The sequence below is a fragment of the Macrotis lagotis genome, chromosome 7 (assembly GCF_037893015.1).
Source record: "Macrotis lagotis isolate mMagLag1 chromosome 7, bilby.v1.9.chrom.fasta, whole genome shotgun sequence".
Taxonomy (NCBI): domain Eukaryota; kingdom Metazoa; phylum Chordata; class Mammalia; order Peramelemorphia; family Peramelidae; genus Macrotis; species Macrotis lagotis.
Window position 1 is genome coordinate 34783066 of NC_133664.1, and position 144179 is coordinate 34927244.

General features: G+C 37.9%; 1 long non-coding RNA gene across 2 annotated transcripts; it reads right to left on the bottom strand.

The window, feature by feature from the left end:
• Positions 1 to 38655: 38655 nt before the first annotated feature.
• On the bottom strand, positions 38656 to 72207 carry LOC141494489 (uncharacterized). Of its 2 annotated transcripts, none has more exons than XR_012470465.1 (4): positions 72088 to 72207; positions 70910 to 70998; positions 46381 to 46519; positions 38656 to 38917 (listed from the first exon to the last, which is right to left on the bottom strand). It is a non-coding gene; the product is annotated as an uncharacterized LOC141494489 (long non-coding RNA). The 2 variants fall into 2 exon arrangements; XR_012470464.1 differs by having other exon boundaries at positions 71679 to 72207.
• Between the last annotated feature and the right edge of the window lie 71972 nt (positions 72208 to 144179).

Here is a 144179-nt window from a genome sequence, read left to right on the forward strand (position 1 = left end):
TCCAATAGGCAGAGGACCTTCACTAGCTTTGAATATGGAAAGTGGTCATTGTGACTCACTGCTTGACATAGGTTATTCCTTTCTCTCTCTCTCTCTCTCTCTCTCTCTCTCTCTCTCTCTCTCTCTCTCTCTCTCTCTCTCTCTCTTGAACATTCATTTCCCTGATATTTTACTTCAATTCTTTTTTTCATATTTTCTTATTGGTTAGGTTCTGATTGTTCACTCATGCCCATGATGGACCTCTCCATTGCTTTCTGAGAGATGCTCACTTAACAATTCTTTGTACCCTAGAGCTGACCATGATCCATAGCCATACAGCACTGATAGAATGTTGGTACTGAGAAGATAGATTTTACTTTGGTAAGAGATCACTGACTATCCTTTAACATTTCCCAAAGTCTACCCTCCTCAACCTATTTAATAATAAATCTTAGCCAGGATAATAATATAATAATAATAATAAAAATAATATTAATTCTAACAACAACCACTAAACAGCTATCCACAAAGTTCTAGGTACTGAATAGAAGACTTTTAAATAACTACAGAGAATTTTTTCATTCCGGATACCAAAGGCTGAAAGAGGGAACAAAAGAAATTTTCTTTCCATGACTACTTTTTCTTCTTTTCTTTCCTTAAGATTTTTCAGCAGGAACAAAAAGAAGTAGAGTGACAGCTTACTGACAATCTACTCAAAGCAATCTTACCTATTTCCTCAACCTTTAGAACGTGGGGGCCATTTGGCGAAGGCCTTGGATGCTGCCAGGCCCTCTTTTCAAAGGAAGCAAGCAAACTTGAAATTTCATGAGAACACATTTTGTGAGAGATTTACATCAAGAACGGTTTGAACAGACAATCCCCAGATTCTAATATATTTAAAAGCGGAGAGGGCCCGTAGAGAACATCTGGTACCATTCTCTCACTTTAGAGATGAGAAAACTGAAAATTATAGAAGTAACATTACAAGAGTTTCCATGATCACTGGTCTAGGATGAGACCTCATATCTCCTGCGTCTTGGTTCAGTGCTTTTTCCCCTGAAGTCTGGAGATAGGAATTCCCAGGAGGCTGAAAACTTCCTATGGATATTTAAATGAAATGACCCAACAGCACCAAAGAAAATGATTGACCATTATTTATTTCCAACTACTCCTCAGAATTTAATTAGTAAAATGAATACAGATGTTATTAAATAAGGAATGTGATTAAATTTAAACTTAAACTTCACAACCTTTGTATTTTTGACGTTATTTTTCAGTCATGTCTGACTCTTCATGACTACATTAGGGTTTTCTTGGCAAAGATATTGGAGTGATTTGTCATTTCCTTCTCCAGTTAATTTTACAGAGAAATAAACTGAGCCAAACAGGATTAAGTGATTTACCTAGGGTCACACAGCTAGTAAAGTGTCTAAAGAGACCAGATTTGAATTCAACAAGATGAGTCTTCCTGATTCCAGGCCCAGCCCTCCATCCACTGTGCCACCTAGCTGCTTCCTAACCATATTATACAATCGCATTTTTAAAATTTTATCTAATTTTCTTAGTTTTTTTAAAAAAAATAAGAGGAACATGACTGGAATTTATTTAAGTCCACAAGTCCATAAGGAATCACATTTGTGTGTTCCAGTAGGATTCCTTTTTTTCTTCAACTTAGAAACAGTCTAATTTAAAAAAGGGGGGGGGAGTTATTCCATAAAATTCTCACAACATTTTGATATCAGAAGTCACCAAATTGGGCCCTATCACTAACTAGTTGAATGTCCTTAAGCAAGTCACTTCCTTTCTCCTGTCTTCATTTTTCACTTCTGTGACAGGAGAGTATCAGAATAATGACCTTTAAACTCACTTCATGTTCCAGAAAAATAGAAGGGGTCCCCAAAGTCTTATTGTAGTTTTCAACCATTAAATCTTAGATTCTTTAAGCTTGGAACCCCCTATACAAGAAGAGATGTTCAGGGGAATATTAATTATACCCTTAATTTCCTCAATTAGGTAGCAACTAGAGAATAAGAGGACTACAAGTGTCTACCCAAAGATAATTAAGAAATCTTTCGGGGGGGGGGGTTAGAAGTTAAAAATGAAAAGTTAAAAGAGGGCCAATGAGGCACAATGAAGAGAGTATTAAATTGAAACTCAGTAGACATAGGTTCTAGGCCAGCACTGTCTTGTGAAAGCAGGATACTTCACATTACTCAGTCTGTTTTCTCAATGATCAATGTTTGAACTAGTCAACCTTGGAATTCTGATTCTAAATTTCTGTTGCATTGCACGGGAGAAAGTCAACATGTAACTGCAACCTTTCTTCAGCAGCAAAGACTTGGTGTTATTAGATTTGGTGGGGGGGGGGGGAAGAATCTCAGATGAATCATTGGAATTAGTGATACAGATCAAGGATCTTATCAAAACTGATGACTCATAAACGAATTTTGTTTTCTCCCAGAAATGTTTAGCTGTTCCGAGGTAAAATTTTATTTGCCTCCTTCTCCATCTTAGGATTGAATATACAGCTTCAAGCCTTCTTATGTCTGAACAATAGTAGAGAACTTATTTTTCATGCTTTTCTAATTGGCAAGATAGCCTGCTCCTTAAGGAGTGGATCTCCAGTTAAAGGTCTTTCTAAAAGCTAAGTGGTATAATTTAGAAGGGTGAATAACTACTAAAGCTACTAGTTTCATTTTTGATCATGGGAGTAATCATTGGAGATAAATACATATATTTTCCAATGGCCCATGACTCTAAATTCTGAGGAATAGAATTAGCCACACATATTTCAGAGTTTGACTCATGCATTGAAAGTTTTGTTGACTGTTGCCAGTAGCTGATGGCTAATTGGTTTGGGTTGGGTTGGCTTAGGTTGGGTTAAATTGGCTCAGTACTCTATATTGGCATACATATTTGTAATCTCTTCACCAATCCAGCTCCACAATTGTAAATACAACAACCAGGGTATGCCCTACTAAGGCTAATAGAAGCCACTAGGCCACCAATGGATTCCAAAGTGGTAACCTCAATTCTCTGGGGAGCTATGGTATGACTCAAATGATATATAATCAACCAACCTGATGATGGGAAGATAGGACACATTCTACCATCTCCAGATGGCCAGTGGTCAGGTTTTTCTCCAACACAATCATACCAATCCTCTCATCATCACCCAACATTCCCCCAAATTGGTTGGTGTGCAAATTTCTGACCTCTTTTCAGATCAAGTATCAGTCCCCTCAGAGTGGTTATAACCTAATATTAATCAGGTATCCAAGACAGCCAGTGCTATTGAAAAAAAAGAAATCACCCCAATATGGCCATCCTCTTTTTTTTCCACTTCGCTTTTTGCCCATGGCAGATACCCTTCCAGACTAGAACTCTAAAAACTTAATTGTGTGTAAGAGTTTCATTCCCTTTTCATTTTGGTGGACCACATAGGAGGAGTAGGCATGGATGAATTGTGATACATTTCACAGATCTAATTAAATGATCATTCTCCAAACCTAGCTTTCTTCCAAACTTTCCCTATTCCTGTTTATGGCACTACTGTGTTTCCAATAATGGATCCTCAACTCCTCATTTTATCTCATCTCGAATATCCAAGCATTCCCATATGTTGTAATCTCTATCTCAACATCTCTTACATTCCTTCTCTCTCTTTAGACAGTCCACTATTCTAGTCCTCTATGGTGGGCTTCCTCACCTCAATGCTGGGCTATTACAATAGCTGACTTATTGGTCATTCTGCCTACATTCCCCACTCCACCCCACTCTCAGCTACTCTCCCATCCAGGCATGATAGTGATTTTTCTGGCGTAGTTCTGACAATGTCTTTCCTCAATTCAATAAACTTCAGCACTTCTCATTAAAAGTCTTTTATAATATGATCTGAATCTATCATTCCTATATCTCACCTTCTAGTATTCATCAGGCCAGACAATTTGGACATCTTACTATTAGTCCAACATTCAGAAACACAACTAAAATTTCTAAATATAAATAGGAATTAACTTCAGTTATTATGCCATCCATTAAGAAGAACCTGATTTTAAAAAAGGTAAAAACTATCAATCATCAGTGTCTTACTATGTGTCACAGATACAAAGTAAGAAAGCAAGCAAACAAAAAATACTAGACCCTTCAAGCTGCAAATATTCTAATGGAGAAGAAAATAGACTAGATATATACTGAGAAAATGAAAATAATCTCAAGTGGAGACATACAAGCAGTGGGGAAAGTTTTCTGCAGAAAGGGGAAATCAAGTCCAGTCTTGAGGGAGACTGATGCAGAGATGAAGAAAACTTCATCCAGAATTCGGTGCCTCAGGAATTACAAGTAGACCACTAAGCTTAGAGTTTGTGGAGGTTAGCAAAGGATAAAAAGACTGGAAATGCAGAAGAGGCCAGGTAAAACTTTTGGCCAAGTAAAAAATAATTCACTTTTCTTTTGGGGGGGGATTGTTTATAGTGAACATCTATGAACAAAGAAATATGACTCTTGCTAGAAAGATATTATGTTCATTGCCTACTGTGATTCCTTTAATTGCTATATTATCTATCTTTCAATTTTCAAAGTATCTTAAAAAGAAAAGAAACCTGCTTTACTAACTACATTGATCAAATTAACTGAAGAATTAATTACAATTATTATTTACAAGTCCACTCTATCCCCCAGGACATATTCAAGCAATTTTTTAAATTAATGAAGTATATCCAATCCCTGTTCTCACTAAAATATCATTAGTAACATCTTCTTTGAGAGGAAAAATTTTGTGACATTAGCAAATGAAACAAATTATTTTTTAAACATTGCTTATTTGATCTTTACCTCATCCTTTTAAAATTCTATCTTGTGTTTTTTTAGGGTTATTTTGCAAGGTAAATGGGGTTAAATGACTTGTCCAAGGCCACACAGCTAGTTAATTATTAAGTGTCTGAGGCCAGATTTGAACCCCAAGTACTCCTGACTCCAGGGCTGGTAGATAGATAGATAGAGATAGAGATAGAGATAGAGATAGAGATAGAGATAGAGATAGAGATAGAGATAGAGATAGAGATAGAGACAGAGACAGAGACAGAGACAGAGACAGAGAGATAGAGATAGAGATAGATACATAGAAGGTCAGTACTCATTTTTTCCCCTCTCTCATAGATGCAGATTAAAAAAGCTAGAGACCAGTGTACTAGACTATAAGTTTCTTCAGGGAAGGTCTTTTACAAATTTATCTTTGCAATGCTCATCACAGTACTTTGCAAATACTAATTTTCAAATTGATATTCTACAATCTATACAGGAAAAGAAAAAGTGGATGGAGAACGCACACTCTCCAGACTACAAAATATCATCCTTGCCGTTGCCCTTACAGGATACTCCATCTCTCCCTGATAATTTTCACAAGTTGCCCCCCCACACACACATATATACACCACCTTATCTCTATCTCTTGGCTACCCTGACTTCTTTTAAGTCTCAGCTACACTCCTCCTACTGAAAGGTGCTTTCTCAGTCCTCCTTAATTAGTGCCTCCCCATCCTTCAGCATAGGACCTGGAACAGAAAAGGCAGCAAGGGGGTTATAATAGATGGAATACGGGATCTGGAGTCAGAAAGACTCCCCTTAACAAGTTCAAAATTGGTCTTACTAGCTGTGTGACCCTGGGCAAGTCACTTCATCCTGTTGGCCTCATCTGTAAAATGATTAGGAGAAGGAAATGGCAAACCACCCTAGTATCTTTTCCAAGAAAATCCCAAATGGAGCCATGGAGTCAGAAACAACTGAAATGATTTAACAACGATTACAAATTGGCAAAAAGTTGGTGTTCATAAATGTGGATTGACTCATTGACTGAAATTGAACCGGAGGAAGCTGTTGAGGAAATTGCAGGAGTTTTTGTTGCTATTGTTGTTGGTGGTGGTGTTGCTTTGTTGTTTTAATGACTCCAAGCTTCTAGCTGAAAAAAGGTCCATCTTTTTAACGTCAATATTCTTCTTGAGATGTTGGTGGTATCTAATATAATACAAGTATTTCCTAAGCATCTTCTCTATGAAAAGGCTTGTTTTAGAGACAGAGCATATAGAGACAAAATTGCTCCAACTACCAGTCCCTACTCTTAAAAAGTTTATATTCTAATAGGGTGTGGGAATGAATGAGAACAGGGGGTGTAGATAAAGCAGATGAACAGAGAAATGTTTGCAAGACTATTTGGGGAGAAGGAAAAGAACTAACCAAGAGGTTGAAAAAACAAAACAAAACAAAACAAAAAAAGCTTCCTGTAGGAGGTAGCACCTGAGGTGAACCTGGAAGCAAACTATAGATTCTAAGAATCAGAGATCTAAAGGAAAGCACCTCCCAGCCTAAGCTATCTAAACCTGGACATATAAAACCCCAACCTCTACAATTTGGAGGCCACATCACTAGCTCCAGGTAAGGCACTTATTTTAGTGCTTCTGAGAGAACTGGGATTTCTTCGAGAACTCTGTTTGTCCTTCTACGCTGAGAAAGCAAATAACCCAATTTCTCAGAAAAAAAAAAACTTAGCAGTCAAACTAGCTAGCACATATAGCTTATGATCCCACTGTCGTAGGTTGATGCCTGAAATAACCATATTTGACTGCTCACCTGTACCTCTATTGAGGCTCAGGATAGCATTCAGAGCATCTGTAAATAGTATTATAGATCCATATCTGATCACTGGACCCAGATGACTCTGAAGGAGAAAATAAGGCTGTTTACTTTGTGCAGCCCTCCTTCACTTTAATTCAGTTCATTTGCATGGCATCACATCACATCCCTGATATCTAGGTCCTCTTCAAGAATGAAGGGCAAACAACAATTAAATGTGGACCAAGAACCCTGGCCCTTGCTCCAAATCAAGGATTTATTTATTTTTTAATTTATTAAAAAAACAAGCATTTCCATAAAAATAGCATAATTAAAAGATGATTGCACATGAAACTGAAAATCTATTGTGTACAAGCTGATATTTTTTAAAAATATGATAAAGTTTTCATGTAAATTTCTCTTCCCTCCTTCCTCTTCCCTAGAAATGACTACCATTAGACACAAATAGGTGTGCAGGTTTGTGTCCCTATGTATTTATGTATGTGTACATACAAACATAATGTGCCAATATACATACATATAGACACTATATATGTATGCTATACACTTGCACCTGCTCAAATTTTAACAATTAGAATAAGGTGTACATTATTTGGGTCATTGGGCTAAGCAAATGCATACATTTGTCGGGTCTTCAGAATATTGGAATCATTGACTATAATGATCCATTATTTGATTAACATCTTGGTTATCTTTCAACAAAAAAAATCTTTAAAAAAAATAAATCCATCTATGTGAGTTAAGTTATTTGACCAAATAAGTTGGTTAAATAATTATTTAAAAATAAACTTCATCCCAGGGACCTTCCTGGAGACTTTTCAAAAATAATGAAGTCAGGAGAGCTCTGTAATTATGGAGACATATTCTTCCACTCCTTTGTTCTCCCCCCCCAAAAAAAAAAACCCTTCTCAATAATGTCAAAGTTCCTGCCTCGGTGACATTGCTTTTAATTTCACAACTTCCTTTGATTCAAGGTCTTTTTAATGACAACAATGCTAAGTTGAATGCTAATCTAGATGATCAGAAATGACTTTTGCAATGATGGGGAAGCTGATGCTGATAGGACTCCTTAACGAACCACTCTGCTTAGCTTTTATTTTTATTTTTAGAGTGAATAAATAGAATGGCTCCAGAATAGCATCATTTGAGGATGCCACCCACACTCACTCCCCTTAATGATCTTTCTCATAAACCAGTCATAATACTTTAGAACTACCAGATTAGAATTATTCTAGGAGATGAAGTGACCTGCGTGTAAATCCTATCTCAAATGTTTACCAGAGGTCTGATGTTGGACAAGTCATTTATCCTCATTCTGTCTCAGTTCCCTCAAATTGCTAAAATTGGGACAATAATATCTACTCAGGATTGTTATAAGGATAAAATCAAGATATGCATTAAATATATAACCCTTTGTAAATCTTCAAGAATAATATAACTTCCTTTTATTGCAAAGCATTTCCTCCTAAAAATGCCTCTTGACCTGTATTATGTTACCTGAGACTATGAGAGGCAATGATGGAAAGAGTATTGCTCTTGGAGTTCAAGATTTAGCAAATCAGGGGTCAAGTTCCAGTTCTGTGACTTATTATAAGCTATTTTATCTTCATCAAGTCAACTCATCTCTATGAGATTCTGTTCCACTTCTGTCCAATGAGAATTGGGTAGATGATATGTCAGGTCCCTTCCTACTTTTGATACCCTGTGATCCCATGAGTAATATAATCCTATTATTCCATTGTCAATAAACCACCCTTAGGAGAGAGGAAGGACCCTTAGAAATGGCTGAGGATGAAAGTGAAAACTATATAGTGTCCCCTTAATTGTATGTTAAGGAACATCCAAAAGGCCCTGTAGATGGTGGGCATGAGCAGGTTAGAGAGGTCAATAGTTCTACTGTTTGGCAAAATAAAAGGAGGACATGGAGAATAGTCTTGTATAGGCAAGGATGGGTTGAAATCTGTACCCCTGGAGGTAATATTCATCACAATTCTATTGCTATATTGGAGTAATGTTTAATACTTGTTCAGCAAGCATCTATGTACTTGGGTCAACACACTTCTTCCTCATAAGGAGATCATTTCTAATGGGAGAGTCAATATGGAAATAACTAAGAACATGCAAAATATGCACAATGGAAAGGGAAGATAAGGGAAGAATCAAAAAAGAACCCATTATAATGTGATCTAAGGGAGGCATAATGGGATACTGGGAAGGATGCTGCATCTGGTTTCAGAAAAACCCAGAGGTTAAAATTACCCTCCAATATTTCCTAATTACAATTTTGGAAAAAATCACTAGATTTCTTTCTTGGTTTCATCTGTAAAATGGGATAAAAACCCCAATTACATTTACCATATAGGGTTTTTATGAGGATCAAATAAGAAAAACATAAATAATGGTCTTTGAAAATTATAAAGCTCTATAAATGTCAGCTATCTCAAAGCTTACTTCCACTTGAAGACTAAGAATAGAATATAACCAGGACTCATCTGAAGTAGAAAGCAATAATGGTTGTGACTTTTAAAAGCATGTTGATGACAAACAAACAGGGTTTGAAGTATAAGGTATGCTTCTGTGTGTGTGTGTGTGTGTGTGTGTGTGTGTGTGTGTGTGTGTGTGTGTGTGTCTGGGGTGTGTATGTGTGTGTGTGTGTATGTATGTATGTCTGTTTCTCCCTCTCTCTCTCTCCCCCCACCCACTCTTCCACCCTCCTAGGGGAATCTAGGTAGCTCAGTGGATAAGAGCACAGGCCTTGGAGTCAGGAGGATGGGAGTTCAAATCCACCCTCAGACACTTGATACTTACTAGCTGGGTCATCTTGAGCAAGTCACTTAACTCTGATTATCTTACATCCAGGTCCGTCTCCAGTCATCCTGAATCATATCTGTTCACTGGACCCAGATGACTCTGGAAGAAAAAGTGAGACTGGTGACTCAGGGGCAGCTAGGTGGCACAGTGGACACAGCACCAGCCCTGGAGTCAGAAGGACCTGAGTTCAAATGCAGCCTCAAACACTTAATAATTACCTAGCTGTGTGACCTTAGGCAAGTCACTTAACCCCAATGCCTGGCAAAATAAAAACAAACAAAACAAAAAAAGAGACTGGTAACTTAGGACAGCACTTCCTCATTCAAATCTAATTAACTTGCTTGTCATGGCATTACCTACCTGATGTCAAAGTCTTCTTCAAGAAGGAAAGACAAGCATCATCACCATCATCATCATCATCATCATCATCACCATCCTCCTGTGTCTAAATTTCCTTGAATTCAAATCAGTTCACATTTGGTGATCTAAAGACCAGTTAGACAGTGCCTCCAAAGACAGGCTGTATTTAACAATTCCATCAACAAAACATCCTGAAAATCAAATCTGTTCTATCAGACTAAGGAGCTCTTTCTCAAGATTTTGAAGAGAACTAATCGGACTGGGCCAATTTTCTGTTACAGAGTTCATTGCCAGGAAATGAACCGAAAGCTGTGATTGTCAAAGATCTCTGGAGAGATCAGGACTTGGCCAAGATGGTGAAAGATGCTATTTTTGGTTCAGCTTCTTAGACAGAAATGTGAAGGGCAACTTTCTTTTGGTTTCTGATCCCCAAGAACAAAAACCAAATCTTATGATCTCATTCATGTGCACTGTTGCCAAGCTAATAAAATTCCTTGAAGTTAACGTTGTCTGGGGAATTATTGGTTTTCAATTACGGGCAGTCACGGAGAGGGTTAAGCCTGGTTTCAGAATGAAAAATACCTTTATTGTAGAAAGCATCAGGAAGTGAGCGAGGCCAGTGCAAAAGCTGGAGAAAGCAACAGATCGTTAGCACTGATATGAAAGGAGTGCTGCATAAATTCAGAGATGACAGAGCAGGTGAGGCTCCAAAGAGAGCCATGGCACTGTCACCTACAGCTGAGCATCCCACAGAGAGAAAAAGCAAAACCACAAAGTGCATAGGAGCACAGATACACTGCTATCTTAAGACTGAATGAGGGTTATTGTTTTCTCTTTCACCCACCCACTCCCATCTCTCTCTTAAAGCCCATCTTAGAAATGGTAAAGAAAACTGCTGAAAGGGAAAAATTAACATTCTTGTCAAATGGAAGCTTCTTGAGGGCATGTATTTGCTATTGCTATATGTTTTCATCTTTGTAGCCCCAGTTCCTAGCACAGTGCCTTGAATGTTGGTTGAGTTCGTTGGAATGATCCCTTCAAGTCATTCTCTATCATCTGATGCAGCTGGATGTCCTTAACAGTTCTAGTGACATTTTTGGTTCTTTCCTTTGCAAATACATTGTAATCATCGTTTCTGTTTTACTCTATGAAACACATGCAGGTGCTCCAAGCTAGAGCCCCTCTCTTCCCCTATGGCTCATGAAAATTATTCAGAGTGGGACTACAGTTCTCTGTTTGCCTTTTCTCACACTTGAATGTTGGCTCCTTCAGCCAGATTTCATTGAGTCATAAGAGTACAAAGGCCCTGCAAGGTCATTTAGTTCATTCCCCTGTCAATAGGTAGGAAGGTTCCTCTGTTTCTTGTAAAGGATGCCAGAGATAAGAAGCCTGCACTTTGCCTGGGAAATCTATTCCTGTATTTAAATAGTCTTTGTTCTCAAATAATTAGAATTTTCAATTTATAAGGAGCCAATTGAGGAATGTTTGCATATACAAAGAGTAGACTTTTTCAAGGTAAAGTTGAAAGACCTACTACTCTCCATTGTCTGCCTTTCCCTTTCACTAACAATTCAGATGAAGGAAGATACTCGAGCCTGGAACAGCTCCCTCTGCAATACTTCCTCCTCTACTCATCTACCACCTACTACTGCCTGTATGACTGACTTCTCTTGTTGCTCTACCTAGTCCTGTTCTTATAAATCACACATCACTGAAGAGAAAATGTTTCTCAGACCCCTTCTCCCCTTCTTTCATCCCCATTCATCTCCAACATATCACAACTTTGTCCAGCTTCAGCTCTGTCCAACTTCCCCAGGTTGCCCTCTGAAATTCCCTTTCCATAGTGAATAAACTCACTATCATCTTGAAACTTTTCCCCATTCCTTCTATCTCTTATCCATTACTGAGACCTAGCACCCCCTATTACAACATCCTCTTCCTCACTTTCCTCTCCAACCTCGGTCATACTTTCCCTCACACCTCCCCACTGGCCCTAAGAGGATAGTCAAATTAATCCTTGCTCCATACTGACAATTCCAGGGTCTCCCCTTTCCTCCTTCCCTCAGCAACCTTTTCTTTTTTAAGTTCACATTGAACAACATTTTCCATCCTATCCAAAATATGATTGTTGTAATATACCACAATATACTGAGAGTAATTCTCCCTCCTTTTTTCAAGTTTATTGTTGCCTTGCTATCTTCCTCTCTTCCCCAATGATAATGATGTTTGTCCTTCAATTCTTTTTTTCTTTTCTTTTCTTTTTTTTTAAGGTTTTTGCAAGTCAAACAGGGTTAAGTGGCTTGCCCAAGGCCACACAGCTATGTAATTATTAAGTGTCTGAGTGCTTTATCCACTACACCACCTAGCCACCCCTCAATTCTTCATTCTTGAAGAAGACTATGAGATCAGGGAGATAAAGCCATGACAAGCACATGAAGGATTTGAGTGAAAGGGGACTGTACTAAGTCACTAGCCTCACTTTCTCCTCCAGTGCCATCAGGGTCAGATAAGGATCAGGATGACTGGAGATGGTTCTAGATTCCAGCACATCATGGTTAAGTGACTTGTCCAGTGTCACACAGTTAATAAGTGTTAAGTGTCTGAGATTACATTTGAACTCAGGTCTTCCTGACTCCAGGGTGGTGCTCTATCTGAACCACTTAACTGCCACCTTCCTCTCCGATAAACCAAAATTTAATAGGGGTAAATATAAAGTCTTAACTTTGACTCAAAAAAGTTTCATAAGTAGAAAATGTCCCCCTGACAAAAGACAAGATAACAGTTTAACTTAAAATGATCTTTGGACTCCAATGAATCAGATCAAGGTGCAGGTGTTATGCCAGTTAGGTCCATGGGCTAAATAAATGTAGGTATTTGTGCCAATAGGATGGCATACTTACTAACTACTATGACCCACAATTTCTATTAATCAATGATGTTATGTAAAAAGTAAATGTAGAGGCAGCTAGGTGGTGCAGTGGATAGAGCAATGGCCCTGGAGTCATGAGGACCTGAGTTCAAATCCAACCTCAGTCACTTAATAATTACCTAGCTGTGTGAACTTGGGCAAGCCACTTATCCCATTGTCTTGCAAAAAAAACCCTTTAAAAAACCCCAACAACAACAAAAAAGTAAATGCAATTTTTGACTCCAAAAAAGAAGCATAGAGGATAGAACTAAATAAAAGAGAATTCCAGACTACATGCAGATAATTTGCTTAGTTAGTTCTGGGTATCATATTTTAGGAAGGTCATTGATAATCCCTAGTATGTCTAGAGAAGGGCAACCAAGATATGAAGGGCCTCCATGCCAGTCTATCAATCAGTATTTATTATAAACCTACTATATGACTAGTATTCTGTTAATTGTGGGAGATACAAAGACACAAATGTGCCTCAAAAAAACTCATTCTAGTGGGAGGAAATTGGGAGAGAGGAAAGAAGCAATTGTAGAGATCAGGAAAGCTTTCAAGTAGAAGTGACTTGGACTGAGTCTTGAAGGAAGTCAGGTATTCCAGGAAGTGAATGTGAGAAGTCTAGGCCTTGTAAGATAGCCAATGCAAAGGCTGAAGGGTGGCTAGAGAATCTGAGCAAGAGAAGATTCAGACAGAAGAATACTCAGGTCTTGTTTCCCTATACAATACCACCTCTTTATATGAGTGACTCATTCCTCAATAAGTAGTGATAAGCCCCCTCCCCGGAAATATGGAATATTGTTTTCTTTTGTTTTGCTTTTTAATTTGTAGCATGCTACAAATTAGTGATGCTGAAAGTTGAGATCAATTAAATTGAATGGGATGGAACCAAGTCTCTAAACAGTAAAAGAACTCATTGAAATCCATCGTTCTGCATATAAGTTCACCTTAGCCATCCACATTAGAAAAATAAAGTGGATGGAGTATAATAATTTTCCAAATTATGGTGGACTGTTGAAGGGATGGTCCATTGAATGTGTCCATCAACCTAGACTGCTTTCCCAACGATTGCAGATGGAAAAACAAATTCAGAAAAAAATAGCTGGGGATGAATATTATTTTAAAATTTTGCAGGATTTTGGTGATTCCAAAAACAATTGCTACCACAAAATAAAGCCTTTTTAAAACCCGCAGTCCTTGCAGTGATGCTACCTAACTGTGAATGATGGAGCATGTTGATCTCAAAAAATAAAAAGCAGGTGAGGCAAAGGGTAATGGAAAGATACCTGGATTGAAATGTATTTGTACATAAAAAATGCCTTAAAAGACATAAAAACTAAAGAGTTTGGACAGAAAACAAATGAGTAAGTCATGTAGTGAGATTAAGACTAAAATAGGTGAAGAACCAAATGGTGACAATTTCAGAAATCATAGAAAATAGATCAAGCACTGGAAGACTCCCTTAGAGGCCATCAAATTTATGTCCTCACATTATAAGGAGGAGGAAGCTGAGACCTAGAGTTTCCACATAAATTCCTTCTTTCATTCAAATAAATGATCATGGATTCTATATGCCCATAGATAGAATGTTGGGAAGCAGGAAATGAAAAATGATTTCATTTCAAAGAAGGAGACATTAAAATCTAGGGAAACTGACAATAAACTGGGATCTGAATTCAGGACCAAGAACTCTGGGGTCAGTGCTCTTTCCACAGATTCTCTTATTCTAGAGAATCATAGGGGTGTCTCTGACAGAATATGGAGGGAGAATGTTGCATCCAGGTTTCATTGGAAAGATATGGATAAGATATTGAAGAGAACCTCTTGGGATAAGAAGGTGTGAAAAGGAGGCAATTTATACTAGGGGAAGGAGCAACTACACTAATGAAATCATTAAAAATAAAGCCATTAATATATTGGACAATACCAAGAAGTCAAATGTCTAAAATGCTTTAAACTTCATAAAATTCATTTCTTATAATCCTTTGTGAAGTAATTAGTGAAAGTTTTATGATCCTCCTTTAGCAAATGAAGAAACCGAGGGATAGAGAAAATAAATAATTTAGCCAGGACCATGACTTGCCAAAGATGATTTAACTAGGGAATGTGGGAAATAGATTTGATTCAAATTCCTTGATATAGTTTTTTTTTTCCTGCAAGGTAAACGGGTTTAAAGTGGCTTGCCCAAGGCCACAGAGCTAGGCAATTATTAAGTGTCCAAGACCAGATTTGAACCCAGGCACTCCTGACTCCGGGGCCAGTACTTTATCCACTGCACCACCTAGCTGCCCCTTGATATAGGTTTGAAATGTTATTGAGGTGAAGAAAATCAATCTATCATCTATCAATCAAACAAGCATTTATGAAGTATCTAATATATGTGACAGATACTATGCTAGACAAAGGAAAGAAGGAAGGAAGGAAGGAAGGAAGGAAGGAAGGAAGGAAGGAAGGAAGGAAGGAAGGAAGGAAGGAAGGAAGGAAGGAAGGAAAGAAGGAAAGATGGGGAGGGAAGAGGGAAGAGGAGAAGGGAGGAAGGAAGGAAAGAAGGGAAGGAGGGAGGAGGGAAGGGAGGAAATGAGGGAGGCAAATGATATCTTTCTCAGGAGGCTTACATTCTTTCATGGAAGATAATACATAAATGATTATATACAGAAAAAAATTATAGATAAGATTTACAAATAAATAGACTAGCTAAAAAACAAAGTTGTGAGGGAGAAAAGACACTAGCATAAGTGAGGATCAGAAAAGATTTCATATAAAAGGTGATTTTTGAGTTGCATCTTAAAGGAAGTGAGGAGTCTTGTAAAGTGGCAGTAACAATAAACATTGAAGACTCCCAAGTCATCCATTGCAGCCCCTTCTACCACCAGTCATCCGGATTTTTGTTTTGCCTCTAGACTTCGATGACTGGAAGTCAAAGTGAGACTGATGACTTTGTGTAACTTTATAGCATTTAAATCCAATTCACATACAAGTCAAGACCACTCCATGATATCCTTGGTCCTCTTCAAAAATGAAGGACAAACAAGAGGGAGTGCATTCCAGGAAATGATGCACATCCAAGGCTAAAGAAAATCAAGATCTTTTCTCTAAAAATGAAGGAAGGGTTTATGAAACCTTCCTAAACAATCATGACTACATGTGAAGAGTCCAGTAGTGAGATGAGACTCAGATTATAGGTGGGTACAGAGGAGAGGGGATGAGCAGTGGAACTGCATGAAACTCTTCTGGAGCCTCCATTATACTATCATGTCTATGGCACTTGCCGACTAGGCATCTTTCTTCCTTTCCTCCTTCCTTCCTTCCTTCCTTCCTTCCTTCCTTCCTTCCTTCCTTCCTTCCTTCCTATTTTAATTTTTTTTGCAAGGCAGTGGGGTTAAGTGACTTGCCTAAGGTCACACAGCTAGGTAATTATTAAGTGTTTGAGGTCGGATCTGAACTCAGCATCCTCTTGACTCCAGGACCGGTGCTCTATCCACTGTGCCACCAAGCTGCCCCTCTACTATACTTCCAAGGAGAGAGGAGGAAACAGAGCAGTGCCATCTCCAGGGACAGTGACAGCATCCAGAATTTAGTTAATAGCAGCAACTGCCAGGTGAGAAGTCACATTTTACCAGTGCAGTTTGACACCTTCTCTGTAACACATAGTCATAAGGAGATGACAAATGCTAAGAGTATAGACATCCTGAGCAAGGTCATATCTGTAGTATGTGTCTAAAGCAGAACTTGAAGCTGAGTCTTCTTGCCTGAGGTCATGCTATTTCTCACGTGTCAACTCAGAGGACATTTTAAAAAAACCAAGAATAATCTTGGCTAACTTATGAGTAAAATACATCTGCAAATAGTCCTGGAAACCTAAGCACAATTTATAGCATTGCTCTTTGGGTAAATGTTTGGCAAAAAATGCTGGGAAAAATATATTTTCAAATAAAATTTTGGAACAATGACTGGAGATTAAAAGACAAAGACAAATCAGTCCCTGTCTTCAAGGAGTTTGCAATCTATTGAAGCACATCCCATCTGATATCTGTGATGTGCTCTTTATTCCCTTCTTTGATTTAGGCCAATTGGATCTGTCCAGGAGCTTGAGATGCTCTCCAATGAGAATGCTTTTTTTTCCCTATGCCATCTCCCTATTTTCTGAATGTCCCATGGCCCAGTAACTGTTTATTGCTTAAATAACTAGCAGTAAAAACAGAACAAAAAAAATTAACAACCTGTTCAGGACTCAAACATAAGGGCACTAGAAAACAGAATATAAACTCTAAGCTGCCACTGGAGGTGGGAGGAGGGAAAGGTGGTATAAAAGGGTCCTCTCTCAATTAAAAAAAAAGTCCTTTCTTAAAAAACAAAATGGAAATAAGTTATATACCTGCCATTCTCGATAGTCTCTTGCTCTTGGCTATGAAACCTTCATTTGTAAGTCTTTTTCCTAGCATTCTATGGTACAGTTTTATGGGATGCTCAATGTAAACAGATGCCTCATATAAATTTCACTTTTATAGGGTAGCTAATATACTAATATCCTACAGGGATAATTTAGATTCCCAGGTGTCCAGGTTTTCAACTACGCTACAGAAATTTAGCCAAGGACATCAGGACTACCCACTCCCCTGGGTGCCATGCTAACAATGTCATGGTGCTTTCATCAGAAATCAAGAGCTGAAGACCCACCCCCCCAACTTCCTTGCTTAAATCATAGATAGTCAAGTCTTGCCTAAGACAAATCAGCATGGGACCCAATGGATCAGACTTATAGGTCAAGTAGTCATATCTAACTGCCTGTGAATCCTGTGGTTTAAAAACAATGCCACCATGTTCTGGGCTTTGGTTCTTAAATTCTTCCAGTGTAGAGTTGGGTAAGTAATTTTAATGGAAATCTTACTAAGAGTGCAGCAGTCTAGAGAAGACAACATGGTTCCTGTCTCTGAATGAATGAATTGGGATTGTGAAGGCAGGGATTATGGAGCAATAGTTTTCTTCAAATGCACATAGATATGCATAAGGATAAATATGAATCATCAATACAAAATACAAATTTATAAAAAAAGACTATACTTGTATATATGCATGCTTATATTTATATATTACTAGCTATGCTATGACATTCTCATATAAGTTCTAAAGAGATGTCCATTGGAGTAGCATAAATATTCCTTCCTTTCTGAAACTTTTTTTTCCTGAAAATCCATCTTGTTGTAGGTCATAGTTTAAGCACTTGATCCATTCACTACAAAGAAAATTACAGTTAAATGGCTCCCTTCTCTGGGCCCATGCAAAGCAAATATGACAAAGGTATCAGTAGGGTCTTCAAACTCTGCTTGGATTTCTGGGAAGAGAAACTACCTAGGTAGGAAGTCATGAGACACAGCAGAATGGACTTGAAAAATGAGAACTGTGTAGAACTAAGAGGAGGAAGACAGCAAGAAAGGAAGATGGAACTAGAGAAAAGATTTGTGATTTGTGATGACTCAAGGAATTCTCAGTATCATTAGCATCAGATCCCAACTCATTGTTGATTAGCAAAGAAGCTCCAAGGGCCTACCTGGGACACAGGTTAGTACCAAGAATGACATAGTTGTAAATTTCATAGGCAGAACTTGAACCCAGCTCTCCCTGGCTTTATGCTTTGTTCAACACCTAACAGAGTGATTGTTCATATAGGTCCCTCATCAGTACTTAATGTGAGCACAATGCCCATATTTCAAAATAAGATAAGTCAATCATCAGTGTCAGTGTATAGGGTTGGAGTCAGAGGTTCTCTTATTAATCAGTAATATCAGATTCTTCTTGACCCCATTTATGATTTTCTTGGCAACACTACTAGAATGGTTTGCCATTTCCTTCTCTATCTCATTTTCCAAATGAGGAAATGGAGGCAGATAGAATTAAATGACTTGCTTAGAGTCACACAACTTAGTGTTTGAGGCGAGATTTGAACTCAGTAAATCCTGATTCCAAGCCCAGCCCTCTCTGCACTATGGCACCACCTACCCACCTGTGGAGTCAAAGGACCTATGTCTAATTTCTAGTTCTAATCCTTTGTTAATCTGTTACCTGGGCAAGTCACTTAACTTCTGTGGGTGTCAATTTTCTACTATGTAAAATGGAGAGAGTTTGGGACAAGATTTCCTCTAATATCCCTTTTAATCCTAGTTCTATGATCCTATGATGTCTTTGGAAACAACTTTCAAAACTGGTGACATTCTCTCTTTCTCTCTCTCTCTCTCTCTCTCTCTCTCTTTCTTACACACACAAACACACACACACACACACACACACACACACGGCTCTTGAATTGCAGTTGTTCATTTGCTCATCTCTTAGACAAGGTGGTGGATGCTATACTAATTGTTATGCCACACATCACACATGAGTAATTAGTGCAAGGGTGCCTCATTTTGTGCTGAGTATTTGTTCACATATTCTGGGTTGGAGATAAAGAGATCATTCCAAGACTTTAAAACCTTATAAAATCCAAATTTAGGCCTAGAAGCCCATCAGTTTACGCATTCAAATTTTGCCACCATGGTGACAGTTGCAAGTTAAACCACGCACAGTATTTCTTTAGCAGCCTGGAGCTTCACCATTAATCCTTTGGGGAGTGAGTCCTTTGCATCAATGATGAGCCTAGAAGGCTATGCTGGTACAACAAACCCATATGATTGGGAAACTAGGGAAGAGTCATCAGAGTTTGGGCACAGGATGCCAACATCTGAAGACAATCTGCCAACTTCTGTCCCTTTTCAGTCCTTGGCCCTCCCTTTCCCCATCACAGCACGTCCATCCCTGCTGGTCTCTGGAAACTACTTCTGAGTATCTATAGCATGAGAGTCCACATGGACTTGTAGCTAGGGAGCTGTCAGAAAAGCCTGGATTCAAATCCTGCTTCAGACACCTAATATCTACGTGATCTTGGACAAATGATGGTTGTATCTCTGAACTTCAGTCCCCCTATCTGCAAAATGAGAATAATAATAGCTTCTATTTAACAGACTGCGATATCTCTCTTATCTCATTTGTGAGGATCAAATGAGATGCTTCTAAAAGTATGTTGCAAACTTCAAAGTACTATATAAATGAGAACCATTATGATTATGATTATTATGATCATTCCCTCTCCCAGTCCCCACCTTTCTTCTCTGCTGTGCCCCACCCCCCACCCTCCACCCTGCCACCTCTCCACTGAACTTCTTTCTAGAGGTCAGGGACTCAGGTGTGTGTATGTCTTGTGGATAATCAGCCTCCTCTCCCTCAGGGCAACCACACCCAACCAGGGAAGACTATTTTCCTTCCCCTCAAACAAAATTTCCCTGTGTACCAGGCTTGCTAATTATGCCTCCATACAAGATGAAACCAGTTGCACACCTGAGTTTCAGCTAGCTCATCATTATTATTATTATTATTATTATCATTATTATTATCATTATCATTAGTAGTAGTAGTAGTTATTAGAATGTGAGTTCTTTGAGAGTAGGGAATTTTCTCCCCTCCTTTCTTTATATCCCTGATAGCTGGCTGCTTAATACAGGCTTATTGGTTGATTCATTGTTTATTGTAGGTCACAGAATCATAAATTCAGAATTGGAAGGGATTCTAGCAGTCACTGGATCTAATCCTTTCATTTTAAAAATGAAGAGATTGAGATTCAGAGAGGTTAAGTGATTTGCCTGAGGTCATACAGGAAGTAAGTGGCCAAACTGGGGTTAGAATCTAGGTATCTACATTCTCTTCCAATGAGTTATTCATTCCATTTGCCATTCTGGATAGACCAGACACTGTGACCCCACACCATGAATCAATAGATCCATTCACTCATATTCTTTAGTTGTGTAAATGTGGATTCCAATAAGTTCAGTGTGGAAAGTTGGGGTATAGAGAAGATCCTAGATTCTTAAAGACTTTTCCAGAGAAACATAAATTTTGGAAGATCCAGTCAAACTAGAAAGGCTTTGAGTACAGATTTGGGGATAGAGTGACCCAAGGACTAATTTAGCTCAATTGGGAGGAGTTCATCATCATAAGGGATGAATGCTTTAGTTATATCAACTCACCTCACCACTGAGGCACAGAGATCTGAACTGGGAGTAGAAATGCCTATAATGATAGAATCATGAAGTTTTTCAAATAGTGAAGGAACCTATAGCCTATCTATCTCAGTCAGTGAGGTGTTTACTCTTCAAAGAGGTACATTGCAAGGCAAATTGCTTGGATCAGCTCTTGTCAGCTCTACCTAAGAAGACTACGTTAAAACAGAAGTAATGGCTGATAAAGTCATTTTTAGACATAACATAGCAAAGTGGATAGCTTTAGAATCAGGAAGAACTGAATTTAAGCTCTGACTCTACCACACATTCTCTAGGTGATTCTGGACAGGTTACTCAATATCATAATGCTCCCTGAAAATTCCTTAAGATTCTAAATTATAGAGGGGGTGTTCATCGTGCAATGGTAAAGTAAACTCCTTATCAGACACTCAATGAAAATATCAATTGGGAGGGGGAAAAGGCATTCTTCTACATCTTTAGACTATGAGATATTACCTTAGATGTCTGACCCTCATCATGTTACTGCCATTATCTTTTCACTGCAGTAAACTCCTTAAGATCTATCTAGGAGGGACTCACCTCTGCTCTGTGTTAAAAATATGATATGACCCACCGCAATACCATGGCCAGTCTCCATGAGTTGGTTATGAAATGGTATGAGATGAGTGTACCCTGAGTACACATGTGTGGATGTGTGGATACATGCATAAATATATGTGTATATACATATACATGTGTGTGCATCCCCTGGGTATACATTTTTTATATTATATATACATAATATATGTTATATATTTATATGTATGTAAGTATGTGTGCATAGATGGACAGGAATACAGGTAGGTAGATAAATAAAATAAATAGAAAGGTAGATAGATAAATAGAAAGATAGATAGATAGATATAGATGATAGATAGATGATAGATAGATAGATAGATAGATAGATAGATAGATAGATAGATAGATAAATGGATGGATGGATGGATGGATGGATGGATGGATGGATGGATGGATGGATGGATGGATGGATAGTCTATCCAAATAGTCCTATTAGGAGTTAAACAAGTGACAAATTCCTGTATTGCACTGAAATATAAATTACATTGACATCGAGGAACACTGAAATAAATGTGGTGCAAAACCACAACAAAAAGTAAGATTGAAAGGCTGACCCTTCAGCCACACAGTTCATTTGAATTCCCCTAGGAGGCATTGCCACTAGCTAGGATCTATGCTTTGCCTGAACCAAGAACTAGGATTTCTCTTCCCGCCCTGAGTGGCCTATCAGCATGAATTCACAGACTGAAGTAGATTGGACCTGCCTAAGGATGGGAACGTATAATACACACACACATATAAAATAGTGGTGAGTACTTTAAGATTTACAAAGCTTTTTATAGGCATTATATTAGTTGAGTATCCCAACCACCCAGGGTATTGGTGCTATTATTATTCCCATTTTATAGATGAGGAAACTGAGTCCCAGAGAAATTAAGTGATTTGGCTCTGATCACGTGGCTACTAAGTATCTGCAATACAGTTTGAACTCATGTCAGTCAGTCGGCAATGCCTTCTATGGGTCAAATATTGGCTTCAGGTCCCACATACTAACTACTAAACTAGAGAACATTGTCTCTAGGTACCTTATCATTTAAAGCATTTCTATCTGGAACTTTTCCAGCCCTGTTCAGGTGTGGTAACTGGAATGACAGAGAAGCCCCAAAGATGAAGCAATCCAAAACCCGGAAAAGGGTATTTATTTTCACCACTGAGCTAAGTGGGTTGAACGAATGAAGTTACCTACTTATGAAAGCTAATAGATAACAGATTTGGTCATGGTAGGGACTTCAGAAGTCATCTCATGGAACCCTCTACTTTTGAAGATGAAAAACTGAGGCTCTGAAAGATTGTCTTGCCCAAAGTCACTCAGATTACAAGTGATAGAAATTGCATTTGAACTCAGATCCAAATCTTGTACTCTTCCTTATGACATCTTGCCACATTGATGGCAACTTTTAATACATTCTCTAAAACTATTCTACTAATTCCATGCAGATCCTGAGAGAAATGTAGCAATTTTCCCTTCAGAATCTAGGAGTATCCTTTAGGAGTTGCGGCTCATAAACTCCCACCCGTGTACTTTGTCCTTAATAATCTGTTGATATCCATTAGTTAGCCAATTTTAAGAAAGCCATTTACTGTTGTATACTTAGTCACACTATTCCTCATGAAGAATGAGATATATTCTAAATACAAATTCTAGTGGAAAGTGAATTCAGGATTAAGAGAACATCGTTTAGCAAATTTTGGTTCACAGATCCTTGTTGCTAATTCCTTTGTTCCCTTTGTAGCATCCTCATAATTATAGTGTTACCTTCTGGCCAGACTCCTTGTCAACTCCTGAATCTGTCTTTCCTTAGTTTGACAACTTTGCTGTGGGCTCTTAATGCAAACATTGCCAGAATTGTCCTGATGCTAAAGAAAAAGAGCAAATCCTCAGAAATTCTTGCAGCCAAGGAATAGGGGAGATGTGAAGTATATGGAGACCAGGCCAATCTCCTTCTCAGAAACCAAAATGCTTCTCCTCTATGCTGGAAAACATCTGAATTTCTAGATTTCACAGTAGAATGCTATTTTATCTATAGAATATGACCACATTTTCTTGACCAGTCCGGACTTACTTCCCAAACCACATTGCCTTATTTCATCTAATGTCTTTTCAGAACATCTATATTCATCAACAATTTTTTGCACTTATTTTAATGTCTATGATTGATTATTTGATTTCATGCTATTTCATATATCCTATAGCCCAATCCTTTCTGCTGGCTGTCTTCCAGACCAAGGATGCTTCCCTTCTCACCTTCATCTCCTGCCTGTCCTGGTTTTCTTCAAGACGCAGTTCAAATCCCACCATCTGTAATAGAACTTTACTCATTTCCCTTTCTTCTAAAACCTTTTTCTCGCATTACCTTCCATTTGAACTGCATATAAAGTGCATATACATAGCTATTTGGATGTTGTCTGCTCCAAATACAATATCAGCTCCTTAAGATCAGACAGCCCATTTTTTGCCATTTTTTCCATGGAGCCTGCCAGAGTATAAGACAATAGTAAATACTTAAGAAATGGTTGGATGAGTGAGTCCAATGTTAATATTCTGCTAACTGTCAAAAACTAGAAACTGCAGGGGAACCTTAGCATTTGTTGACTAAAGACAGAATAGTAGCACAGTATTATGCTAAAAAAATGACCCAAATCAAGCATCTGATAGCAGTAGCTTTGCTTAAAATGTACAGAATAATCTGTACCTGTCTGACTGAAATTTGTTGACATCTTTGAGTAGTGGATCTGGGCCCACATTATCTGAGAGAATGATACCACAACTTAAAATGAGTTTTGTAGGATATGCTTTTCAATTCCATATATTGGCATCTTGATGGGTTTCTTAAAAATCTAGATCATAGATTTGGGAATCATACAATTGAATCCTTTTATTGTATAGATGATAAAACAAAGGTCCACAAAGGCTAATTTGCTTATGATTCACAGTTGGTAAGTGTGAACTAGCTAGGGTCTGTGACTCCAGATTCTACACATTTTCTGCCACATCATGTAAATATTAAGAATCTCTGGGGCAGCTAGGTGGTCTAGTGGATAGAGCACCAGCCCTGGAGTCAGGAGTACCTGAGTTCAAATCCGGCCTCAGACACTTAATAATTACCTAGCTGTGTGGCCTTGGCCAAGCCACTTAACCCCATTGCCTTGCAAAAACAAAACAAAACAAAACAACTAAAAAAAAAGAATCTGGTCAAAAAGTCAATTATATTTTAAATATTCAGATTAGGAAAAAATCACAGAAGACTGGGGTGGGGTGGAGAATAACAGTCCAGAAGCCTGTTTTCATGAGATCCTAGAATTCAGAAGTAAAGGAACAAAGGTCATTGAAGATAATCCTTGATTTCAGAGAACTTGAGATACCCAGAAATGGTGTGATTTGTCCAAGGTCACATATGTACTAAGTGGCAGAACTGAGATTCAAAGACAGTCAGTCAATAAATACAGATTAAGCATTTTCTATGTATGAAGATTGGTTTAAGTGCCAGATTCAAGTTCAGTGATCTTTTCCCATTGGGTCCTCTAAGCTAGAGGAGAGGGCATTGCTTATGACCCTTCCCCTCATTCCCCCAAACCCCAAAACCCCTTGTCTGGAAGAAAAGACCTTCAATCACACCCACATCAAAAGGCCTGAAATAACCTCACCTGAGATCCTGGTTGAACTTGTCCTCATTAGAACTCCTAAAACTATGTTGCAACTGAACCTTACCAAGAGGCATTTCGAAGCTAGAACTATCTCTCCTACCTATTGGGCAGGTGACCTGCTGGTCCCTTAATGTTTGAGTGGGAATTCTTAACCAAGCATTCCTTAGTCTTTGTTAGTTAAATATAGTGAAATGATTCTATCTTCTGGGGCTGTTTAAACCTGCCAGAAACCCTCAGTCCCTTCTCCAGAACTGCAAAACAGGTTTTCTTCCCAGTGACTCAGTGACTTGTGCCTATTTAAATACAAATAAATACCTATTCACTTTACTATGTGCTGGCTCACCCTTAAGAAAACCCTATGTCTTTAACATAGTCTATACTATGTGATCAACCTGAAAAGTGACTTGGGATACCCATTCTCTGAGCATTGTGAAGATCAAGTCATCTTGCCTAACCATCAGAAGGTGGGAGGCATAAGGTCATTGGAATGACCAATATATAGAAAGAGCAAATGGTGTAGTCTGTACGCCAAGGAGGAATCCAAAGTGACTCTTACCTCCTTGTTAACAGACAACCCAAACCAGAAAAACAGACATTAACAAAATGCCTAACAAGTAATGTGTTGTTCACACATGTTTGGAACTATCTGCTGGGAATCCTGTGACCAGGGCAGATGTTAGAGAAGATCATAGAAGTATAGCAGGAAGTGATTGCAAAAGACTAATTAGTTCACCCTCAAAATTGAGAATAGAATTTATTATGTAAAAAAAAACTGGGGTAATAATCATGATCTCAGATAAAGTTAAAGCTAAATTAGGTTTAAACAAAAGAGAAAATTAGGGAAACTATATTATATGTTAGCGATGTTAATCAATATTGTTTTACATTATTTAAAAAATAGATAGCATAAGGTTGGAAAATTGCTGTGATGTAGGAATGCTGGACTGGTAGATTTTGAGAAACATGGAAAGACTTAGACTTATGAAGGAAGATGCTATCTGTCTTCAGAGAAACAGAGGACAAGCAGAAATAAGTATAATGTAGTCTTACATATGGGTATATGGATGTAGATTTCTATATATGGATATGATCATAGATATCTATGTGTATGTATGGGCCTACATTTATGTGTGCACAGGAATATATGTTTTATATATATATGTATATATATATATATATATACACACACACACATATGTGTGTGTGTGTGTGTGTGTGTGTGTGTGTGTGTGTGTGTGTGTGTGTATCTATACTTAATTGTAGTCTTGGGGGAGAAGAGGAAGGGGAAAAAAATAAAGTAAAAAGTGCAGAGCAGAGAACAAAGAAAAGACAGCTTTGAACACGATGGGTAGTATTCATTATATAGGCTTCCCTGAAAGGGAAATGGAAATGAAATAAAATGAAATGGAGGGGCGGTTAGGTGGCGCAGTGGATAAAGCACTGGCCCTGGAGTCAGGAGTACCTGGGTTCAAATCCGGTCTCAGACACTTAATAATTACCTAGTTGTGTGACCTTGGGCAAGCCACTTAACCCCATTGTCTTGCAAAAACCTAAAAAAAAAAAAATGAAATGGAACAGGTTTCAGTGCCTTATATTGAATCCTCTCTTATGTTCTGCTATGTATAAGGAAATTATTTTCTCTTCTTATTTTACATTTAAGATTAAAGTAAATTAAAAAAATTAAACAAATAAACATAATGGGAAATAGGAAAAAGATAAAGGTTATGTGACTTTCCAGGGTCACGTGGTCATAAATGTCAGAGGTGGGACATGACCCCAGATCTTCTACCTCAAGTGTTAGTGCTTTTTCTACGGTATTAGTTTTACTAATATCTGAAAGTAAGCATCTACTAGAAGGATGCAGTGTTCCAGTTATCTAAGAGGATAAGGGACTGGAACATATGCTTATCTCTGATGGTGATACTGATGCCTAGGTGCTGCAGTGGTTAGAGCACTAGGTTTGGAGTCAGAAAGACTCGTTTTCTTGAGTTCAAATCTAACAAACACTAACTGTGTGGCCTTGAGCAAGTCATATACCCTTGGCCTTAGTTTCATCATCTATAAAATGAACCAAAGAAAGAAGTGACCAACTGTTCTTTGCCAAGAAAACTCCAAATAAGGTCACAAAGAATCATGCTAAAGTGTACAGTGTTTTCCAAACAAACCACTTCACCTTTTTAAGTTCAGTCTTTGTAAAATAAGAGGAGACTGGTAGAAATAGGAAAAAAAGGAGGAAGTGAAATAGGCCAACTCTCTCCCACAACTACTTCAACAAAGACATGGGAAGAACACCAGACTGAGCAGTAAAAAGAAAATCTAATATGAAAAAAATAGTGGGTCACTTTTTTAACTGAGGTTGACATGGGGCATCCATGGCAAAATTAGAGAGAAAACATTAACTAGAAAAATTAAGCAGGAATTAAAATAGAAAATGAATCACTGAAGCAATAACCAGAAGACTTAGGGGATCTGGGAAGATAGTCTAGCCAAGAAGACCTGAGCAGAAACTTCCAGCAAGGGAACTAGACTGAGTTCTGTGGCTGTATTGCAAGACTAGGAGCAAATTTTCAGATCCAGAGGGTAGCACCTGAGGCTGTATAGAGAAACCAGAACTAGCCAGTATCTATCCCACATCAACCCCAATACTGGATTAAGGATCCAGGAGAGACAGAGGTTAAGTCTTATAGCTGTGTACCAGAGCTAAGAGGAATTACAGATGCAGCACAAACCAGACCTGAGGTGGTCAACCTAGCAAGAAGCAGGAAGAAAAGCAAATGTAACATTTAAATACTTAAAAGTCAAATGAGTTACAGAAAGAAAAAGTTAAACAATAATCATTTGGGGTCTCAAAATTTCAGACCAAGACAAATCTAAAAACCCTGAATGAGGGCTGTTAGGTGGCACAGTAGATAGAGCACTGGCCCTGGAGTCAGGAGTACCTGAGTTCAAATCCAGCCTCAGACACTTAATAATTACCTAGCTGTGCAGCCTTGGGCAAGCCACTTAACCCCATTGCCTTGCAAAAAAAAAAAAAAACCTAAAAAAATTATCTAATAAATATCAATGTGTAAAGCTGAATATTTAACTTTAAATTAAAGTTAAATAGTTAACCAAGAGACTAGAGTAGCATATCAAAAATGTATGCCATATTAAGAATGGATTTATTCTAGAAATCTGAGTCTGGTTCTATATTAGAAAAATTATCACCATAGAGCATATTAATATCAAGAAAAACAAAATTTATATGATGGAATCAATAGAAGCTGAAAAATTTTCACAAGATAGAACAATAATTTCTGTTAAAAATACTACAAAAACTTTATAATAAATGGGTTGTTCCTTAATATGTAATATCTCAAACTATGCACCCATATTATGTAACATGAGGATAAACTAGAAGTCTTCCCAATAACATTGGGAATGAAAGAAGAATATACATTATTGCTGATACTATTTGACATAATGATTTAAAAAAATGCTAGCTTTGGAAAAAGTCAAGTAAAAGACTAAACATAGGCAAAGAATAAACAAGATTATTGTTTATTTTGTAGATAATATACTTTACTTAGAGAACCCTACAAAGTCAACTAAAAACCAATTGAAATAATTACACTGACAAAATGAGGACTCATTATTTGACCAAAGAAAATTCTGGAGAAATTGGAAAGTGATTTGGAAGAATCTAAAATTAGCTTTATACCAATACCTCATACCGCATATCATGATTTGGCTATAAAGAGTCGTATCATAAACAAATTAAAGGAGTAAGGGGAAAAAAAATTACCTTTTAGATTTATATAAATGGGAAGAGACAATGAATTAAGAAGGAAGAATTATGGAGAATAAAATTTTAATTGACAATTTTGATTCCTTAAAAATAAAAAAATGTTTTTACATAAAAACAATTCTATTAAAATTAGAGATGAAACATCCACCTATGGGAAATAAATCAGAAAATAACTCATTGCAACAAGTTTCTCTGATAAATTTCTACTTTCCATGATACTGAAGGAACTGAATCAAATTTATAAGTCATTTTCCCAATTGATCAATGGTTAAATAATATGAACTGACCATTTCAAAGGAAGAAATACAAGCTATCACCAGTCAAATAAAAAAATGCTCCAAATTTCTAAAAAGCATAGAAATGAACATTAATGATATTCTGAAATTTTATCTAACCAATCAGGCTAGATGACCAAAAAATGGAAAGAAAGAAAATGGCAAAGAGTATGCCTTATTGGTGGAACTATGAATTGGTTCAGCTTTTCTGGACCGATGCCAAAAATTTCATTAAATCTGCATACCCTTTAAGCCAGCAGCACCACCAGTAAGACCATAATCTAAAGAGATCAAAGAAAGTGGGAAAGAATCTATATCTATAATTTTTAGCAGTTATTTTTGACATGACTAAGAACTATGTAACTAAAAACTGAGTATGTGCATCACTGGAGGAATAGTTGAACAAATCATGGCACATGAATGTAATAGAATATTGTACTAAGAGTTCTGATGATAGAAACAATTTCCTAGAGACCTGGGAAGGCTTGAGTGAAATGAGAACTAGCAAAACAATTTATATAATAAAAACACCATAGAAACAAACAATTCTGTAGCTTTAAGAACTGATCAGTACAGTGGCCACCCATTTTTCCAGCGTGCTACTGATGTAACACACTACTACCCATGTCCTGACTCAAGATACTATGAGGCATGCATTTTTGGATATGACTAATGTAGGAATTTGCTTTATTTGCCTGGCATATTATTGCAAGAGTTTCCTTTTTTTTTTTTAATTGTTTGTTTTTCACTTTGAGTTGGGAGTTGTGGGAAAGAGAAAAATAAGTGCTTGTTAATTGAAAAGATAAAATTAGTCTAGAACAAACAAAAGATAAAATGAGAGTATCAGCCTTAATGCATTTTAAGGTCCTTCCTAGATCTATAGTCCAATGGCTCTATATAGAAATATAAGATTGGTTTTGGGGTTTGATTGTGGTTCCTATATTCCCAAGGAGGATGATGTGTTTCAATATGATTGGAGACATTTAAAAGCTTAAAGGTGCTCTATAAAATTTAGTTATGGTGATAATGATGATGTTTTTCTTCAACTAGGTGAACCCATTCCTTTTCCTTTCTAAACAACTGGCACAAGAATCCATAATGTTGATCAAAGGAAACAAGGCAAAATAATTTCTTTTTCTTTGATTAATTATACCTAGTCTTTGTTAGTATTTCTGGGCCAAATTTTTTAGCCACTTGCTTAAGGCTTTTGGCACAGGAAAAAAAAAAGAATGAAGGAAGGAAGGAAGGAGGGAGGAAGGAGGAAGGGAAGGAGGGAGGGGAGAAGGAAGAAAGAAAGGAAAGAACAAAAGAAAGAACAAAGCAATGAAGGAAGGAAAGAGGGGGGAAGAGAGAGAGGAGGGATGAAGGAAGGAAAGAAGGAAAGGAAGGAGGGGAGAAGGAAGAAAGGAAGGAAAGAACAAAAGGAGGAACAAAGGAATGACAGAAGGGAAGGGGAAAAGAGAGAGAGGAGGGATGAAGGAAGGAAGGGAGGAAAGAAGGAATGAAGGAATAAAAGAAGGAAGGGAAAAGAAAGGGAAGAAAGAAAATGTAATATACACTGTACTAAACACTCTACAAATCCTTAAAACAACCCTGGGATGTAGGTGCCAATGCTAACCCCTTTTGGCAGTCCAGGAAATTAAAACAGAAAGATGTTCCATTACTAGGCTTTAGAGCCTCTAATTGGGTGAACCAGATTTGAACTAATCTTGTTGACACAAGGTTCTGTGATCCGGCCACTCTGCCACTCAACCACCTAGTGCTCACCCACAAGACCTAGAACATGGAAATGGCCTTAGGGACAGAACACAGCTACTTCCCATTAGACAAAGAAGAAAGATTTAGTCTCGCGTGCACATGTCTTTATGATCATCCTGAACAGTCATACCAGTCAGGCTTTTCAGAACTGAGGTCCAGAGTAGTTAAGTGATTTGCCAATGTCCTGTGAGTTGTAAATAGAATATTGGAATTAGACTCACGCTCTTAGACTCCAGAGTCAATAGTCTTACCCATTCTGTCACTGGTGAGGAAAAATGCCAAATTCAGAAGGAAAAATAACTGGGTTGAATTCTTCCTGGCGTCAACTCTTGGCAGAAGAACTCAAGGGAGAAGAACCCTGGGCAAATTGCTTAACCTGTTTAACCTCAAGCAATTTTTTTAATATTAGAAGTTGCAGTAAGTTGGTAGACAGTTCACTCCCTGGGAATTCCCTATAAGTATGACATCCCGAGTCCAAAAGCAAACAAAAAAATCATCACAGACTTGAAAAAATGTCTCACAGTTTAAAGATTGCTTATTAATGGGTGCTCTAATAGGTGACCACAATCTGGGTCCCTACTCTCCCATTTCCCAGCACTATCTGGCAGAATCAAATGGAAATGTTGTTTTATTTTGTTTTTAAATTTGTTTGACTATAGGTGAAATAATCTAGTTTTTCCAGAATGTAATAAATATGGACCGAGAGGATAAAGGGTAATTTGGAAAGACAAACTATAGAATGAAATCCAAACTAGAATTAAGTTCTCTAGAATGGTATCTATGGTATTATCTCTAGAAGGGGTCTTAGTGACTGACCATTTAGTCCAAATTCCTCATTTAACACTGGCAGAAACTGAGACTCAACATAAGACAGTTAGTAAATGGAAGAATTAGAATTTGAACTCAGATCCTGCCATTCTAAAGCTGTATGTTACATGAAACTTTTTTGAGTCTGTGATCATTTGGGGTTTTGTTTTTTGCTTATTTTTTTTTGTTTCTTGTTTTTTGGGGGAGGGTTGGATCTGAGATTTCACTGATATACAGAATTACTAGGGAGTAAACTGTATCTACTAACTTAGCACAGTTTATAGTTTTAAAAAAGTTACCAAGGAATATTTACAATTGCTTCCAGAAGTAAAGGTCTCATTTGTGATTAACATTTGGTCCAGTGGATGAGGCTGTGGGAGGAAAAATTCCCTTCCCTTTCCCCTTGGGTCATCTACCCCTGAGAAATAAGCTGGGCAGTTTTGTCTGATTTTACTGTCCTTTTCAGTACTGATGCTGTTTGTCCTTCATTCTCAAAGACGACCCTGAAATCAGGAAGGTGATACTATGATAAGCCCATGAACTGGATTTGAGTGAGGAAGTCACCAGCCTCACTTTCTCCTCTGGTACAATATGGGTCTAATGGTCAGATAAGGACGAGGACAACCGGAGATAGCCCTGGATGAGAGGTAGTGTTAAGTGACTTGCCCAAGGTCACACTGCTAGTGAAAGTCAAAGGCTGGTCCGCTAGCCACCGCAACCCCTAGTAGAGGTGAGAGGCTCCACATTCAGAGCTCAAACCCTGGTGACCTTGGAGCTATGAATCTTGGCCCAGTCTTGCTGCCGATCTAACAGGGAAGCTGCGTTAGTAAAGTGCCAGAGGTTCTTTAGACCCGGACTGGATGGAGCTAAAGATAGATAGGAACTGCTATAAACTGTGAACCTAATATCATACTCCTAGCCGTTGTCAGGGAGGGGTTATTCTTCTCCAATGCCAAGGTATTGGAGAAAATATTTGTATGTGGAGGTTTGCCCTGCCAGAACATATCTGACAAACCTGGGGGTGTCCTGAAGTCACCCTTGGGAGGTGTCTGGAACAACCTGAATCTTTAGCTGGACCTGGGCATTTCCACTGAAGTCCAAAGGGTAAAGATCACAGTTTATCCATAGGATTGGAACCAAGAACTGAAGGGGAAAAAGGACATTATGACTCCAAGAAACAGGTCTGGGGGGGGGGGGGGGGCAGTGTTTGTTTTTATTCAAACTTTTTGTGTTTCTCGATTTCATGTGCTTGTGGGTGGGTTCCCCTGGCCTGGAGCTCCAGTCATTGTGACCTTGGAGCCAAGATTCTGGGGGGAAGGGGGAGGGCTGGTTTGCAGTCATCTAGGCCAACAAGGAAGGCTGGAGAAACCAGGGTGCGGGGGATTTGAGCTAGAAGGGGCTTTTAGACTTGAATTTGGGGACTGTACTGTAGGAAATGAGGTGAACTACTTGCATACTTGTTATACCTTTCAAAGTAAATATTTCTTTGCCAAAATTAATTCAACTGTTTGTGATTAAACGGAACTGAAGTATAAGAAAGTCCATATTCACTTAGGGGACACCCTCAGGAGGGGCTGGAGCCAATGGCAGAGAGCCGAGACACCTCCAAATCTCCCTTAATGGTCACGGAGAACTCTGGGGGAAGAGTGAAATGGAGCACACACCTGGTCTTTAAGTCGCAGGAGCCAGAATGGTCAGTGTTACATATGAATGTTTAGTTTTGTTATATCTTTGAACTAAATGCTACTTTGTAAAAAATAAATAAATAAATAAATAAAAGAAGAATAGCCAGAATAACTCCAAGAAATGAATCCCTTCTTCCTTTTTTTTTTCTTTGCAAATCATCCTTTTCTTTGTGTTCATTCCAGTTCCTAATATTTTAGGTGTTTGAATGAATGGAGAATCAAGATGGAAGAAAGGGGGAAAAAAAGGAAGGAAGGAAGGATGGAAGAAGGAAGGAAGGAAGGAAGGAAGGAAGGAAGGAAGGAAGGAAGGAAGGAAGGAAGGGAAGGAGGGAGGGAGGGAGGGAGGGAGGAAGGAAGGAAGGAAGGAAGGAAGGAAGGAAGGAAGGAAGGAAGGAAGGAAGGAAAGGAGGGAGGGAGGGAGGAAAGAAGGAAAAGAAAAAATAAAGAGAGAATGAAGGGAGGAAGAAAAAAGAAAGAAAAGAGAGAAGGAAGGAAAGAAGGAAGGATGAAAAGAAAGAAAGAAGGAAGGAAGAAGAGAGAGAAAAAGAGAAAGAGAAGAAGGCAGGGAGGGAGGGAGAAAGGAACAAAGAAAAAGAAAAAAGAAAAGAAGAAACAATGAAAGAGAATGAAATAGAGAAGGCAAAACATTGTGTTTTTTTCTCTCTAAAGAAATGCAAAATAAAAAAAAATTAAATCACTTGGAAGCTATATCGAGGAGGGAGATTATAAACTGAATAACTACTGCCTCTGTTCAAACTTCTTAATTCCTGTTTGTTTAAGAGTATACAGAGGAAGTGAATCAAAGTCCCTGCCCGTCAGGTACCCTAGCTCTGAGTGTGTGGATCCAGTTCTCACACACTGGCTGGAAGCAGGGAATGCCTGGGGCCCCAGGAAGGGGAGACAAGAAATAGCAGCAACTTGCCTCCACCAGCAACGAGAGCCCAACTTCTGAAGCATTTCAGGAAAAAAAGTCTCCTTCCCAAAGCCATGATTAGGCACCAGCGCCAAGCCGGTCAACTTGACCATTTTGACCCTTCCTAACTGGCACCCTCAACCCCAGCACCCTCCTGCATGTGGATAGTCATATGGAGACTCAGCAACATTCCTCTACTCCACTACCCTAGGAATTGTTTTCTTTCAAGTCTCCCCCCCTCTACCTCCCCTACCTTTCCTCCAACAGAAATATTTTTTTTGGTTAAAAAAAATCCTCCTCTGTCTTTTTTATAAGTAATCTCTTTAATCAATAAAAGGTCTTTGGCTTTCCTATGATAACAACTTATGGAAAGATTTGGGGAACTCTAAAGTCAACAAAAAACAGTCTCTAAAAAGATTTATATCCTTATTCATCCTTCCTTTTCTTACCTAGGAAGGAAAAATGAGATGTTGTTGTAAGGAGAATGAATATAATGTGGAGGATTTCCAGAGTTGTGGTTTTTTGGTTTTATGAATCCCCAGTATTTAACATAATTCAGATCTCATAGTACTCACTTAATAAAAGTTTTTTGGTTAACTGATCAGAGTATGGTGTTACGTTTTTAATTCCTGCTATGTGAAGCAGTTGGTTACCAGAGTAGAGAGAGCAGTGGACTTAGAGAGAGGAAGACCTGAGTTCCAGTCCTACCTCAAATGAAACATTAGGTTCCCCGACTCAGAGCATTTTCACTGTCTGTCGCTCAAATATGAAACTCTCTACTTAGTTCTATTTCCTGACTTACTTCAGATCTCAACTAAAATCCAACTTTCTGTAAGAAGCCTTTCCTAGTCCTCCTTACTCTAGGTGCCTTCCTTCTGAACGACTCACAGCGTACCCCTGTGTCTGTAACATAATAAAGACTGTGTGTAAGCAGAGGCCAATCACTTAATTTCTCAGACTCAGTTTTTTCATCCCTAAAATGGGCATAAAATAGTGCCTGCCTCACATGGTTGTTGTGAGGACATTTCTATGGCACTTCAGAGTTTGCAAAGTACGTTGTAAAACAGAATACTGTATAAATATTAGTTATTATTATTATTACTATCAAATGAGACAACTTATTTAAAACTCTTTGCAAAACCCCAAAAGCTAAATAAATACTAGCTAATTTATAAAAGCAATTATAATTGTTAATTCTCGGATCTGGGGAAAAGAGAGAGATAACAAGAAGATAGAGTTAGGCCTTCTCAAGCAACCTAAGTCTAATAAGGAAGATAAAGCAGAAACCATAGGATCAAGGATTTCTAGTTGGAAGAGATCAGAAATACCAGCTAGTCCAGTTCCCTTACTTTATAAATGAGATTCCAGCCAGGGGCCATGACTTGCTCAAAGGTAGAAAGTAGCCACACTACAAATCAAACAAAGATCCCCTAAGACTTAATGTGCTGTGCTATATAAAACTATTAATATTAAGAAATAAATGTTAATAGACACAATAGCAAAATATGAATCAGAGAGAGCCAGTCTATTATATTAGCACTCAAGGCCTGGCTATTTCCTGAGTGGTTACTTCATTAGCAGCAATGAGAGAAATACAAAGAAATAAAATAAGTGAACCTATGTCCCCCAAGGAATTGCCAAGCTAACCAGGGAAATGGGACAAGTGAAAATTTAACTGATTAGAGGATCATAAATTTAGAGTGGAAGGAATCCAAGAGGTCATTGAGTTCATCCTCATTTTACAGAGGGGATAACTGAGGCACAGATAGGGTTCAATGATTTGTACATTATACAGTGTCTGTGGCAGAATTCAAACTCAGGTCTGGTTACATATAGTCAACAATCGACCTGCTAGGCCACTGAGTTGGCTCTAACTGGCACTGATTCAGCAAAGGTGCCAAGCGCACACTATTTTCAAAGGACTAGCAATGTACTGGGATATAGAGACTGATTTTGCTGCTCAATCATTTCACTCACGTCCTACTCTTCATGGCTCCATTTGAAAATTTTCTTGGCAAAGCCTTCTCGTTTTTACCTACAAGGAAACTGAGGCAAACAGGGTCACACAGACCAGTAAGTCTGAGACCAGATTTGAACTTAGGAAGATGAATTTTTCTGTCTCCTGATAGAGAACTCTATCCATTGTGCACCTAACTGTACCAATGTTAGAACCAGACTTTACTCTCAATAATCTAATGCTAGGGAGAGAGGAAGAAGAAGAATACAACTGAGAAATGCTTCAAGGAATTTCCGCCTGCATGGGTTTTGAGGTTACCCCAGAGGACAAAGAAACCAGAACAAATAGAATTATTCTAATATTATAAGCTCATAGGACCACCGACCATTCAGAACTGGAAGGGGCTTCAGAGGACATCTAGTCTAATCCACTAATTTTACAGAAAACCAACTGAGACCTAGTAAGGAAAAGTGAATTACCTAAGGTTACACAGGTATGACCCTGCAGTGCTGAAATTTAAATCTAGGTCTTCTAAATGCAAAGCCAGTCCTTGACTGCAGTAGTCAGAGGAAACTGGTGGGCTCTGAGATCTTGTGCTTGGCCGTGACGCTGTCCGCTGATTCTCCTTCTTCTACAGATATCCTGTACCTGATGAACTAGGAAGCGGAACAGGGTTTGGAGGCAGACAACTTGGTTTCAAATGCCAGCTCTGCCTCTTAGGACCTGTGTGATTCTGGGCAATTAGGGGTGTTCCACTAAAGGGTCGTCATTGATGCCATTTTATCAGAAGAGAAATGCCCTTTGCTGACCCTTCACTCCAATCTGTTCTCCTGGCTACTGAGCTAAATTTAGGGGTGCCCGGGCTTCTTGCATAATTTGTACAGGGATTTCTTGGCTTCAGATTGTCAGTTATCCCATCCCCCCAGGTCACTGCGCTCCTGAAACCAGCTCAGACACCGCCCATGTTGGCTTTCTCTTTTGGGCTGGGCTGGTAAGATGGGGAAAGGGAGAGGAACTCTACCCAAGGGGATGTGATGATGGCAAATGAGAAGTTCAGGCGATATCCAGGCAACAGAGGATAGAGTACTTTCAGCTGCAGGGAGGGGCCAGGGAAGACTTCCTGATGGGTGACTTGGCATCAGATTAGTGCCTTGAAGGAAAGCAGGAATTTCAACAGATGGAATTGAGGATGGAATTAATTTCAAGAATAGATAGTATAAACCAATGTATAGATGGAGTCAAGGATGGGAGGAGGACAAAGAACAGAGCATTCCAGTTTGACATGGATGTAAAATAAATAAGGGAGAATAGTATGAGATAAAACTTGTAGAGTCAGTGAAGGCAGCAAAAGGCAGTAGGCCATATTGTCTCAAGAGACAGAAAGACAGGGGCAGCTAGGTGGCACAGTGAATGGAGCACTGGCCTTGGAGTCAGGAGGTTCTGAGTTCAAATTTGACCTCAGATACTTACTAATTACCTAGCTGCGTGACCTTGGGTAAGTCACTTGACCCCATTGCCTCGCAACAACAACAAACTTTAAAAAGAGAGAGAGACACAGAAAGACTAGGTTCAAGTACCAACTCTTCCACAGGCTGGCTGTCTGAAACTGGGTAAGTCACTGAAATTCTAAAACCCCAGGAAACTCTCAACTGCATAGTCAATCAATGCCAGGCAAGGTGTCAGGTGCTAGAGTTGGTATGGATCCAAATTTGGAGATGAGTTCAGATACTGATCAAATTCCATATTAGGGCCAACAGAGACATTTGGATCAAGACTGTGAAAGACCCCAAAGAAGACCAGTAGTTGTTGTAAAAAGTCCGTCCACTAGCTCTGGGAAGATTCACAACATAAATCTTTGAGAATCTAAAAACTCATTCCTAAAGGAATGACACTGGAAGACACTAGAACCCCCATCAACCAGGTATTCCGGATGCACGGCCATGACTAGAATACTTAGAAAGAAATAGGGAGGCACTGAAGACTTATGAGCAGAGGAGTGATATGATGACTGTGATTCATGAAGAAGAATATCTGGCCAATGGTATGGGTGAGTCAACAATGGAGAAGCATGAGAAAAATATATATGCTTTTCATATGTAGTTACACATGGACATGTTATTTCCTCTGACAAAATGCAAGCTTTGTGAGGGCAGGGATTTATTTTATTTTTGTCAAGGTTTCTCCAGGGTCTAAAGTATACCCCATAATCACTTGGTAGACACTTGCTTTTTGACTAACAAAAAATTCCTAACAAAGGATAACCTAAATGAATCTACCTCTCCAAGTATTGCCATACCTTGCTAGTTCTAGATGGTACCAGAATTAAGATACTGGGGATGGTATTATTGTGCCATCAAATCTCTAGAATTTAGTCCCAATCTCCCTTTCTTTCCTCCTCCCCTATACCCCCAGCCCTAATAAAAGGGGAAAAGTCACGCAACTCTCCTCAGATAGAAGCTATGATCTTTAATTAGGTTAATGGGTTACAAATAGGTTAATTAGGTTAATGCCTGTGAATAAGGAAACTGCTTTATAATTGCTACTGTCATTTTTCCAGCCCATGGTAGCAAGCTTAGTATAACTGCCTCTGGATGCTCATCTCTGATGTTTGGGTACATTTGGTTCTCTGGGATAACTCTCACGTGAGGCAAGCTGACTCCTTTCCCTCTTTGGCAAAGCACTGGGAGAGATGGATTTTCTACCTTCAGAATGATTTCTTGCTGGTTTCCCCTGGAATGAAAGCAATTTTGAAAAAAAATGTTTTTGACAAATGAAAAGGGGTGGGGGGAACACATCTCTTAAAATCCAGGGCATTCAAAAGTTTCATTTTCCTGTTTTAATTTGCTTTAGTGTTTCTAGGGAATAATAATAGTTTTTTAAATGCCAAAGGTGGCATTCATCATTCAAAGCCCTCTAATTTTCTCCCATATTGCAAGTAATATGGTAATAGTTCTCCAATGAAATATTACCTGAAATATTACTCAGTCATTTTTCTTTACCGTTCAGAGTTATTTGGAAAAAATGTATCATCTTTTCACAAATATTTACTTTTGGGAGGATGCTGCAAATGATCTGTGATCAGGGCTCAGTCTCATCCTTGTCAAAAGGAGGGTAGAAGGGGGGGGGGAAGAGAGAGAGAGAGAGAGAGAGAGAGAGAGAGAGAGAGAGAGAGAGACAGAGAGAGAGACAGAGAGAGAGACAGAGAGAGACAGAGAGAGAGACAGAGAGAGACAGAGACAGAGACAAAGACAGAGACAGAAACAAAGACAGAGAGAGACACAGAGATACAGAGAGACAGAGAATGAATTAAAGAAAGAGGAAAAAGAAGGAAAAAGAAAAATAGTATTAAAGAAAGAAGAAAAGGAAGAGGGACAAAAGAGAAATATAATGAAAAAAGAGGAAAGGAGAAAGAAGAAGAAGAGGAAGAAGAGAAGAGAAAGAAGAGAAGAGAAGGGAAGGGAAGGGAAGGGAAGGGAAGGGAAGGGAAGGGGAGAAGGAAAGGGGAGTGAGAGGAGAGGGGAGGAGGGGAAAGGGAGGGGAGAAGAATCACATAGAGAATCCAGGATTGGATTCTCTAGAAAGATCTGAATTCTACTTTTAAAATGAGTTTCCATCCTTCTAGGTATTGTAAGTATAAGAAAAAATATCAAAACCTCACTATTCATGGGTTCATTATAGAATGCAGACCCCAAAAAAGGATGCACAGAGAGACCATGGAGACTTTAAAAGATTTATTTATGATGTATTACTGTAATTTTTAATTTAGACATGCAAATTTTTTAATTTGCACTGACTGCTTTGCCTTAATGGTTTTGATTAATACTTGGAGGTAGTGTTTGTGAAAGAGATTTATACTGTGATTCATCTGCAAAATAATCAAATCATTACCAGCTAATGACAAAGCTGTGAAAAATGATATAGATATTGTGTAACTTCCAGCTATGGCAGAGCACGTGGAGGTGCCCGATCCTTCCAGCAAATGTGGCCTTGTGTTAATAACTGCTGGGAAGTTCTCTTTAGGTCCACTCTAATTTGGCAACAAAAAACATTGATCTTAATAAAGCTGTCTGATAAAAGAAGCAGTGATTAACATCCCGGACCCTCCACTCTGCTGCACACGCCAAGCCTTCTCATCCTTTCTCTCTTTCTTGCTTTCTCTCTTTTTTTTCCAGGAATGAAATTCCACTGCCCATCCTGCTTAGTGGTTGCATCTCACCTCAACCCTTTCTAGGTCTTCAAATCAATGCCACAAATAAACAGTGGTCCAATCCAACCCCACCCCCCCTCTTCCCCGGCCCGGCCATCTGGGCACAGAGGCAGGGAGGCAGTGTTTGGAGAAAAGACAAAACAGCTCAGTTCTGGCTTTAGCTGAGTTTTGTTGCACTTGTCTGGAGAGAATTTTTCTGTTGAGGAAGCAGTTTCTCCCAAAGATATGCAGAACAGAATAGAAGAGAAGGAAATATAGAGCAAAAGCAACTTAGAGTCCAAAAGAAAAATATGCATCTTACCTCCATCTCCCTCAATAAAAAGATCAGGCAAAGAATTAGGCAGCAGTCACTTCCAAAGGTCCCACTGTCATTCCTAACTAACCAAATGTTATGAAAGTAATCACAAATAACTATGGAACAGAATTGAGCTTTTTTTAAATTTATTTTTGTCAGTGATGTAACATGATACTATGATAGAAAATGTGGAGAATGATGAATAAATGAACATTTATTAACTATTTATCACAATCCAGGTACCATTCTAAGAATTGGAGAAACAAATGTGAAACTGAGACATTTGCCTTGAGAGTCTTGCCTTCAAAGACTTTATATACTTAATAAGAGATCTTTTGCTCAAAAATCAAGAGACCTGAGTTCTAGTCTCATCATTTTACTACAAAATCATTCTATATTATTAGGATCATAAATATCAGCCTTAAATCAGACATTTAATTCTCTGAGTTTTCCTCACGTATAAAATGAGACTGTGGGATTTGAATAGCATCGTTTTATATTTATTCACAAGCCAGACAAATACTTTCTTCTCTTTCCACATCTTCAGTTCTATAATTCTGTGAGTCACTGAACAAGTCTCATTGCCCACACATCTTTCATGCATTGAGTTTAGAGACTACCTCCTTTATTTTACAGATGAAGGAATCATAGCCCTGACAGATTATATGTGTAAGGTCAAACAGTAAATCAATGCCACTGGAAAGAACCTAAGTAGCCTTACTTCTAGATTAAAACCATACCTAGTTCTGGGAAAGCCACAATTCCTGTTTTATTCCCTAATTGACCCATTTTTTTTTTTTAGGTTTTTGCAAGGCAATGGGGTTAAGGGGCTTGCCCAAAGTCACACAGCTAGGTAATTATTAAGTGTCTGAGGCTGGATTTGAACTCAGGTATTCCTGACTCCAGGGCCAGTGCTCTATCCACTGCACCACCTAGCTGCCCCCCAATTGACCTCTATTTTAAAGAAAGAAATAAAGATTTGAATTCCAGATAATAATGATGAAGATTAGGGGAGAAGAGACACAGCTTAAAGACATTTCTAAAGCAAAGGCAAATGATTCTCAAAATTCCATTGAAATAGAGAGAGAAGCAACCCAAAATACTCAAATGATCTCTATATCATATTATGGAGATTCTATATCATATTATGATATATCTCTAAGTTATATTTCATGAAAATTCTCATCAAAGTCACTAATAAGGAGGCTAATTGACTGGATTTCACTTCCTGCAATCTAGCAATCATTTATTAAATGAATGAATCAATAAAAAAGTATTAAGTGCTTACCATGTACAAGACAGTGGACTAGGTACCAGAGCTATAAAAGACAAAATGAGAACTAACCCACTGTCTTCAAGGATCTTAAATTATCATAGGAATACCCCATCCTTTAAGTTCTGGAAAATCTTGGATAGACTGGTCAGATGGTCAAAAGGTGGGCAGCCAGAGCAAGGAGGAACAGAGGCAAACCAAAGGCTTTGGATAACCCACAAACTAGATAATTAGTCCCTAAATAATCAAGAGTTGGCTGCATCATCCCAAAGATTCAGAATTATTGTTATTATCATCATCATCAACGTGGCAGGAAGCCACCATGCTCTTTCAGATTCCACAATGGAAAATTACAGCAAGCTGGTTAGAGCTAACATTTCATTGAGGACCAATCTATATTGTCTATTGCAATGACACCAGACTCTCCACAATTTCAGTGAACTGTTTTACAGAATTAGAAAAGAAGGGGGAAAAAAAGGAAGGCGATATTCTGGAAAACACAAACTGTGACTACTTATCATTATTATTTATCACTTATTTGGGTGCCAACTGTGTCCTCAATGCTGAAAGAAAAGAAGGGGGGGGGAGCCACCATGCAGAGGAAGACAGTCCTTGCTCACTGGGCTCACAATCTAATTTTGTTTGTCTGTCTACAATGAGCCCGACGTCTTTAATTAGCGGCAACTGCTGCCGACACGAAGTCACAAAAGGGAGATCAAAAATTTCTATCACATTTCTAGACATGAAGACAAATGGGAAGGAAGAACCCTAAATGTAATTAATTTTCACTACAGCTGGAAAAGGAAAACTTTCAACCATAGTGCCTTACAAAGCGTTTATCGGTCCGGATTGTGTCAGTAAGTGTGATATGGGGCCTGGGCCATTGGTTCTCGGATTCCAGATAGGCTGTGTCTTCCAATTGGACTGGGGAGTAAAAGGAAGATAACCCCTAGCTCTACTTAGATTTTTAGAGTTGAATATAGCTAAAGGGCACAGAGCAGAGCTAGAGGAAGGGGGGACCAGGTGGGGTAGAGATGCCTCTGATTCAATTATATGCAGTTCCCAGAAGGAAGAAAAAAAAAACCCAACTTGATTCTGCTTGGAGGAGGTTCTATGGGAGTCATTATATCAAGGAAGAGTCAGAATCCAAATTATCCAGATTGATCTCAGATAATGAGGGCCTGGACAGAGTTACCTTACACAATTCAAGGTAGAAATAATCTAAGCAATGAAGCTGAGAAAAGGAAAGGGAAAGCTATTCTCAGAGGTAAACTTACAGAAGAATAAGTCACAAGGATTTAACTGAATCATTCCAACTAATGCTTGAATAAATAAAGCAGCTAAATCCTTGGGAATCAGACCAGTGTTTCCACTCCACCCTCCCACCCCTGTTGCCAGCTTCAGAAGATTGTCCAGGGCCAGCTGGAGAGGGGAGGGAGTCCAACATCTGAGGCAGAAGGGAAGAGACATCCCTGGATGTCAATGATTTGGGAAAATGGGCCAACAAATCTGATGCTCTACACTCAGCCCCTGGAGGGCATGCTCAGATGAGAAATGTCAGTATCTGAGGAGCGCTGATGACAGATGGGTCATTGGAATTGTGTTTTACTAGCTCAACTCGACCTGCCAAAGAGACACAACTCTTCTTCCATTCCTGGACTCCTACCTCCACTCTTCCCAGGACTGGGTGAGTTTTCCACATGCCTCAACTCCCTATCCAATGCTCAGTACTACAATGAAGTATCTAGGAGGAATAAAAGACGTATGCCATACGCCCTCAGAAGCTTGTTGTTATTGCTTAGTTTTCCTCTTGCAAAAAAAGTAGAAGTGAAAGATGTTCTAGATTGCAAAAAAAGAAAAAGAAATATCAAAACTATGAAGAAGAGTGAAAAAATATCCACAAAACATTTCTACCTGTCCTGAATGAATAATGAATGGCCCAGGAAGTCTCCACCTGTGCCCAATCTCTGACTATGAAGCCGTGAAAAAAGAAGTCAGAGAAACACAGCTTATATTTCATTGACTATTTTATGTCATGCAAAAATGCATTCCTCATTCAGTGAAATTTAGGGTCCTTTTGATATTTCATCATCACATCTCAGATTTATAACTTGAAGAGACTATAGGGGCAAATTAATCCACTACCACTCTTAATTCAGGTGATGCAGTAAATGGGCTGAGAGTCAGGAAAACTCATCTTCATGAGTTCAAATCCAGCCTGACCCCGAACATATCATTTGACCCTGTTTGTCTCAGTTTCATCACCTGTATAACGGGCTGAAGAAGAAAATGTGTAAACACTCCAGGACGTTTACCAAGAAAACCCCAAATGGCATCCTGAGGAGATGGATCCAATTGAATAATGACAGAGTTACCTTACACAATTTGAGGTAGAACTAATCTAAGCAATGAAGCTGAAGAAAGGAAAGGGAAAGCTGTCATCAACAAAAAACCCAGTTTTATAGATGAAGAAACTAAACCTTGAGGAAGTAAAGTGATTAGTCCAAGTTCACACAGGTAGTAAGCACCAGAGAGGCAGAATTTGAACCCAGGTCAACTTGCTTTTCTATCTCTTGCCTTTGTTTGGTTTTGATATCATACTCCCAATGCCAATGGGCATAGTGAAAAGTCAACATTAAAGGTTATATATATCAATCCCCTCATTACACAGATGAAAGAACTGAGGCTGAGAGAGAGAGAAATGACTTCCAGAGTCACCCAGTTAATAAGTATCAGGGGTGAACTTGAACCAGGCCCTGCCTGACTCCAGGTCATAGCTTCATCTACAATTCCAAAAGTACTCTTGGATGGGCCTTGCTTTGTAAAGCTGAAAATCCACTATAAGGGTCAGGCAGTGTTATTGTTACCTTTGTATGTTGAGATTCTACTTTGGGCTCCAACTCAACTAACCAATTCTCCTTTTACCTCTGTTTTTCTTTTTTCTACCATCCCTTTCCAAAACATTGATGATGACATTTTCTTCCTGCTTTATTGACCTTCTGTGTCCCTCCTCCTCCTCACCTTAGTGTTCTCCCCTTCCTGGACACCCAGTCCCATGTATCCCATCTTCCACAATCACTCAATCACATTAAGTCCCTACTAGGTGCCAATCTTCATGGTAAGTGTACTGGATCTTGCAGATTCATTATGAATCCAGTTCTCACAATCACATGTTTTCATTGTTCCCATCTGTCCTCTTTACACATCACATGAAGTCAAACGAAGATATAGGTAAGTGTGCTCTCCAATTCATCTTCCCTCAGATTCCATCTGTCACTGCCCACCGTCCCTCATGTCTTTCCTGTTTCCATACCCGCTAACTCCACCCTATCTCTATAAAGAAATCCTCTGAGAGGAGTCTGTGACTGGTACTTCACTCTCTTTCCAAGTCCCTTCTTAGGTGCTGCCAACTCAACTCTCTCCATCTCTCTCAATCTCTCTCTCCAATCTCTCCCCAATCTTATCTATAGTGACAGCACTTAGATACAGGTCAGTCATCTTTTTTTTTTAACCTAGAGTCAGAAGTCTAGTCCTGAGAGGCATCTCAAAGACCATCTAATTTTTCCTAATTTTTAAAAGTCATTTTTCTGTCTCTTACATCGTGTGAGATATCCCTTCTTCTACCCCTTCCCAGAGGGTTCGGCTCAGAAAGATGAGGCTGAGTGACTTGCTAAGGTCACACAAGAAATGTGACAAAGGCAGGATTTGAATCTGACTTTTCTGATTTTGACTTACCTCTTTTTTCTCTCTTTTTTCTATAAAACAAGAGACAATAGAAATAAGAGGGGTCCAGAGACAGATCAAATGGAGCCTTGGTGAGATAAAACCTTGAAGCAGTGGGTTTCAGATTGGGTAGGACCACCCTACCTTGCCCCAGACATGAAATCCTCTCACCCTGAAGGAAATCATTTAACCTTTCTGGTCTCTCCCAGTATAAAAAGTGTTAATTAACTTTCCTTACCTCACAGGGAAGTTGTGAGGATTAATTCATGTTTATAAAGCAGTTTGTGAGCCTCCCGATGAAAGGTGCTATTAAGGCATTCTTCAGGCCTGGGTGCTACCTTTCCCTCCCTCCTACATGAGTCATTAGAAGTGCCAGAGGGTGAGGGAAAGGGGAGGGAAGTGAGGGTAGGGAGTAATCTGAATTGAGACTAGCACAGGCCCCATTGTGGAGTGGGGGTGTAGTGGGGGCAGCCCTGGGAAGCTCCTGAAGCACACTCTAGACTTAGAAAGTTTAAGGGTGTGAGACTAAAAGGGACAAGGGGGAACCCCCAAACACCCCCAGCTTCTCTTCCAGTGTTTCCTAACTGCAGTCTAAGGGTAAGGGGCAGAAGTTCCTTCCAATCCAACAATTGGACTTCTGCTCTTCTGCCATTCATCTTCTTGAGAAACCCAACAAGGATGGAATCCTTCCTTACACGTGATGGCTGAAGGCCTTGACTTCCATTCCACTTCTAACTCTGCCTCCAGATCTTCCAAGAAGAGAAGCTTTTCCACATTACGGATAGATGACTAGAGAACTATGGATTCATCTCCATCTCAATTTCTTTCCCTCAGCTGCACATACATAAAAACATAATAATAATAATGATGATGATGATGATGATGATGATGATGATGATGATATAAAAACAAACACATAATAATAATTAGCATTTATGTAAGGCAAGTGGTTTTCTCATTTGAACCTCAAAACAACTCGATAAGGCAGGTATGATTAAGATTTTGATTTGGCAGATAAGGGAACTGAGGTTCAGGGTCAAGTGAAGGGTCACACAACTAGTAATCTCTGAAATAGGATTTAAACTCAAGTCTTCCTGATTCTAATAGTCTATTTTAAATCTACGCAACTATCTCTAGGGACCTACCACCTGGACCTCTAATTCACTGAGACACTGAGATATTATTTTAAACTGATGCAAAGGGTTAGAGAGCTTTGCTGTGTCAGAAGAAATGATAGATGGGGGCTTATTCCTAACTTGATGGTAGGTCTCCCTCCCTCACTTCTCTCTATTCAAGGTCACTCTCCACTTAGCCATCAAATCAATCTTTCTAAAGCTCAAGTCTGATCATATCATTCCACTTGTCAGTAAACCTCTGTGACTTTCCACTGGTACCAGATTCAAATAGAAAATCTTCTGCTTAACTTTTATTGTCTTCCATAACCTGATTCTTTCCTTCTAGACTTCTCATGCTTCAGTCTCTTCCCTATACCCTTTGAGGCAGTGGCCTCCTTGCTATGCCTCCTACATGACCCTGTGGCATTTTTACCAGCATTCTCCATGCTTGGAACTCTACTGTCCTCTCTTCTGTCTCCCAGTCTCTTTTGGTTCTCTGGGATTTCAGTTACAGTCCCATCATCTGCAAGAAGACTGTCCCAGTCTTCATTAATCTAAATAGCTTTCCTCAGAGACTATGTCCTAGATAGATAGATAGCCAGATGAATGGACAGGTTTAGATGGATAAATAGATGGATGTATGCATGGATGAATTGAGGAAGGGAGGAAGAAGAATAGATGTAGGTAGATAGGAGATGGAGAGAGGGGGGGGTAGATAAATACATGGAAAGAAAGATTAGATAGATAAACAGAAAACTGATGGAAAAGTAGATCGATCAATAGATGGATAGATAGATATTACAATGTTGTTTAAAAGTTGTCTCCTAAACTGTGACTCCTTTGAGAGCATAAATTGTCTTTTGTATTTTGTTGCATTCCCAGGACTTAGCACATATCTGGCAGCTTGATAAATGCATTTGCACTTACCTGCAGCTAGATCTCACCCTCCCCCAGTTCTTCACCCCCCCAACCTCATTCTAATGCTTTCTAGAAGCTGATCATAGTTTCTAAGACATATCTGAATAGGATTTGAAAAGCAAAGGGAAAAGCATGTATCACCAATTTCAAAGACTAAGTAGAAAGTGCTGATCGTGTGGTAGGAGATCTGTGTTGCCTTGTATGGTGAGGAGGGGAAGAGGTGAGAACAACTGGGGGGGGGGTTGCAGTTGAGTAGCAGTTAGATCCCTGGAAAGCAGTGAAGAGTTTCTAGAGCTATGTTGTCTCAGGTAGGAGGAGCCCCCATATTGAGTCAGAACTCTTTCTCAACACAAAAAAATGGGTTTTTCAGATAGTTCTTCACTTCTCTGAATGAAACATTCTTTAAATGGAATTATTGTCCTAATTCAACTGAAATAAATGAATCAAAATTTAAATTCTATGTGCAAAAGATCATGTTATGTGCTGGGTGAAGGGGGGGCACAAACAGAAAAGAGGAGACAGCTAAGGAGTTCATGATCTATTGAAAGAGATAGCACACATAGAGAGAGTTTCAGCAGCAAGGCAGAACAAAAGAATCCACAGTTCTTAAGGTACTACAAAAAAGCAGAGAGTGATCCATTTTTTAATGACTTTCCCTCTGTTTGAAACTATATTCATTTCTCATGCAGAGCAAGGATTGAGGACTTCTTCATGCTGAGGAGTGTCAGAGAAATCTCACATTTGCCTGAGTAATCCTATTGGATAGCAAAGACAAAAAGGTAGAAAGCAATTTATATGTTGACTAGCCTAAGGCATGTGGTCCTACCAGTCTCCCTCTGGAAGAGTAGTACCATTTCCTGGAAGAAACAATAGATGGCACCTGCAAAAAGTAGAGAAGGTTAGAAAAGCAGGCAGAGCACACAGATCTTCAATACATGACAGCCTCTGTAACAGAGGATAAAATACAAGTGTAGCTTCAACGGAGATAATGGCAATGGTTGGGAGTAGCAATGGTAAACTTCCCCCAGCCCTGATGACAACAGATGTGGGATACAACCGATCGCATCCCCTGGAAAATGGCAAGGAATTTCCAGTCAGAATATATTATCTCATGGAGGAGGAGTCACCAGATTTAGTTAGAATTCCTCAACCCCCAAAATGGGTTTTTCAGGTAATTGTTCTCTTTCTCTATATTACCCTCCCAATCCCTCTAGTATCCATGCATGCCTGGAGAAGAGACTGAGAATGATTTCTGGATTTTCCCTGTTGTTTACTTTGCTATTTTGTTACAATTAAGTATTTTGATGGGTGGTTTCTGGTTTAGTGTTTTTTTTTTTGGATGCTTGAAGCATCCATTGGAGGGTGAGGCAACTATTAGCCTCCACATTGAACCTAAGTCATAGTGGGATTGCAGATTTATGAGGAATACCAATACTAATAGAGCTAAGTATTTCTTCCTAGAATCCATTCTTCCTAGAATCCATTAATCCTAGAATTAAGAGACCCTCTGGTCCAACTCATTTATCTTAAAAATGAAGAAAATGAGACCCAGAGACACACAGAAACTGCCCAAGGTCACATAGCTAATCAGTTTCAGAGTTAGAACTTCAATGCATATCTTCTGAAGTCAATTCTATTAAACCAAACTCTACTTCTTTCTCTACCTTCTTCCTAAGCCCATTAGAGCAGCTCATCATTAGGAAGTCACCTATGCCCAGACCATTCCCTCTTTCTTGACTCATCAAAACCTATTTTTATGTAATCATGAGTGTTTTTAAATAAATAAGTAATTTCATGATACTTTCTCAATAAGTCTTCATCCCATATTCTATTTCTTCATGGTCCTGTTTTGTATTAGGTGGCAACAGATGAGAATGGATTCAATATTCCAATATTTGGGGGAGATCTGAACAATAGTGTTGATAGAAAATGTGATACAATGGAATTATTTGCTAGGGGGGGCGGGCTGAGTTTGAATTCTGAGTCTGCTAATTCCTTTCTGACCTTAAACAGGTCACCCAACCTTTGTGTGCCTCAATTTTCTCCTAAAAGAACATAGATGAATGATGAAAAAACAAAAGAAGACTAGTCATTTGCTAGTACCTTTTCTACGTTTAAATCTATAATCTTATCAGTCAATCTGGCTGGATACTTCTTCCTCCCAATATTTCAAAATTATAGCCATATACTAGAAGCAGTTACTTAGAGGAAGGAAAGGCCAGAAGGAATGATGAAGCATGCCTCTCAACCTTGCCTTCTCTCAGAACTACAGGGATAAAGTAATAGCCCAGTTGCTTACTGGCATGGAGTTTTGAATTTGGAGTCAGGAAGAACTGAGTTCCAATCTTATCTCATGATTACAAACTGTCTTACCTTTTTCTCAGCCTTTTCTCATCTGCAAAATAGGCTAACAACAGTACTTACCTCATAATGCTATTAAACATTAAATGTCAGGTACCTTGCTAAGTTCTGGGGAGACAAACAATAGCAAAAGCAGCCTCAGCTCTCAAAACTCCTACATAAAGCAATTTGCAAATCCTTAAAAGAGATGCAATTATAGATGCTAATTTTTTACTATTATTTGTATATCAGCTCTGCTACTATCATTATGATACTGGACTAGGCCATCATTCCACCTCTTAGGGACTCAATTTCCCCATCTGTAACATGAAGCCATTGTGCTAAATGATCTCTCAATCCCCTTCCACATCTATCTACTTCTTTGTATTATATAAAAGCATCACAATGGCCTTGGTCTTTCCTAATCAAGGAATAGTCACAAAATATGCTCAGCATTTATTGTCCAGCTGCAACTTCCTAAAAGAAAAAAAAACACTGAAAGACAATTAAAACTGTGTAGATTAAATAAAAATCCTTCTACCCAGTTTTCCAAGCCCACTATGCTCTCTCAATTTCCAGGAGATGCCTGCCTGTGTCTCTTTAATAGAACTGCCAAAAAACATTTAATTTTTTCCATATAAAAACACCTCGAAAATTGAACAAATTGCATCAAAATGTTTAAATGCCAGAAATGATTCCAATCTAATAAAACATTAAGAGTGTCTCTGCATCTCTTATGTGGCAGGATCCTATCAAATGGCATGACTAGAGCCTGCTTTTTTAATCTTTTCACACAAAATCGCCAATTCTATTTCCTTTGGGGGCATTTGTACAAGTGTCTTTTTTTTTTTTAAAACAAAGCAACCAGCTTCTTAAAATAAAGTTGGCTGGGGTTGCAGCTCCTTCAGGGACTAAGGGGAATCAGCTGACCAGATATTAAAGCCAAATTAGTTGTTGCTAAAGGATCTGATGGCGTTTGAAGGAGAAGACCATATGAACATATGGAGCTATGGGACATTTTTGGACTGGAAAAGATCGGAGTACTAGGAATCTGTTCAGTTAACCTATTCTCTAGTCCAGTTCTGCCTGCCTTCATAGATGTTATAGTCCAGTAAATGAGTATGGTCCATCCCCTCACTCAAATTCAATTCATGGCCTTGTCACAGAATCACCTCCCTGATGTCATGTAGGAGGCACAGCAAGGAGGCCACTGCCTCAAAGGGTATAGGGAAGGGACTGAAGCATGGGAAGTCTAGAAGGAAAGAATCAGGTTATGGAAGACAATAAAAGTTAAACAGAAGGTTTTCTATTTGAATCTGGAAGGAAAGTCACAGAGGTTTACTGACGAGTGGAATGAAGGACAAACAAACATCCTGGTCCCTCCTCAAATAATTATAAAATAAGACAATAAAATAAAAAATGAAGACAAAAAATTAGGACAATAAAATAAGACAATAAAAAATAAAAAGGCAATATAGTGCATATATGTAGATAAAAGGCTATATAAGAAAAAGTGATTGCCAACTGGTAGTGATAATATTCAAGCTGAATTTTAGAAGTGAGTAGAAAACTCTACAGACCTAAGGATGAGAAAGCAGTTGAGGCATAGAGGGAGGACAGCTGTTAGTTTTACCTGTAATAAGAAGGAAAAACATAGATTAGCCAATCAAACCTCTCCTCCCCCCCATCTACATGGGAAAGGAGTGATGAGAATGAAAATGATCTTTCCTGAAGAAAGCAAACCTACATTAGGCAAACTTGAAAGATCAGTTAGGGTTCCCAGAAATCACCCCAATATTGCACCCCCTAAATCCCCCAGAAGGATAGGACTGTGGGAACCTTTGGTAATTAACTCAAAACCAGACCAGGTTTACCTGAATTCAAGTTTCATTATGAACCTAGGGTATTTTAGGACCTGACTCCTAATGCACTCTGGTATCAGCAGTTCAGCCTCATTGTTTAGGCTTAGTGTGAAGGAAGGAGGGAGAGACCCTCCCCTTTTCTCTCTTGATATCACATACAACCACATCCTTATGCTAGGTCTAGTCATCTTTATAGATATCTCTGTCACCTTTATTATCTTAAAGGTGGTTAACACAAAATAAGGGTGGGTCTATGTGTGTATGTGTATGCGTGTGTATATGTGTGTGTTTAAAGGAAACTGAGTCCTTTGAGGGCCACCATATGGGGCTATGAGTCTTGTTCCCTAGAATCTATTCCTGATTTCAGATCTACCTGGTTCCATGAAGTTGGGAAAGTCCCTTCTCTTTCTGCCTCTACCTCCCTATCTATACCTACCATCATCAAACTCAGAGGGACTTTATGAGTAGTATGAGCATTAATTGAGCTTTGAGATATGAGGAATTTATGATTATTTTCATATGTGTCTCTTCAAATAGAAATCAATTAATCATAAAATGCCTATTACATGCCAGCTAGGCTAGTATCTAATATAATCTGCCCACCTCACTCTACCAGGCTGCACCCTCCAGATGCTTCCCTCTCATTGCTTGGCTATAATGTTCTCTGCCCCGACCTGAGAAATCAAGGTTTAATTTCTTTAATAATCATCATAATGATGGCTAGATGAGAAACCTTTATGGTTTACAAAGCATTTTGTGAATATTAACTTATCCGATTCTCACAAACCCTTAGGAGGGAAGTGTTATTATCCTTATTTTATACCTGAGGAAACTGAGGCAGAGATGAAGTGACTTGCCCAGAGTCACACAGCTAATAGCTGTCTGAAGCTGAATTTCAACTCATCTTCCTGCCTCTTCTTCATTGTGCCACCTAATTGATTTATTAGAAGATCATTAGCCTTTTACCTAAGATACAAAAATTCAACCATGAAAAGAGATTTATCTACTGGTTTTTCCCTCAGTCCAGCTTTCCTGATTCTTCCCTTTGTTTTCCTCTATCTATTTAAAGCCTAGTCATTTATTTTTTCAAACATAATATTTTGTTTTTATATCATATTTACTTCCACGAAAGCTAATAAGACAAAGGGAAGGGGAAAGTGTGCCTATTTATAGAATGCCTATTTCATCCTAAACAGTGTGCTAAGCACTTTGCAAAGGTTCTCATTTGATCCTCACAACAACCCTATGAGGTAGGTCTTCTTTATTATGCCCACTTTACAGTTGAAGAAACTGAGGGAGACAGAGATGAAGTGATTTGCTCAGGTTCATACAGCAAATAAAGTTCTGAGGGCAGATTTGGACTCAGGTCTTCCTGACTCTTGGCCCCATGTACCACCTAGTGTCTCATAACAACATTTAGCTGGTACAGAAGATAGAGAGCCAGCCTTGAAGACTAGAAAACATGGTTTCAAATCCTGTCTCTTGTATATACTAGTTGTGTGACCCTAAGCAAGTCACTTAACTCTCAAGTATTCTAAGCAACTCTTTAGGATAGAAGGTACAGAGAGTTTCCTCAACCCAGGAGTTCTCCAAACCAATTAATCAATCCTTATCTCTATCCTTTTATTTCCAGATACATATAGATAGATAGATAGATGATAGATAGATAGATAGATGATAGCTATATATATATGTGTGTGTGTGTGTGTGTGTGTGTATAATGTGTACATTTATGTGCATATGTGTATTGAATGTATTATATAAATATTTACATAAGCATGTATACATATGTACAAATATATTTGCATCTATACCCATAGTTCACCCTCACTGCTACTCAGAGAGTCAAAGCAAATTTAAAAAAATAGTTTTCAACAAATTAGCAAAGATGCCAAAAAAAAGTACTAGTTCATGTTGGAGGGGCTATTTCTGTGATGAAAAGTGAAGGCTTAAACATATTTCAGCAATACCCCAAATTCTTCTCTTAGATATTCATTCCTTTAGGTTAATCAAGGTCTTCTCCCTGCAGTCTTCTTTTAAAAATCAAATATTCTGAGGAAGGGTAAGACAACTGTTCATATCTCAGTAGGATTTAATTAACAGACTTCTTTGTTTATGGAAAAGGGAGAAAAAGCCACAGGAGAGGAGGGGTGGGACAGTTAAAAAGAAAAAGAGAAAAGAAATAGAAAGATGACTATGATGGGGTAGAAAATAAGACTTCATTAAGTTTTGCCAAGGCCTTGCACTGGCTGTTTGCCTGGACTGAGAAAGGTTGCATTGCGTCATGCCTGAGACTGATGAAAAGTAGTTAGACAATCAATCAAAGAAAGAACGGGAATCAAACACTACCATTCATGGAAAGAATATATCAATCAATTGCCCTATGATCACAGAATCATCAAAGGATTATAGATCATTGATTTGAAATGGCCAAGTCCTTAGAGGACACCTATTTCAATCCTCCATTTTACAGTTAAGCCACTGAGGCTTAAAGTGGTTACTCAGGGTCACACAGATGAGAAGCTTCTGAAATAGGATTTTAACTCAGTTTTCCTAATTCTTGATCGAGTACTCTATTAACTCTGATTCTAATCACCCTCTCTTTTCCTTTCCAGTCCAAAACATCCCTCCCTGGTCACCACGCCCTTATTTGTGTTCTCTTCCCTAAAGTCAATTTACTTGGGGGCAGGACTGTCTCGCTTTTGTATTGTATTCTCAATGGTTATAACACACAATGTCTAGAATGTAGATGTCTTTAATAAATGATTTTGATTTCATTCATTCAATCAATGATCATTTATTAAATTCCTTCTGGTTTCCAAACATCGGGGAAGCAAATAAAAAAAAATAAAATCTAACTACTTTCTTAGTAGTTTCTTTGCCAAGAAAATCACTGATCGGTGCTTTAAAAATTGGACATGACTGAAAAAATGACTAAACAACAATATAGTACAATTATTGGGCAAGTCACTTCATCTCTGCCTCAGTTTCTTCAACTACTAAAGTGAGCATAATCACTACCTACCTAGTAGGGCTGTGGTGAGGATCAAATAAGAAGCTTTGTAAAGTGTTTTGCGCACTGTCTTGGATGGCAAAGCAACTACTTTCAAGAGTTCATGCCCACTTTATAGTTGAAGAAACTGAGGCAGACAGAGATGAAATGACTTGCCCAATAATTGTAGTATATTGTTGTTTAGTCATTTAGTACACTGTCTGGGATGGCAAAGTAACTACTTTCAAAGAGTTCATGCTCCAATTTGTGTTGATATTTCCACACTGATTGACAAGCCTTAGCATCTTAGTTGGAATTGATAATTGAGAAAATCTTCAGTTGCTTTAAAAAGATGGTATACGCCATGTTTTAAAAAAATCTACTTCTTTCTACTCATGCTTGAATCCAACGGATAGAAAAGAATAAAACTGAGTAAGGAGATAACGAAATGACTCATTGTGATTTTATTCTCAAAAACACAAGCACACAAGAAATTGACATCAATCAGCTGTTTAATAAGAGGTGCTAGGATCCAGGTAGTTAAATTAAGAAAATCTTAAACAATCAAATGTGGAGGATGTTCCCCTTGGTGTGGTTACCAGGGAGCATGCTCACTGGAATCCACCTGGCATCATCAGAGTTGGCCATCTTCCACATAGCCATCAGGGAGCCTGAGCCATGCTAGATGTCTACTGTGCAGGTTGAGGAGAGAGAGAGAGGATGAGAGGGCAGAGACTGAGTGGGCTTGAGAATCTTAGGAAATTCTTAGCCAGGGTGCTATGCTTCAAGAGAAGGTCCAGAGACTAGAGCATCATCACTGTTGCAGTTGCCCCAGAATCCAACAGATATCAAATGACTTGGATGCTTCTTGGGGTAATGGTAGGGTACTTTCAGTAACAGAAAAACTTATATGTATCACCATGGAAATGCAGAGGAAGAGGTTCAAGAATTCTTGCAAGAGAAACCTATTGAAGATTGTGCATATCCAGAAATGTGGATTCCAAATGATTTGAGAGGAATTAGATTATCAATGGCAAAGCTATTCCCTCACACAACCTTCTCTGGGTCAGTAACAAAGATCAAACAGGGAAATGGCAAAATAATGAGTGGAACAGCTTACATTTCCTTAAAAAAATTTTTAAAGTCTCAAAATCCATACCCCCACGATAAAAAAAATCTTTGGTTGGAGTAAAACCTGAAAATCCCAAATCTCTGTCTCAAGACTAAGTACTTCTCTCCTTTTGAAGTCTCCCCAGATTACAACAGTATCAAGGTATACACTTGTGTGGGCAGTTTGGTGGTATAGTGATAGAGCCAGGACTAGAGTCAAGAGGATCCCAGTTCAAATTTGATCTCAGATACTTACCAGCTATGCTACCTTGGGCAAGTCATTTAATCCTGTTTCCCTTGGTTGCCTCATTTTTAAAACGACATGGAGAAGGAAATGACATATCACTCCAGTATCTTTGCCAAGAAAACGTCAAATGGAGTCACAAAGAGTAAGGTACAAGTAAAACAGCTGAGCAACGACAAATATACATGGCTGTGTATGTAAAAACATGTATATATATTTATATACTAAATATACATATATGTATATAGAGAAAGATGGAGATAGAAAAGGTATTTAGACAATCATATATATGCTAGTAAGAATAACAGGAACTAGACCTTTGATTTCATTAACAATGGGAATTCCTAAGTGAGGAAATTAGGGCATTTCAGCACTTTCTCTACAATTTACCTAGAGCACTGAGAGGTTAAGCAACTTGGCAAGGGTCACACCGTCAGGATGTGGTAGAGGCAAGACCTGTAAGACCAATGCTCAGATACACCACTATATAATTCTAGTAACAGCATTATATAATGATAACAAAACATGAGTACTATTTGTAGTATATCGTTCTTTAGTCAGTTTTTCAGTCACATCTAATTTTTAGAGAACTCATTAGAGGAGTTTTTTGGGTTTTTTTTAGGTTTTTGCAAGGCAAATGGGGTTAAGTGGCTTGCCCAAGGCTACACAGCTAGGTAATTATTGTCTGAGCTCAGATTTGAACTCAGGTCCTCCTGATTCCAGGGCCAGTGCTCTATCCACTGCTCCACCTAGCTGCCCCCTTATTAGAGGTTTTCTTGATACTGGAGGGATTTGTCTTTTCTTTCTCTAGTTCATTTTACAGATAAGGACACTGAGGCAAACAGGATTAAATGATTTGTACAGGTTCACACAGCTAGTAAGCATCTGAGATCTGGTTTGAATTCAGTCTTTCTGATTTTTTTTTTTTTTTTGCAAGGCAATGGGGTTAATTAAGTGGCTTGCTCAAGGAGCTAGGTAATTATTAAGTGTCTGTGGTCAGATTTGAACTCAGGTATACCTGACTCCAGGGCCCGTGCTCTATCCACTGTGCCACTTAGTCACCCCAGTCTTTCAAATTCTAAGTCCACTGATCTCTCCACAGTGCAATCTAGTTGCTCTGTTAATGTAATATAATAATATGACATATATTAATATATATATAGAAATATAGTGCCTGATACACAGCAATTACTAAACCGAAATACGAGTTGACTAGCATAACTATGCATATGCATATATGGAAACCTATACATATAATATTAAGATCATGACTTTAGAGTCAGAAAAGGCTTCATAATGCCATCTAGTTCAACAATGATTCTACAAATATAGAAACTGAGGGATAGGGAAATGAAGTAACTTACTCCAAATTACAAAAGTAACAAGAGATTTGGTTTGAATGTACATCATTCTCTTTGCCCCCCTTCTTAGAAGGACTTCTCTCAGCTCTTCTGAACCCTTTCTCTCATTACTGAGTTCATCACAGAACCTTTAGAGGAGGGGCAGGGAGAGTGGAATCCAAGTGCCTTATAGGGCCCTGGAAATCATTTGGTCTCACACTGCAAGGCAACTGCAGGTGAGACTCAAAATTCTATAAATCTACGAGCTTTTTAGGGATCAATTAATTTAATGTTTGAACAAATATAGCAGATTTATTTTTAAATTTAAATTTTGACAGAAAAAAGGTTCCCCATCCCTCTTTTAGAGAAAGAGTTTACTCCTCTTCTCCTCCCAATTTTTGACTGAGGTCTCCAAATCTTTCTTTCCTAAGCTGCTTTAAGAATTGTGTTTCCAGTGCCTTTCTGTAATCAATGTGTATCTTTGGTTAATCAAGGTCAGTGAGAACCAGCCTTTTCTTCAAAACCAAATATTCAACAAACTAGAAGAAACTGAAGTTTCTATCTTCTAGAAAGACAGAATTATAGATATGTATATATATATATATATATATATATATATATATATATATATATATAGAGAGAGAGAGAGAGAGAGAGAGAGAGAGAGAGAGAGAGAAAGTATCAAGTTATTTACTTATTGTACTTATTGTCTCTCTCATCAGGATGCGAACTCCAGATACTGCGTTTTTCCCCTTTCAGAATGTTCCCAATACTTAGCATAAGATTTGCCATTCTTTTGTTGTTGCTGTTGTTCAGTCTTTTCAGTCACGTCTGACTATTTGTGACTCCATTTTGGAATTTTCTTGGTAAAGAAACTGGAGTGATTTGTCATTGTCTTCTCCAGCTCCTTTGTACAGATGAAGAAACTGCAACACATGTGGTTAAGTGACTTGTCCAGATAACACTGTATTAAGTAAGGGCTTAGTAATTTATAGTTGATGACTTTTTTTTACATTTACAATATTTTTCTGTGAAGTCAGAGAGATAGCTATCATTGAAAATTAGAAGGAAACAAAGAAGAGGAAGTAGGTATTAAAATTTATTTTCTCCTGTACCTCTTAATTGCCAAATTTAATGATCTTTACTCAACTTCATTCTGCTTGAAATCTAAGATTATTTGACATTATTGACTATGTTGTTTCCCTGGATGCTTTCATCTTTCAAGGTTTCAGTGACTCTTTCACACCCAGCTATCTTCCTATCACTCAGATCAATCCTCAAACTCCTTTAATCTATGTATTGTCCACTAACTCCGAGTGTCCCCCAAGGCTCTGTCTAGAGACCTCTTTCCTTTTTCCTCTATACTAGCCCACTTAGTAATACTGTTAGCTCCCATTAATCCATCTTCTCCCTCTATACTGGTGAATTTTAGCCTTCGTCTCTCACCTAGGGGTTATTTCACTTTCAATTTAGTGGCATCAACTATTTATTATACATTTATAACTAGATGTCCTACAGGTAACTCCAACTCATATGTTCAAACCAGTATTTATTAGTTTTCCACTTGAACTAACCCCACCCTGAACTTCCTTATTACTGTCAAGGGCATTGCCATACCTCAAATCACTGAGGAGTATCATCTTTCTCTAGTTCACCTTATGTATCTTGTCAGTTATCAAATCCAGTCATTTTTTTCTCTGTAATGTCTCTTCCATATATATTTACTTTTACTATAGCCATATCATCACAACCTGGACCATTATAATGTAACTATCCTCCTTGATTCTCTCTCATCTCTGGGCAATATTCTCCCCCTTCATGTTTGTCTCTAAGAATCCCTGGTTTTCTGAAAGATTCATTTCAAGCATCATCTTTGCAGAAATCTTTCTAAGTCTTCACAAATGCTAATGCTTCCCATGTAAGGAAAATCTACTCTCTCTGTATCCCATATGTGTATCCTTCATTAAGACTATAAACTCTGAGAACAGGGGCTGATTTTATTTCTTTGCTTCTCAGAACTTAGTACAATGGGACAGCACAAAAGTCAATAAATGCTTAACAATTCATTGATTAATTTTACGGATGACTAATGAATGCTGACTCTGGAATCAGAGGACATTGGCTTAGATACTACCTTTGCTTGGACAAGTCAACTAATGAGCTCTGGAACCTCTTTTGGCTCCAGGGATTATGATTCTGTGTAGTTAAGGTCCAAGGAAGTTAATACCTGGCCCAAGCTCACAGGTGTAATATGTAGCAGAGTCAGGATTTGAACAAGGATCTCAGTGGATAGGGCACCAGGCCTGGACAGGAAGATTTACCTTCTTAAGCTCAGATCTGGGCTCAGATACTACTTGTGTGATTCTGGTCAGGTCACTTAACTGTTTGCCTCAGTTTCTTCATTTTTAAAATGAGACGAAGAAGGAAATGGCAAGCCACTCCAGTGTCTTTGCCCAAAAATTTCCAAATGGGGTCACAAAGAGTTGGAAATGACTGAAACAACTAAATAACTTTTGACTCTAAAATCCAGTTTTCTTTCCATAAAAGCAAAAAATCCATTGTATTTTGAGGGTGGTTACAACTGCTTATTGATAATGACGAACTCTAAGTTCTCATAAAATTCTTTATCTATGATCCTATTATCCAATGATTTAACCCAACATATTGCAACTTCTTTCCTTAATTGATTCCACCAGTCATTGATTCAACAAATATAAAGTTAGTTAGGCACTGTCCTAGGTGCTAGTTTATGACCAATGATATAGAAACCTCCAGGATCTCCTTCAGCAATGCATGGACCTCTTGTAAAATCTTTGGACCAAAAACCTGTGCACCATGTCAATGACCCCAATGTTTTCTTATAAAATCAAATATCAAAGAAACCTTATGTAAATATAAGATAATCTGTCTATCTAACCACATTTTCTACACTAGAAAACCCCACACCAGCGACAGAGTATCTACTTCATGGGAGGAGAAAGAGAGAGAAAGAGAGGGGTGGGAGAGACACAGAGAGAGAGACAGAGAGAGAGAGAGAAAGAGAGAGAGAGAGAGAGAGAGGAGATTAGATGTCAGAATAATCTAGAAAAGAAAGACAAGTCAAACAAGAGATCTGCAAGCCATTTCCCTCAGCTATCTGTTGGAGAAAACTGTTTTCTTTCCAATGTATTCTGTAACACATCCTGCTGTGTACTTTTTAATTAGAAGGAAAGGTTAAGGCGGCTAACCAGATTATGTTAAAATATGTGTATAAACACATTCAAAATTCCGAAACTGGAAAGCTTGCAATGATTTATTTTTTTAATATTTTAAGTGAATGTGGGTGTGTAATTTATTTTATTATTACTAAGGAATACATCCAAGGAGCACTGCCGGGCCTATGCAGCTCTAGGGTGTGTTCATCAAGAAGTTTCACAACTTAGCAACCATTGGGAGAATGTCCTGCGTGTTATTTCTTCTCCCTCCAGTGAGGAAAATCAAGGACAATGAAAAAAGGCATAGGTCTGGAGGATAAGCTGAGATTAAGTGTCTCAAACAATGTAGAGGAAATGTGAAGTGATCACAAGACATTTACCGACTTCCTGTACTTTCAAGAAGAGAATTCTTCACTCAATGAAATAGGGGGAAAAATATGCATTAGGAGATATTCTGGAAGCTGGTACATCTACAGCTTTAAATTCAATGCAACACGCCTTTATTAAATGCTCACTAAGCAAAAGTCATAACTTGTTCAAGTTCTGAGAAAAAGAAAGAAGTGGATTATAAAGGGAAGAGTACTAGGTTTAAAGTCAGAGGGCCCAAGTTCATCTCCTTACTAGATGAGGGACCTTGAGCAAGTCACTTTTCTCTCCTCTGGGTCTCTAGTCCTCATGTAAAAGGTTCAGAATAAATGGTCTCTGTAATTTCTAGAGAAAAGGAGTAGGTATAAGATAAGAAGGCTTAAATAGCTTAATTATAAACACTGGTGAGTATCTCCATTTCAGAAATTTCCTTTTGAATCCCAATAACAACTGGTTTACATAAATGCTTCACCCTGCCCTACAGTTAGCTAAACAGCAAGCATTTATTATGCACCAATGATATGCCAACTATTTTGACTCCAACACAAAAATGAAGCTGTTCCTGATCTCAAAAGGGTTACATTCTGTTGGGGGGAAACACAATATAAACCTTGAATGAAGCAGCTAGGTGCTCTGGAGGATAGAGAGAGTATTGGATTTGAATTGGACTTGAAATCAGAAAGACTTGAGTTCAAATTCTGCCTCAAATACTAAACATGTCATTCTGGGCAAATTGCTATAATTTCTCCCAGATGTGGTTTCCTCAAATATAAAACGAGATGTTAGGATTCTATGACTCTCAACGTATCCTCAACTTCTTTTTTTTTAATTTTTTCTTTTTGCAAGGCAATGGGATTAAGTGACTGGCCCAAGGCCACACAGCTAGGTAATTATTAAATATCTGAGGCTGGATTTGAACTCAGATCCTCCTGACTCCAGGGCCAGTGCTCTATCCACCGTGCCACCTAGCCACCCCACCCTCAACTTCTAAAGTTATGCTATTATGATTGTGAAAGCAGATCCAAAATTAATACAAAATAAGTTCAAAGTAGTGGTAGGGAAAGATACCAGCATTTGAAGGATCAGGAAAGGCTTCGTATTAGAAATCAGTGCTTGAGCTTAGTCTTGGAAGAAGTAAGAAAGCCTGTGAGTTAGAGGTCATGAAGGATGGGTGGTGATTAGTGCAAAGACATGGGGAGAAGGCATGGATTACCATAAATGGAAAAGGAAAAGAAAGTCAATGCAAGCACAAATAGAAAAATCACCATTGAAGAGAACTGCTTCTCCTTCCCCCACATAAAAAAACAAATTCATATATTTACAAAACTTCCATTTGTTTGGCAATATTCCTGGCATGTTCCTAAAAGGTCTCATTCTATGGAAACGTGGAGCTTAACCAATGCATTAAAGCCATCCCATAGTTGACTCTCCAAAATCCCAGCACCATAAATAACCTCTCATTTCCCCACTATCACAATACCAGACAATCCAAAGGGAAGGGTGAGAAGTATTGTTCAGAGGCAGAACTCCAAAAAGTGAGAATTGAATAATAAAGTCAATAAGTCAGCTTTATACTATTTCTGCTTATGTCCCAGGATGACTGGCATTACATAGGTGTCCCTAGGGGAACTGAACTGGCTTATACAGGGCAGGGGAGAGATTATAGGAATGGAGTATAGGCAGTCTTGTCCTTGGTAGGATTTGCTATATTCTTGTAGGTCCCATTGGATTAAAGCGGATACAAGTTTGTGGGTGTAATAATCCTGTACTAAGGGAAACAGAATATTTTGCTATTGAGTTTGTATCAAAGATGTAAGAGACTGGCTTCCCCACTAGCTCTAGTATTTGCCAAGTACTATGAACTAAATTCGCATAAAAACAAAATAAAATTTACTTAGAAGAGATGTTGGAGATGATTTTTATAGTCAGGGAAAATGAGGCTCAACGAGGATTACTTATTTTTCTCCTGGCATATATAAAGCAAACTCATAAAATCATAAATCTGGAGCTGGACCATCAACTCCATTTTTTCAGAGGAGGAGACTGAGGCCCAAGTTGGCAAACTGATTTACTCCTGGCCACACAGGTCTCATGCAAAGTTGAGGTAGAAACAAATGCCTTCTCACTCTAAGGTATTTATCACTTCATGGGACTGGTTCTCTAATAGCATATGTATATCATGGAGATATTGAGAGAGATAAATGAGGAATGAATGTGAAAAACTCTAATGTTCTACATGAATATACTAATGTGACTGCCACACCAGCACCCCTGATTGATTGACATTAGTTTCATTTGGCTAGGTGATATCCAGAGGTAGGTGGCTGATTCAGGGAGAGTCATGAGACATCAGAAGAAAGTGGGTGACTTTTGAAAGCTAAATAGAAGAAGGAGCAAATTGGCAACCCACTTGAAGAAACAGGTGGCTTTCTCCCTCCAACTGCCTTGGCAGGATTGAGACAACCAGGTAGTTTGCTTCCCATGGGGAGAGCTTCTTCATATGCTTTTGGGTGATAAAGGGACAGAAATGAAAATGAAATGCAAACACCTGAGATGGATAGAGATTTAGCAGCAGATCTGTGATTGCCCAGAGCAGGACCAACACCAGCTGCTCCCTGCTTCCCCAGACACCTGGACCGTGCATAGGATGAGACAGAAAGGAATTCTAAGATCTCCTATATCTCATCAGCAGGGTGGACATTATTATAACCAAAGAAGTTTGACTAAGTAAAGAAGTTCCAAGCAAATATCCTTTCTGGCTTCTCACTGGGACCTGAATTTGAGAGGTATAAAAACCTACTTGTCCCCCAGTGATTTTGATGCAGGGACTAAAGGAGAATCTCATGACTGGGCAATGGGCATATGAGATTCATTGATATTAACTTGCTTTGAGACATCTATTCTGATTTTAAAGATTATGCACAAGCATGTCCATAAAAGTATGTCTATCAAAGGGAAGGACTTTCATTAATTAAGATGTAGGCTATAAAACATTCATCTCATTGAGTTACACTTTCCACATGAATGGCAAAACCACCCAAAAGGGGACAGACAAAAGCCTATAGATAGCAGGCTTTTGCCTGAGAGACAGAGAATCACAAGGAAGATGACATCCTCCTGATTAGGTGTAAGCATACCAGTTGGGGACCCACTGCTTGAATGATAGCAAATACTCTGCTCCCGACTATCTACCAGGAATAGACATACTCCTCTTTGATCCCTTACAAAACATCGCAATGGTAAAAATAATATCATCATCATTATTATTGCAGATACCCCTTATTAAACATAAATTTGATTGGCAGAAACTGGACTTAAAAAAATAAAAGCATAAACCCAGGAACTGATTTGGAATACAATAATTCAAAATTCATTTTAGAGAATTACACTGTTCTCAAAATGTGAATTCTTTTTCCATTTACAGCTGCATTTTTCATGGTTGCCTTTGCTGCATCTCTTTACCTCAGTCCAAATCAACCTGTTCATTGCTAAGAGCCAACAGTTTCCCCACAATACTAGGAAATGTGGTTTGGCCAGCCAAGGAGCAGTTCCTACTTTCTGCCATGGAATATTAGAGAAGGGTTTGCTAGGATCTGGGCAATTTTGTTAACTGGAATTATTTTTTAATAATTATACCACAATGAGGAGTTTTCTTTGAGTTCTTTCATCTATGGTGCCTAATGACAACAACAAAAAAAGAAAAAAGAAAAATAATGCTGCTTTGCAGTCCTGTCTTACCAGTGGAATTGGCTCATTTTTTTTCTATCAAAAATATGTCTTAAAAAGTTTATTTCATCCCTCAGTGAGGGACCTAACCTGTTAAATGGAAAGAGAGCTGGCTCTGGAATCTGAAAGATAATAATTCAATCTCCTCCTAGATTGATTATTACCTATATTTATGTTCATTAGGCATTGATTTCTTAATTGGCAGAATGACAGACTTGATTCTTTGATGAGAACTCTTCATCTATGATCAATTATGATTTGGAACTGCATTTCTCTCAAAAATCAAACAAAAAGGATCAGAGAGTTTGAATTGAAAGGTACCATAGTCCTATCTTCTCATTTTACAGATGAGGCAACTGAAGTTCAGAAAATTGCAGTAACTTGCCCAAGGTCACAAAAGTAGCAAGTGTCATAGATTGGATTTGAACCCAGGCTCTCTGGTTCCAAATCCATTGCACTTCCCATTATACCATCCTTCATACAGATTCTCACACGTCTAATTTTAGAATGAGCATCAGTAGGTAACTAAAATATATTCTATGGGCAACTTTTCTGGAGTGGATCTATTCTGAGAAATCAGGGACAGTTCATTCTTACTGTGCTGGCCTTTCTAAGTTCCTAGGGTCTGTGGGGAATGGTTGTATTCTTTTCCACCAAACTTCATCTGGCCACAGCACATAATCCCTTAGTAATCCATCCATCACCATTAACCAGCTGAAAGCTGCCCCATTGTTATAAAATTCTTGAAAATCATGCCGAACAAAGAAATGGAATTGATTTATAAACAAAGCAAGTGTCCAGGCCATTAAGCACTAAAGAAAATGAATTGGGTTTTCAAAGCTGAGTCTATAGCAGGGCCATCCCACTGGTGTTCATGCAAGAAGAGATGCTGTCCTTCCTCACCTCAATAGTCCAGACAAGTTTTTAGACCTTTTGTCAGTGTTTCTCACAGACAGCAGTCAACAGTCTAAAAAGTATTAATATACAAGTCAGATTCTGCCCCACCAAATACCAACAGAACAGAAATCTTCATAGAACAAAATACTCTCAAATTTCCCTCTTATTTCAGCAAATTCTGCCCCATTCCCATGCACAAAGATTTGTACAGGGCTCTATATTCTTTTCTAATGGGATTTAGTTCACAGGGCTGAGAGAGAGAGAGACAGAGAGAGAGAGAGGGAGGGAGAGAGAGAGAGAGAGAGAGAGAGAGAGAGAGAGAGAGAGAGAGAGAGAAGCAGATAGACACTTAGGGACAGAGATAGAGGAGAGAGATAAAAACAGAGACAGAGAGACATAGATAGTGAGATAGAGACAGACAAAGAGAGGAAAACAGAAACAAAGAGAAAATTTTGAGAATGTAACAGTTTTGTTTTCTTTTCCTATTATCATTGACTCAAAAATAGTCAAGCAAATTGACAAAGATTGGGTCAGTATGAATATTTATCCTTAAAGATGATCTTAATGAAAACAATTTGGGGGAGGAGTGCTACATCAGATTTAGGACTGTTAAAGACCAGAAGGTAATGGGGGAAAAATGCCAGCTTTGGAATCAGAAGACACATTTCAATCACAGCTCTTCCACTTAACCAATCATATGACCTTATGTAAGTCATTTTAATTCCCTGTGGCTCAGATTCCTTATATGTCAACTGAGAAAAATCAGATTAGATGATTTCTAAAGGTCCTTCCAGTTCGAAATGTTGAATTCACTATCCAATGCTGCCTCTAGGGTAGTCAATCCTCTAGCTCAGTTCTCTTGCCACTTCTTTACCAATTAGATGCACCCATTTGCCAATCTCTCCTGCCATTAGGAATGCCAATTGACCCAATTCTGGAACTTGGTTGCTCTGCAAAAAGCCTGGAAGAAAACATCTATCCTTTACAATTCAGCTCTAGTCAGACCTTTGGAGATTTCAAGCTATGTCTCATCATTAAGACAACAGTTCATAAAGTTCAATTTATAGAAATTGATTTATTTGTTCTCCTATTCAACCATAAAAGTTTACCTTCTGATAGTTGCAGACAGACAGACATACACACACACACACACACACACACACACACACACACACACAGCCCTTCACAAAGACAAGACAAGTCTAAAATCTAAGGGAACCATCTTTGTTCTTTCCAGGTTAAGAAGAAGTAGGAAGAGTCTTGGGGTAGGGGGGGAGTTAGGAATAAGACAGAATGCATGCTTCGAGCTTTTTATGTCACTTTGATCCATGATAAGCAAACTTCAGTGTGTGTTTAAAATCTGGAGGATTTATATTATTAACCAAACAAGAATTTTTACAATCAGTGAACATTTGTCTGGTTTCTCCCTCGCCTCCTCCCTCCCCCCCAACCCCCCACCCAGCACACACAATTTTTGTAGAATATTTTGTTGGCTATAATTAAACTATGTGTGTTAATTAGGATTAGATTTTAAATGCACTGCTTGGGAAGTTGAAAAATACAGGATCTGAATGAGCCCAAATTGAGATGACACTTGAATTTTCACAGATGTTTCCATAATCCTAATTTCAAATTGATTGTACTTCCTGAACAGTGAGAAGCCATTTTCCGTTATTTATTCAGACGTGTGCACTACTTTTCCTCTGCCAGTGGGTAGCAAATATCTAGTACTTTCGTTAACTCCTTCAAATAAACTCATTTGGAGGCATGTTTTTTCACTTGTGAGGAGCCAAATAAGTTCAACCGACTCCAAGGGCCACACAAGCACAATCATCTGAAGGCCAACTGAAATTTGGATGACCCTTTCTCTACCACCCCCTCATCATAAATGCTACTGGCTCTCGACTCTCATGTCTAGACAGGCCAAAGGAAAAAAAAAGAGGGGGGGAAAAGCAGAAAAAAGAGAATTCCTAAATTTTTCAGCCACGGCAGCCCCTAATATGTGGTACTTAGTTTGATGGTAGAGATAAAGATGCAGTATAACATGCCACCCAAAGACTGGCTTCATTAACAGAAGCCACCTGTAAAAGATATTCCCAGATAAATGGACTGAAAAGGATGAGCCCATCCAAATGGGACTGTCTTCACACTGAGTAGCTATTTAGTTCAACCAGAATGGTGGTCTCTCCACATATTTGGAGGGAAGTGATTTGGTAGTGTTTAGTTTTGTTGTCGTTGTTGTCATTGTTGTTGTCGTTTTTCGGTTCTTCTAAATTTTTATTTTCTATTCCACACTGAATCCAGACTGCTTTCAAGAAGCCTGTGACTAAACCTCCTAATTTCCAGAAAAGTCTTCCCTTTGATTGTAATTTCTTTGCAGCTTTCCTGGGGGGGGGGGGGGTAGGGGGGAGACTTTGCTGAATTAGAGACATCATGCCTTCTTCCACCTGTAACTATCTCCCACTCAACTGGGAGACAATGGCTATGATTGATCTAATGAGGGATTGGAGAAGCCAGCTGATTGCTATAAATAGTTGATAGCACAAACTTGCATTTGGCTTCCCAAAGGATTTTTCATCAGCTCTGGCACTCTAGTTGAAATAGGTAAGAGACCAAATATGAAAATAGGTGAGACTTTGCAGTCTGGCTTTAGTCAGGAATTTTAGAAAAGACCTTGCTTGTCTCAAGCAAGGAGGGACACACGGATAGGAGATGCTTTTTTAAAAACAAACTCTATGTACCATCTTGTCTGTTTTCTCAGAGCAATGGTATTATTTTGTTGAAAAAGATTTGTAGCAATGAATTGGAATATATTATAACTAGAAGGCTCCATTTTCCCCCTTTTTCTTCAAAAATAAAATTAATGATAATGGACAACTGATTTTGCATTATAATGGTAACATAATATTTTAAGTTACTTCAAAAATGTTTTTCATCACCATCAGAAAATCTTGAAAGATTTCATCCATCCCACCAGTTAAACTGGATTCTGTTCAAAGTATGATCAACCAGTTGGTTGAATGACATTTACCAGGGAATAAAATATGACCAAGATAATTCTGACTGCATGAGAAATTTGAGAATGATAACCTAATCACGCAGCCTCACTCTACATCATAACCTAGTTGCCGGAGACTATTTACCATGTCATATCACTTTGGCAGGGAGCACATCTTCCAGAGAAGGAGCATAGCCCAGATTGCCCTATTTTCCTCACTCCAAAATCAAATCAAATCAAATCCTCAGTAACTTGCCTACCATCTCTATGGCTGTCCATATTTCTCAAGACTGATCCTTAGAAGACAGTTTATTGCTGACACCATAAACAAATTTTGCAGCATGATCGAACTTGCCAAAGTTTATTCTCCATAGATCCAAGATGCTAGGCATCACCTCCATGCCTTAGTGGAATATCAGACTAACTCTAACTATGAACTTGGAAAATCTGAGTTCAAATCCCTGCCATTTACTACTAGATGATCACTTACCCTCTCAGTGCCTTAATTGCTTCCTTAGTTGCAAATAAAAGAATTGGTCTCAATTTTCTCTAAGGTCCCTTTCTAAGTCTAAAGAGAATGATTACAAAGTGACACGAAGGTTTCAGTACAAAACAAAACCAAACAAAAAAGTTTTGAATATAGCCAAAAACAAAGGGGAAAGAAGAAAAGAAAAAATTAACTAATCTCTGATGCAAAAAGAGTCAATAACAGAATTACCTTATAAAATATGCCAAATAATAAGAATCCAGAAAAACATTGACATCGTGTTATTAGTCTCAGTGACCTCTCGGGTCCCTTCATTATCTAAATCTATGATTCTATGATTGCATTTCTTTGAAATAACTAAAATGGGACCTGTTAGCAAAGCCAACCTTTCACATCCAATGTTGTGAATGAGTTACACAGATATGAATCAAGCTCTGGCATGGGGATGGAGGGCATGGAATAGACAGAAAATTAGACAAATAGTCTGAGAGACTTTAGATAAGTTGGAAATGATTCTTGACCTCTCTTTATTCATTCCCATTTCATGAAAGGCACCTTACATGATATGCAGATAATATGAAAAAACTGATAAGAATTAAGCCTTTCCAATTAAGATAGCAAAAGGAAATACTTTTGTTTTAGAACACAAAAATGACTAAGGAGGCACAGCATCAACATGGTATTCAATATAGAATGCTATCAGCTGTTTGTTTTTAATGTACATAACTCTCTAACATTAACAGTGACAATGATGCCTGGCCAACTTATCCAAAAATCAGTGTCCAAAAGGCAGAGTTGAGATTGAAAGTCTTTTATTTAAATGTCTTCCATTTTAGATCCACTCACATCAGCAAAAAATGGCACCTCTGATTCTCTACTAGAATTGATTAAAATTTAAGTCCATAAAGGTGGCTGTGTCATATTTAGTGTTAGTTATTTCATTAGATGTCAGATTAATTAGTGATTAGTTCAATTGAATTACTTAATATTATTACTCCCTATAAAATGCTCCATAACTTCTGTACACATCAAAGCATTTGATTTATTTCAAAATCATTACATGTCAATAGTTTGGGGGCACTGGTAGGAAATCAAGATGCCATCTAGTGTATTCAGCTAAAATAAGATCCCTCCCATCCATTTCCTTTGCATGACTTTTCTCTATATACAACTAAGACTTCCTAAGAATTTCCAGTTAAGCATCCAGGCAGTTTGGATCCTTTATCAAACAGAAGTAACTTAAAATGCTGCACTAGGAAGTCAACTGGTAGACAGTCGTAAACTCCACCTACGTAACCTTGGATCCTAGTATTTAAATTACCGTCTTGGTGTCATAGCTTCCTAAAATCATGGAGTCATAAAGGATCTGAGCATCCATCTGCTCAAAACCTGAACCAGAACAGGAATCCATCCTATGGCATGTTCAGAAAGAAACCACCTGCACGGGGGACAGGCAAAGAAGGTGACTCATATTAAGTAATTTAAGGCAAATAGTACAGGAAGTTATTGCCATAATGAAATTTGCTTCTAAAAAAGTGACAGCAGATATTGAGGTTATCACTAAAGGAAACTGGGGGCTGGGGTGGGATTTTTTTTCTTTGTTTCTTTTTCGTTGAGAAACAGAATATGCTTTACCAAAACCATGGGTGCATTCTCTGTGAATGATGCCAGTTAGCAAAGGAGCAGTGTAAGCGCTTTTTTCCTCCTCAGTCCTGGTCCAGTCTCTGGAATGAAAATAGCGTGATTGTTAAGACAGGAAAGTCAGTATTCTAGTCCCAGCTCTTCCATTATTTAGTGGAGGTAACTATGGACAAATCAACTGATATTCTCTAGGCCTCTTCTCATTTGTAGAATGAGAATTTTGATTTTGAAGACTTAATAACATTCCTTTAACACTTAAAAGTGTAGGAAATATTTTCTTCATACTATCCCTAGGAAGTTAATAACATGGGCATAATTATATCCATTTTACAGATGAAAAAAAGAGACTGAGTGATTAAATGACTGAGGCCCATTCCAATTCTCATATTCTCATCTTTTGATTTTGTAATGATGGCAGTATATTTGACCTATTCTACTGTGATGGATAAAAAGCTGACCTTGAAGCCAAGCAGATCCAAGTTATGATACCTAAAAACACTGGACAAGTCAATTAAACTCCTGATGTCCTAGGAAATTTTCGAAGACTATCAGTTGTGGGATAGATGTTGAACGACATTAATAAAGGGAATTTCCTCATATGGGAGTTTTCTCTCAAAATGAAATTATAGATTCTATCCTTGTTCCTATCTTTTGCCTCTAAATTGCTTTGAAATATCAATTCTTAGTACAAAAGGGATATTGTTACTTTTTAATACGACTCGATGGCAACCAAATTTATATAAACCCCTCCCAGCTCCATTACCTCCAATAATAACTTGAGGAGTTTGTACTTTGAAGGACTTCCCAGTCTCCAAGGCAGGGTCCTGGTAGAATTCTCGGGGTTCATTGCAAAATCCATAGCAAGACCACTTGCACATTAAATATAAAAATACGCCAAAATTTTGGAGAGATCACAAGGACTGAACCAGTCAAGTTCCCTTTTGCCAGTTTCAGAGAATAAATTGGCATCAATGACTCTGAGTTGTGTAAAGTAATTACCTTGGGAATTGTAAAAAGTAGGTCACTGATTGGATGCTGATTGATAGTCTACATGCCGAAACAACAAACATATTTTCTGAGGATTTTGTCCTTTATCTCTGACATAAGTAAAAACACAAGGGAATATGCAGGTTCATCAAGGCCTAACATGCCCCCTGTTTTATCACTCTTACCTAACAAAAATTTCTCTTCTCTGCATTCTGTAAAGGCATTCATTTATCAAAATCCAAAAAGCACTCTGTTCTCTTCTGTAAAATGAGACCTGGTATCACTGAAAACTAAAATGGATTGTCTTACTTTAAGTCAGTTAGAAACTGAAATGGAATGTCACAATTCAACAACCTCCCTCCTAGATTCTAAGGCCACTGGAAGGTATAAATAATGAGGTGCCTTTTGGACCTCCTATTTCTCAATTCATTAAAAAAGTTGCTAAAGTCCATTGATGATCCCAGAACTTCATTCCCTGCCCTTGTCATACTAGACTTCATTTTAATCCAATAAAGCATCTTCAAGAGATAAAGGAAATAGACTATGCCAGATGAGTTAAATCACTGCCTATTACTACTATCTCCTCTCAGACCCTGGTGGACCTTGAACTCAAGAGCCCTGGGAAAAGCCCTAGTCTCTAGATGGCTCATAGCTTTCAGCCAAGGTCTTACAGTCATCATTAAGGGGAACCATCTTTGTAGAGAAAAGATCAATCTTTACTACCACCAACACCAATTGCTAAGCTAACTGCCATTCATTGTGCAACAGGAATATAAGCCCAGGAATCCTGGAAGGGCAACATTGCAAATTATGGGTCTTACTTCTAGCTCAACCTTCAGAGAGCAGAATGAAAAGAGTATCAGGCTTGGAGTCAGGAAGACTTCCTAAGTTTAAATCTGGTCTCAGATACTTACTAGTTGTGTGACCCTGGGCAAGTCACTTCACCCCCTTTGCCATAGTTCCCTCATCTATTAAATGAGCTGGAGAAGCAAATGCTGAACCACTCCAGTATTTCTGCCAAGATAACCTCAAATGGGGTCACAAAGAGTCAAATGCAACTGAAACAACTGAACAACAACTTCACAACTGTCTCTCCAGGTGCGACAGGCCCCATCTTCTCAGAAACCACAGTTACTGGAAGACCTAAGAGAATATTTCTCTACACCAAAGTCCCTGTTAGCCATGATTAAAGAGTTCTACATCAGGAACAGATGTGATTTTATCAGTGAGAATGACATTAAATAAGAGGCATTACTGTTTGCTTTGCTACTGTGCCACAAGAAGTATGGCACCTTTCTATCTGACTTGTAGCTTAAACAATGAATGTGCATGCACGCTGTATATCATATGCAGTTTTCCTATATGTGTTAGCTCTCACATTAGAATGTAAGTTCCTTGAGAATAAGAACTGTCCTGTTTTTCTATTTACTCAGTGCTTTGCATAAAGAAAGAACTCAATAATTTGTTTTCATTCATTCAGCAAATTATTCAGGAGCTTTCTCTGAGACCTTGTCTGCTTCCCTACCTTTACTTCCCCCCAAATCTTCCTCTGGTTCCCCTCATAAAATCTATCTAGCTGGGATTTATAATACTTGAATAATGAAATGACCAAGATAAGGACAGAGTATAGCTACCAGTTTTATCCTCTTCACATCTCTGATGCATAATCCTGAGAATACATTCATTACCCATCTATTTTGGATCAAACCAAAGTCTTACCTCAACTTTTGCCTTACCTCCTTTCCAGTTAAGGTATTAGCCATTACTAAAGTTGCTAATGAAAGGGAAAAGAAAGAGACTAAGATCTAGGGGAATTCCCAATTGTCTAATCCCTTCCCAAATAATATAAATAAATATCTAGAATACTAAAGATTGCCCAACATTAAAAATGTAATAGGCACATTGGCCTCTTCCTTTCTATCAGGATAAAATCAAGCTCCATCTTGACTATGGTCTTCCCCATTGGTATTCAGGTCATTGTGGCAGGTTGAGAACTGTCAGTAAGTCATTATATTCTCTCCTTAGTTTTCATGAAGGTAAAAGACATATGACCTCAGACAGAGAAAACAGGAAATCAAATGATTCAAAGGCAATAAGGTCATATGAGGCAAGTCCCTAGTGTTCCCAGGAAAAGAGTTTTAATGACTAAGAAAAACCAGTGAGAGAGAACACTCATTTTTTCATGTTTCTTCATCTCCCCTTTTCTAAAGGTAATATTTGATATATTTTCTGATTTGTTCACAAGTAACTAACAGGAATAATAGACATTTAATAATGATCTTTAGTAATGATCTTTAATAAAGATTCTCATTGATAATATATATGTGTGTATATATACATATATATATATATATATATGTATATATACATATATGCTTACAGAGTTGGCAAGTCCTGTGTCCTCAAGATCCCTCATGGCTGTCTGTCTCTTCATGCTCATGGTCACAAGCTTGGTTTAGGTCCTCATCAGATAAATATTCCTAAAGCATAACTCTGACCATGCTATTCCTCTGTTCAAAAATTGTCAATGGATCCCTATTACCTCTAGTATAAAATACAAAATCCTCTGTCCCATATGAAATGAATGAGTGACTATATTTTTTGGGCTCAGTGTGATAGCACCAACTCCCATCTGATCTTTTCAAAAGACTATTTCCACCATTTTTTTTTGATAGATTCTCTTTTAGAGAACATAGTTTAAACCATAGTAAGTAGATGCCAATGGGTCTGTCCTCAGAATTCTTCATCAGCTTTGTGAAGAGGTGGATATGCAATGTCATTATCTTAATCACCATACGGTTCAATTATTATTAACCTCGTGAGGATGTTTGGATGGGTATTTGAGGGAGTTGTGGGAAGGAAGCAAGATATTCCTGAAAAATCTTCCATTATCCAAATGTATACCACTCTCTGATGGAATAGAAGTCACATACAGGAAAACAATAGAAGCAGACAGATCGTGAATGCCTATGTTGTCAACAGTGCATCAATTCTACATCTATTATCTCCCCGGCATGCCAATACCCTAAAATATTTATTTAGTAGCTTCTGTGTTCAAAGAAAAAAAGCAATTGGGATTATGGGATGCTAGGGTAATATATTCAGAGTTTCTAGTTCAACCTCCTCATTTTAGAGAAAAGGAAACTGAGAACCAGAGAGCTTGAAGTGACATAGGTTACAGAGACAGGACTTGAACTCAGTCCTCTGACTCCAGAGTGGAGGCACCTTCCATTATACCAAACTATTAATGATTTGGCAAATAAGAAAACTAAGACTCAAATAAGGTAATATTTGTAAAGCACTTAAAACAGCGAAAAGCACATGAATTGGGTTCAGAGACCAGATATGGGGGACAATTGAGGCTAAGTGACTTGCCCAGGGTCACACAGCTAGAAAGTATCAAGTGTCTGAGGTTGTATTTGAACTTGGGCCCTCCTAATTCCTGGCCCACTGCACCATCTAGCTGTATACACAATGTCTATAGTAAGTGTTTAATAAATGCTTAGCCTCTTCCCTTAAAGAAGTTATGCCTTTCTGATAGTCATATAGTTTATGACAAGAACTAGAGTGGGTCCAGTGTCTTCATTACCAGATCAACATTCTTTTCCTTACATCCTCCATGGTTTACTTCAGACCATGGTATTTTATATGTGTGTATCTCTCCCTCTCTCTCTCTCTCTCTCTCTCTCTCTCTCTATATATATATATATATATATATATATATATATATATATATATATATATACATATGTATATATATATATATATATGCATATGTATATATATATATATATATGAAATTTCCAAGAATGTGACCCTACCATAAGTGTACCTGAGAATGTCACAAAATCTAAAATGTCCAGAATTAAAATTTAGATAGAGAATATCACAGATAGAAGAGATCTGGAGATTGTCCTTTCGTAAATAGTATATTATATGATATATTAAATGTAGATCTCATTTAATCTTTACAACACCCCATGGCGTAGGAGCAAGGGAGTGCTGATAAATGTTTAACACCCGAATCTCCCCAAAACATTGTGTTGACAATATATTTAAGTTTTCTCTTGTCTTACTGATATTTTCTCTATCACTTTCTAAGACTAGACGGTCAACAAAACAATAAATCAAGTCCTGATTGGTAGTGTTTGCCAATTCCAAGGTGTAAAATGTTCACACTGAAAATTTAATATTCTCTTCCCCAACATGTTTGAGCTGACTCCAGCCTACCCCTGGGGTGAAGTTTTTATTCTACCCATTTTCCATATAAGGAAATCGCCGAGGGTGAGAAAGGTGAATTAACTTGTCATAGGGCTAGTTCCAGACAGGTTTTTTGTTTGTTTGTTTGTTTGTTTTTAGGTTTTTGCAAGGCAATGGGGTTAAGTGGCTTGCCCAAGGCCACACAGCTAGGCAATTACTAAGTGTCTGAGACCAGATTTCAACTCAGGTACTCCTGACTCCAGGGCCAGTGCTCTATCCACTGTGCCACCTAGCCACCCCTGAGACAGGTTTTTAATGTCTTTCTGACTCTTACTGCATTTAATACACTATCAGAGATGTCAAACTAAAGGCAGCTAGAAAAGTTTATGACTAAAACCGTACCACATAAAAATATAATTGGATGTGCTCAACAAAATAGTTACAAATATAATTCAACATAGATAATGCTAATTTGTGGTTTTCTAAGTCAATATGCTGTCTACAGAGATCTGTTTCTCTTTGAGTCTGACACAACTATGCTTCATTAACTAGTTTCCAGATCTTCTTTAACCCAAAAAGACTTTTTATCATTCTCTGAGTTTTTGATTCATTGCCAAATAGCTAACAGAATGTTGGTATTAAAGAAATATGTGTATGTGTTGAGTGTGTGTGTGTGTGTGACTAAGCAGTTTAAAATCCCTTAAGGTCCAGTGTGATTTCCACAAATGGGGTCTAATTCAATCTTTTCCTACTTCTCAATACTGAGTTCAACTCTGGTCATCTACAGTTTCTACTTAAAATAGGGACTTAATTATCTACCTCTATAACTGTTTGTCATAATCTGGATAACATGCATCTTTCATGTACTTTGTTTCTTCAATAAAGACGGGTGGGCAAAAATTTCTTTAAATTTTTGTGGGATTTCACCATGGGGGGGGGGGGTTGTAGTTTTCATAGGTGTGATGCAATTAGTAAGTCTTCTGTAAATGGGAGCATTTGAAGAAACTCAATGTCAATAAAGAATTCTCTTCCTCCTGAATTCTGTGCAAATTATCTTCCATGACTCTGGGGAATAACTTTTGAGCATGTCTCACTACTTTCACCAATGCTAATACTCAGCAGATCATTGAACCAACTTATCTTTTGTCTGTTTCCTTCCGCTATCTCCTATACCCACTCAACATAGACATGGGAGATTATGTGATAGGAATGGTGCTAGCTGCATTTTATTCTATCATTCAGAAAATATCGAAATGAAAACGGCAACCAAAATTCTAGGAGATGTGTAGTAAATGACAACCCGAATAAATCAGACTTTTTGTAAAAAAGTTAGTTTGCAGAAGACCTGGTTGAGAGAGGCAGTAGTAGATAATGGAATAGTGTATAGAAGTCCAGAAGATCTAAATTCTAATTGTGCTTCAGATTCTTGTTAGCAATATGACCTAGGGTCAAGACTCCCTGACTCTTGGTTTCCTCATCTGTAAAATGGGAATAAAAATAGGTTTATGGTGAAGATCAAATAAGATGTGTGCAAAGTAAGGTCATTGCCAACTTTGAGGATCCATAGAAATGTGAGTTGATGTTATTTCATTTGCTGCATTGATTTCTATGCATATAATTTTCTCCATACAGTATAAGATACACAGACCTGGATATCATGTCTTTTTTTAATCACAGAATTGGTCCACTGGAAGGTGTAAATACTGATGTCCCGTGGCTCCGACCTTTCTTTAAAATTCAGTAATGCATAAATGATTCCCACACTTTCTTCCTCACTCAAAAGGCTTCTTATGTGAGAGTCAAAATGATTTTAATTATCCAAGTGCATAATTCACACAATGCAACAGAAGATAACCAACAAAAGAAGTCACAGCTGTCCATCCTATTAACAATTTCCGAAGAGGTGTTGCTTTTTCATTAAAAAGAAAAACAATCGAAAAGCAGAATGCAGATTAAAGATCAAAAGCTGTGCTGGAGTTTGGTATTAAATTAAAAAAGTATAGAGGACACGAGATGCAAGTATAATCTTTATCTTTTCAAGTCACCTAGGTCAAGGTGCTGGGCACACTTTCAATAGGCTAAATAATCTCATTCATTCTGTAGTCAGAACTGAAAAATAAGAGTGCTCGGGGCCAACTCAGAGCAGATTTCCTGATAACTTCAACTGCTTAAATGTGGTCATTGCAAGACTGATTCACAAAGTTAATTATGTTTTCCTGTAAAAATGTAGCATTAATTGTAAGTGAAGCATATTAAAATGGAATGTATAATAAAGTACTGGGTTAGTTTGTATGTGTTTTTCCCCCTCCCTTAAGTAAGTATACAACATAGGATATGCTTGAAATGGTATTAAATATTTATCACTCTATACGGAGAAAGTGCAAAGGGTTTATTAGCTTTTCTAAAGAATAAATAAAATGGAAATTGTGATCAATATGATGAATATATTAAGTTCACATTCTTTTTGGCCATCCCAACTGATAGGGTTTTATGTACAAATCTCATAAAAGTGTTATAGACATTTTAAAAGGAAATATATTAAATAAAAATAAAATCTATTAAAGAAGATAATTTTAAATATTTAATGATATAATTAAGTCATATTAATGTAACGTTCTTTATTTTTCAGATTAAAAATTCACGGGGATTGTCATCCCCTTCATCTTAATCAGACACTGTGTTTGTCATAATTATTTGTTATGTATTTTCATTAACATTTGATGAATATTAACTGTTTGAAATAAAACAATATTTTTTTTCTTGAGCTGTAATGACTATCTGGGGGTGTTGCACAACCAGCAGATAGTCAAATAAGAGAGCTGATAGGTAATGTTGTAGTAGGGCCCCCACCTCCTTGGCTCAACTCTTCTTAAATCAGGCCTTACACAATCCCCCGATGTCTGAATCTTCCCTTTACTCCTTCTATTTCTTTCTATAAAATAGAAGTTATCTCATCTGCTAGCTTAGGAAAGAATACAAGATTTTTTTTTTAGGTTTTTGCAAGGCAGGTGGGGTTAAGTGGCTTTCCCAAGGCCACACAGCTAGGTAATTATTAAGTGTTTGAGACCGGACTTGAACCCAGGTAGTCCTGACTCCAGGGCCGGTGTTTTATCCACTGCAACCACCTAGCTGCCCCAGAATACAAGATCTTGCCTGAGGAATCTGAGATTGCCATAAGATCATCTCCAGAGAAAAAGAAAAAAAGCTCAGAGAAATCACTTACCCCCCCCCCCCATTACCTTATAAAAAATAAAAATAAAAAGCTCAGAGTTAATCACAGAACTTGGAACTTGAAGGAGTCTTAGATGTCATCTAGTCTAATTCCTTCATTTTTTAACAGTGGGAGAACTGAAGTCCAAAGATGTGAAATGATTCCTCTAGGTCTTCCCAGGATCCAAAGAGGCACAAGTTGGACTCAAATTCAGATCTTCTAACCTCTGTTTAAATGACCTGCCCAGATTATCTCTGCTCTATGGCCACTCAGACTCTGAGCCAGCCTTTGAAATGAAAGGGATGGGCACAGAGGCAGTAAGGATAGCCAGGATCCTCCAGTAAGGCCAAGATCTTACTGACTTTAGAGCCAGTAATATCTAAGGGATATTGAGTCCCGTCTTTACCCAATCAAAGTTGAGCTCAGGTTATGCTGAATGCTTATCATGCAATTAATTCATCACTGACTTCACAAAAAATCAGAGCAAAGGGACAGAGTGAAAAGATCCAAATGGATATTTGTTCATGGCAAAGAAGTTGTTCTCTCTTTTCTTTTCATAGCCTGTCCCTCCAACTTCTTCCAAGACTCATCTTTTCAAGTGCTATCTTCAACATAAGATCTACCCTTACCAGCAGTTTCTCATTCTTTCCATTCTCTTTTTTAAAAATAGATAATAGGTCATAAATTTAGAATTAGAAGAAACCCCAGAGGATGTTTAATATAATATCCCTCATTTTACAAATAAGGAAACCGAGGTCATCATTGAAATAGTGACTCAAATGATTTCAATTCCTGAATTTTTCCCATTGTTTGTACAAAAGTTGCCTACCCACAAAAGAATGTTAGCTCTTTGAGGTCATACATAGTATTTTTGTTTTCCTCCCTAGTAAATAGAAGATGTTAAGTGCTTAATAAAGTTTTGATAAATTGCTGAGTGACCTTAAATTTCCTTGGTTAGTCTTGAATAGTCTTTTGAAGTTGTGGTCATCAGTTAAATTATGCCATTTGATTTTAAAATCAAATGATCAAGTAAATCCACCCCAATTCTTCCTTTCTTTATTACCTTTTGAAGCATAGCAATAAGGGTTCCCTTTTTTATTGAGCTATATGAATTCTCCCAGGTAGTAGAACATGAACGGTTAAGCCTTCAGAAAAACTCATGTTTTATATGAGGACAATAGAAACCTGAAATGTCTTAAAGATTCAGAATGTTACACAGAAACAATCTGAGTTTAGAAACATAGATAAGTATGCTTTAAATCCCATAAGACTTCATTTCCTCATTAAGGAAAGGACATTTTACTAGAAAGCTTGCTATTCAACATCGGCTGTTTGGGGGTTATTAAGAGGGATTTAAAAGAAAAATATGAGGGTTCCATTTAACAATAGGGAACATTGATTTACCAAGCATTACACAACATCAGCATTTGCCTTCAAAGGAATTTACTCTTACAATAAAGTTCAGATTACAATAAAGTTCAGGAAAGTATTGTATAAAACTTTAAAAGAGACAATGAGAAAATGAACAGGTGGAGCTGAAAGGGAAAAGAAGCATTGGCAACCCAAAACCTAGATTCAAATTGCATCTCTGATGCTTACCACCTGTGTGATCTGGAACAACTCATTTTTCCCTCTCTGGGCTTCAGTCTCCTCAACTATAAAATAAGGAGTTTGACTCACAAGGTGCCCCTTCCACTTTGTGACATTTTTATCATTTTATCATTGGGCAAATCTCAAAAACAATGTTTCCTGCTGCCCATTAAATATATTTGGTGAAGGGAATAAGACAGGTGATAGGAAACAAAATAAAAGGGTAGAAGGAAGCACTTTAGTGTGTGCCCATTCCATGTTTAGTTTATGTCTCAATTATATTATTACTTACATCAACACATTTCAGGTTTCCCTGATCCATAAGTTTGAAGTTCTAGCAAGACTAGAGATGGAGAATTAAGAGACAAGAAGATTCCATTGGTATAGCAGAAGAAAAGACAATGAATTGGGTGAGTGGAGAAGACTGATTCATATCTCACCTCTTTTTTCCCCTTAAATTGTTGCTTAATTTTTCTGAATTTGTTTTCTTACCTGTAAAAGGAAGGCAGAGGTGGATCATATTTGTCCTCTAAGTTCCCTTCGGACTTTAAGTTGCTATTATCTATGAATTCTGCCTCAAACATTTACTTGCTATGTGATTGACAAAGTCATTTGCCTCAGTTTCCTTTTCCATTAAATAAAAATGATTACCGGACCTTACTTTTGGGGTTATGATGAGGACTGAATGAAGACATATATGCAAAATGTTTGCTATTGCTAAGTCATGTCTGATTCTTTGGGTCCTTGTGGACCATGACAAAGATACTGGTGTAGTTTGCCATTTCCTTCTCCAATGGATGAAGAAGTTAAGTGACTTGCCTAAGATCCTCCAGCTAGTAAGTACCTGAGACCAAGGTCTTACTGTCTCTAGATCCAGTGCTCTATCTACTTAGCTACCCAGTTGTCTCCTAAAGTGGAAAGTATTTGGTTAATCTTAAATTACCATGAAAAGTTCAGCTATGCGATTGAGACTAAGTATTATTGGTGGAAAAACTTTATTGGAAAAAAGAAAAATAAATAAAAAAATTCCCTCAATCAAGAGGAACAGCGAAAATCTGAAAATAGTGGCCACTAATGACGAAGGCAACCCAAATCCATTCAACCAAAATTGTTTACACAAAACACGGTGGCATTGGATCGTTTCTTAAAGACTTGATTTTGTCTCCTTTTTAATTACAAAGGATAAAATAAAATTGAGTGACTGAGAGGAATAAATAGATAATGAAGTACCAAGGGTTTTTATATAGAAGCTCCTTATTAAAATGACTGTCTCCTTCAACTGTTTAATCTAATTTCTGTGAGGCAAGTTTTCACTTGTTCTGCTTACATAAATGCACAGGTATTAGACGCATTATTAAGACACTATGTAGTTCACACCCAGAGCTCAAGAGTACAACTTTAACCCTTTCAGTACTTATTGAAAAAAATATTTCCTCTTAATTCTCCTCTCTTTCCTTTCTTCCCATAAGGCCATCCAGAGTTTACACAGCTGTCTGCCATTCACACCCTCCACTAGAATCTAATTTCAACCAAAAATATTTATTGACCACCTAATTTGTACAAATCCCCATGAAAGGCTTTGTGGGTGGCATCCTATAGTACACCCTCACAGGAGAAGGAATGCAATAAGAGGGAACATTTATCCTACCTCCAAAATAAAAAGTTCCAAGTCAGGGAGGCAACGAGTTAGGATTCAATCAAAATTCAGAGGGATATGGCTGCCCTTACTGCCAGAATGCTTATCCCAATCCTAATCAATTTGTTTATGCCGTGTACTGAGATAATTAGGATTTCAACTTAGTACCAGAAAAAAAAAAAGTGAATCTTTTCTGGGACTACACAAGATAGAAAGATGATCTTCCATCAAGGTAAGCCTGGGGATAAGTGACACCTTTGGTACACAGTGGGTTCATCACCCTGAGCAAGGCATTTAATCTTTCAATTCTCTGGGTTAAAGGCACCACAATCAGTTTCTTATAACCAACAAAACAGTAGAGTGTAGTCCTGATCAAGGTAGAATGCAATGGAGAAATGCTTTACAAAACAAATAAAAAAACTATCATAGAACACAAAAGATACAACAACATGAATGATGTTGATTTGTGTTTTCTAAGCTAAAATGTAGTCACCAGGGATCTATTTCTATTTTATTTTTAAATGTGTGCTTTCGACAACTTTCTAAGATTCTAAGCAAATACATAACTTCATTAATAGAAAGCATTTCCCTATTCAGGAGTCTCCTATGCTGTTGAAATCATAGGTCAAGTCTTTAGGCTTATGCTATTAGTGTTGCTCTCAAGAAATGATGGCTATTTACTCTTTCTTTGGGACCAATATCTTGCTAAAAGAGGATGATCCTGTTTAGAGCCCACTGGACAGAATGGGAACTTTCTGATTTATTGATTTCTATGAAGTGTAAGGGGAGTGGCCAAAGGTGACTTAAAAAAAAGGAAGTATTTGGTACTTAATAAATGATTTATAATTCATTCATACACCGTTCCTCCTCTCCCCCTCCCTTGCCTTTGGAGTTCCTGCCAAGAAGCCATGGAGAGAGCAGAAGCTTTGGAAATAGCAATATATGGTGGCAGATGCCCAATGGAAATAACTCCAAGGAGATGATGTATAGGCTATTGCCTTCCTCACTATCTCTGCCTTTCCCCTCTCTCCTTCCTTCATAGGTCTCAACAACTTCATGTCACTAAATATAAAGTTATTCTCTCTCTTTGGGGATCTTATACCTGGAATGAGACAATGGAAGAGTGTACTTTGCTCAATTCAATAAGTAAACATTAAATGCCCACTATGTGCTACACTGGGCTAAGTCCTGGGATACAAAAAGAGACAAAAGATAGTACCTGCCCTCAAGGAGCTTACAATCTAATGGGGAGGCAACATGCATGCCAGTATATACAAAGCAAGCTCTCTCTCTCTCTCTCTCTCTCTCTCTCTCTCTCTCTCTATACATATATATATATATGTATACATATGTGTACAAATATTAATATTAATATGTGTACAAATATTAACATATATATATATATATAAATGGGAAATGAGTAATTTAAAAAGAAGAAAAGTGATGAAATCAGAAAGGATGAGGTAAGGTGTCCTGTAGAAAGCACGATTTTAGTTGGCATTTTAAAAAACCTAGAGAGATCAGTAGTGGGAGTGAAGGAGGGAGAACTTTGGGAATAGCATTGCATGGTGGCAGAAGTCCAACAGAAAAACCTCCAAGGGATGATGTATAGGCTGTTACACTTACTCGCTCTGTCTCCCTTTCCATGGGAGTTCCTGCCAAGGAGGCATGGAGAGAGCAGAATCTTTGGGAACAGTATTGCATGGTGGCAATAACTCCAATGGAAATAACTCCAAGGGAGTTATTCCAGGCATGTTAGATAACCAGAGAAAATGTCCAGATTCAAGAGATGGAGTGCCTTGTTCATGGAACACAGCCACTTAATCATAAAGGTAGGCAGGATTGTATACATATTAAGAAATCCCCCCGTGTTGAAATTCATGAACCTGACTATTGGGGTAGGAAGTTAATTTAGGTAAGGATCCAGGGAAGGAGGAAGAGAGGAGATAAGCTAAGACTTATTTACTAAATATGGACCTTGCAGGAGTCCCCCCAATCCTATGGCCCTTACCCTAGTTTGAGTCTTCATGAATTCTCACCTTGATCATTAAAATAGTCTTCTAACTAGCATCCCTATTTCATATCCTTTCCCTCTCCAATATTTTTCCAGTATTGGGAAGTATTTGGCAGCTGCCAAAATAATTTTCCTAAGACCCAGGTTTGATCATATCAAACTTCTTTCTCAAAAGCCTTCAGAGGTTCACTATTGTCACCAGAGAAAAATACAAATTACCCAGTTTGGCATTGCCCTTTAACTTCAACTTAATTTTCTAGCTTCATTTCACATTGTTCCTCCTGTTTATTCACCTTGTGATCTGGCCAAATTGGTTTACCTTGAACTAGGCCTTTCATCTCTTATCTCCATGCATCTGCCCAAGTCATCTATTCCCTGCTTATCTCTACCCCACTACCTCTCTACCTCTAACAAAAAGGAAAAGGAGGTGGAAAGAGCCAGAAGAGTTTCCTGTTATGAGAGGCACTAACACATAATCATTTCCCATTTGTCATTACTTAAATTCACATCCAAACACAGTAAATTGACTTCTCCATAAGAGTTCTCATTTTTCCATTTAGAGACGATTGGCAGTTCAAAACTACGCTATTCATATCTATATCTATTAGGACTTGACAACCACTCAAATATCGAGATCATTCTATGGAAGGGCACTGAAAACAAAGAGTCATGGTCTCATGGCTGAAAACACATCAGAAAGCATTAGCCTTAGTAATCACATCTTCTAACTTCCTCCAAATTCAGGTGAAAACTCCAAGCATCGCCAAAACATCAATTTCCTAACTAACTTCATTCTCATGCTCAGTCTATTTGCATTGGACTTATGATTAACAGTGACTTATCCATTCACTTTATTTCTACACATTCATATTAATTCATCACATTCTTCGTTTCTAAGATACATTCTTTGTTTCTAAGATTCATTCTTTCTTTTGTCCATGTCCCATTCTGCTTTATATATGTAATAACTATTCCACGTTCTGTCATAAAAATAATTAGAGAATGAATTCCACTGTCATGCCAGTACCATGAAAATGTCTTCATGACTCTTTATATCAGAGGTCAGAATGTTGGGGGGGGAGGGTTGGTATGCTATAATTTCATAATTATAAGCAGTTTCTTAAATGATTCAACTTTCATACATCATTGTGTACTTTCTCCTAAGATTGTCAATCTTTACTGGTTCTCAGCCTTTTGAATGTTTAGAACTCGGGATTTCATCAGGAATTGGCCTAAATAAATGATACAAAGTCCTTTAAACTCTGATTCCATGATCTATTTATATCATTACAAAAAGATTATTATTAAAATATTTGTAAAGTGACCTGTTTCACCTTCAAAGTGAAGGGCAAGTTGGCCACAAACAGAGTTTATATGGGTAAATGAGCTAAAAGAGGGATACCAGTAAAACGGGAAGATTGATTCTCAGAATATGGGATTTCTTTGTTAGTGGATGGGAGGAAAAGAAAGAAGACAAGGAGGAATGAAAAAGAACAACAGTAGATGGTAATGACAGTGGTCATAATGATGAAATAATTGTATAGTATTTTATACTTAGAAAGTATTAAATGATGGAAAGTGTTCAGAGGAGGCTAGGGATTTGTTCTCCATGGGGAAAAGACCATAAACTTGAAAAAGGACTAGAGTGATCAGTTCCTAAGTATGGAAGACAATAAGGTGGCCACTGAAAAGGATAACAAAGATTGATTCGAGACCCTATACAGTATATACTTAGACTGAATTTAAAGCTATGAATACATTACAAAACTGGGAGTCAAAAAACCCTCAGTGAATCTCCAATCTAAACCTCTTTAGATACCTGGCTAGCTGTCATCCACTCATTATTTAAAGATCACCAATGGAGCAAAAGCCACCACCTCCTTTGGCCACCCATTCAACTTTTGAAATTTTCTTCACCTCATGTCTAAATTAACCTCTTTGTATTTCCATTTCTTGCTCCTGGTTCTGCCCTGGGAGACCAAACGGAAAAAGTCTGATCTTTTTTGGCCACACGCTCTTTCTTCAAATATTTCAAATAATTATCAGTGTCTAGCAACTTGTACTTTCATTAAGAGAATGATCAGTGGAAGCATATCACAGCATTTAATATAGATTAAAAATGGGTGCAAGTAATCACATGACAAAATGTTATACTTTGTATGCACTTATGTATACCCAAATTGTCTCCCTTTATAGAATAGAGGCACTTTCAGGGTTAGGGGTGCTTCATTTTTACCTCTATTTCCCAAGTTTCTGGGACAAAGTTCATACATAATACTTTTTAAAAAAAATTCTTAGTGATTAAGTTTTCAACCATCCATTGGCATCACTTCTATCCACTATTCCATATAGAAATAATTGCCACAAATAACATGTTCTCCATCCTGTGGGCAACAAGCAAGTCTTTGAACTTATTCACCTTCACAATTTTTGGTAGAGATTGGATGCCCCAAGTCAGAAGATTGGAGTCCGAAGTACAATTTTCAGAAAGTACCTTCTTAAGCCTATTTGAACTACAGAATAATCATGAGGCAGCATGGTCCAATGGAAAGAGTATTGGTTCTAGAATCCCAAGACCTAGGTTTAAATGCTCATGTAAGTCCTCAGGAGCGACACAACACTAATGGACTTTAATTTCCATATTTGTAAAATGATGACGTTTAACTGGCATCATAGATTTGGAACTCGAAAGGAATCTTAGGGATCATCAAGTTTAACCCTCTCATTTCACAGATGAGAAAATTGAGGTTAAGAAGGGTTAAGTGGCTGGCCCAGGGTCACGTAGCTAGTGTCTGAAATTATGGGTCACATCCCTTGCAGCCCCAGACTTATTCGGCAAAGATCTCTAACCTCTTCTGCAATGTGGGGGCTCTTTGGGTAGTATGTCTGCCCAGGGAGATGGGAAGCAGAGGCAGATGGCAAAGCCTGGATCCTCTGATTTGATTCTACTTTGTTCTTCACTGCCTTTTGCCCTTTCCTGCTTAGTTCTAAACCACATGAGTAATTAACCTTTAAAAAGCTCTTCAGAAAATGAGTGACACCTGCAAGTTGAGAGGGTTTAGTCGAAATCGGTATGCAAATCCCGCCTTTTGTGAAGCTTGGGAAGTCTTTGATGACGCTCTCTAAGTATCCTTTCTTCAACTGGCAGCACCTTTGAGTAGACAGGGTATGTGGTCCCTAGCCTGGCCTCTATAACAGGTAAGGCTACAGATGGGCAGAAGAAGCCATGAAGAGGACTTAGCTCTAGAGAGAATAAGGCAAATTGTAAGAATGAGAAATAAGCATATCAAAATAATCTTTGTTTTGGTCTCAGTAGGGTCAGAACCAAAAAGTGATCAGAGCAGTTTAAGGAAGATACCCTCTTTCTTTCAGAATTATTAATACACGATTCCTCCTCAAATAATTTTATCTCAAATTATCTTTGTCCATTCTCTATTCCCATTGGGAGACTGTAAGCTTTTTGAGGGCAGGACTGATTTCATTTGCATCTTTGTAAACCCAAACTCCAACTACTTTTAGGCAGCTATAATCCAAGGAAAGAGAATCCGAGATTGGATTACAAAGGAGATATGGCAATATCCCTTCAGTGGTCATCTGTTCCAACCTACACGTGGCTAAACTCCCGTTTCCATAATATGCCCAACAATGGGTAAGGCCAGGATAGCCTTTCCTGATCTTTCTAGTACCATCTTGAATTCCAATGCATCACAATGACTGGATCTGCACATTCATTCTTTCTGCTGACACTGCATAGATATTTGCTCCATGGAAGTTGGAGCAAGGACAGTCCCAATAGGGTGATTATATTCCAAAATGGCTGGACTGATTTAACCAATCAATAAACATTTATAAAGTATTCACTATCTGCCAGACATTGTACTAAGCTCCAGGAGAAACACACACACACACACACACACACACACACACACACACACACACACACACAGACATAAATGCCTTCAAGAACTGAGAGGATACAATATTGGCACGGAATAGTAACCACAGGATATATGTCAAAAATATCCAGGCTACACAATGAATGAGAGGAAGAATCAGATAATTCCTCTGGAAGGCCTTCAGTCTTTGGATCCTTAAGACTTTCCAGAGCTTCTCCAATATATCTTCAATTTTCAATCACAGAAAGTATAAAAGATCATTATGTTTTAGAATATAGTTTAGAAATGAAAAATTAAGTAGGAGTTGGAGTTCCAGAAATATTCGTTCACCTTTTGTGACTGAGTAATTTATTTCCAAGGACTAATAATTGTGATTAGTTTGATAAATAATACTATAGTACTGAATGATTGGACTTGTGACCAATTATGAATGAAAGGCTTTGCTCCAAAATACAGATCTTTTTTTTTATTTAATCATAACTCCTTTCCTCCCCCCCAAAAAACTAAAAACAGCAGATTGAGATGGAAATCCTACTTATGCTTCTATCTTCATTTGTGATGTCATATTTTTTTCCCTCTTAAAATGTAAAAAACATAGTGGGCAATGACGAGAACCTTGCGGATTTTCACCTTTACTGAAAAGTTTCCCGGAAAATGTGGTTTGGATGAGGTCTATTACATGGCAAATGATTGTTTTTTAGTTAAATTTAGAACTCTTTGTTTGTGACTTTCTCGACACAGTGACATAACTGTGGTTTTATGCTTTCCTTCCACAGCAAATATGGACAACAAACCTTTCAGAAGGTAAAAAAGCAAGAAATTTAAATGAAAAACACTCAAATATGCAACTTAAAAGTTAGAAATCTAACAACACAAATTCTGAGAAATACTTGGTTTCACCTATATGGCACACATATTAAGTCATTTGTTACTATCTAGATCCATAAAGGTATGGCATAAGTTGAAAATAGCATGCTCTGACTATGGTTCAGTAACAAACATCCTTGGTGAGTCCTCAGAGAATCTTCACAGAAAGACCATGAAAAAATTCTACTTTTTTTCATAGAATATAAGATTCTGCTTAACTCAAATCATTTATTAAATTTATCACTACTTTAAATATCTGTAAAAAATGATGGCTATCAATTGGACTGTCATTCTGTGGCTATAAGGACACTAAAGTGTGTTTGACTGTCTTTACCATTAGCTGAGTCTGGACCTTAATTTGGGTTTGACTTTGAGACAGGCTTATTTTACATGCAGCCTCTTACACATGACCTCTCTCCCTGATCCCCTCCCTTACTAGGAATCTTTTTCTTCCCAAGTGAACTTTGAAATTAATTTGTATTTAATTTATGGTATGCATATTGACTCTCCCAATAGAATGTAAGACCCTCTGAGAAGAAATGCTTCTAGAATAGTTGGATGGATAGATGGAGGAATGGATGGATAGATGGATGGATAGTTGGAGAGACAGATTTTTTTTTCTGCCTTTAAGAATTCTTATTTTTGCTCAAAGCTAATCTCAGGAACCACATATTCCATGAAACCCCAAAATTATTACTGCTCTCCCTTCTCAAATTATCTTTTATTATACTTCTCTGTGTCTAAACTTTGCCCTCCTTGTTAGACTTGTAAATTCCTTGATGGCAGAAATTATTTCACTTTTGCCTTTGCAATTACATCCTTCAGTATAGGACCTGGTACATAATGCATACTTAATACAAGGGTGAAAAATTAAATGGAACTTTGAAAATATCTTCAAAAGAACATAAGCAGAATGGAATGAGGGTACTGGGGTGACCAGCTCCAAAAATCACCGTGGTGACTACTCCAACTAAGAGTAAACCATCCTCCAGCCTAAGGGCAGCCTTACACAGGGAAGAATTCCCAATCAAAACGGTGTTGAAGGATCATTCCTGAAATTCTGTTTTTGCTTTTTGTTTTGTTTTGTTTTTTTCAAGGCAAGGGGGCTTAAAAGACTTGCCCAAGGTCACACAGCTAGGTAATTATTAAGTGTCTGAGACTGGATTTGAACTCAGGTCCTCCTGACTCTAGGGTCAGTATTCTATCCACTGCATTACCTAGTTGCCCTACATTCCTGAAATTCTGTCATCAGAGAGAAATTACTAACTGTAAATTAAAGTCCCTTTTTCAAACCAATATGCCAAGGAAATAGCAGCAATTTTAAACCAGGTCCTCTTACTACAAGAAAAACCTAGTTCTTTCTCCATTGGGCCACTGTTTACTTGTTTGGGTTTTTGTTTGTTTGTTTTGCTTTTCTTTTGTCTCCCTATGCTAGCTTGTACAGCTGTTTCATGAACCTCACTGCTTAGACATGGAACAAAAGGTTAGTGGTGAGAAAGAGTAAGGATGAGGCTGCTGTTAAACACTGGGTTTTCTCCAGAGGTAGAATGGAACTCCAAAGTCATCTAGATCTGCCTTGGAGGCTAAAGCTCCTGCAGTGCACCCTGTCCTAGGTGCTGAGACTCCGGAGACCAAAAACAATAACATTTCCTTGGCTCCATGAGTTTCCATTGTATTAGGTGGCAAAATTATGAACAAATAGAAAAGAAATTGTCCATTTGAAAAGAGAAAGAATCTCTAGAAGAAGTGTCACTTCCATTAGGGTCTCCCGTTAATGCCTCCTCTAATGTCCCATGCCGCATGGACAAAGCATTATATGGGGACCATGCTGAATTAGGAATCTGACTTTCTCTAGAGATTGAAAATAACTTTGTTATTGGTAACAAGGCATATATACATATATATATATAGATAGATAGATAGATAGATATAGATATAGATATAGATATAGATATAGATATATAGTCATTCTAAATAGGATCTTAGAGCCAGACTTGGAAAAAACTTTAATGTAATCTTTATCATAATCCTCATGCTATAGATAAGGAAACAGAGATATAAAGTGACTTGCTCAAGGTCACATGAGAACTAAGTCCAGTTCCTCTGCCTCCAAAACTACTCTGACTATGCTATTGTATCATGCTCCCTATTACTCACAAAGATTTTACATATATATCTTGGGGGGTGGGGGAGGGAAGTAAGATTAGGGGTAAAATTGTAAAACTCAAAATAAATAAAATTTTTATAATAAAAAAGATTTTATATATGTATATATAATCCTTGAATATTTACATACATACATATGTATTATGCATGTATATTTATATCCAAGATGGGTCAATTTCTTGACTCAAACAAGAGGTAAAAAATGCAAACAACCCAAGTGCTATTTACAGAAAATATTAAGAGCATAGTTATGGAAGGACTGTTAGGTCTGAAGTTGGAGAACTAAAGTTCAAATCCTAGTTAGTTGTGTGACCTTGGACAACTTTTACAGGTCTCAGTCTCCTGACTTGTAAAATGGAGGGACTGGATGAGATCCCCACTCAGGTCACTGCCAGTTCTAAGGCTAGGATCCTATGGATTATTAGGTCAAGGTGTCCAGTTTGTTGGGATTCTCTTCTGTGAATTGACAAGGATTTGATTGGCACACAGTGAGAAGAGTCAGTTGACTGTGATAATTACTCCAGGATGAATTGTCCATATGAAGGTCTAACCAGCAAAGTGGGGAAGTAAGGGGAAAACATTTAGGAGAAGAGGAAGATTCAGAGTCAAAGCTAGAAGGTTACTGCTCCTAGAAGACTGGAAATCCCATCTATGAGCATCTCACAAACAAGAAAATACAAAATACAAAGCAAACTTCCAAACCTTCAGCAAATCGCTTAATCTGCCTGAGCCTCGGTTTCCTCATCTGTAAATTGAAAGGATTGGATTTTCAGTTCTGAAGTCCCTTTTATGATCTTCAGACCTCATGATCCTTTGGGTCAGTCTTTTAAATCCTGCTGTTATTAGCCTAAATGACTTAAAATGACTCCCTTGTATCTGAAGTATGACTACCAGGCTTTCCTGCTGCCAGTCTGGAGAATCCATGTCAGATTTCAGGGCAACCCTCTGCTTTCCGGCACCTAGCCACAAAACCAGAAGAGGGCAAAGTCTCCAAGGAAGATACTCCCAAAGCCCCAGAGTCCTTCCCTCTAGAGGAGGGGCACAGAACCAGGCTAGGGCCAGAGCAAGGCTTAGGAGTGTGTGTATATACTAAGCTCATGGATTTAACTGCCTTGGCAAACTGCTTTCCCTTGAGGCTATACCAAGTATGAACAGAAAGGGGGGGTGGGGTTACTAAAAGCTGAAGTGGGAAGAAGTGGCATCTAAGGGAGGGGCCCAGCAGCAAAAGCACCTGCTGGCTGGGGCCTTGCAGGGGAGGTGGCCCAGCCTGGGCAAACCATGCCAGCTGCCTGCTTTCACTCCACTCTCATAAAGGTAGAGCATGGTTCAATGAATGCCCAGGGACACCTGGGAGGGTGAAAGAAGCCACAGGAGGGGGAAGCGCCTGGCCTTGTTTGTAGTCACAGAACATAGACATAGAGTGGGAAGGGACAATAGGGGCAATCTAGTCCAACTCCTTCCTTTTAGAGATCAGCAAACTGGGGGTAAGAAAAGATAAGTGACTGTCCCAGATGCCACAGGTAATAAGCTCCTAGCTTCGTACATCATAGGATCCTAGAGTTAGAGCTAGAAATTATCTTGGAGAGGATTTGACAAACAAGGGAACTGAGGCACAGAAAAATGAATTAACCTGTCCGAGGTTATATAGATAGTAGGCACCTGGGGGTAAGAGTTGAACTCACATCCCCTGAATCCTGTGTCAAGTCTTTTGCCAGTCTCCCTGGGGAAGGATTTTTGTACTGCCTAGATATGCAATACTGACCATTGATTCCTTCTGTTTTAGGCTATCTTTGGTCACTCTCTAGAGCCATCGGGTTCTCTCTCCTGCTCCATCTTCCCTCCATCCTCCTCCTTATATGTGAAGTCAGATCTTAGGGACTTTCTAGATCAACACTTCATTTTAAAGATGGGGGAACTGGGGACCAGAGAAAGAACCAGAAATGACTGAGCTGGACCTCATCCTTGAGTCCTTTGACTTCAAATCTAGCACTTTCCATTGATTCATGTGACTATTGCTAAACTGTCTCCTAGAGTAGAAGTATAAGCAGAAAGCCAAACAATCCTGCCTTAGTATGCCCTGGCAGGCTAAGAACCTGAACTCATTAGGAAGCTCCTGAACTTCGTTTGCTAAACTCTCTTTAAGGAGGAAAAATCAATAGAACTTTGAAAATCATCTAATCCAACTCTCCTTTCACAGAGGAGAAATCTGAAATCCAGTGATGGGAAATGACTTACTCAAAGTAATACAACAAATGAGCAGCAGAACTGGGTCTTGAATCCAGTCCAGCACATTTTCTACCATAATATAGACTGTTTGGTTCTCTCTGAAGTCTTCCTTCCTTCCCTGAAACCCTGTGACCCTTATTCATCGTTGCATCATAGAATCACCAAATATTAAAGCTACAAGCACTCTGAATTGCCAATTATATAGTCCAGTTTAAGTTAGTGGAACTCTGGGAGGAAATCCTAACTCTGCTACTTACTTATGACCCTAGTCAAGTCCCTTCATCGCTGTCTCCTTTTTTTTTCCTTATCTACATAATAAATGGCTCGCAAGAGGTAACCTTTGTCACTTACAGCTTTAGATCTATGCGACTGGATTCAAAGCATATTGAATCTCTGAGAATAATTCAAAAAAGTTGATCACATGCTTCAGTTAGTTAAAACTAACTGTTCAAACTTGGATAGAAATAAGCCTGTATTATATGTCTACATCTATGTTTATGCTTGCACTTAAAGAATATATTCTAAAAACTAAAAAGCAAGTTGTACATAATAGATTTGCAATTTCACATCTAATCTCCCTTTTAAAAAATTCTACTGTTAGGAAAATGTTTATTTCATCAATTAAAATAGAATAAATGATTTTTTTTCCTGTTTTGGTTTTTTTTTATCTATGTAAGGCAATGGGGTTTAGTGACTTGCCCAAGGCCACATAGCTAGGTAATGATTAAGTACCTGAGGTTGGATTTGAACTCAGGTCCTCTTGACTCCAAAGCCAGCACTCTATCCACTGTGCCACCTAGCTATCCCAATAAATATTTTTTTTAAAAAAGAACACATTTTAATGGAGAGATGGGGTGGTTAAAAGTGGAGAGAGGAAAATACAACAAATAGACAAATTGTTTTTATAAGTTAAAATTAGTAAGTATAGGAGAAGAGGCAAAGGGTGAGTATGTTCTTGAAAATTTGATATGGTTTTTTGACTTAGACTGATTTAATACACAGAGTTCTCATTTCTACTCACTGGCATTAATCTGTATACAAAGTCTATCTTTTTGTGTCTCTCCACAACAGAATTATTGATTCATGCTAACTCACTTAGCTTGGAAATGCAGAGCCCATGACTAAACAAGCACAACATAAGGCTTTTGAGTGACTACAGATTGCCATTTGCAAGGCCGATATGAAGTGAAATTGAAAAGTCTTAATTTAATCAATTTATTTGTCACTTTTTAAGATAGTGAAGTTCTCAAGTCCTCCTTCCTGCCCTGCCCAACCTTAATGCTACCTGCGGCTATCCTGAAACTGTTTGAGCTGATAGTCTATTATTCACAAGCCTATAATTTCTATCTAAATCTTGACAAATCAGACCCACAAACATATGTGATAAAAGGAAAGAATATTTCTTTAAAATAGAATGTAAACAATGGAGGGTTAACTCAAGTAGAAATCATTTTCATTACTTGCTACATTTTATTTTATTTTATCTTTATTTAAGGCAATGGGGTTAAGTGACTTGCCCAAGGTCACACAGACAATTATTAAGTGTCAGAGGATGAATTTGAACTCAGGTCCTCCTGACTCTAGGGCTGGTGCTCTATCAACTACACCACCTAACTGCCCCTACTTCTTGTCCCAGAAGGTGAGATTGCACTGGCCCCTGATTATAACACCATAAGGTAAGTGCCAGCTTCTTGCATTTGGAAGATGCTAGTGTTTTTTACTCCAGATCTCAGTAGCTTTAGAGTTAGCAAAGAACTGCTTTCCCAGCAGACCTTTCAAGATCTGCAAAGTCCGGCTACATCAACAACTCTCACTTGATCTCTTAGAGGCTAGTGTTGGCAAATGACCTGAAGAATCACCTCCGCTATTCCATCCTAGGGGGTGAGGGAGGGGAAGGAACAACAGTCAGTATGGTTGAGGTGGGCTGAAATAAGTGGCGTCCCCATCATGATCTAGATGTTGCTGTCATTTTTTCCATCATTGACTGGATTTTTTCAGTTTCTTTAAGTGACCCAAGAACATCTTATAAAATCTACTGTCTCAAGACAGTATCCTTTGTGCTCACACTGACCATCCTGGGGGAGATCATCCAGAATCCTCTCTCAAAACACAAATCTCTCTCTTCCCAAATAATAATAAAGATTGTAGTCTTCCAGAGAATGCCCTTTAAATCTAAATCTAAATATAAGTGCAACCTGTTTAGAAACTTTTTTTTTCCCACTCTATCCTCCTGGAATCATAAAACAAAATATAGAAATTCTGTCCTGGTAAAAATGTTAAAGTCTTTAAGAAACAAGTAGAAGTTAGGTTAAGGCTTAACTAATTATTGATTAGCCAAGAGGTTAGGCACAAAAAAAGAAATCATTCCATCAACAAATATTTGTAAAGCACTTATTTGGACAGTGAAGATGCAAAGAAAAAAACAGAAAAATCCCTCCATTCAAAAGATTTCTACTCCATTGGAAGAGACAACATAAGAAAAACTGATAGGTAAGAGAGGTACATAGAGAAGGTAAAAGGATACCTTACAAAGGAAAGCTGTGGCAGCTGAGGAATGAGAAAAAGCCTGGTGTAGTAGCCATATCTTGAGTCATCTTAATGGCAACCAAGGACTCAAAGAAGCAGAGATGAGGAGGAAAAGTTTTCCAGGTATGGAGGTCATGATGTAAGCATGACATGAGGAACAGGAGGTAGGCCAGTATTACTTTACCATAGATTGTGAGGAAGAGACGGATGTGTAAGAAGTGGGGGGGGGGGAAGAATTGAAAGAAAGAAATAAGTATTAAATTCTGATTCATATTTTTATCCTTGTGACAACCCTGGGAGATAGCTGACAAAATCAAAGGGTTAACTTTATGGATTTCTGATGTCATCAGAGTTCTAGACCCAAAAGAGAAAAAAAAATGACAAACATTTCCAGAATCATTCCATTGTCTCTAGGACTATCCTAGCAGTGACTGAAAGACATAAAGTTAGGAATGGGAATAGGGTAGACAGTTGCATTTTCTGATTGGACCCATGTTTGCCACCTTCAGTCTCTATTTGATTTTGACACTGATTTTATTCAAGCTAAAAAAAGCTCTGGTAAAAATAAGGAGCAAAGGGCCCAGAGATCAGGAGAGACAAAGAACCAGGAAAAGATCTGGAGGGAGAGGAAAAATAGTTTTGCCAAAGGAGCACACTGTACAAAAAGATTGAGTCATAACATTAGGTGACTGTAATTTGTCATTAATAAAGGCAAATGAGGATGAAGGCCAGTGATATGCTACAAATGGGAGCATTACATGGCTATTTTTTTAGCAGAAAGATTAAGGGACAAAGAATCCACTGATCAGGTTGCTAAGCAATAGAAATACAACATGGATAATAGGTATACATACATCAAATCAATATAAAGCTATAACTTGTCAAATCTTTTAACAAGGACATATTTTTAATAGCAGAGCTATAAATGATTGCAGTGAAAACAATAGTGCAGATGGGAACTTTTTTCCTATTGTTAACCACAATTTTTTTAAAACCCAACCCATAGAAAATTCATTGTCCGGTCTCTTGGGAAAGTCCATAGGTCTACATTGACTCATAATAAGACTAATTTGTTGATTATATAGCAACTGCTCCATGCAACCAATCACTGGAGCCCATTGAGAAACTTTTCTATTCCAACAAGTAAACACTTCAGAAGACTTTGAACCCTGAATAAAGTGACATGAGCCAAGATCAGAGCATTTTTAAAAACCTAGACATTTTTGTATCAATAAAGAGAGAAGGAGAGAGAGAAAGGGGTAGAGGAGGGAGAAATGAAAAAGAGCAAGAGAGAGAAAGAGAGAGAGAGAGAGAGAGAGAGAGTGTTGGATGAAGAGGATAGAAGGAAGGAAGGAAGGGAGGGAGAGAGGGAGGGAAGAGCAGGGCAAATAAGAGAAAAACTGAAGCATGAAAGGGAGAAAAAGAAAATGGGAATGATAAATTTTTTATATTCTAGATTTTGCCTTATCTCCCTCCTGGGATTCAGAGCCACAGATAAGAGTCCCTCCAGGTGAGCAGTGAAAATATGCTAAGGAAAGCTGAGTGGCTCAAACACTGACCTCCCACTTCATACATTCTTTGGAGGCTTGTTCAATTGTTCCCTGCCCTTCATATCTCTGTTGGCCACATCCCCTAAATCAGACTTGCAAGGGTCTAAGCAGATCAAGGGCTCACAGGAATCATCACTATTCATAGTACTATATCCAGGAGGGAGCAAAATAACAATACCATTATGTGCCTGGCTGCTTTATCTAGTTTGTTATCAATGATTGTAAGATCCCTATCTCTGGTTATAAAGTCAAAATACTGAAATAAGAATATGATTAGATAGGAAAGCTATTATCATCCCGAGGTCTCCAATGGGATTGATTTAAACATGTCTTTGAAAGAATCTTTAATTAGAATTCCTTTCCTATTATATCTCCTAACAGTTAGTTGCAATGATCACCTAGTCATTGTTTTCAAAGCATTTTCAAAGCAAAACATCGAGTCCAGGGAACAGAAAAAGTCAAAGCCTCTTAAGGGGTCCCTTTCAGAATTCTCACCTGGGTCCTATTTCAATGAGTCATTTACTTAAGGATTTGTATGGAGCAGAACTTCCTCAATTAGAATGTGTTGGGACCAGAAGCCCCAAGAGTTATCTATGTTGAAGGCATACCCATAAGAAACAATCCATAGATTAGCCTGGAGTGAATTATAGGTCTTTTATCCTCAGGATCTTGGTGGGGGGGATAGGAGGATGATGCCTGTTTCCCTTTCTATCCCACATAAAAAGTGACTTGGTACAATTGAAAGGACATATTCTCTAAACAAAAAACTTGGGTTTAGACTCTAGCTCTTTCCCTTACTATATGACATTAGACAGCTGACTTCAGTTTTCTGGGCCAACAATTTTCTCAACCTTAAAATGATACTAATTAATTACCTACTATATGCCAAACTGTAGTAAACCCTGGCAGTCCTTCAGGGAGTATCTGATCCAATTTAGATAGGGACACCCAAGTCTCCTACTTACTACCATGTGACTCTAGTTAAGTCACTCTGGGCCTCAGTTTCTTCATCTATAAAATAGGATTAGGGATAGAAAGGGTAGAATATTGAAGTGCATGGCCTTTGAAGAACCATCCAATTCAAACTACATGTTCTTATAATTCTTCAAAGCACCAGGCAAATAGTGCAGTGCTCCATTACTGGGACCTCAGTTAATGTTCATTGAATGAAATCATGACTGTGTATAGGTACATGGAGGATTGTAGATAGAGATGAGAAATACACACTATAAGGCAATGGATCAACAAGTATTTGTTAAGGCTGAACAAATTCAATGATCCCAAGTTAAGGATCTATGGTTTTAAGGAGCAGCAGGGTAGCACAATGGATAGAGCACCAGCCCTGGAGTCAGGAGGACCTGAGTTCAAATCCAACCTCAGGCACTTAATAATTACCTAGCTGTGTGGCCTTGGGCAAACCACTTAACCCCATTGCCTTAAATAAATAAAATTTAAAAAGAAGAAGAAGAAGAATCTGTGGTTTAGTCTATGATTGAAACTTATAAAGGAAATGTCCAGAGTGACTCCCTCCCTCAAGATCAGGAAAACATCTGATTGTAACATATAATCTCAGAATGTATTTGAGGTGATGAGCAGTTAAATGATTTGTTCTCAGCCACATTCACATATAGCACATAGCAAGGATAATACTTGAATCCAAGGCCTCTATCCCATACCCCAAGCTGCTTACCCTAGTTAGAAATAAAATACAGGGTATTCCAAATGCCTTTTCAAAGTGTTGAAGTTTAAAAATGTTCTGACTTTTGGGACACAAGATACATGCACCTCTATAAAAGTTGACCTCATTTGGTCTGACAGATAACTTGTGTTTACAAAGACTTGGCCAAAAAGAAAGCAAAATCTTGTGGGAACTTCAACCCCAGAAAGGCTTAAACCTTTCCAAGTCACTAACTGACTGCATATCAATTTAGCTGAGTTTGAAGAGGGTTATTACCAGGTGGGCCATGAAGGTAGAAAGATTCATCTTCTGAATGCAGAAATGGGGAGGGGGAAAGAGAAGAGAAGGTACTGACAACTGAGAGGATAAATGACTGAAAAAAGGACTGAAATAGCAACTCTTGAATTAAGTAGGAGGAATAACATGATAAAGATTATATTGGAGAATTGTGGTGGACATGTAACCATCCCAAGCTAGTACAAAGTCTTAGTTTTTTTAATGTAAACATTCTGCTTGTAAATCTTGGAGCACCTTGGCCTCCATAGATAAATCAGAGAATGAAAGATTCTGATCTTGGAGACACCTCCAAGATCACCTGATGCAATCCCATCATTGTATTGATTAAGAAATGAAGTCCAGACTTGACCTAGGGTACAGAGGGATTAAGTGGCAGTCAGGTTTTCTTGATTCCAAACTCAAAGACCTTTTCCATTGCCCCAAGCTGGAGAGATGCATGGTGGGTACAAATAAGTTATTTGATATCTCTGATGATGATATGTTCGAGAAGTGGCATAAGGAATATAATGAAAGATATGTTTGATTAGAAAAGGAAGGAGACAATCATGTGGTAAGAGTAGGAGGAAGGTAGCAGAACAGCTAAATATTCTATTTGTATCTGCAAAATGTATCAAAAAAACCTAAGTTAGAGAAATCATGGACCATGCTGCAATTATTTTGGTGGGATTTCTCTATGGAATATTTACAGAAGAACACAGGCAAGTGTCCCAAAGGAGAAGAAAACAAAGATGAATTGCTATCTGTACCAATGGAAAGAATATTCATATGGGAGAGATACCCAATAGAGTGTTATTTGTATTCAGATGTAAATGAAACTTTTAAAAGCCCTCTATTAAAGAAGGAGGTTCAGTGATATATGAAAACACTCACACTGAGAGATCTTTGGAATAATGAAGCATGGCCTTGATTATAGAACAAAGTAATTCCAATGGACTTTAACTTTGGCACTTAGAGACTTTCACAATCTGCCTCTAGCCTATCCTTTCCAGGCATATAGCATTTCACTCCCACCTTTATATTCTCACCAAACCGGTCCACCTGTTGTTTCTCATATATTATATTTCTACCACCTCTGTGACCTCACATAGGTTAACCACCATGTTTGAAAAGCTCTCTTGGAATCACTGTCTACCTTTATGGCTCAGTTCAAATGTTATATGAAATCTATCCCCTCAGTTGTCAGCACCCTCCTCCCTTACCCCATCCCCCAAATATTTTGTATTTACTTTTCTTTATAGGTTCTTCCTGCTTCCAATAAAATATAAGTTCCTTGGGGGCAGAAGCATCTTTGGTTGTGTCTTTGTGGCCCCAGCACCTAGTAGAGTGTCTACTTGACAAAAAGATCTTATCAAATGCATATACACCATAATTTTGGGACCCAAATTTGAAAAAAAAAAGTATTGCATATTGAACTAAAGCTTTATTCATCATAAAATTCCATACAATTCCTCATCACTGTCAAAGCTCCCATCCATGAGATCATCCTCATCTGTGTTTGATGATGAATTCCTGTCTTAGGAGAGGCTCTGACCACTCTCCTGTCTGTACTCTGGTCTGGGGTTTGACCACAAGCACTCCCTGGGCAAGTCTGATGCATGGACACAAGCTTAGTCCATTCTGTTTCATGAACCTGAATCACTAATTGTGTCCTTGGAAGTATGTCACTTCTTTTTCGTCAGCAATTCTTTTAGCCTCCTGCTGAACCATCATTGTGGATCCAGGAATCCCAATAGCCCTTTGCTCTTCAATCCATTTCTTCAATTCCCTCTTGAACTCAGGCCATTTGGCTGCCTTGCCCCTCATGACCTTCTGCAGGTGCATTTTTCAGTTGGGTTTCTTCTTCCTGAAGCCAGTCTCAGATTGTTTTCTCAGTTGGAGGAGGGAAAAACTTAATGTTCAGCAACACGATTTCCATTCAATTTTGCAAACTGGATCACTTTGAACTTGAATTCAGCACTGGATGAAAATCTTTTCTGAGGCATTTCTGGGCAGAAAGTGGTAAAACATAACCTAATACACCAGTAACAAATGCAAAACAATGAGCACAAAGACAAGTGTGAAAATATCTATTTTGAAAAAGGGCATCTTATAATTGAGAGGATAGATTTCATATAACAAGTGATATTTGAACTGAGCCATAAAGGTAGACAGTGATTCCAAGAGAGCTTTTCAAACATGGGGAAATATGGTAGTCAAGTTCATCACCACTGCTATATTTATGGACTATTCTTTAGGATTCCTTTACTCATCGGAGAATAGTGTGAATCCAAATTTGAACTTCTTGTAACCAACTTCAAGGAGTTAATCAGCCAATCTATCAATCAATAGATATTTATTAAGTGCCTAAGTTGAACCAGACACTATGCAAAACACTGAGGATACCAAGAACAGTGTTCACACTCTTGCAAGTTTCAATAACGCACTCGGATTCTTCATATAAACACAGGTGTTTTGAGGTTACTATCTGATGCAGAATTAATATGTTTTTAAATATCCTCTCCTGCCCCTATTCCCTCCATCACCCTTGGGACGGCAGGATCTTTTCTCTGACATTTGAAAGCATTAAAACAGCTCCAGGACTGAAGGAAATATTCTTCATATAATCTTTGAAAAGTTTAGTTGTCAAGGAGATGGAGACCTTAGCAACCAGGTAAGGAAGCCTAGGCAGACTATGTACACAGTTGCAAAGGGAAGGAGTTTAGAATTACAGGTATGTCCGGAAGCAGGGCATCTTCTTGTTGGGTTTTTCTTCTGTGGTGTAATTAAAGAGGAATCCAGACTTAGCCTACTACCTTTGGATAAAAGCACCATTAAAGCCTCACAGGCCAATGATGGATGATGGCCTTCACAAATCATCAGACAAAGGGGCAATTTGGAAATGTCATTCACAGAAGTGCAACTTTCCAGTCAAGAAAAGGTCTAAAGGCATGTTGGTTATAAATGCAAAATTATTTGCCATCTATCTGGGAATCATTAGAAACCATGAAAAGATGGGAGAGAATGAAAGGGTAAAGTTTAGAAAAGAGAAGAGAGAAGACAGTGATTATTTTAGGCAAATTTCATTTGCAAATGATAAGCATGTTCTGGTTCACTTTCATCCTCACAATCTACAGCCAAAGAATCTGACCAAACTACCAAAGCACAGGCAATTCTCCAGTATTAGCCAGAAAAAAAAAGGCAATTAGTTTTATTTTATTTTTGGCATTAAGGCAGTAGAAAGTAGAAAATGTGCAGGAACTGACAAAGAAGGGAACCCTTTCAATTAGCTTAACATTTATATATACTTTAATAATTAATACATGATGAATAAAAATTGCTCTTTTATCCAATGGGCTCTAGCATATTACATCAAAGTAGATCTAAATAATTTTGTGTGCTGCAGTGTAGAAGCCTTATAACAGGTTGCCACCTTTTCATTAAGCCCTTCATTGAATCTTTGATTCTGTACATATAATAATGGTTCAGGAAGTTTCAAGTACAAATACCAATTCATCTGATTCTGTCTGCTATATTTACCAATAAAGCCCTTGCTACTTTGAATGTGGGGAAAAGAAGGGCATTTAAGAAATAAGACTTGAGGAAAGTGAAGGAGATGTCACCTCTCAACCACTGACCCAAATGTAGAGCAGTGATAGAGACCTCCACAAGACTGACCTGTTCTTTTTGGGGGAGTGAGAGAGCTATTGATTTAATTTTCTTTCTTTTCAACTCTGATGACCATCAAACCAATATAATTCAAAAAATACTTACTATGTGTTTATTCCCTGTAAAGGTATCAAAGATACCAAGATGAAATCAGTCACCATCCCTGTCTTCAATTGGCTTATAGTTTAATAAGACAGCTCTATGGCACAGTGGATAAAGTTACAGGTCTAGCATCAAAAAGACTCATCTTTGTGAGTTCAAATCCACTTCATACATACACCAGTTGTGTGACCCTGTATAAATAACATAGCCTGATTTGCCTCAGTTTCCCCCCCCCGTAAAATGAATTGGAGAAGGAGATATCAAACCATTCCAATATCTTCGTCAAGAAAATCCAAATAGGGTCATGAAAAGACTGAAATGACCCCAAAATAATGCACTTTCATCAACAGTATCAACAAGAGTAATAAACACCAATAGCAATACAGCTTTAGAAAGGTATCATAGTATATTGGATAGAAGACCAGAACCCAAATCTGGAAAACATGACTTCACATCTTTCCTCTGATACATGCTAGCTATATAATTCCAGGCACATCATTTCACCTCTCTATGATCCTTTGATGAATAAGTTGCTGATCAGCATTTATAGAGGGTATATCCCCACTTGGAGTGCCCAAGAAAAAATGTTTCTTTATTATCTCATTTGATTTACACAGCAATCCTGAATTAACACCCATTTTATGGTTTAAGAACCTGAGACTAAGGAGAGATGGTTAAGTAACTTGGCCAGGGTCACATAAAATATCTCAGGCAGGATTCAAACCCAGGTTTTGCTAACTCACGTCCAGTATTTTAGGCATTAAGTCAGTCTACTAGGGTTGGGAATTGGGGAAGTGGTAAAGATCTCATTGAACCCCCCACAATGTCTCTGTGAAATAAGTATGAATTGAGAGCAGATGGAGGTTGAAGGACAGATTCAAATCTAAGCTTTCTCCTAATTTCAAGTCCAGTATGTATTTAACTGCCCCTGGCATAGTGAGCAAATATCCAGGAAAGCTGTCTTTTCAACTCTATTACTAGGTTTAGCCCAAGATTGGGAAGAATGCAAATTGAAAAAAATATTTTTAATTAGAAACATATGTAAAATTACTACTGAGACTTGCAAAACTTCTCCTTAACCAAGGGTTTTTCTTTTTCATTTTTACTTTATTCTTAAAATTACCAAATGATGGTTCTTATTCAGAGGGGGGAAAGCCTTCTCATATCACTGGCAACAATCTCCCAACTCATTTGTTTCTCCTTCACTTGGATGAGTTTCACTTACTTTGCTTAAAGAGTATCACCAATGGCAAGGTTGATGGAGGGAGGATGAATACAACCTCTGCCTGGGTTCTAAGGCAGAATCTGGAGCTCTGACTCAGTTAGTAAACTGTCCTTCCCTGGTTGAGCCTATTTGTTAGTGGTTCCAGAAGAGATGATGGGTGAATAGTTAAATTATCCTTTCCTTTTGCTCTGAAGGGATTCTATTCTGATTCCCATGAGTGACTGTTCTCACCTGCCTCCTACTCTCCTACTTAACTAAATTACTGACATCTTAGACACTGAAGGATCCCACTGTTGGTGACTAATAAGTGTAACATTTTTCACCCAAAGAGAAGACAACACTCTTGCCTATCCTAATCCTCTCCTCCCCTTTTCCAGTTCTCATGGTTCAAATGCACTGAATTCACCAAGGATTTTAAATACCTGTGCCAGAAGCTGAAACAAAAACTGAAACAATTTCTGCCTTAATGAACTTACATTCTACTGATGAAAGGCAGATTAGTGATAGGGATTTTTAAAAATTTATTCTGAAGTTATTTCTTATATTTAAATAATAATATTTGTTGTATATTCTGAAGATACATATTTCTACAGTATCTTCAGAACAAAATTATGTATATATATATATATGTATATAATATCTTCAATAATAAATACAAATAATTGTTAGAAAACACACCCTAACCCTGGACAGGACACAGCCCAAGGATGTTCTACTCAACTTTCCAGGGCTCTTCAATTGCAGAGATTATTCTGGTCTCCATTGGTGAATGGAGTTCCTTCCTCTGGGTCATCATTACCTGAATGAAATCATTGGTTCATTTCCTGTTCTTATATTTCTAAATATATGTTATTTCCCCATGAAAGGAATTCTAAGGTCAGAATGCTCATTTACAATGGGTGAGAATTTGAGTCATAGAACTGTGGTTAACAGAGTGAGATTACAACATAGATACCATGACCCTTAGCTTTTCTGGACATGGTCATGCTCATCTCCATAAGGAAACATGGCATGAAATGGAAAAGGATATGGTCTTCAGAAATCTACCAAATCAGAGGGGATGGACTGTGCCTGAATGGATCCAATTGGCACAAGGGATAAAAAGAGCAATCAGGTCCTTGACCTCTTTGTCTTCTTTAAGGCAAAACTAATCCCTGCCTCGGGAGGGAAGGACAAGGTATAGACCTAAGCATGTAATGAGAAAATATTGGTAGATATTAATCCTCTCTATTAGAATATAAACTTCTAGAAGACAAGAGTCATTTTACTTTTATCTTTGCTTCTCCAATATATTAAAGACTACAATAAAGGAAACTGCAACCCTCATCACCCCAAACTCCAGTTCCCAGAATCCTATGTCCACTATTCATCATATAACCATTAGAAACTCCAAAGTGTGTTTGTTACTCAGCAACATCTCAATAGTTCTTCAAGACTGGGAAGGAACCCAAATGCTTTAAGAAGCCGAACCAATCCCTTCTATGACTAAGGATCATTGCTACTACCCCCATCATAGCCTTCCTTAGAATGATCTCAGCAAAGTATCATCATTACCAATCCCTTTTAGCTTCCCCAGCAGTGGCCCAAGGGATACCATGCCCTACTTTGAGATACACTTTATAGTGTGTAGCACTTTTATACACTATAAAGCACCAGCTTCAATAGACTCTCCCATAGAGACTAGAAATCCTGAGACTGTGATTTTAAGAATAAATGGATTAACGATTTAATTTAAATTCTATGAGGAGTCTGTGAAGAGACTGAAAGTGTAACTTTTGTTCTGGAGAAAGTGTTAACTGTTATAGGTAGGGATGTGGTGCTATCTAAGAAGAGTATAATATTATTCCAAATCACAGTGTTCCTCGGATGGATGTTTTCAGAGGAATAATGTTGGAGAAGACCTCACATGCAAGAATTTGCCCACTTCTCCTAGTCCTTCAGTAAATGTCAAAAAAAAAAAAGCTTTTCTACATAACCCTGTAACTTTTTTTTTGACTTTAGAAAGATTTTATTTATTTTGAATTTTACAATTTTTCCCCCATTCTTGTTTCCCTCTCCCCTGCACTGAAGGCAGTCTATTAGTCTTTATATTGTTTCCATGGTATACATTGATCTCAGTTGAGTGTGATGAGAGAGAAATCATATCCTTAAGGAAGAAAAAATAAAGTAAGAGATAGCAAGATTACATAATAAGATAGCAATATAGCCCTGTAACCTATTACATACATGCCCTCCATCTATAAGGGATTTTTTAAAAGGTACTCAATGTACAATATAAGGTATATTTAGAAGTGACATTAACTTTCTACATTCAAAAAAATGTTCAAAGAAAACGATTCAGTTTGTGAATTAATCCAACCATGTTGGAGAGCAATAAGGAATTATGTTCAAAGAGTTACAGAACTGGTATATCCTTTTACCCAGCATTACCACTATTAGGTCTGTTTTATCAAGGAAAAAGTAAAAGAATTTATCTGTTCTAAAATATTAATAAGAGCACTCTTTGTGGTGGCAAGGAGTTGGAAATGAAAGGGGGTACCGATCAATTGGGGAATGGCTAAACAAGTTGTGGCATATGGTTGTGATGCACTACTATTGTTCTGTAAGAAATAATGAGTAAGTTGATTTTAGAAAAAAAAAACATGAAAAGACACATGAAATAACAAAGAGTGAAATGACCAGAACCAAAGAATATAGTAAGAGCAACATGGTTCAAAGACTAATGGAATGGCTAAGTTATTCTTAGTATTATAAGTGATCGATTTAAGTACAAAGGACTTATGAAGGAAGATACCCTCCCCCTCCAGAGAAAGAACTGATAAATGGAAGCATATTTATATGGTTTACATACATGTTTATACACACATGAAAACACACAAGAATACTACATGTACACAAACACACATGAAGGTTTGTTGAATATACACACATGTATCCATCCATACATAAGTACATGCAAACTTGTGTCAAATAATGACCTTTTCTAGTGCAGGGTGGGGAAGAAAAAGAGAGTGAGACAGTTCAGAACTTAACATATAATAAAAATTATTAAACTTTTTTTGAAGACAAGATTCACATTGTACATTGACAGAGAAACTTCAAACAAGTTTCATTATTTTAGAACTAGAGTTCAAGAGGATATATTTAAAGCTCATGGAAGATAAAAGTTTTCTAGATTGCTCAGTAGGCACTGTTATGGTTCTCTTTGGTCCTGTGCTTTGGCTATTTTCTCTGAAAGCATTAGAATATTTGCCAGGAATCCCTCCCTTACCAGAAACCTGCTTGGACTAACTGAAACCAAGACATCCAGATTTTTCAGACTCACAATGTTGTACATCCTTAGTTACATCCAACTCAACACAGATGCACATTCACCTAACATTAGCAAAGAATAAACAAAAAGTTAGATGACTGACTATGCAGACCTTGTATTCTATCTGCCATGTGCTAAGAACTGAATGGTAGCTGATCAACCGGGTTGGATAGATCAAGCTGCCCCCTGCCCACCTTCCCTCACTGGAAACCATTGGAAATAGTCCTGCCACAATATGCAGCAAGAAGGGAAATGGATTTTGAAGGTGTGTGTGTGTGTGTGTGTGTGTGTGTGTGTGTGTGTGTGTGTGTGTGTGTGTGTGTGTGTTGGGGGGAGGGATACCTTTCAAATATTCACTGAGTTACCAGCTCTGTGAACTTGAAGGCAACTCCGAATGTGCTTCCAGAGATGGCCCCCATAGGTCAATATTCCAATTCAACCTTATTACATATTTACATCCACTAAAAATAGAAAAAAATCAACCTTTGGCCTCATTTAAAAGAAATCTGGCAGTGTGTATTATGTATATTTAATAATAGCTTAAATGTACCTCATGCTTTCAGGTCATAAAGCAATTTCACATATATTAGAGCCTCCCAGCAACCCTGACAAGAAGGTTGTGTGGGCATTATTGCCTCCATTTTATAGATGAAAAAACATTAGTGAATAGAAAAACCAGGGGTGGCACTAAAGCCTTTCCAGCTCCAAGTTCAATGTGTTTTTTGCTCCATAATTTTTTTCTCCCCTTCATTTTTAATTGTTTTTTTTCGGGGGGGGAAGTAGATGGTAAAGGTGACTGTAAACTCATTTTTGCAAGAATTAAGATTCATACTGCAGTTCTCTCCTATGCTGGATAAAAAGGTCCATAGAAGCATTGTTGCAGTCTCTACGCACCTTTAAACAACCAATAAATAATTGAGGAACAAATTTTTTAGGGTTTTTTTGCAAGACAAATGGGGTTAAATGGCTTGCCCAAGGCCACACAGCTAGGTAATTATTAAATGTCTGAGGCTGAATTTGAACTCAGGTACTCCTGACACCAGGGCCAGTGCTCTGTCCACTGGGCCATCTAGCCGCCCCAAATTGAGGAACAAATGAATGAGAATTTAGTAGCCATAAGTTGATGGGACCAAGGCAAGTTTTTCAGGATGAACAGTTTTTTGAAAATTATTTTCAAGATTGATTTAGTAACTTTTGTTTATAATTTGTTACATTTGTCAAAATTATATTCTATGTGTATTAAATCTGAAGTCACACTCCTCTTTTTATGGCAAATACAACTAAACTACTAGACTATAAACCTTATTAAAATCCAGACTTTGAAGACCATCATAGGTATTTCCATTTTGTAGGCAAGGGAACAGGAAAAAGGAAACTTTAAATGATGTGGACCTCACCTTGGATCCTGAGCATTGCAGGTTATGAAGTGCAATTTTAAGCATTTATTCAGGGTATTTTTAGGGGGTTTTTTTGCAAGACAATGGGGTTAAGTGACTTGCCCAAGGTCTCACAGCTAGGCAATTATTAAGTGTCTGAGGTCAAATTTGAATTCAAGTCCTCCCAACTCCAGGGCTGATACTCTATCCACTGGAACACCCAGCTGCCCCTATTCAAGTATTTTTAAAGCGCCTATTATGTAACATCATCCAAGTTGAGTCCTGAATCATGAACAAAAACATAAGTCTGTGCTCACAAAATGTTAACATATTTGTCTTCACTAATAAATTTTATCTCTGTACTTTCATTCTTGCAAAACCAATGAGAAGCGATATAGCAGAGTGGGAAAAGAGTTGGAGGATCTGGATTTGAATCTTGGTTCCATTACTAGCCTTATATTCTTGGTAAGTCATTAATTTCTCTGAAATTTCATTTCATATATATATGCTGTAAACATAGAAATCCAGTGTCAACCTGTCATACCAGGTTGCTCCTCACCTGGTTCTGATGAGTTTCCCACTGATCCATCAGCAACATCATCTTTCCACCACCGAAAGGACTGTCTCTTTGTACAACTTCTCATATTCCGTCACATAGATGGGGAGCTTCAATTCAATTCCTATTTAATTCTTGTCTTCCCTTTAGAATATTAAAAGGGATATTGTTTTCTGATTCTTCTTAATTGTTCTCCTTTTTCTGATCTGGATCAATTGAAACATCTTAACAGCCTCAAAATTAATTAGGAGATTTTCCCCTTCTGCTTGGATAGACTCTATTCATAATGTTGTGAACATTACTTGTTATTTATTAAGCCCTTTGATTTTGTCCTTGTTTGGGGTTTTCAAGACAACCACCCCCATAACACATGTTTAATTTGATATTACTTAAGTTTCCTTTAATGAGCCAAGAATTAGTAGATAATTTTGGATGGCTAACTTTGGAAACTTTTTTCTTCTCTATCCAAACCCTCTCTACAATTCTACGGCCTCTCTTAAAGACTACGCCTAAGAGTATATCTCAGCTGTATGAATTCTTAGGGAATTGTAATCTCATAGCTGTTTTAGAACCTAAGCAACCATCTAACCACTAGAGGAAATATTGAATAAAAAATATCTACAAATTAATCATTCAATTATTTCTTGAAGATCTTTCATTTTTGGACATCTGTGATGAGAAAAAAATTTCCTTTGCTAATCTTTTCTTCCATGGAGTGACCCAGGGACAATTATTCAGGGGGTAGTGAATTCATAACTGCTAAAAAAAAGACCCTCCCCCCCATGCTAAGGAATTTCATGTCTTATTTAAAAGATAGAAGAAATCATAGGATTATCAATTTAGGCACCAAATCCCACATTTTATACATGAGGTCATATAGATTTAGATGAGCAGATTTGGGATTTGAGATTGGGTCACAAAACTCCATTGCTGGTTGTACCAGTGGAGACAGTGCCAGGCTTGCAATCAGGAAGACTTATGACCCTAAATTCAAATCTAGCTTCAGATATTAATAGCTGTATGACCCTAGGTAAATCTCTTATCCCTATTTGCCTCAGTTAACTTATCTGTAAAAAATGAACTGGAGAAAGAAATGGCAAATCACTCCAGCATCTCTGTTAAAAAAAAAACTCAAGTGGAGTCACAGAAAGTCACTCATGACTGAAAACAACTGAACAACAACATATAACTAACATTTAATATATTTTTTTCATGGTTTCATGAAGACATTAAGAAGAAGATTACTTAGATCCTCATGGACACTACTAGATCCCACTGATATTATGGAAAAAGGTCTCTTTCCAATTCGGTGTGTTGGGTTGTCTTAGCAAGTTCATATCCAGAGACTAGAAAATATGATTACATAGAAGAGTGTGGGAAACTCAGCTTCAAACCAGGACCTTGAAAGATGCCTTCTGATCCTTGTGTAGCACCTTGTAAAATCTTTAGCAAATGTCTAATAAAGGGGGAAAAAAATCTACTTTTGTTTTAGTTTCTTTTTTAATCTAAATTGTATAAAACCTATTAGAGAATAACATCAAATTAAGACATGTTAGGGCATTTCATCAAAATTATTTTTAGGGTAGGAAGAAGCATCATGCAGTCATTACATTCATGAAGAAGAAAATGTTCCTTTAAGGGCATTCTTTGAATAAGAGAAAGTTTTGTCTTTTTTTTTCCTGGGGAAAGGAACAGTTAAAATGATACAAGAAATTCTACTGTTTAATAACAATTAGATATAGATATGAATATATAGAGAGATATATACATGCCTACACACATATATGAACAAACATTAACAAAACATTCACACAAACAAATTATATATTCATATCTACATGCACACATGCGTTTGTTGACATGTGCATATACATGCATAGATATACGGTATATATGCCAACTAACAGACACACATGTATGTATGTATATGGAAGTGTGTATAGATATGTAGATAGATAATAGAAAAATAAGAGATATAGAGACAGGTAATGTAGATTTAGATATAGATAATAAAGAGTTTTTGACCCAGATATATAATTTTAATAGTGCAAGAAATTTTCAGTGATGAGCCTCCCAGTACCAATGCAAATGAGCATTTCTCCTATAACAGAGCCTTAGCTCGTTGCCTAGGCAGCTGGGTGGCTCAGTGGATAGAGCACCAGCCTTGGAGTCAAGAGAATGGGAGCTCGAATACAGCCTCAGACATTGACACTTATTCACTGTCCTTGGGCAAGTCACTTAACTTCACCTGATTGTCTCGCATTCAGGACCATCTCCAGTCACCCTGTTTCATATCTGGTCACTGGACCCAGATGGCTCTGGAGGAGAAAGGGAGGCTGGTGATTTAGTACAGCTTCCCCCAGCTCAATTCACTTGCCTGTCACAATGTGACCTTTCCTATATTCATGGTCTTTTTTGAGAATGAAAGACAAACATCATCAGATCACTGACAAGTTAAGGGAAATGGCCAGAGTGATGCAAGCAGTGTTTCAGACTTGAAACAGACTTGAGCAGGTCACTGCCCCTGAAAAGTAGCTGAAGTGAAAAGTATTTCTTAAGATGTTGATTTCCATTTCTCTTTTTCTATGCACTCTTTAAGAATGGAATGGCCATTCTATTTTCAATGAGCTTATCCTGTTTTATGGAAGAAAAAAAGTATACTTTCAGTGTGTATAAAGTAGATTTGTGTTTCCCTGGAATAGTCATTTACCCTTTAAAAGATAACTTGGCGGGGCAGCTAGGTGGCGCAGTGGATAGAGCATCGGTCCTGGAGTCAGGAATACCTGGATTCAAATCCGGTCTCAGACACTTAATAATTACCTAGCTGTGTGGCCTTGGGCAAGTCACTTAGCCCCAGTGCCTTGAAAAAAAAGATAACCTGGTATTCTTGATAGAGATGGTGGTTCTAGGCAAAGGGTACCATTGGATATTAAACTGTTTTTTTTTTTGCTGTTGCCAAATGTCTATCCTAAAGAAAACAAAAATTTCTATCCAATGCTACTTACATTCCTTTGGACAGATTAGGAAAACATTCACTTTTAGGATTAATTTCAATGATTCTGAAAAGGATCCATTTGCCTACACCCTTCCAGCTACTGGATAATTCCAGAAAATCTGTAACAACCTCCAAGAGGTTTTATTCCATCATTAAGATTGGGCAGACCTGGTAAAATTGCAAATATTCTTGAAAGTTTACTGATGAATCCATACAGAATTAAATCTTTGGTAAGTTAGATTCCTGAGCAATGGTATGAAAGAATGGATGAGAGGGTGCATAAAGGATCCTGTAGATTTCTACAGTAGAAGGAGATATTCCTGAAAGAAAGAAGGGGCACATGATGGAATTCAAACAAAATCACTTTTCTTACTTCCTAAAATTTGCCTTCTTGGTTCAAGAGGATGGCCCAGAAAAAATCAAGCAAGGTCTAATAGGAACTGGATTATATATATTTAAGGATTTTGAACCCAAAACTACAATGTCATCGTTACCACTGGCACTGTGCGTCTGCAGAGTTGTTTCTGCTCACACTGACAGCTGTTCCATTATTATAATGGGACTGAGGCAAAAGTTGTTACTGAAGATTGGATGTACCGGTTCCTTTGCATTTCTCTTTAAGATGGATGTTGGGATCCTTCTGGAATGGGATCATCACAATACAGAGTTGTGAGGAAGCATGGAGAAGTCACAAGAAAAGCCTTGGTATCCTACACAGCCTATGAGATGTCGGACAAATCCTTTATGTGCCGAGCCCCAGCAACTCTCTATGAATCTAACTTGCAGAAAACTTGTCTATCTGCTTAGTAGGTGGGTGAAAAAGAAGGGAATAAACACCTACTGTGGGTCAGCTCCAGCACTCTGTTATATTATATATTTGCATATATATTATATATTATGTATTATATATTATATTATATATCATACATCATGCATCATATATCATATTATATATATCCTATGTCCTATATTGTATTATATTAATTATATATTATATTATATATTATATTATATATTATATATATTATATATTATGTTATGTTATGTTATATTATATTATATTATATTATATTATATTATATTATATTATATTATATTATATTATATTATATTATATTAAAATATATTAAATCCTTAGGTTTAATGATTATCTCCATTTTGCAATTAAGAAAGTAAGGCAGACCAAGAGATTTGTTAAGGATAATATAAATATCAGAAGCCTCATTTTTTTTTTATTCTAGGCCTAGAGCTCTCTACCCTATGGTCTATTGTGTATCTATTTGTATAGGTACAAGGTGTCTCCACCAACAAAATGTAAACCTTAAGGTCAAGGACTTTTATTTTGATCTTTGTACCTCCAGGGCCCAGCACAGTGCTGGCACATAGCTACCAAAAAGTGGCTTACTTTAACCACTTGCTGACTGACAAATTGAGCTTTGCCTCTACCTTGGAGTCTTGCACGTGGCTCCCCTCAGAGCAGGGATTCTTTATCTCTTTTGTGTCACAGACTCCTTTGATCATCTTCTGAACAGTCTATGGACCCCTTCTCAGAATGTTACATATACATAAGACAAATGTGCATATATACATATATATATATACACACACATATATAATAAAAACAAAAATAATTACAAAGCAAAACAATTATATTGAAATACAGTCCTCCATTTAAAAAAAAAGTTTAGAGATCCTAGTTCCGGATCCCCTGCTATGGAGGCCTAGATATCCAGGTCTCCTCTAGAAGCACAAGGTTCCCTCTTTCATTTGGGTATTTCTATCTCTGGAAGTATGTTCATCTTTCTTGGTCTCCATTTTTTAAAAAAATCCAATCTGTTCCTCTGAGAAAATTATCTGCCTTTGCAAGGAAGGGGTCATGCCCCTGGGCCAGAACAACAGAGAGTCAAGGGGAGCTCCACCTTCTATTCATCCAGAAGCTTCACACTCTAGAAAAAGGGTGGGAAGAGTTACCTATCTGAGTCCCTTGAAGCATGTCCAGTTGGCCTTACACTATGTGAGTTAGAATCAGAAGAGACCTTAAAGAATATCTAATCTAAATCTCATTTTACAATTGAGGAAACTGAGAACCTCAGAGGTTAAGTGACTTACTCAAGGCCACACAGGAACAAAATGCCAGGTTCCCACGTGCAGATGCAACATTCATTCCACAATACCCCACATTAGTTTTTTTTTAGATAAATGTACCATCTCCTATAATATCACAGCTACAGTCCACCTACCAGGAAGGAGTTCACTAAAAGAAGCCCAATATATAAGAATCATTCTGAAGTTGTCAGTTAAGGTTATGCTTTATGAGGCTAGAATAAAAAAAAAAATCTATTTGTAATAGTTTAACTAATGACTGAGTCATAAAACTTTGTTAAAAAAAAACTTCTCTGATGATGGTGATGATGATGACTAAGGCTTGATGATTGGAGGCAACCAGAGAGCTCAATGGATAGAGAACTAGAGCTGGAATCAGTAAGACCTGAGTTCAAATTCAGTCTTGGACCCATACCAGCTGTGTGACCTTGTGCAAAACATTTAAACTCTGATTGCCATAATACACTGAAGAAGAAAATGGGAAACTACTCCATTATTTCCAAGAAAACCCCCAAGGACATTATTGGTTTGCTATGGTCCATAGGGTCATGGAGACTAAAATTGAGTAACTAAATAAAGACCTGAAGACAAAAGGAAGTGTATTATTTATGAAAACATTGAAAATCCATACCTGTTTTGAAGGAATTCTTCAGATATAAATAGATGGTTAGAAAAATACATACATTTTATATATTCATGGATGCATGTATATGTAACAAATATGAGAGAGAAAGACAGACAGACCGGAAGAGAGTTTCTAAAGTGACTACCTTACAGGATATATCACAAAGTAATAATGGAAATTCAATTATCTATAGGATCTACTAATTATTCTATTGGGTTCTGCAATTTCAGGTACCTCTTAGCGGAATAGACGACCTAATAATAGTCTACCTTACCCAACTGTACCAGCTAGACTTCTCAGTAAAGTTGTAAAGAGGTTTTGTTATGAAGAACCCAACTGTTGACCTTGTGACAAAGAGCATAATGACTGCTCAGTCCTTTAATATACATTATTTCTAAATCCTCAGGCAACTAATATCACAGTTCAAAGCATGAGCCTCTCTTATTATTAATTGGTTGCAGATATAGCAGTCATATTTAACGTAGTTTTCCCTGAGAAAAAGAAAGCATTACTATAAAAAGATATATCTATATAAAAAAGTCATGAATCAGTTATCCCACAAATAGATTATGAAAAAAAAAGACCTGTTTTAAGAGTAATTAATCCAAACAAGGAGGATCTCACAGTCACCATTTATTCATATTCAACCACTTTTCTTCAAATTTTAATGTGACTTCAGTGTCTCAAACAGCTTAATTTGTCACCATTTTAACTTTCCTGCTAGAAATTGGAAAATAAGGGTCCATTTGGATTTAAAAACTGCTTATCAAGAATTCTCTTGAGGCAACTAGGTGGCACAGTGGATAGAGCACCAACCCTGGAGTCAGGAGGACCTGAGTTCAAATCCGACCTCAGACATTTAATAATTACCTGGCTGTGTGACCTTGGGCAAGCCACTTAACCCTGTTTGCCTTGCAAAAAAAAAAAAACTAAAAAAAAAAAGAAGCTCTTAGGCCTCACACTAGTCTTAGTCAACCAGTTTCTACTTGAGCAAAGAAAATATCTCTTTTACCTGGGATGGTCCCAGGATAGAATTACAATCTGAGCTCCCTTGGCAAGTTCCCATGCTCCCATCTATCCAAGCAAGATAGCTCCTGATCATCAGTGGACTTCTGTTTCTCTTACCATGCATTCCTAATTCTTCATTAGCTGAGATAAGAACTGATTCTTGCCCCCCCCCCTTCAGTAGGAGCCCAGGATGCTAAAACAATTAGTTATCATTAGGTAATGAGGTGCTTTGCAAAGAACACCAGGGTTTGGAGTCATAAGATCAGGTTTGATAAAATTCAAAACCTTACTAAAAATAATAGGTAGAAACTACTATTGTATAAAATTGGAAAACAAAATATTTATATTTAAAAAAGTTATATCACTGAGCAGTAAAATCAACACTGATGTCCAATCAAAAAAAAAGATTCAGGTTTGAACCTTAGTAGTGATAAAAGATTTAGAATCTGAGGATTTCACTCAGTATCCATAGCTCTGTCACTCATCAGTTGTTAAATTTGGAGTAAATTTAGTAGTCTCTCTGGGTCTTTGTTTTCTAATCTATAAAATAGGAGACTAGGCCAGGCAACCTCTAAGGTTAGTTCCAGTTCTCTGAAACCTATTGGATGTTGAGGAAGACACTCAACAACTCAGCCTTAGTTTCCACACCTGGAAAATGAAGGTATTTACTAGCTCAAAGGTTCTTAACTTTTTTGTATTCATCGTGGGCCTTTCTGGAAATCTGCCAAAGTCTGTTGACCCTTTTCTCCAAAAAAAAAAAAAAAATGCCTATAAGTACATAAAATCAAGTGCATAGTATTACAAAGAAAAGCAAACATAGTGCGATATTCATCAAAAATATATTTATGAAAACAAATTCACACTTGGGCTAATAATCTCATAAATTCTTTCACAGTGGCTGGCTAGGTGGTACAGTGGATAAAGCACCGGCCCTGGAGTCAGGAGTACCTGGGTTCAAATCCAACCTCAGACACTTAATAATTACCTAGCTGTGTGGCCTTGGGCAAGCCACTTAAACCCATTGCCTTGCAAAAAAAATAATAAACCTAAGAAAAAAATTCTCTAACAGTTCTGAATCTTATAAAACCTGTGTCCCTCCCCATGGGGGAAAAAAGTTTCACATAATACATTTGACACCTAATATACATTATAGGTTCAGCTAATATAAAATACAAAAGTAACACAGATAATCCCTCCAAAGATGAAAATTGGCCCTTTTTCTTTACAAGGTAACTTTAGAAGTTCATATTTCAGAAGCCATGAAATATGAGTCATTTTGGGGCAGGGGGAGACAGAGTTGAGAAACATCTCCAAAGAACGTAGGCTGTTGGAAACTTCCGGATGTGCTGAGAGTTGAAAGACATTCCCACAATCCTCTTTAATGCTTCTACTATGTGCAATAATTTAAAGTTCTTTGAGCTGAGTTTGGTACAGCTTTGACCCCAAGTCCCTCCCACTGGGTGCTGAACGTTGGTGCTCTGGGCCATGTTGCCTGGGGCTTCCATCTTGCACAGAGCACAGGTGTGATGGAGAAAGAACCAGTAGGGTTGGGTCCCTCCATGGGGTACCTGGCATCATCGGCTTCTGTATCCCCTGCCAACTCTCCATCTTCAGCACTACATAATCTCTCGGCTCCTCACTCCTGGGGTGAGCTATGCATGTGTTTGTATAAGAATGAAGCAGGAGGAGTACAGGCCAGGAGAGCACACATTATAAAAGTGATCCTTGTCACAGAAAAGCACTTTTGAGATTGGATAATGTTTACCATGGGGCTGCTGCTCTATCCCCCTGATGTGAAAGGGGCCTTTTGTTCTCCGCTTCTCTGTTAGCTGGTTTCATCTCTCACAAGAGGGAATGTCCTTATCTGTGCTTAGTTGTACTCACACAAACTATAATCTCCAGCTTGGATCTACATTATTCCCCGGGGAAAGACATCATTCCAATGAACAGATATAAATCCTCAGCAAAATATATTACAAAGGCATTAATCTACACAGCAACCTACCACTGAAATGCGGTGAGTATGAAGCACAAATCTCTTCATTGTCTGTCTGAAGAGCCCAAAACAAGTCTCTCTTCCAGGATAAGGATACTTTAGGTGGCAAATCAACAGGTGAGCTAGGGATGGTTTCCACTTTGCTGCACTAGAAAGAGTGAGTAGGGGGGAAGGCCACCAAGAAGATGGAGTATTCCTCGATGGCCATTGGAATACAGCTGGCTTAGAGCTTCTGTGGGTCAAGTTAGACCAAACACAAGAACTGATGAGCTAAACCAATGAAAAGCCATACTACTTACCCAAACAGTCTTGTTGCTTTTCAGTCATTTAGTCTCTTCAGGGTCTTTGAGACCCCAAAAGTCACAAAGATCACTTTTTGGGTTTTGGTTGTTTCTTTATTTTTTTAGATAAACAAACTACATCCAAGAAGCTAAGTAAATAGTCCAAGATCCCATACATAGTATATAGCAAAAGCACCCCAGGCCCTTCTAGTCTTCACTATCTCTCAAGGTCATTGTTTCCATGATATTCCCCAGCCACCTTATTCTCTGTTGTCCCCTTTTCCAATTGATCTTAAGGAGTCCTAAAAGGAGGCATCTGCATCGCATGTTGCATAGAGCACTGGGCTGGACAAAAAGGTCTGAGTTCGAATCCTACCTCAGATATATGCTAGTTGTATGACCCTGGGCAAATCACTTAAGCTGTGTTCACCACTAAAAGACCCGGCAAGGTGATAGTAAGGATCAGATGATGCAATATTTTTAAAATTCTTAGCATAATGCTTGAATGATAATAGGCACTATATCAATGCTTATTCCTTTCCCTCACCCTAAAAGAAAAAAAAAGAGTAGGGGAGTGGGAAGGTGATCAATCAAATCAGAGAATCATGGGTGGATCTTAAAGCTGGAAGGAAGTGAAGACCTAGTCAAATCCCCATATTTTACAGAAAAGAAAACTGGAGCCCTAAGTAATTAAATGACTTACCCAAGGTCATATAAGTAGTGAATAGCAGAATATGAATATGAAATCAAAGTTTCCTGCTCCAAATTCAACGTTTTCATTGTGTCATACTATACAAGGGCACAAAGGTCTTGATGATGATGATGATGATGATGATGATGATGACAATAATAAGAACAGCTACGTTTTAAGGTCTGCAAAGTGTCATTTCAGAAGTTGCAACATTGAAAATCATTTTTGTAGCATGACAATGGATGCAGATATAGAATAATTATAATAATACTTCCTATTTTCCTTTCCTGTCTTCATTTCTCTGATGACATGAGCGTTTCTCATCCTCTTTCTCCTTTAATCACTTGTCTATTTAGACCAGCGGCCCATAGGGAAGGGCCAATTTCCAATTTCATGTTTCCCAGAATGGCGGGAGCATTGTTGGTACTCAACCAATGTTCAGTAATAACAGTTCAAACCCAGTAATGACAAAGCAGGGAACGTCTCACTCTTTATACTTTTAATGACTTCATAGGGTTCTTTTTTGTTAATTGTTTAATCACAAATTTCAGTTATTGCTATTTACATGCTCTTTTTCAACTTTTGAATACAATCTTATTTCTATTTTGCCAAGCTTTCTGAAACACCAAATTAGAAACAAGCCTATTGTCTTGAACACAATTTCTGTACTGTGAAGAATGGAAAACAACGGCATCAGAGTGCCTGCATGCCTAATAGAAAGAAGAAAAGAGAGAAAGAAAAAGGACAAATTGGAACTACCAGGAGACGTAGCACCTTTTGATCTATTGCTTCCCAGGTTGAAATTTATGAACTTGGACAACAGGAAAAAAGACCATATATCTCATCTTCTAAAAACTTGGAAAGATGAATTTTAAAAAATGAAGAGATATGTAAATATTAGAAACCTCCATTCTTTAAGTGTAATTCATAAGATGACTTCTGGCTGGAAAGAACCATAACAGTCATTAAGTCCAAGCTTCTATCAGTTTTTTTTGTTTGTTTGTTTGTTTTTTAGATTCACAAACTGAATCCAAGAAGTTAAGCAACTTGCCTGAGGATCTAAATACCAAAAACAAGATTCAGACCTCGTTCTTTCATTCCAACATAAAATACATAAATCTAATGTTTTGTCTTCTGTACAGATTTATCATTATTTTACTTTGGGCCTCAGTCATTCTTGCAAGAAAATGGGGGGGGGGCTGATCTCTAGTCTGGAATTAAAAATAAATCTGTTATAAAGTGATCAAGGTTACATCTTATGGATATGAGTTGAAAAGCTACCAACACACTATAAAGTACTATTGCTTTAGTGACCTGGAAGACTATAAATTGTCCCAAAGAGGCTGAATTAGTCGAGCATTTCCAAGAATAAGCAATTTCCTCTTCTCTCCTAGGACAAGTCCTAATTTTTGTGAAATTGAAATACTCAGGTGGCAAGGGTCATATAAATCCAAATATTACTACTTTCACATCCTTTGTTAATACCATTAGCCTTAAAAAGGAGCTCTAATATATGTGTTAGATACCAAAGGATAACAGAGTGGGCCTAATGAAATTAGGCAGTTGAAGTACTGGGAGAAAAATAAATTGTGGGCAAGTAAATGTCTATGGTTTCTTAACTTAGCATAGGAAAATGGAAAAATCAAGAACAGAGGATCTGGGTTTGAATCCTAGCTCTGATATTAAATATGTAGATTATATTGAATAATCACTCAACCTATCTGGGCTATTTTCCTCATGTGGAAAATGAAGTAGAAACTAAAGAATCTCTGAATTGCCTTTCTAGCTCTGAAGCATTATATAGGGAATAGGAAAATGAGAGAATGACTGAAAGATTTAGGGTTGGTCTACACAGTAAGATGAGGTTTTGAGCCAAAAGAGCCTGGAAAGCTACTTAGAAGATGGGACTACTCAAAATATTGAGACCACATGATCTGGATATTCTCCCAAGAAATACAAAGCACACCCTATTCAGGTCCACCCACCTTTGATTACTATGATCTATGTTCTCCCAAAAATTAATTAGCCACAAGGAGTGAACCCAATGTTTTTATCAGTAGAAATGACATGAAAGAATATCCATTCCCATCCATCTTGTCGTTGTAATCTAAGAGCTATAGGGTTTTTCCATCTGACTTGTAGTGGAAACCTCCTCTGCTTGTGTGTGGTCTCCCCAATTAGAAGGTGAGCTCCCTGAAAGTAGGGATTGTCTTTATCCCCAGAACTTAGATCACTACTTTTCATGTAACAAATACTTAATAAATGGGCTTTTCCCCATTCATTTATTGATTCATTCATTCCTCTATTTCTCCTGACATTATGAGAATAAGTTCCAACTTTCAGTCTCAAAGAGGTGTAAAACCATTCCCTTATAATTCGGTGGTGCAACGTGTTTGTTATATAGAGAAGGAAACTGAGGTTTCGAGGGGAAAAGTGATCTTTCTAGAATTCATAGAGTGAGGAAAAGTAAGATTTGAAACAGATCCCTCCTTATTTCCAGTCCAATTCTCTTTCCACAGCACACTATTCTTCACCAAAATATGTAAAAATGACTTTTAAAAAGGACATGGGTGACATCTTGTACAGAAGCAAAAGAAAGGTGATTTTAATATTTTAATCTAATTTAGTAGTAAAACTCTAAGGAAAGGGGGGGAAAGTCTTATTATGTTCCTCTAATCAAAGGATATAATACCATAGAATAATGAGAGACTTAATTCAATCTTATTTAAATGAGAATTTAAACTAAAAAAAAAATTAATTCGGTACCACAGATATCCGTAGTATGCTCATTTCCTCTAGATAACTAGCAGCTTGACATTGTTCCTGAAAAAAGATCCAGGGCAGAAAAGGAATAGCAACCTCCTGACCTTTTCAGGGACATGGTGCAAGATTGTCTTGGGTTATTTGATTAATAATCCCCTGGTAATGACAGTGAAGATATATGTTCTTCCTAACTGTTCTTGGACAAAAGTGTCATTTTACAACATTTGAAGTTGTGGACCAATGCATTCTAAGTGAGGGAGGGGGAAGAGGGTTATCTTAGACATTGGAGAAGACTGAGAGGAAATGGTTGTATTTCTTCCTTTTGAGGGTGGTACTAGGTCTAATCCTAGGCAAACTGCAGTGCCTCCATATTGATGCAGTCTTTCAAGAATGTTCTTGGGGCAGCTAGGTGGCATAGTGGATAAAGCACCAGCCTTGGAGTCAGGAGCACCTGGGTTCAAATCCGGTCTCAGACACTTAATAATTACCTAGCCGTGTGGCCTTGGGCAAGTCACTTAACCCCATTTGCCTTGCAAAAAAAAAAAAGAATGTTCTTTAAGGGGAAGCTAGGTGGCACAGTGGATAGAGCACTGGCCCTGGAGTCAGAAGGACCTGAGTTCAAATGCAGCCTCAGACATTTAATAATCACCTAGCTGTGTGACCTTGGGCAAATCGCTTAATCCCATTGCTTTAAATAAATAAAAAAAAATTTTTAAAAGAATGTTCTTTAAGTCATGCCCTTTGAAAGTTAATGGTCTAAGTAAGCCTCCCAGTAACAATAATCTCTTACCCCTCCCTAGGCGCCTCTCCTTCCTCCCATCTTTCCTTCCTATCTTCTATTCCCTCCCTTCCTTTATTCTCTCTTCCTTTTTTCTTTCCTGTCTTCCTTTCTTCCTCCTCTCTCTTTCTTCTCTCCCTTCCTTCCAACTTTCCCTTCCCCTCCCTCTCTTCTTTTTTTCTTTGTTTTTTTTTTGGCAAGGCAATAGGGTTAAATGACTTGCCCAGGGTCACACAGCTAGGTAATTTTTAAGTGTCTGAGGTCAAATTCGAACTCAGGTCATCCTGATTCCAGGGCTGATGCTCTATATACTGCGCCACCTAGTTGCCCCCCCCCCCTTTCTCTCTTCTAATTCTATTCCTCCTTGCTTGCCTCTCTTCATTCCTCTCACCCTTCTTTCTCTCTTCCCCTTTTCCTACCTTTCTTCTTTCTTCCCTTCCTCTCTCTCCCTGCCTCCCTTTCCTCTGTCTTTTCCTCTGTTCCCTCCTTTCTCCTTCCCTCTCTCATTCTCTTCCTTTCTTCCTTCCTCTTTTCCCTTCTTTCCTTTCTTTCTCCCTCCTTCTCTTCCTTACTTCCTTCTTTATGTTCTCTCTCATTCACTTGCTGAAAGCCTACAATGTGTGAAGCTTTGTGTTGGACTTTGTGGTGTAATACAAAAATAAGGGCAACATCCCTACTCTCAAGTACCTTACACTCTAGTAGAGGAGGCAGGTTACACAAATAATTGTGCATAATGCAGAGCAGCAAGTAAGCTAAGAGAAGTACAAAGTGTTATAGAAATTCAGAGGAATGAGAGCTCAGATTAGAAGTCACATTGTGGTTGTGAAATTCAACTGGATCTTAAAGATATTCTTTGTCCTTCATTTTCAAAGACCACAACATCAGGGCGGTGATGCCATGACAAGCAGGTGAATTGGATTTGAGTGAGGTCTGCTGTGCTAGGTCCCCAGCCTCACTTTCTCCTCCAGAACCATCTGGGTCCAGTGACCAGACATGAATCAGAATGACTGGAGATGGTCTTGGATGTGAGGCAGTCAGGGTTAAGTGACATGTCCAAGGTCAGACAGTTAGTAAGAGTCAAGTGTCTGAGGCTGGATTTGAACCTTTGTCCTCCTGACTCCCAGGCCAGTGCTCTGTTCATGAGCCCCCTAGCTGCCCACCTTAAAAGATAGGCAGATTTTGACAGACAGAGAAGATGGAGAGGGCATAGCATGTAGAATGAACAGTAAAAACAAAGGCACAGAGGTAGGAAACCACAAAGATGTTCAGGAAATGGCAAATAGTTGAGTTTAGCTAAAATAATATGAGTTCAGTAAGGTGAAAGTGGGAGACAAAAATGTAAAGGTTGGCTTGGGATAAATCAAAAGCGAGAGTGTCAGGTTCATTTTTGCAATGGATGGGAGGAGAAGTAGTTGAGAGGGGATGAAGTGAATGGATCCATATTGATAATGCAGACTAAGAAATAAGAAATGGAGGAGAGAAGAGGGGATAATCACTTTCTAATAAAAATTAGTTTCAAAAGTATTTGACAATAGATGGCAGTGTCCATGCAGATGTGCTCAAATTGTATTAAATATACCAGTAGCTTTCCTAACTTGGTTATATAGGTAGAAGAAAACTCTAGGGAAAAACACAGCAAGAGAAAGTCTCTTGTTAGCTTTTCAGTAACCCTTTAATCACCTGTCTAATTGAGTTCATAAATGGTGTTATTAAAGCAGGGTGATTATTATGTATGTATATAATGTCTGATATAGATATAATGGGGAAGTTGAGGGGTCCATACCTATGCTATAGGGAATTCTTAAATTCCCTCTCTCAATACTGATCAGTGCCTACTCTGCACCTAATTGCTTTAAAGAGTTATAGTTTTCATCATCAAAATCATGGTGTCATAGCAAGAGTATAAATTTGAAGATAAAGCCATTGGGTTTTTGAGGGGATCCAGACCTGTGAAGGAATCAGCATAGGCAGTTCCCAGGATAGAATCATCCTGCATCTGGACAATGTACCCATGAGAGTTACTGGAGAGACTAAGGGGGTGGCTATCCAGAATCCCACAGCCAGGATGGTGAAGAGGTGAGCCTTAAACCGAGGACTTTATGACTCCAAGGCTGATCTTGCCCCATACTAACTCTCGCCTTGCACAAAGGTAGATACTTTATCAGTTTGTTTAATGTAATTCAAATCTTGGCCTATTCTAGCTAAATGATCCTAGGGAAATGAGTTCCTCAGATGCAAGATCCCATCCTTCAGCTTCTTCAAGTGTAAAATGAAGATATTTATATCTATAAATAGCTAGGTCACAGGGTTGTAAGAAAAAACACTTTATGAAACTTAAAATACTATAGAGATATTATAATAACCATTTTTTCCTATTTATACATTTATATCCACTATAAATTTGTACTATTTATATGCATCATAAATTGGCAAATACAGTTGAAAGAAGTTTGATATTTACTATTTGTATGTACCAGATCAAAGGATGAAGCACTTTTCCTGGAATCAGGAAAATTAGAATTGAAATCCAAGCCTAGACACTTACTAGTTGTGTGACCCTATGCAGGCTGCTTAACTTCTACTTGCTTTAATTCCACTAGAGAAGGAAAGGACAAACTACTCCATTATCCTCGCCTAGGAAACCCCATGGAGAGTATTGGCGTGAGATAGTCCACAGGGTTATGAAGAGTTGGACACGGCTGAATGGCTGAACAATGACCTTGGACAAATTGTTTCATGTCTCTTAGCCTTAATCTCCTAATCTGGAAAGGCAGGGGTTGGACTAAATGATCTTGGAAATCCTTATTTACTCTAAGTCCTATTAGCCTATAAAATTCCTTTTGAACATGATTTCTTAATGTGGATACATTTCTATGGGATTCATGACTTTGGATGGGAAAAATACATTTTATTTTAATATAATTGTTTTTCTTTGTAATTCTATTTATTTTATCTTATGAATTTAAAAACATTCTTCTGAGAAGAGGCCCAAAGGCTCTGCCAGACTGCCAAACGAGTCCCTGACACACGCAAAAAAAGAAATTAAGAACATCTACTTTAGAGCCAAGTTCAATAGTCACACAATGTTCTTGACCTTGATTTGTCAATTTGCCAAGAGGTCACTTCTTGCTCCCAAGCAACATGGTGGATTTTTCCAGCAGGTTTGTTCTAATAACTTCAACTGAGAGGGACACCTAGTACATTGGGCCAGATCAGTGGTAGTAATGGCATCAGGATCTTTGTCTTGTCAAAAATCACACTCTGAAGGTCAACTGAAGGACTGAATTAAAATGCTGAGAGTATAAAGGTGCTTTGCAGAAGAGATCTGATTCTAAACCTAACATAAAATGAGCTTTCTGTGATGGCTAATTTTGAAAGACACTTTCAAGTTTCCCTTGAGGATCTTCCTTGTTTGTAGTACCTATTTTTCCAAGAAAACATTTGATGTACTTTGACTTTAGAGGGGCCCACTTCTGAGTTTGAAAGTGGGAAGAAGATTCCTCTGTTGGATTGCTTTCTTGTTGGGTCTTTGTAAGGCACTTTTAACTATTATTAGCTGTTTGTATTTGTAAACACAGTCTCAAACATGAGCCTGGGAGATGGGGTGAAGGATGAGTTTGTACTAGGACCAATAGTATGAACCTCCAGCAGAATAGCTAAGTACCTGACAAAACTTTGTATTCTAGGACGAGTTATTCTGAAACTTGAAAAAGAAATTTTAAAACATTTTTATTTCAAAAGAATTGGAAATTATAATAAAAACCAATATCCCTGACTTTATTTTCACTGACAACGCTGCTGTATTTCATTTAGGAAATAGATTCTGAACTCAGACTCTTTTTTTTTTTTTTGATGGGGGAGGGAAAATCCAAACTTCTGATTTCTTGATAAGGGGAGTTCCCTGTATTGAAATACCTTCTGCTAATTCAGATATGCACCTATTCAAGAACTGATTGTCTTAGAGAGTTAAATAGAGTTAACAGGATTTTGGTTGTTTTTTTTTTTTTAAAAAATGAGCTTTTGTGTAAACACAGCAAAAGGCAAAAGAGTTGGTTTCCACTTTTGGTTTCCTTACCAACATTCCATGTAATGTTAGGCACATCATGTTCCCAAGATTACATTTTTTTCTTGTATAAAACAAAGAAAATCACTAACACCAATCTATATCATAAAAGAATTTTACAGTATTTAAGTTAATATAACTAAAATTCTAAAAGCTCATGGAAAATTAAAGTACTAGGAGTTACAGGAAACCTCATACCACAAATAAAAGGAAATATTATTATGCTGATTATCAAAAGCATTCACTCAGTGAAATAGATTCATTTTTAAATGAATTATGATGTTTTAGTCGGGGCTGGATTACCCTGGAGGGAACTTGACCACTTGGCCTGTGACCTGTCAAATAACTCGGGCCTTTATTTTCTAAGTTGCATGGCTTGGGGGGAAGAACCCTTTTACTGCCATGATCTATTGGCCTAGTGATCTTTAGGGCACTACTCTGAGGAGATGATCTCTCCAAAGACACTGAGCAGTAGAGTAGGGGGTCAAATTGGAGTCATTCCCACAGAGCCTGGCTTGCACTTGAGCAACTGCTAGCAGGTAAAATATTTGTCCTCTGGACTTTCCTAAAGCATATTCTTTACTAGAAGCTCCTGGTTGACCCTTGGTCTCTTGAAAAGTGTTTGGCTTGGGGATTTGATCAAAGAGGATGGCAGTTGAACCAGGATGAGCCATTTACTTTTTGGGAAAAGCAACTCCCTTCCCCCCCCCACATACATAGCCATAATGTATACCACCTTGAACTTGAAAAAGACAATTTGTAGATGGAATACCAATTATTTTACACCTGAGACACAAACGCAAGACATGTTACAAACAAGTGTATTTTGGGAGATTCTTTCAAAACAGTAAATCACTAAGTTTGGCTCATAGTCTGTTGTATGAACTTCAAAACCAAACAAGAGGCATTTGGAACTATTGTAAACAACAGAAGCAGAGAATAAGAAAGTCACTTAAAAAAAAATAAAAAGAAACCCTCCTGTATATTTACACTGTAAATACATTTCATAATGGAATTGAAATGGGGGAGATGAAAGGACCTGAATGGCTCTTAGATCCATGTTTTTCATTAATCTTAAGATTTAATAAGAATTTAAACTGTGAAATAGAAAGCTATGATTCTTGTAATTCTTGTTAAAATATTCCTTTTGTCCTCAAAATCTCAATACATTTTACCAATATCTGGTAACAGAGAATATACTAGTATGAAGCCTTGAGACAAATGCCTAGTCTAATACTAAGAAAAAGTGCTGGTATTGATTCAAAAAGCAGCAGGAATGAGTATTATATCCAAAATTTTAGAAAGTTTTCAATTTTGATCTTATATGGGAATGACACAATTCTCACAAATCATAGAGTCACAAAACCCAATAGCTAGATGAGATCCTAAAGGGATGGATCCTCCTCCTGCCTTTGGATAGATTGAAATATATCCTTTGTGAGGGGTCATATGCCAAATTTCCTCAATGTGGGGAAGTGTTTGGGGCAGCATGAAGAGAACTACAGGTATGATTAGTAGACTAGAAACTCAGTATGAATCAATAGTTATAAGATGGAAAGCAAAACAGTTAGAAATTTAGGATACTTCAAGACAAGTTCTAAATCTATAATATCAGACTCTGTGAAGTTATTTTTTAAAAAAACCTAGAAATAATTAAAGACTCACAAGCTCCAGTTTTTGTGGATTCCTACAATTATACAGAGTGAGTTCTCAGAGAAAAATCAGAGATTAATATTGGTATTCTCATGGCTAAAGTTCGCTGAGTACCCATGACTCAGATGGCAGAGACAGGTGGTCCAAGAGAGAAAGGCCAACATAAGATAAAAGCTTGGCTACTGATTCTTGCCAATTCCAAAGAGATTACATATGGAAGAGTTTTCAGTTATGAAGCCTTGACAGTATCCCTTCCCCTAGCCTTCATCATTAGAAGGGTATACTCTCAGATGGCTGTTTCATAGGCAGAGAAACCCTTCCCTCTCAGAGCAAGGATTCCTAAACTTTTGTGAATACCATGGACCCTTTCAGAAGTCTGTTGATGTCTATGGGTCCTTTTCCTTAAAAATATTTGTAAATGCATAAAATTGATCAGATTACAAAGGAAACCAATCATACTGAAATAGTTATCAATATATTTTAATTAAAAAAATTTTTTTAAAGACTATGCCTTCCTGATTCACTGAGGTTAGAAAGGCAAGGGTTATATCATTGTAGGTCTTATGCCAATACTATTGTGCAGGAAATTTGACTTACTCCATTTATGACATGTTCCTTCTTGGGTAATTTGGTGCCTCCTCCTCCCACATCTGGAGGCTTACTATAGAGATGTCAGACAGTGCAGACACCCAACACCTTAAACTGAATTTCAGAATTCTTGAGTTCAAGTTACCCCAATAAGTGGGATTACAGAAGTCTGGCATCATAATAAAGCAAAATGTGTTTTGTAACAAAGAAGCTAATGGACTCCTTGTTAAGAAGTACAGAGCTCGGGGGCGGCTAGGTGGTGCAGTGAATAGAGCAACAGCCTTGGAGTCAGGAGTACCTGGGTTCAAATCCTACCTCAGACACTTAATAATTACCTAGCTGTGTGGCCTTGGGCAAGCCACTTAACCCCATTTGCCTTGCAAAAACCTAAAAAAAAGAAGTACTGAGCTAAAAGAAAGGAAAAGAATACTGACCCGTTGATTTTCTATATACAATACATTCACACATTCACTTGGTTGTATCTGGGTTCAGATTAGCATTGAGTATGACGGAGAAAGTGGAACCTATGTTTTTAGTAATTAATAGAAAGTTTTATAGATCATTTATCTCCCAAGAAGTTGCAAGTATGATTTTATTGTTGTGAAATCCATTTATGATCAATACTTATGGGAGAGAGACTCAGATACATAATAGATTCACAGATACAAATCCATAATCTATGTGTGATTATGGACAGAGGAAAAGAATCTGGAAAGACATGAGAGAAGTTGGCAGTGTCTGTCATGTCCCAATTCCCACCTTGCTATAGAATTACCTTTCTTTTTTTTGCTCTGTATTGTCAGTATGTGTCTGTGTGTGTGTGTTTGTGTGTGTGTGTGTGTGTCTAGAGGGATAGGTAATGGATGGATAGATAGATAGATGGAAAGAAAGAAAGAAAGAAAGAAAGAAAGAAAGAAAGAAAGAAAGAAAGAAAGAAAGAAAGAAAGAAAGAAAGAAGGAAGGAAGGAAGGAAGGAAAGAAAAAGAAAGAAAAAGAAAGAAAGAAAGAAGATAGATTAGATAGACAGACAGACAGACAGATAGATAGATAGATAGATAGATAGATAGATAGATAGATAGACAGATAGATAAATAGGTAGATATTGAATTTGGGGATGGGATTGCTACTGATTTGGATAGATTTCTTGACTAATTGTTATGTTTATGTTCTTTGATGACCTGGTATTTGGTGTAAAAGGAGTTAAACCTTAGACAAAAAGTGTGAGTCCTGCTTCCCCCCCCCCCCCCCCAGCAATAATGAAACAGTAATCCGAAGTTAGATTGAAACTGAAAATCTTATCCCCTAGACTAACAATACTTAAGGGAGCACAGCAGAAATAGACTACAGATTTTCTATGGAATGGAATCTTATATTTCATTTTGTACCTGTTCAGTATTCAGTTCAATTCAACAAATATTTATCAAATGCCTACTGTGTACCAGGGCATAGCTCTCAAATGAACAGATTCACTACAGTTGCCACTATGTCCTGGGAGAGGAAAATTTTTTGCCTGAGTTCCCTATACAAATTAAATTATAAGCCACTGACATAAAGACAAAACAAAAACGGTGATTCTCCTTAAAGAGTTTCTATCTTGCTGGAAGAATGTAGCACAAATGGAGGGAAGCAAAGTCAGGGCATATATAAAGAAATGCAAAACAATTTCAAGAAAGAGAAGGTCCAATCCTGGGGCAATCAGGAAAGGAATTTTATAGGAGGTAAAGCTGATGAACTTTGTTTTTTGTTGTTGTTTTTTTGTTGTTGTTTAGGGTTTTTGCAAGGCAAATGGGGTTAAGTGGCTTGCCCAAGGCCACACAGCTAGGCAATTATTAAGTGTCTGAGACCGGATTTGAACCCAGGTACTCCTGACTCCAAGGCCGGTGCTTTATCCACTATGCCACCTAGCCACCCCAAGCTGATGAACTTGGAGGGGAGCCAGATATACCCTCCAAAATAAAGATAAGAAAGGAGGACATTACAGATTTGAGGGACAGTCAACCCCATAAGTAGAGATGGGAGGTAGAATGTCATCTATAGTGAATGATAAAGTAAACCAGATCAGCTAAAACAGAGAACATGGAATGATTTCACCTGCAAAAAAGTCAATCAATAAACTTTTATTCAGCACTTAAGATGAGCTAGACAGAGGATGTTAGATGCCTCAGTGAATAGAGCATTGGGTCTGGAGTCAGAAAGACATGAGTTCAAATCCAGCCTCAGATATTTACTAACTGCGTGATCTTAGGCTAGTCACTTAACCTTATTTATCTCAGTTGCCTCATCTATAACATGTATCTTTGCCAAGAAAACCCCTTGGGCAGTGTGATCCACAGGTTCATGAAGAGTCGGACACAACTGAACAATTGTGCTAAGTATTGAGGATAAGAGAAAGTCAAAACAAAAATAAAAATAAGTCTTGCCTTCAAGGATCTCAATGCATAATTGGGGAGAGAAGAAGCAAATGAACATGAACAACAAGTATAATATATATATATATATATATATATATATATGATAAATAGGAAATAAGAAGTAAGCATCTTATTACGGAGTTTCATTTATTTGAGATTCCTTTCTCTCAAATATCCTCATTTCTCTCCATATTTCCTTTCTTTGTGGTAATTTTTAAGTATAAGTGCTAAATTAATTTATTTTAATTGCCCAAGGAATCAAAAATATCATCAGTAGTTGACCCAATGGCAAATTGATATTAGCATTTCATATAGATTTTACACGTTGTTAAAAATTTTACATAGCCCTTCTGGACACATCATTTTTCATCATATACTTTGAAGGAGTGAAAGAAATACTTTATAAGAATCTTCCAGGCCTATATTTTAGCATCATTCTCCCTTAATAGCCTTCTGCCCATCCACATGCTTCACAGAAGAAATTATCTGCCAAAATCATTTAATGTGGGAGACATAATGGGACTGTAAAAACACACACACACACGCACACACAGCTCCATATAGTCTGTCCTTATTTCTCCTCCAATTTCTTTATTTCCCCCATACATCACAACAGGTGATGCTTTAATATTACCTTTGAAAATTCATGTCGGACAAGAAAATTGACCCATTCCTCTCTTTGTAAGGTACCATTATGATACAATCAGAGCTTGAAAGTCTCTTTTTTTTTTTTGCAAAATGTTATAGGGATCTCAAAATATGTCATATGATCTGTTTGAAGGGTAGAGAGCAACTGGTCTGGATTTCCCATCATCCAAACATTAATTTCACTTTCCTCTCATTGACTCTGGATAGACAAATGGACTCCAGGCTCCTGACTACATTAAGTATCATATCCAGTAAATGAATTTATTTCTTTTACCAATATTGTTGCACCAGAGAGCCTCAGGGAAAGGGAGAAAAATTGGCCTGGAGGAACATTCCTGGCAGGTACAGATAGAACAGTTCCTCTCCTTAGGTCTGATAAAACATCAGCACAATCTCAAGGCAGGAGGAACATATCTTCTTCTCCCATATCCTCTACGACCACTTTTTTTTTCACAGTTATATGTGCATAATACAATGCAACACTTTCTCCAAAGGCTGGGTTCAGGTTCTGGAGGCAACTAGCTCACTTCCCCACCTCTACCTCTAACCCCCCCACCCACCCATCTATCTCCCAGAGCATCAAGCATCCTGTTCACAGGTGAGAAGGCACAAGGTGCCAAGCCCCCCTAAACTATTTCATTACTTTGCCAATCAGCTCCCTTTCTGACTTGTAGCATTCACACCTCCCTCACTTTCCTCCTCCCAGAGCTTCATTAACTTTTCTGATTTATTTTCCACTGTATAAATAATCCCAAATCTGCCACTCAACAGTACTTCACAGGAGAACAGATGCAGCCCGGGTGCACCTTGGGATAGCTTCACTGTGGACGCCAAACGGGCATCACACAGACAGCACCCGCCTTCCTCCCAATCACCTTGCCTGCCTGCCACCTGTGCCTCAGTGTGTCCCCAAGACTCCTTGGAAATGCATTCGAGGGGTATGTGGGAGCCTCTCCAAGTGATGCACAGCTCACAGCTCCTCTTCCCCCAAATCCCTCCCCCCAAACTTCTTTCAACATGCTAATTATAAATGTAAAAACAAAGAAACACCTCAAAGAAAGCACAAAGTGCAAGATCAACCCTTTCCCAAGATGAAGCACCTGCTAGGGTTCCAACATTCTCCCCACCTCAGCTCCTAGGCACCCTTCTGCTCTTATGGAAGGTTCCCAACTGCCTCTTCTCTTCAAGGACAGGATCAAGCCCTGCCACCAGACCACCCCTGTGAATCTAAGAACCATTGAACAGAGGGAGATTTTTTCTCCCAATATATGATGATTCTAAAAAACACCTGTTCTAAATAAGCTCCTGCTGATCCCAGGTGAAATGTTCCTGAATCTGGGAAATTACTCATGACTTAACTAGGCAAGCTTATTGATTGCATTTAAGTCTTTGAAAAAAAAAATGGAAGCAATCTCTCTGAGCTCTGGGATCACTTCCTTCTATACATTGGAATGCAAAGAAATATGCTTCTTTTCATACAATTCTAGTTACTACGACTTCCACCTTCTATAGATTGAAAGGATGCCTAATAAATAGACAAATAAAAATAAAGTAAATGATTTTTAAAACAAGTGTATTGAAACTGCATAAGAAGAAAGGAACCCACACAAGACCTAAGTGAAAGCATTTGGGATGACAAAGATGGGATAAGAGTCTCTCTCCCAATATCAGGTGTCATCTCTCTCCACTGGATGGAGTTGTGGTTGTAAGCTAATAAAGATCCTCTTGCCTCTTGATATGTATTTAAGTGCCCATGTCATATGGTTTGGCTCTTTTTAAGCAGCTGGTCACTTTAAGCAAAAAGCATCCAGATGGGGAAAAGTTCTCCCAGGATTACAAAATGTCTTTAAAATACTCCCGGCCACATGGACCTCATAGTCTTTGGCAAGGATAGGACTTAGGCCTTTGTACTCCAGAAACCCACAGACTCCTACTACTTGGGCATCTTCTATCTCTAACAGTCTTTTTATTCACTCTTCAGAAGCCATGGGCTTCCAGATTTACTAGGAGACAACTTTTTTCCACCATATCTGGTATAAGAAAGCATCCTTGTGGGAGTCTACAGTAAGATAAAAAGACAAAGAAATATCACATCTGGCCACACCTTGCTCTAGCCCAATTCTATCCTCTGACTGATTGGCCAAGACCCAATTAGAAGGAACACTGAACTGTTCTTTGCCTTTCATGGGTCTGCCTTGTTCCCGAGGCTTAATGGAAGACTGAAATAGTTCTAAGAAAGATTGAGAAGTTATCAGTTGAAAAGCAAAACCTAAACCCTAGACCAAATGTCATTAATCCTTCCTTATATCATGGATATAAGGCAGCCTGGTGGAACCATTAAACTCTTAACAGAATGCACAAAATAAAGAAATATAGCATTATCCCCCCCAAAAAATAACCCAATCCTAATGAAACAGTTATCAAAATAGATCTTTTTTAAGTTGACAGACCCTAGGTTGAGTAACTCTATTAAACAGAACTAAAAATTAATCCAAGCACCACAATGACCCCAAAAGTTACTACATAGGGTTGTCTCTAAGTTCTAGATAAATATAATTCTTCATACCGCTTCATGCTGTGTATTTAAGCACTTAATATTAATACTTGAAAGACCTATGACTTTGTGCATGTGGATAGATAGATAGTCTCTCAACCAAAGTTGATCATAATTCCTCCATGACTTGGTCAATAGCCTTCAAGAAATGTTTGAGCGAGAGTCCAAAAATTATTCATCACATTTGGGTCAACCAGGATATGAGCCTCTCCAAACTTAGCTAAGATGACCCTCAGATCTAGTTTGTCCACCCAATCCCTACACAAAGGATTTCCGCCTTGACAGGATCCCCTGGAGCTGAGTTTCTACTGTCACATCATTTGAAAACTCAGAGTGAGGCATCAAACGTGGATAACAGAGAAGGGACTGGTTCATAAATAACAGTGAGAAAAAACAAACATTTGATTTTCTAGGTCTTCTATGTATGGCAAGTAGCTATCTCCTGATTCCATTCCCGTCTATCTATACTTCTCTACCCCCCAGCAACTTTCTCACCCTAGAAGATGCTTCCACCCTGTGTCCTTTTCACGCTGGAAATGCTTCTGCCCTGGAAACTCCTACTCTGATTGATGAGTTGCTCCCAGAGCCTCCAATGGAGGGAGCGTTCATTTGTGCCAGTCACTTAGCTGCTTACAACACATGTTTTTGATGATGGGTCCTTACCATTTTTTTTGTGTCATGGACTCCTATACTGATCTGGCAAATCTTATGGAAGGCATTCTCAGAGTGATATTTTTAAATAATTGGATGAAATGCTATATTTCAATTAGAAGCTAATGAAATAAGGGTTATTTTTCCATCCAAGTTTATGAATGTCCTAACATCTATCTGCAAATCTTTTGGAGATCTATGGACACCAGACTAAGAATCTCTTTTCTAGGCCATGGTTAGAATCTTTATGATGGTGAGTTATATTTATCAGGCAAAGAACTATGCCATCTTAAATCCTATTGTTTCAAGCACTAAGCTCTGTGGATATAAAGAAAGGGCTCCAAGAAGTTCACATTTTAACAGTTGTTGTCTTTTAGTTGATTAGCTTTGCACAATTCTTTGTTACCCCCTTTGAGGCTTCTTATCAAATAAACTGGAGGGTTTTGCTATTTCCTCCTCCAGATCATTTTATAGACTGGGAAAATGAGATTAAACAGGATTACATGACTTGTCCAGAGTCACATAACTAGTAAGTATCCAAGGTCTGATTTGAATTCAAGTCCTCCTGACTCCAGGGTCAACATTCTAGCTACTGAGCTACCTAGCTGGTCCAAAGGATGAGGCAATATATAAATAACTAGGTATATATGAGATATAAACAATAGTGTCCTAGAAATACAGGGTCAGAAGAGCAATAGAAGTTTGTGACCTTTGCTGGAGAAAATAAACTCAATTGCTACATTCAAAGCAGTATGTTAAGTTCATTGCATACAAAGTAAAGATAACACCATCCCTACCCTAAAGGAGTTTATATTTTACTGTGACCCGAGGCAACTCTGAAGGACTTATGACTTTAAAAATGATATATCCATCACCAGAGAAAGAACTGATGGTATCTGAATACAGATGGAAGCATGCTTCTTTTAAAACTTTATATTTCTTGAGGTTTCTTTTTTTTGGGGGGTGGCAAGGGTCTATGTTTTCTTTCATCACATGACTATTATGGAAATGTTTTGCTTGACTACACATTTATAACCTATATCAAATTGCTTGTTTTTTCAATGAGATGGAGTGGGGCAGGATGTATAGGGATAGAATTTGGAACTCAATTTTTTTTTAAAAAAAAAAGAATGTTAAAATTGTTTTTACATGCAACTGGGGGAAAAATAAAATACTAATTTTTTTAGAAAAGCTTACCTTCAGGGAGAGCTAGGTGGCGCAATGGATAGAGCACGGGTCCTGGAGTCAGGAGGACCTGAGTTCAAATTTGACCTCAGACACTTAATAATTACCTAGCTGTGTGACCCTGCAAGTCACTTAACCCCATTGCCCTGCAAAAAAAAGCTTACATTCTTTAAAGGAAGGGGTAAAATGCAAGAGAAAGGGGTATGTATATATATACATATATATATGTATATATATACATACATACATGCATATGTGTGTAAATATATATATTTACACACATATATGCATGTATATACATTATATATGTGAAAGAAAATGTGGAGGATGCACAAAGTAAGTTCAAGAGGGAAAGTACTAATAACAGAGGATATCTAGAAAAGTCACATCTAAGTTTGCATTTTGAAGGATACTAAGGATTTTATAAAGAAAAGTGAAGATATGAAGAATACAAAGTCTTGGAAATAGGAGCTAGAATGTCATGGATGAACTTGGGTTCTCTCACTAATAACACTGAATCGAATCAAGAACAGCTTAAAAGAGATTGGATGGATTAGCTAAAAGAGGAACATATTGAGGTTCAAAGGATCTGGCCTGAAATTCAACTCTACCAAATATCTAAGTGATCTTGGACAAATTACTTAATCTCTCTGGGCCTTACTTCTCATCTGAAAAACAGAGGGTTGGGGTTGGAGCTAGGAACTGCTGCTGCTGCTGTTGGGTGTTGTTATGGTTCATCCTTCATTCTCCAAGAGGACCAATACCATCATGAAGGTGATATTTTGACTTTTGAAAACATTGAATTTAAGTGAGGCAGAGCTGCATAAGACCATTAGCATCACTCTCTAGAATCAGAGGAGTTCAGTGATATAAGAGTTGAGATGCCAACAATGTCCTACCATAAGGAAATTCATTGAGAAAATGATATGCAAGTCCACTCATAATCAGTAATGGGATTTGGTAGCCAAGAAAATTAATGCAAACTTAGGATGAATTGAAAGAGCCATAATATACAAGACTAAAAAGCAGATAGCCTCTGTGTGAAGTAATGAGTGACCTTTTTCTACTTAGTCCCTGGAGAAGAACTAAGAGGACTGGGTGGAATTTGCAAAACTGCAAGTTTAGGTTTGATATGAAAATAGTGTGATGCAATGAAGAGGGAAAAGCTACTATTTATATCGAGATTTGCAACCCAAGGCAAGTCATTTAACTTCTATAAGCTTCAGGTAGTTTCCTAGAACTTACTTTTGCTTTGTCATATTATGAGGACAATCTGAATTAGTAACGGGAATCACCATACTGAGAATTCCTTACACTGACAAAATTGGAGTCCATTCATATCTTCAAATAAGGAAAAAACTTCCTAATATTTAGAACTTTCCAAAGTTAAGTGGTCTGCCTTGGGAGGTTTTAGCTTCCAAATTACTAAAGGATATCAAGCAAAATAAGCCTGAGTGACCTTAGGGTTTATTGAGAAGTCTTCATATAGTAAGCATTAGAAGATTTCCAAGGTTGCTTCCAATTCTGATTCTGTGAGGCGGCAAAATATATGATGAAAAAGGAAGGCAGACCAGTCATGTGTCAAGAACAAAATAGACAACTATTGCGTGGTACCCACAAAATAGAAAAAGACCTAAAGGAACAATTTTTCTTGACCTAACAGCAATTCTATGGAAAATCTAAAGAAGAAAATGATGGACAGGAATAGCCCAAGACTCACAGGTAGGAATAAATTGCGTTCTATACAGATGGAAAACATGCCTATGTCAGGGAGATCAGATTCAGTGAAGCATCAAAACTGATACTATCATCCACCGCCTGCTTTAAAATGCGTAGTTAAGTGGGAAGGAGAGACTATGCAGTTTCTCCTTGTAGAACTCGAGTGAATGACAGAGAGAGAGAGAGAGAGAGAGAGAGAGAGAGAGAGAGAGAGAGAGAGAGAGAGAGAGAATACATGGTTATTCCTATACTTATAACAAGATTAAGCATTTATTGGGTTTAGAAAATATTAGAATTTCATTGGGATGTTGAGTTATAACTCTACAGTAAAGACATTCTGAGTATGAATCTAAGTCAAATAACCATCTCCATTCTCATATGCAGTCTTTTTGATATAGCATTCCTGGGTTTTTAACCTTAAACATAGTGGAGAAGGATTTATATTTGGATACATTTCTCCATATGAATACAACATACATATAACTAAGTTGCATAAAATTATCTGTAATTTAATGACACCATTTCTTAACAATTCCACCTACAGCCATGTTGCTCACCAAAGCATGTTCTTTTAATTCCAAAGATGCTTTCTTACAGAGTCCTGCAGCCAAATGCCATCAATCAATCAGCAAGTATTTAGGGAGCACCTCCAAAGTGTATCACACTGTCCTAGGCTCTTGGGGGGTGGGGTACATTCCAGAAGGAATCATAATAGTTTACATTTGCATAACTCTTTAAGGCATTCAAAGAATTTTACACCAGTTTTCTATTTTGATCTTCACAGCCACCTCATGAGACATCTGTGACTTTTGTCACTATCCCCATTTTACAAATGAGAAAATTGAGGCTCAAATGAATTTTAAGCCATTTTCTCAGGATGAGATGGCTAGTAAGTGTCAGAGGTAGTATTCAAACTCATGCAACTCCAGTATTCAGAGATGTAAACCAGCTTGGCTATACCACACGGACCATAGTCAGTAAGGTGTAAAAACATTAGAAGTCTAAAACCCAACTCAGTTATTCTTCATTTCTTCTAGAAGAGGGCCATGACACCAGGAAGAATATACCATGACTTGCAAGTGAATTGGATTTACTGAGAGAGGACTGTGAAAAGTCATCAGTCTCATTCTCTCCTCTGGAGACTTCTGGGTCCAAGGGTAAAATATGGATCAGGACCACTGGCGATGACCCCAACCCCACTCAGTAGGCATAAGCATATTCCCATTGTAATAGAATATATGCAATTCAATCTAAATTCCTGTATATTCTATTCAAGGATAGTATGAGCACTTCCCTCTTGTCAAAAGTCCTCCTGCATAAGGCTTATACAATGTGAAACCCAAAAGCTAAGTCAAAACATGGCTGTTTTTTTCCCACTCATCTCTCCCATCTCTATTAAGACAGACTTGGGGATGACTCAAAATCAAGTAGCATTCTGCCTGTTATAATGTCCATATGATCTTAGAGAGGCCTATGCTGTATCTCAGAATGCAGCCATCTGAAGCTTAAGTATAGATGTTGTAAATGGGGTCACTATTTCAGGATTATAGGAAATTAAAAAATGAACTGTTAATTTTCAGCTTGTCCTATACATTCTTCTTAAACCCTATAACTTTGTAAGTTATAATATAGGAACTCTGTCTCTCCTCCCCATACCACCATGGAGTATTCTCAGTTGTCTTTTCAGTCTTTAGGTTACCACAGAAAAACTTCTCAGGGAAAAAGAGAATACACTTTTCAGCTATCTAAATCACAGAGGGAGATGACAGAGTGCCCTAATTTACTTTTGAGTCAGAAGAGCTCTTTACTCTGTGGGTATCAAAGGAATCAGACTGACCCTTTGTTTGCTTTTCTTTTATGGATACAAAGCATGATGTGATGGAGTGATTGTCCAGTCTCCAATCTGGTTTCCATAAGCATATAGTTGCCTCTGATTCATGTGTTTGTTCTTTCTTGATCTTAGGATGAATGAGCTTTACATGATGGACATGTCCAAGCTTAGAAGTAGCCTGCTGAGTTCTAAAAATCCATAATTCTACAAGCATGTTGATAGCAGCATCCATAGAAATGGTTGCATGCTGTTATGACAGTAGCAGGAGTAGGCTGGTGGCAAATAAAGCTCCTACATCAGAAAGGGTAATTGAAAATAATATTGACCCATGTTTCACATTTGATTAGACAGTTCCAAGTGGAAGTGAAATGCAAAATGCCTGCCCTAGCAGTACTGCAATTTTACAGTTAGATAGGGGTTAAATATTAAACCCCTACCAAGCCAATTTTACTAGTAATTATAAGTTATGATACTGAATTCTGATCTAATCATTCTATTATACTATGTTTCTTTAATGCTTTTATGCACATTCCTCCTTGTGAGAAGGAATAAATTATCTATCTATACCTAAGCGATATTGTACATTTATTCATATTATACATTACTTCTCTCCTTTTGTGTAAATTCTAAACTTACAGGCAATATCCTAATATACTCTAATCAGCATCATTGCCAGAATGGTGAGTCCATGAACTTAGATTGGAAAAATAAATTACATATCTATTTTCACTAACCTATAATTATTTTTGTAATCCTCTATGTTTTATTTTAGAATTCTAAAAACAGTTTTCTGAGAAGGGGTCCGCAGACTTCACCAGACTGCCAAAGGGGGTCAATAGCACATAAATAACTCTCTTACTCCAAATTCTCAATCTCCTCTCAGTAACTAATACTATTTGATGCTCCCCATGCTGATTTGCTGACCTCTCTCTTTTTCCTTGTGGCTGAACTACCACTGAGACCCGACGCTCCACCACAATATTTTTTGAAAGGGGGAAGGAGGCAATCATATCTGTGATTTCATCAGTGCAAGGAAGTCCCACTGGGAAAACTCCTTCTATCAATGCATATGAACATCTGTTCTACAGCTTATAGTCTTCAGGTCATTTAGGGTGGGTCACTGAGAGTGTAGGTGGCTTGCTCTGGGTGGCACAACCAATGTGTGGCAGAGATAGAATCTTAACCCAGATCTTCCTGACTCTGGGGCCAGCTCACTAGCCTCCAAGCAACAATTGCCTTTCTCTTAATAATGTTAGAAATTGAATGTAGATCAAATTCATGAAGTTGTTTGACTGGGTTAATAGAGTCCAATTCAGTCATCCCTCCAATTAGCCCCCATGCTGGGAACTCATCTTGGCTGCAAAATCTCCAGAAAATCTCCCTGTTACTCACCTGCCTTATGATGAATGGGGATCAGTGCTACATATGATTTATGGGGTATATCCTTTACACATTAAGGTTTCTTGTACCTTTCTAGCTGGGGACTCAATGCAAATCTCTAAATATAGATGACTGGAAAACTACCTAAAGGGATCTGGTCAAAGGATGGGGATTCTGACAAGCAATAAAATTTTGAGGCAATTCTTAGTGTTAGAAAAAGTGATAAATGTAAATATTAGGTCTCTCTTTTTTTTTTTTAGGTTTTTTGCAAGGCAATGGGGTTACGTGGCTTGCCCAAGGCCACACAGCTAGGTAATTATTAAGTGTCTGAGGCTGGATTTGAACTCAGGTACTCCTGACTCCAGGGCCGGTGCTCTATTGACTGTGCCACCTAGCCACCCCTTCTCTTTTTTTTTAATTCAAAATAAAAAAAAGCTAAGCAATGAACTGAATCTGAGAATACTTATACCCCAAGTCTAAAATTTGACAGGAAGAAACATTCTAAATGAAAATAGAACCTATCACCATGAAAATCTCTATAGTACAACTGTTTCTATCACTCATGAAAATTCTGCCTTACCAAAGGCACCCACCAAATACACTGGTACATTCTGATACAAAGGGTTTTTTCATCTAAAGAGCATGCAAGGTGGGGGCAGCCAGCTGGTATAGTGAATGGAGCACCTGCCCTGGAGTCAGGAGTACCTGAGTTCAAATCCAGCCTCAGACACTTAATAATTATCTAGCTGTGTGACCATGGGCAAGTCACTTAACCCCATTGCCTTGCAAAAACCAAAATAAAATAAAATAAAATAAAATAAAATGAATAGCATCCAAGGCAAGAGAACCAGATTAGTACTCAGGAAACCTGAATTCTAGTCTTGGCTTTGATCAGTTTTGTCACTTGCAGAATGGGAACATTAATGTCTACCCCATAAACCTCAAAGTATTGTGAAGAGCAAATGAAATAATAGATATGAGAGTATAACATATTTTTGCCAGAATCATTACTATTTAGGAATGTATAGATATTTCTAAAAGAAAGAAGACATGTTGGGAGATCAAACTTGCCAATTCCAGCTAGTCTTTCCTTAGTAGACAGTGAGTGACAGTCTCAAAAATTAAGGAAAATTCTCAGAAGAGAAGGAAAAGACTTTTCTCCAGGCTTCTTTGTTCTTTTTTTACAAAATTATATTTGCATTTTAGCCACTTTGCTTCATGGATGGGAGAGACATGGGCAAAAACTGTACTAGAAGAAAAAGTATGTATGTGTGACAATCTGCATTAGCAGAAGGACACAAAATCCATGACCTCACAGACTCTCTGAAGTATTTTTTATTCACTAGCACAAAAGTTTTGAGAATCACAGATCTACAAAAGAGCTGGAAAGATGCAGAATCACATCTAAATTTATGAATACCTTGTCCCAGCACCTGATCTCAATCAAGTGAAAGATAAACCTATATGGGAGAACATGACTGCTGTTATTTCACTTAACTATATGCAGAGATGATCCTTCTGAGTCTTTCCCGATGACCTGTTGTAGTGGTTTGTGGAGACACTGACCACTGGGAAACTATTCACAAAGGTGGAGATCCCAATTCATGCCAAAGTACTTCTATTGGCATTGTTTATATGTGAAATATGTTGGAATAACCATATTGAATAATTACATTAGGCCAGAAAAAATGTTGTAATCCTTGTAGCTTCCTTCCTCTGGCTTGCTTGTTTTTCAGTATTCTTTGCCTTTTTTTATCCTGTTTGTTCCTCTCTTGACATTTTTTTTTTTACCTTGCTTACTTCTTATTGTTAGTCCCACCATGCAAATAAATGATCTCCATGTCCAGGGCAGCCCGGACTCACTCAATAGCCATAAAGGTACGAACATTCCCAATTTAGGCCATGTGAGAATATCATACATGTTGTTACAGGGTAGGAACAACTGTTACTATGACAACTTTGAATCCCTGACTTCTCTATGCACACAATTTCACCTTAGACCGCTACACAGAAGTGTGTCTTGCTGGCATCTTGCTACAGTGCTCAGGTATTTACAACAACATACCACTCTTCCCAAGGTGGTCTACATTGGTCGTCCCAAACACACATTTTGTGAGATCTATGGTGGTATTTGTGGATTTGCAAAATATTGTGAAATCGATTAAAATCTTATTTCTTTGTGTAACCGCTAGACTTATAAACACACACACACACAGAGGATGTAGCACTGGATATAAATACAAATAAAACATAAAGAGAAAAACATATAAAACCTCATAA